Source organism: Mytilus galloprovincialis, chromosome 4 (assembly GCF_965363235.1).
Source record: "Mytilus galloprovincialis chromosome 4, xbMytGall1.hap1.1, whole genome shotgun sequence".
Classification (NCBI taxonomy): Eukaryota; Metazoa; Mollusca; class Bivalvia; order Mytilida; family Mytilidae; genus Mytilus; species Mytilus galloprovincialis.
Window position 1 is genome coordinate 100946050 of NC_134841.1, and position 144179 is coordinate 101090228.

At 33.1% G+C, this 144179-nt stretch overlaps 3 protein-coding genes across 3 annotated transcripts; 2 read left to right on the top strand and 1 right to left on the bottom strand.

Moving 5' to 3' along the window:
* The first annotated feature begins 601 nt into the window (after positions 1 to 601).
* Positions 602 to 81571, top strand: LOC143070882 (uncharacterized). The gene is made up of 18 exons (XM_076244992.1): positions 602 to 679; positions 2722 to 2888; positions 10942 to 11071; positions 23671 to 23769; positions 24791 to 24867; positions 25257 to 25428; positions 26190 to 26398; positions 31038 to 31152; positions 31533 to 31604; positions 32097 to 32203; positions 32791 to 32992; positions 33729 to 33916; positions 37175 to 37250; positions 37630 to 37697; positions 38980 to 39194; positions 77863 to 78000; positions 79791 to 79949; positions 81194 to 81571. The coding sequence occupies exons 1-18, from the start codon at positions 616 to 618 to the stop codon at positions 81297 to 81299; spliced, it is 2364 nt and encodes a 787-aa protein (XP_076101107.1). The 5' UTR covers positions 602 to 615; the 3' UTR covers positions 81300 to 81571.
* Positions 81572 to 104595: 23024 nt separating this feature from the next.
* On the bottom strand, positions 104596 to 107355 carry LOC143073624 (heavy metal-binding protein HIP). The gene is made up of 2 exons (XM_076249302.1): positions 107076 to 107355; positions 104596 to 105288 (listed from the first exon to the last, which is right to left on the bottom strand). Exons 1-2 carry the CDS (start codon positions 107290 to 107292, stop codon positions 104798 to 104800), a joined length of 708 nt encoding a protein of 235 aa, XP_076105417.1. The 5' UTR covers positions 107293 to 107355; the 3' UTR covers positions 104596 to 104797.
* A 1414-nt stretch (positions 107356 to 108769) lies between these two features.
* LOC143073625 (heavy metal-binding protein HIP-like) lies at positions 108770 to 112649 on the top strand. Its single transcript, XM_076249303.1, has 2 exons — positions 108770 to 109055; positions 111952 to 112649. The coding sequence occupies exons 1-2, from the start codon at positions 108839 to 108841 to the stop codon at positions 112428 to 112430; spliced, it is 696 nt and encodes a 231-aa protein (XP_076105418.1). The 5' UTR covers positions 108770 to 108838; the 3' UTR covers positions 112431 to 112649.
* The last annotated feature ends 31530 nt before the right edge of the window (positions 112650 to 144179 follow it).

Here is a 144179-nt window from a genome sequence, read left to right on the forward strand (position 1 = left end):
CTACTTTCGCATTAAGTGATTGTTGAGATCTTATTTTTCAAATTATATTGTTCGTATGTATGTTTTTATAGTATATGTGATTATAAAGTTACAGCTCTTCCGGTCTTCATACTTTAAATACATTTAGTTATTTTAGACGGTACCTTTATACTTGTTCAAAATAATAGACGAATCAACCTGTTAACCGTCATTTCCCATCTGATTGAACATGACGCCTTGTGGTGTTCAATTGGTTTCTTGCGGCAAAGAATTGGCATAACCATCACTTGTTTGTATTTTATTGTAACTTTGTCTTTTCACTATTTCGTTTGCATTAATTGCCAGTAGAAAAATCGCCCTTATTTTCAATATCACTAAGGTCACTAAACTGACAATTTTCCGTATAGTGCAACTTAAATTAAATAATGGTATCTGACAGATAGTTAACAGCTTTGGTTATATTTCGGAATGTGTATATGCCCCGCAAGAGCTGAACGGGTTTATCTCAACTGAGTTAATTTACCTTGAATAACCGGATACATTGATGTGGATGCGAACAGAATCATTAGTAGTCCAAAGGGCTTGATAACAATTTATCTTTATCATCTTTTTAAGTTGCCACATGGAATCATCTGTATGAGAAGCTGTGAATTTGCCATATCAACCGCAAATACCTCTGTGATATCTGCTTTTGATGGCGGTAAATATATTTTTTAATGAATAAAACATTGTGTTTATACAAACTATTAATATTTTATTGCCAAAATAAAATTGTCTGTATTATTATCATTAATAAGGCTAATTACAATCGTTGCAATGAATAACATTGATTTACCATTCATACACTAATGTGGTTTCGGTCACTCGTTAAATATTTTTCTTTAATTGAATTCTTCGATTAGTTATTCTATAATTATGCTATAAATAAGTTGTACTGGCATTCATAATACAATTTGGATGGTTTATTATGATGGAAATCCAAAGAACTAGGGTAACTCATTGGTATATACGAAACATATGTTAACTCGAGCGGTCTCTTTTTAATAATTGATATATTTATAGCTCTTCATCTTTTATATAAGCTTTGGATTTCAAATATTTTGGTTACGAGCATCACTGAAGAGACATGTATTGTCGAAATGCGCATCTGGTGCAAAAAATTGGTACCGTTAATTTTATTACATATGTTCATTGTTGTAATTTTTATAAATATCAATTCATTGTCTGAAAATACATTGATCTGTTAAAGAAAATCTAGTATTTTCAAGTTGTGATTGTAATAAAAATAAAGGCGATAGATGACCAAGGAACATTTGAACTCATAAGACTCATAACGCCATGGCTAAAAAAGAAGAAAAAAAGACATACAGGGAAACAACAATACAAAAAAAAATAAAAATACAGAAAAAAACTGGACTGAAAATTCAAAACGGAAAATTCCTTAACAATTGGCAAAATCAATAGCTCAAACATCAAACGAATGTATAACAACTGTCATATTTCTGATTTGGAACAGACATGTTCTTATGTAGAAAATAGTGGATTGAATCTGGTTTTATAGCGCTAAAGCTCTCACTTGAACGACAGTCACATCAACTTCCTATATATTGACAACTATGCGTGAACAAAAACAAACAGACATTTCACAGGGGTACATTATTCAACATTGAGTTGTAATTTTAATCACAATAAAAACAAACAAAAAATTTAACAATGAAGCACAAAAAGACATATATCAAATATAACAACCGAATTCATTGCTTGCGTATTTTTGTATTTATGTTAAAACACAACATAGAAAAAAGTCACAAAAATACTGAACTAAGAGGAAAACAATTCGGAAAGTCCATGATCACATGGCAAAATCAAATAACAAAACGCATAAAAAACGAATGGACAAGAACTGTCATATTCCTGACTTGGTACAGGCATTTTCAAATGTAGAAAATGGTGGATTAAACCTAATTTTATAGGGTAGAAAGCAGCAGTTGAGCAACACGAACCCAACACCAAACTGGGGAATCGCAGGAGTTTCGGAAGGGTGTGCAAATTCTGGGCAATGTGCCACTGTCATTTTACTGATGATAGTCTAAACCCGGTAAAAAGCATAATTTCGGTAGGTCACCATCGGGGAAAAAGGGATGGGTTCGTAGTTTCAACAGTTGGAACATATTCACTATCATCCGTGAAACAGATATTTCATAACAATAATTCAACACGTGATGGCGTCTTTAAAATTTACGAAGTGATGAATCCAACATTACACATGGGAAATCAAGGTTTAAATGCTACCTTGTGAACATCAACCCTCAGTCAAGGAAACATGATAGTATATATAAATTAACAATTATAATTAAAAAATTCATCATTGCCCATGCCAACCATGTACTCACAACTGTCGCTGACTTGGTTTGTTTAAATGTCATCTCAGTGATGGCCATGTATAGTATGGGGTACAATAATCATATAGCTACTAATTCACTGTTATAACATAGTATATGCTATTCAAAAGTCAATAGTTTAATTAATATGAAGTCACATCTGTAGTAATGTAATAAACATTTAACAGTTATTCAAAATTCTTACGCTTGATTTTGTTAGATCATCACTACACTCATTAATCCACAAAATATCCTTTATGGTACTGTAAATTCTAATTAACAACGAATAGTTCAGATAATATATTGGTAGTAGCATATTAAAGTTTGTCATTTTTGTATTCTCTGTCTTTTAACAAAACAGGTGTACATATTGATTCGATTAGATCAACATGCCAACATCGCACAGTCAAAGGCACAGTGACTTTGTATTTATATTGGAACGTTCAGCTCAAATATCATACTGATTTTGTTTTTGTTGTTTCAATGATTCGTGGGAAATTTTCGAAGACATGGAAAACTCTTGGACAGGTAATATATATCTTTGTCAATTGATAGCTATTTTTTTGTATCCATTATCAATATACATGCAGTGAAGTATAAAAGAGCGAGATCGAATGTACAAACGTATGACTCTTAACTTTTTAATTTTCCCATCCCAACTCTTAGACTCGTCAGTGACTGGCCAACCTTGATATTGGTTGTTTTTTTATTTGAGAATTTGGTGTTGATGTAAGTTAATTGATATTTTCTGTTTCAATGTTTAACAATTTAAATTTTAATAGATTCCTAATGATAAAGCTTAACAATTGTATGGAAATTTGCAATTGATGCATTGTAGATGTTATTTTTATGTTTTACGTGTTAAAAAAGAAAGGGGAAAGCAACTCAAGGAATATTGAACCCATAAGAAATATAAATTTAAAAAAAAGCAAAACATTATCATACAAACACAAGACATACATTGTAAAAGGTTAATTTTACTACATTTCCAGTATGCTTCAATAGAATCTGAAAATAAAAAAGATTTATTTTACTAGATGTGGATTGACGTCTTTTTAAGAAATTTGGATAACGTTTGCATCATTTGACACCATGAACATGTCAACTTGTATATGTATACAGCTGCAAACCACTGGATATCAACAGCAACTTATATTGTCAAGATTATCATAATTTCGTTCTGAAAGTTCGATGCTTCGATAATTGCCATGTCTGCTTAATTGTTATTGGAAATTGACAACACTGATGAAACATAAGTTTAGGAGAGTCAAGTCTTATCTTCAGATTATTTTTTTTTGTTTTTTGAACTCATTAAACGGTAGGGTTGACCTAGATATATCAATTAGCTGGTATTATTTATTCTACTTTAGTTTCAGATAGTTTTCAACTGTAGATGAATTTCTTAAGATTTATTTAGCTCTAAATTGTCAATAGTAAAAACAAAAAAAAGCTATTTCAATGATATTGACAAAAACAAATGATTGAGGATAAGAATGTCCGCAAATATCTGATTTTAACTTGTTGGTACTACTAAACAATCTTTTTGTTTTAATATGGATGAAAGTATTACAAACAGATCATTGAAGAATTATTTCTGGATGTTCAAAAAATTAGTATTAAAGTAGAAAAAACACGTGAATTAGTTAACCAAATACTTCAGAATACCGCATTAATGCCTGCATTGAGTTGGCGCCATCAATAGTCAAGTCAGCTGATCTCTTTTGTTTGAGGCGACTGTAATATAAAAATAAAAGAATCGTATTAACAATGCAAAACAGGATTTTATATAATTCCAATAGATAATTTTAGTACATAAGATAAGTACAGAAAAGAAATATAAATGAAATATTTAAGTCTTGTTTGACTCTGTCAGTCAATATTAACCCTGAAAAATGCAAGACACAATGATTTAACAATTACAGCATACTTTTAGAACTATCTTTATCAATTTTTCTATTAATAGAAAAAACGAAAAATTGTAAGCTTTATAAATAATGCATTCATAAACAAAACTACTCAAAATTTTATTTAATAAAATCCCTGTGTCTGAATTATAGGGAACAAAATATTAACTTGCAATAAAAAGTTTAAGTGTTAAAGAAAAACTGATTACACAATGTTTGAATATTAATATTAACCAGCTTATTTTAATAATACAACGATTTTTTTATTTATTAGAATATGACATATCAATTAAAAACGAGCATCTCGGACGCATGAACAGATAAATATTAAGAATCTTGTTAAAACTTAATAGTCCTTCATTTCTTTTGTCCTTGATCGTATGGCTGTCATTCTTTTGATCCTTATTTTCCTCAGTAATATTCTGACATCGGCTTTTATACAGATGAGAGCAACATCGTGTCGTTTGCAACATCTCTAAAGTAATTGGAAATGACGTTAAGAAACGCAGATGTAAACAAAAATCAAATCTGAATTAAATCTGCTATTTGAAACGTTCTTAAAAGGTAAAAAGACACTTTAATTAACTACTGCCGAAGTTATAATTTGATTTTGAATGAAAATGAATCTTCTGACGTAGATTGAATTGGTTAAGATGTCATGTTAATATATCTTTTATGACACGGAAAAAATATTTAACGATTCACGTGATACATGATATCAATTTTGACGACTTGTATATTTTAAAAACAAATGGCGGGTATTCTGCAAGTCTAAACCGTTTTTCAATTGGTTCGATTTCCCCTTTTATGTTATTGTCTTATACGCATTGGTTTACACGGGATTGAACCCAACGTTGGATCTATGGCAATTTATTCTGGAAGTTGATATGAAACTCAACATGTCCAAAGTCTGTAAAAAGTTATTCAACATAAGGGCATAACTAATCTAATTGGAGAACTCTCAATCAGAGAACAACACCTACAAGTTTTTAATTTTTTTTTAACCAAAAATACCTTCTGTTTGCTTAAATAAATCGTATGATTGCAAGAATTCCTATGATAAATGCATAATCAGTTTTTATTACAAATATAGAGATCTTACCTCCTATAAATTTCTAGGAATATGATTGTTTAAAAGCAACTACGTGGAGACCGTGTATATTCAATATTAGGTAAGTAGGCGAGGCTTATTTCAAAACACGTTTAGTATGGTGTTACGTCCCTCTATTAAAAAAAACTTAGAAAATCTTAAAGGTTGCAACAGACGAAGAAATTGATCATGAAAGATTGAAATAAGTTCATAAAACACATTAAAAGCTAACAAGTTGTTATTGTTGGTATTTGTTGTTGTATGACCAATGGAAATAGTTTGTTAATGTTAACGGTATTTGTTGTTGTATGACCAATGGAAATAGTTTCTTAATGTTAACGGTATTGAAGACTTTCTCACTTAGGTAGGTTTCAAATCTTAATGCTACATACTAATTTAGTCGGTAAGATAAATTTGCTCTCACCACAGGTAGAATTTTACTGACCCCATATATACCGTATTAAGTCACTAGCATTGTATAAAACTAATAGAATTAACCACACCATAGTCCGTAGTTTTTGTAGTTTCACTAATACTTAAAATACATTAAAATACATTATCAAATGCGAATTCTTGTCATATTAATTTGTGAATTTATGAAAATATTCTGAGGTTTATATATCCTATCTTCTACGAATATATTGATGGCACAATTATAAGATGGTATATAAATGTCGATCATTTAACACCCACATCATTACTATGAATTGAATACATCTAAGTCGTACTATGCGTTGTTTAATTATTAACAACATTTCTGAAAGACATAAACTATTTATGCGTCTATATATTCAAAGAAAATGAGTTCATTAATGTTAGTCATGTCTGAAGATGACAGAAACATTTTAATTAGGTAAGGTATCGTCCCTGTTTCATACATCACAATACCGCTCACACAATGGTCTTGGAGTTCTAGGTACTCATGCTGTTTATCATCTTAATTACGTGTTATTGTGTTCCTGTTCTTATATTGATTGGTGTCTATCATTATCTTTTACCGTTTAGTCCAGTTTCAACTCCTTTTGACGTTAAAAATAAAATCACAAAAATACTGAACTTAGAGGAAAATCAATTCGTCAAGTCCATAATCACATGGCAAAATCAAATAACAAAACGTAAATGATAATAGTCAAATGATAAAGAAATAATGTGTTAATGTTAAAGAAATAATGTATTAATGATAAATAATATATAACATACGAACAAATTATAATTATAATCCTGAAGATACCATTGTCTTTAGTACCTAACATACAGAGATCTTCATTGATATAGCTGTACCTGTGAAGAAATGTGCAAACACCATATGCAAAATTGTTGTTAAAAGGGTTTTTTTTATCCTTTGACGGATCTCGGACATTAGAGGAAAAGTCTTTCTACCTGTAGTTTAATTGACCACACAGTGTAATGACTTATTTGTATTGACGTTTTCGATTTCAATGAACATAATCTATGTACTTTCAAAATGAATTATAAGTCCGATTCCGTTACCACACGTTATTCATAAAGTCCTCCCATAGATGCAAAGAATAGTTTTTAGAGTAAGGCTGTCCCTGTTGAATGCTCATAACAAACGGGATATCATATCTTATTTCCAGTGATATTTTTCTATAAAACTCGTACATTCATAAACGTTCCAAGATAGAGCAGGATCTGATTACCCTTCTGGAGCACATAAGATCACCCATAATTTTGTTTAGGAAGGAATTTGCGATACTCTTGCTTCAGTTTAAGTGTTGTTTTTTGTTGTTTTCAATTTTTCAATGCTTGTTATTGTATATACCGGTAACAGTCTTGTCTTTTCGTCCTCATGAAACACGTGTTTCTTTTTCAAATGATTACAGTTGATCAAGTTACAGGGATATAAAATTTACATTATCGATGTTTTATTAATTTTTTTATGTCTTACGGTTAGATAAGAGTCAATCGCCTTATCACTTGATAATACTTTATAGCGAATTAAATAGGAAAAACACGACGATAGTCGCATGTAGAGCAGAATAAGCTTACCCCTCCCCCTTAGCATCTGAGATCAACTTCGTTTTTGTTTTTTGTGTTGCTCAGTCTTAAGATTTAAATGTTGTGTTTTGTGAAAAGTTGTTTGTCGTTTTTGTCGTTTATCGTGATTTGACATGGCATTGTCAGTAATTTTTACCAGTTCTCGCGCTGATTTATTTTGATAAGTTTATGCATAACATAATAATAATTCATGTTTACAATCAATGATCAACATAATGATTATTCTGCATACTCATATTTTGGTGTTAAACAATGCATAATGTTTCCGGTTGATTGTGACCTAACATACCCTAAATCCGTTGGATGTGTACTAACTTTTGTCTAGGAGAAAGCGATTTATTTTGATAAGTTTTAATTGTCTGTTAACTAGCTTTAGGTATATCTCTATAAGTCTTTCTTCTACGTTTTAGTTTTATATGTGTGTTCTTTATGCTAATCTTATGAGTCAGGCCACATGCATTTGTCCTTTATAATCATTTTTTTATTCAAGCGTCACTTATGAGGCTTTTGTAGAAAAAACGCGCATCTGGCGCAAATAAAAAAAATCATACATTATATCTATGATGACTTAATTAACAGCTTATTTAATCAATTTTTTCGTGTGGTCCGCTGTTCCAGGTTACGGGTTAAAAGCTCATAACCATGTTTAACTCCGCTACATTTTTAAGTCTTTCCTTACTCAGGATGATATAAATAAGTAGTTGTCGTTGATAATTGGCTGTCGGACTTATTTATCAGGCATTGTTAAGTCCTAAAATCTAATCAGGTCGCTTATTTTATCGTTTTTATTGTTTCACGTTTCATCACGAGGGGCTTTAAAATTGACTATACGATATGTTATGTTGTTTTTTTTTTATGTTGAAGGTCTAATGGTGAACGATATTTGCTTTAATCTATGTTATTGTACTTTGATGTACCCTTTTCTCGATTAGAATCATACAACATCTCCTTTTTTGTATTTTAATATGTTATAAAGGCCGATTAAGAATAGTAAACTAGTACACTTGCACTTTATACATATCCATTTGTACTAAAGCACTCGCACCCGCAAAGTGGAAAGGGATTAATATAAGTTGCAAAACTTGTTTCCCAATCCACTTTAAATAAATATGTTTAAACTAAACTAAAGATAATACGTAAATCTTCCTAATTCTTCTTTTGCTAAGGCATAGTTGCATCAACCCTTATACAATCTAAGAAATCTTACTATTTCACTGTGATTATTCGGAATTCAAAGGTAAATGACTTTGATAATTGTGCAATAGGAAATATCTGTTATATAATTAACATTCACACATAAAAAAATCACATAATTTGCCGATTTCTCTGATGAAATTGTAAAATTGATTTCTTTTACCATTATAATATAAGATTGCATAAACACAAATAGGACGATATTGTTCGATTTAACAAAGATCACCTGTGACCACCAGTTTCAAGGAAATTTATGATGCTCTGTCTTTTGTTTTCTATAATGTGTATTATGTAATGTTGTTTGTCTCATAACCGTTTTATTTTTGTGCCATAAGTATTTTCAGTTATTTTGCGACCTATATGTTTTTGTTTTCCCTTAATATCTTTCGTCTTTTTTCACCGTTCAAAATTGTCCCCAATTTGTAAATTTAATTTTATGTAAACGACAAATGAAATCCTCCCTAGGTGGATTTCTTTGATAAAAATGCGAATATCGACATATTTTGCATGGTTAAGTTATTAGTTGGAATTGACTTTGAACTATCTTTCATCAACTTGAAGATATTTAAGATGTTTGTTTTGTTACGATTTTTAAACGCCCGTCAAAATTTTGACAGGACGTATTATGGTATACAAATGTCTATCTGTCCGTCTATCCGTCTGTCTGTCCGTCTGTCTGGCTGGCGTAAACATGTCGCAGCGTAACTTGAGAACGACTTATCCAAATTTCATGAAACTTAATATAGTTGTTTCTTATGATGGTCAAATGATCTGTATAATTTTTTTGTGAAAATTAGATTTAAACTTTTTGAGTTACGGCGCTTTGTAACTAAAACAGGGGTGTGTTTTTTTCACATGTCGCATCGTATCTCAAAAACAATTTTTGATTATGGCTTAAAACTTTAAAGACTTCTTAGTTATATTAATCTTAATATCTGTATATTTTTTGGTGATGATTCAAAATTTCATTTTTGAGTTATTGAGTATTTTGTAAAAAAGAAGGGAGGGTTTTTTTACATGTCGCGCCATATCTCTAAAACGATTTATGATTATTGCTTAAAACTTTACACACTTCTTTGTTATATTAATCTAAAGATCTGTACACTTTTAGGTGATGATTAAAAATTTTTATTTTTGAGTTATTGAGTATAATGTTAAACAGGGGAGGTTTTTTTTACATGTTACACCGTATCTCAAAAATAATTTATGATTTTTGCTTTAAACTTTACACACTTCTTTGTTATTATTAATCTAAAGATCTGCATACTTTTTGGTTTTGATTCAAAATTTTATTTTAGTGATATTTAGTTTTTTGTAAAAAAAACAGGGTTGGGGGTTTCACATGTCCCGCCATGTCTAAAATACTTACTTAAAACTTTCTCAGAAACTATTTATGATTATTGCATTAAACTTCCACACAAGACGTCGGGCGTATCATGCGCTCATGACGCAGCTGTTTATTTTTTTTGTAAGCTATAATCTTAACAACAAAGTCTTAAGGAAAGTTGGAAGATCAGTGCTACCAAACATGTTTTGAGCCAGCCACATTTTTGATGCGCCCGTCTAATGTCAGGTGCCTGTAAATAAGTGGTTGCCGTTTGATTATTTCTGCCTTATTTGTTTTAAAGGATTGTTTCTAGCGTAAATAAATATTTTGGTAGCGCTATTTTGCTTGTTGTTAACATCAACGTATGGGAAAAGTTACATTTCTTATCACATGTTTCAAACAATAAACGATTTGCATATTTATACAGGGCTTTCCTAGCTGTATAAAGTCTAGGTATTATTTCTTGAATTCTTACTTTTTCACGATCTTTTTTCGACGCACACATGTTCTTTAAGTTTCGCGGATTTCTTTTCGTACGGTAAACATCAAGTGATATCTTTCGATGAGTCAGTCCGACTTGTGAATTATCAAATACAATCCCCTTTTAGCGACCATAATTCCAATGTTAGTTGATTAACAGTTTTATAATATTGTACTCTTAGTTTTTCTAGATTGGTATTCTGACGAATTTTACTTGATTGACTTGAATGACACGACGAATATCACAAGTAAAACAAAAACATTTTTTAACCCGATAGTTTTCTATTTTAGTTCACATTTTAATGTGAACTGTACTTGACTCCATTCCATTACATAGTCTTCCTAGTTTGTGATATGATTTTTTACACACAAGCCCATCTTTCTTGGCGTTTCTCCATTTCTATAACAACTACTTTTGTAATGAATTTGTATTTGTTTTAGTCTTGCTTTTCCGTTGATATTAATGGCGGATGAGTGTGATATTGTATTCGAGTTCATTATTACATGTATACACAATTAACGTTGCACCCTTATGTATTTGTTTGTTTAATGTTTTATATTTTACAGATCACACGTTCCGTAGTGCCCATCCATGGCCTCTCATTTGAGACTGATTACAAGTTTAAAGTAACAGCTGTTAGTAAAAATGGTGTTATTGCAAACGCTTCAGTTGCTAACTGGATCACGACTATAAAAGGTAAAGGGTATTATTTAATGATATTAATTAACACGCATTATTCCTTTCGTTTAAGTCATTTATTGTCTACTACTATCAAGTTTAATAAAGGCTAGATACGACATGGATTTTCAATTGTATTTAGAAAACGATATTTTTATGAAAAATCAGTTCAGAAAAAATCCTTATTCTAGTATTTCAAAAATTGAACGTTAAACATTATATGCAGATTTTACAGTTTCAACTTTGTGTGCATTAATGTCTTTCAATTTCAATATTGTCAAAATGAGAAATTGCATATTTGGCAATAGAACAGCATCCATAACAAAATACTTATGGAGGTAAACATGAACTAGATCAACGATCTACACAATAGATATGAACTTATACAAGATCTCCTCGGGTATAGCAACGTGAACAAATATCTGTTTTCAATAATTAATTATCCAAAGGATAAACATTTAGACGTTCTTAGGAGCACTATTAAAAATCTCTTTACTATGTATGTGTATTGAGTTTCCCCCCTGATATTTCAATAGAGCATTGTTAACCTCTACAAATAGCGAAAGTCATTATTTATTTCTATTGTTAAAGTACATTTGCCACTGTTCGAAAAAGTAAAATCACAAAAATACTGAACTTACAGGAAAATCAATTCGGAAAGTACATAATCACATGGCAAAATCAAATAACAAAACGCATCAAAAACGAATTTTCCATCGTTTTATTCTATTAGTGTTAGCAATTATTCATTAAAAAGAGATTTTCTGAATAAACCTTCCCATATATTCTTCAACTTACAAAACACTGTACTTTAAGAAACTTCAGATGTGATTGGCCGAATGATTCTTAAAGAACAATGAGAAATAATTCTTTAACATTCATAACAAGAAAAAACAAATCAATTTTTTAATTGACATTAACTTATGAAATAGCGTTCACTTAACACGAGGACTCCTAAATTGGTACTTTTTGTCTTTTCTCAGTTGATAGTTGTCTTGTGCTTATTATCATTCTTATAAGTCAAGTGCCCAACTTATGTTTCACGTCTGCACATCTAGACTTTGTCAACATGCGTCTTTTATCGTTTTATTAAATGTACAATAATGGTTTTGCTGATTGTAGTTCATACTAAAACCTGTAGTGGTGTATGTCCCAGACACAAGATCAGTCATGTATTCATTTTTCATTGTATACTTGTTATAAGTCTAATAATTAGACTATTTACCGGATTTGTTATCACATAAGCAAAACGACGGGTGCCACATGTAGAGCAAGATCTGCTTACCCTTCTGGAGCACCGGAGATCACCCCTAGTTTTTGGTGGGGTTCCTGATGCTAATTCTTTAGTTTTCTATGTTGTGTTATATGTACTATTGTTGTCTGATTGTCTTTTTCATTTTTAGCCATAGCATTGTCAGTTTGTTTTCGATATATGAGTTTGACTGTCCCTCTGGTATCTTTCGTCCTTTAGATTTGCTAGTTGGGTCAATCGGAATGGAAGGCTAAAGATGAGAACGCCATTGAGATTAAAAGTTGAATGGGGCATAAAATATGGCTTATAACAGTCCAATTCTGGACTTTACAAACAGCATAATACTCCTCATATACAAATTAAGATTCACAGGAATTTACTGACGTGAAACCTCAACCGGCACTCTTTGTTAAAATTGGTATGTTTGAATGTCAGTCAATCACTTGGTTATCGATAGTAAGTGTCATTTTTGGATGGTAACAGCAATAAAACATATCAAACATCCGAAATACAATAAAACACGCGTCTGGCGTACTAAATTATAATCCTGGTACCTTTGATAACTATAAAAAATGTTTAGCTATAGACGAAGTTTTTTTACTTTACATGTTATAAGCATACAAAAATAGTAAATGTTTCCGTGCTTCTCTAATTATCTCATTCAGAAAATAACCAGCTAATAGGTACAAAGAGGAACACACTTTACAACAATTCAGTTCTTAAAATAAATTTACTCTAGTAAACTTTATGATAAACGGCAGCTTCAAGTATAACACGACATTATATTGCATCAAAATGATTAAAGAATGGTAACACATACAGTATGGAAAGGTTCACTATCTTAGATCAAAAGTAAGATAACAAAAATACCGAACACTGAAGAAATTTTTTTTTATAAAGTTTTGCAAATAACAAATTTAGACGAAATAATGTTATTTATGTTTGGGATTTTTATTTGAGTGAATACATTATCGTCATTTTATTTCATGCCTTGAATTTTCATAAAACCTTTAAAATCTAAGACTTGGATTTTTAAGAAGATTTTTATTCTGACGATGAAATTGTGAAATAGATTTTGCAACAAATGATTTTTAAAGAAAACTAATATCATACAATGATTTTGTTTCCCTTTCTTATAGTGCATGATATGAGATATCTGCTTGTAAATTGCAACATTTTATTTATTCAAGTTGCACATTTTAAATGATTAATGTCTTATCATAAGCTGAACTTTTAAAACGGTATTCTACAATGTAAATAGGATTATTTTAGTTATTGAATATTATATCATGTTTAAAATTGGCTTTCAAGTATTAACGTGAACATGATTAAATGAGACAAGGTCTTGGAGATGAGAGAAACATCCCAATAAGAGATGATTTGATTGGTATCTCAAACACACGCGAAGACAATGAAACCAACATTGGAACCTTTGTTATAATATGATTTATCAGTCTGTTTCTTAACTTTTAATAACTCTGGGAATCATGAAAATTATCTTGCGTCAAAGAAATCTTTAGAATCGGCATTGTTATGTAATATTTATGTACAATTTTTAAACAACTAACTTATCATCAAAGATGGCATTACTTTTTATATGTCACACCTTGTAAGGTTTGATTACCTCACTATCTATAATATAACAGTGATACATATAGATTATTACATTGATACAAGTGGATTATCGGATTTATCCAATCGAGATAGTTAAGTTATCAATTTTAAAGTCCGAGCCTCGGAGAGGACTTTAAAATTTTTAATTTAATTATCGAGATTGGATAAATCCGATAATCGACTCGTTACTATGTAATAATCTGTTTCTCTAATGATTAAAATATAAATTTCCTTCTTTTCTAAACCAAAATCCCCTTCAACTTTCCATTTCATTAACACCTGTTAGAACATTTTGAACATTTCAGGGAGCTGAGAAAGGTTATAACCCTTTGACTCAGCCCATCATCTTCTGAGATCACCGGCAACTACACGTTGATTAATTTTTTTTTATACAATGGGATCGGAAAGTGATATATTTCCATAGAATTAGAGAAACCGCATTCTATAACCACCTCATGTCTTAATGCAAAAAGGTCGTGTGCTTCGTTAGTCAGAAATGGAAAGTTCAAATATTGGATAAGAAAAAGAGGTATAAACACATGGGATCACAACAATATGATGGTTTGATACACATTTCAATTTGCCTACAGCAGTTTTAATCGGAGTTATAGTAAGGTTTCACAATCAATAGTATTGACCCTTTTGAACGAAATCAAAAAGTAAAGTGGAAAACCTGTGTGTATTTTTATTTATCTTAATTTTATTCAACTGTTCAACTGATCGAAATAAAACAGGAGTAAGAATGAAATGTCTCGAAGCTAGTTCAAGAATGTCAAAAACATGACATTTGCATGTGCTTTTCTTGACTTCATATCTGATTCAAGTACCTCTATAGTGATGTAATCCATTATGTTTAAGTCCGAATTTTAAGAGCATTCAGGACCCAACATTCCGAGAGGTTTGGCTAAAAACAGCTTTTAATGTTCTTTTCCAGTGGCGGATCCAGAGGGGGGTTCCGGGGGTCCGCACCCCACCTTTATTTTGGCCGATCAATGCATTTGAATCGGGACATATGTTTGCACCCCCCCTGCACCCCCCCTTTGCCCTGGGCTAGCACCCCCCCTTTCGAAAATTCCTGCATCCGCCACTGTTTTCCTTACCCACATCTTGGCATAATATTTATGCACATTTTCTTCCTAATTGATGTTGCCCGTAAATATGTTGACCACTATTTGACTGTGTGTGTCTCTTTTGCCACTTTTCGCCATATTGTCATTTGTTCATGTTTAATGTGACTTCTATTTCCTCTTTAGAGTTTATCTATTATTACCGTGTCAGAATACATCAAAACGACATCCGAAACTAATCATATCAAATAATGTTTTGAAATGTTTCTAGATTGCGTTTCAAAAACATATGAATGCGTTATCATTTAGACAAGTATTTCAAATAAAAAAATATTCAGCTTAAAATTGTTCATTCAAATTAGTTCAATAAGTATTTTTGTTTGTTTCTAAAAAGCTAGTAGGGATAGGAAAACCTATACATTGCTGTGTAAGAAGAATTGTTTAATAACATTACATGCATTAATATAAGGATAAGGAGAATTTTTATGATTGTCATTGAAACAACGACCAACCAGAGTTCAAAAGGCGTTGACATACTTATTTATTGTTTACAGTTATTATAGGTCAATCTTAAACAAAGACAATAACTTTTATCGTATACTCACCCATAAAAGGCCCGACATTGAAAAACTGGTATCCAAGGAATAATAATGAGTCCACAGTATCTGTAAAACTCAGAGATGAAGAGATATTAGTGTGTTTTCGTATATGCATATCATTATTAAATGTGCAATTGAGAAATATTGTTAATAGTTATGTGCAAATGAACTTATACCATATTTATGGGGTCTGTAAAATGTAAAATAACAAAAATACTGAACTCCGAGGATAATACAAAACAGAAATTCCCTAATCAAATGGCAAAGTCAAATGATAAAACACATCAAACGAATGGACAACAACGGTCTAGAACGATGTATGATGACTGCACAATTAAAAAGACACTAGTATTAGTGGCCATTCGTTCTATTTTGGGTGTATATTAGCGCAATGTTCTGTTAAATTTATATATAATATCTTTATGATAAAGAGGTCCTTATAAAAGTAAGACATGAATTTTTTGAATCATGAACAGTACACAGCCACATGTATCATTAACGAAAGTAAATGCAAATTAAAACTATTTCGACAACATTCCATATTTTCAACAAATTTACCATATAAGTGATTCAGCCTATACATTGATCATGGAATATGCCCGAAGTTGCATTTTGTTATTCCTTGGAATTATATAGCCTACTATACCGATTACGTGTTGCCTTTTGTTGAATTTTATAATAATTCACATCTTTTATTTGGTCAATGATGATCTCATTAGTATTTATACCGTATATTCTAATTTTTTTTATCAACAACTCTTCTTTCTATCAAATTGCTTCATAGTTTTGCACTTTAAACTTTCCGTGATCTTAGTCGAAGTATTCTATGAGGAATAGTGAGTGCCGTAGGTTAGAATGGTAGAAAACTTAGTACCATTCATATATTTTATCTTGTTTCATTATACTTTTTTTGTCTATTTATATAAAAAAAATAGATGTCATTTATAGATATATTATTTAAATTAAACACGTTTTAAGTTCATAAAAAGTGGCATATTTGGATACAAGTTGGCAATACTAAAATTCTCTTGAAAGCACTTTTCCAAAAAGCCTGAAGTTTTCATTCATTGAAAGTACATTGGTTATTTATGAGACCAACAATTACGAATATCTAAGAAAAGTCTGTTTCATATCGTGACTTGCATTTAGAAATTTAGAAGGAGTCAGTTGAGAAATAAACTTAACGGCTATAGATATGGCTTCAATTATCCAATTGTTAACTTCCCATCAATTCTGTGAGAAACAATCAAGCATTGTCTACTAGGGAATATATATTTTTCACATTCAATCTAGGCATTTTACGACTTTTTTGCTTCCAATATACGTAAAATACGTATAAATTAAGTTTGGTTTACTTTGGTGACTTCCTGATGTTACAATATTAGATTTGTGCTTCTGTCAGACTGTGAGAAAATCAAAAGTAAAATCACAAAAATACTGAACTCAGAGGAAAATCAATTCGGAAAGTCCATAATCACATGGCAAAATCAAATAATAAAACGCATCAAAAACGAATGGACAAGAACTGTCATATTCCTGACTTGGTACAGGCATTTTCAAATGTAGAAAATGGTGGATTGAACCCCTGGTTTTATAGCTAGCTAAACCTCTCACTTGTATGACAGTCGCATCAAATTCCATTATATTGTCATCGATGCGTGAACAAAACAAACAAATACAATAGGTAAAAATGTCAAAAATAGGGGTACAGCAGTCAACATTGTGTTATCATCTTAATCATTATACAAACAACAAATGCAACGAAGAAGCACAAAAAGGCATACATCAAATTAACATCAAATTAACATCCTCATTTTGATTATATCATACGATTTTTTTTGTCTATGTAAAATACACCCATCAAGGAAGGAGGGTTTTGAGTACTGGTATAAAATTGCGCGCACAGGTAGACATGAAATATCTTTTAAATTATTTTTGTCCTGCAATTGGGTGTCTTATCATATATATACATTCCGAGAGATATCGCTAACTCCTCCCACTGCCGGACTACGTTTATGTATTGCTATTGACTAGTGTTGTTTGAACCTGTGTGACCTCATAATGTGTATTGCAATCGCATTCCAATGACGTATTGCCTGACCTTATGCGAACTATAGATAAATCTACATTCTGTTTGTTTTCAAGCATATATTTAGACCAATATGAATAACACCCACTTTGTATCATACAAATATGAACAGCAGGATTAACTCCATTTTCTGCTGCGCAAATCAACGAAACCTTTGATGTGTACCTGTGTAACACAAAATCAACCATGTCCATGTCAGCATGCTAAATGAATATCAAAGTCAGTTCCAAATTCCGAAGAGTAAGGCGACTCGTACACTTTTGTTTTAAATCGGACAATGTTTTGTTACTGATTTGTACTGTTGAAACTAGTTTTAATGTAAAAAGATAACTATTTACTTTGAGCAATGTATTATTGTTGACCATTTTAGATTCTTTTCTGCCAACCCGTCGTCAACTGAATGTGTGTATTTTATATTACTACGCGAGCCTGAAGTGATTTTAAATAAAAAATAAATGCAATAAATAAGAGGTTTTCTGTTTTTCAAAGCACATACAATATACAGAATTAAGAAGGTCTTTCCACCCATAAGGATAAATTTTGTTATAGAACTATGAAAATTTAGTTTGAAATAACGTATCCAGCGTCAAATGATAGCTTAGTGTACACTGATTCCTAAAATATATGGTTTCTATACATTTTTTTCTAAATAAGGGAGATAAATTGTTACTTCCGGTTTGAAATATGTCACTTACGGTTTTATTTGATAGTTTACTAGATACTGATTTAAAAAAATCAATTGTTCAATATGTTTTTGTCGTTTTTGATGTGTCTTTTCATTCGATTTTGCCATGTGATTATGGACTTTCCGATTGGATTTTCCTCTAAGTTCAGTATTTTTGTGATTTTACTTTTTACATTAAAAAAGTACAAAAAATAGCTACTTCCTGTCTTCACAAAGTCAGTTCCGGTTGACTTTTCCATGGTCAAGTGTCTTGCAACATTTTGCCAAAAGTCCCATGACTTAATCATGTATACATATGAGGTTAAATCAAAGGTCAAAATCTAGAACGTCAATTTAACCTATGACCTTGAGTTAAATTTTAAGGTCATAAACCAAGGGCTTCAAATCAAAACACCATAAGGTCTTAATTATATATGGTCAATGAGTTATACAACTAAATGCCTAATGTTTTCATATAAGAGGGGAGAAAACTCCAATTTAATGTATGCGTACCCTTTCAATCGAAATGCATGTGTTACGACATGTTGCAACTTACAGTTTAGTAAAAATATGTTGTCGATATCTTATACAGCTTTTAAAAAAATTGAAAATAAGCCAAAATCAAAATATAAAATATGACCTTGACCTCTGACCTTGACCTAATTTTCTTATCATTGGATGAAGAACCTCAAATCAAAGATCCTAGGTCTCTATAACTTATGGTTAACAAGATAGAAATGTATATAGCATGCGAAGGATATAACGAGCAATTCTACAACACAAGTTTGTCACATTCTTTTACAGTTACGGCGGAGATGTAGTCACAATGAACACATCTTTTTAAAGAAATGAATATTTATATATGAAGTAGAATTTCAACAATACTTTGAAAATAAACTCATCATAGATACCAGGATTGAAATTTATATTTTGTAGTACAACATACGTCTTCGCATTTCCGCGTTATGAAATGACCAAATATCCTTAGAACAAATTAGTACACGCTTTGGGTTTTTTTGTGTGCTAAAACTAGAAGTTCTACACATTGTTATTTTCATTTTGCTGGGTATCACCAGCCCATTAGTCAGCATTTCGGTGTTGACATGAATATCAATTACGGGGTCATTTTATAAATTTCCTGTTTACAAAACTTTGAATTTTTCAAAACACTGAGGATTTTTTTGTTTTTTTAAAAGTAAATCATGTTTTATTGATAGCTTTTCACATTTGTTAGTGGATACATCAAATACCGGTACCTTATCCCTATATCCTAAGGATTTTCTTATCCCAGGCAAAGATTACCTAAGTCGTATTTGGCACAACTTTTTGGAATTTTGGAATTTCAATGCTCTTCAACTTTGTACTTGTTTGGCTTTATAATATTTTGATATGATGAGCGTCATTGATGAGTCTTATGTAGACGAAACGCGCGTCTGGCGTACTAAATTATAATCCTGGTACCTTTGATCACGTTTTACAACACTGGGTCGATACCACTGTTGGTAGACGTTTCGTCCCCAAGGGTATTACCAGCCCAGTAGTTAGCACTTCGGTGTTGACATGAATATCAATTATGTGATCATTTTTTATAAATTTCCTGATACAAAACTTTGAATTTTTCGAAAAACTAAGGATTTTCTTATCCAAAGCATAGATTACCGTATCCATACGAAATTTTGGATCCTCAATGTTCTTAAACTTTGTACTTGTTTGGCTTTTTAACTATTTAGATATGAGCGTCACTGATGAGTCATATGTAGACGAAACGTGCGTCTGGCGTACTAAATTATAATTCTGGTACCTTTGATAACTTTTTATTGGTAACACTTAGTAGTGTTCTCTCCCATCTGGTGACATGTTTGTGTTCAGTGTTGGAGAAAGGTGTTGATGTTGTACCCATGACTGTCATGTTGTATATATATATATGGTATATATTTTAGTACACAACGGGGTCAGTCCATTAGTTTGACGAACGCCTGTTTCTGTCAATAAATAGAATGTACTCTTTCAACCACATTCGTCATATTTTCCTTTTTAGGAGATCTGGTTATTTCTAAATCAGTTCCTTGGTCAGATATGGAAATTTTCATTTCTCCTAATTTCTACGTTTATATATCTCTTTAAAAATTATAGACGAGTTTTGAATCTGTTTTGCTTGTACACTCTTTGTTGAAGGGATTGTATATTGATGTTCTTTAGAATAGTTGTTACCGGTGATAAATATATTAAACTGCGTACATTCATCCGAGTTTGTCAGTAAAAGATTGTCGTCAGCATAAGACGGGCAGCCAGAGAAGTGTATGGTCCGATATGCAGAACTACATTTGAGTCTTTCAGTCGCAATTTATTTAGATGTACAAGTATTCAATCAACATAAAAATTAAAAGGTGTAGTGGTTTCTCTCGATTTTTTCCGGTGAGTCCATTTGTGTATTCGGATTGTACTTGTAGTGCGTTCGTGATTGTGGCATATGGTGGTGACTTATTCGTAGTTTTACAAATGTTCGTTTTAGGGAATAAAGGTGTAACAACGTTTGGGTGTGTTTTTATTAACTGTATGTAAACACTGAGAATTGTGTTCAACAAAATATTGATTTTCGTAATTTTTTCCGGTTTCAATATTCCCTTTTGAAAATTGTGTGGTTTTGAAACAAACAAAGTGGAAATGCAAAGAAAATATCTGGTAAAATGAATAGAATAGTGTTTAAGTTGTATGAAAATGGAAATTAAGATATTCTCTAGTTCGATTATATTTAATCCTTATTTGATGAAACGTGTTTTAGTGGCATATTATAATGAAGAATATGTAAATCCTGATTGTTTTACATCGTTGTTAACAGCAATTACACAAAAATAGTTATCAGAGGTTACTAGTTATTCACGAGAAGAAAAATACTCCAAAATTTAAGATATAGTATGAATCAGACGATTGTTTAATATGCTTAATAGAATTCAGAATAGAAATGAGGAATTTGTCAAAGAGACAACAACCCGACAAAAGAACAGAACATGTACCAATACCAACAATGAGTCTTCAACACAGAAAGAATATCCTGCACTCGGAGGCTATTTTTACTAATAGCAGCCTGTGTTTCTTTATTGAGATATATTTATAGAATTTCTTAAAGAGAGGAAATGTTGGAGTGATATACGAAGTCTGAAAATTATGCAATATTTGTAAACCCGCTGTGAGAAATAAGTTGTTTTTTTTTTGTTCTATTGTGTTTTTTCCAATAGGTTGTTAAACTCTTCTAGATTATAACTGCTAAATGCACTTACTTCATAATCTATAATAGTTCCAATACTAGTACATTTTTGTACCACTTGGTCATGTAAATGATTAAACTGAGTGCACTAAATGCATAATATGGGGATGTATCAGTTCGTATATTTTAGACCTTTCGGATCATTGCTCATCACCTTTTATATAAGTTTTGATTTCAAATATTTTGGACACGAGCATCACTGAAGAGACATGTATTATCGAAATGCGCATCTGGTGCAGGAAAATTGGTTAATGTTATTACATTTGTGAAAATTATAAATCACAACAAAAAAATAACTGTATAACGACAACATATAGTAAATATTTCAAAAGTATAAATAACTTAAAATTTTAGATGTTTATATAGTACATCATTATTTATATGTTACAATGGATAGAAACAATTCAGAGACCTAACTTAAATTAAGACATATTTGATAAACCCATAATGACTAATTTGTTAGGACAAGTCCTAGTCCTAACACACCTTAAAAAATTCAAAGAGATTAATAGTGTTAACATTTATTTGGATCTTATTGATTGTTTCATTGGCATAAGTAATAAGAAATTAACTAACTGATGGTGTAGAGATTTATAATATGGTTATAAGAAACCCCATGACTTAAAATAAACTTCAACATCACAAAGCATAAACCGTTTGATGGTATTATCTAAATAGATAAAATTAGCAAAGATTAACGTTGACCGCGGAACTGTCGCCCTTTCTGTACAATCGTTTATATTTTTCACTCATTTGAATTAATGAGAATATCAACTCCTATATCAAATATCAAAGATATTAATTTTGGAAAATGAAATACGAATAAAAAAAAAACTTTTTATGATTTTTTTCGGTTTTACATATCACGTAGATCCTTTTTATTTGTATTCGCAATTAATTATTTTCAACGTGTTTTGCTTTTATTTATGAAACCATGCAATTTGACCTAGTTTCCATAAAAGTATTGGTAAAAGTTTGATTTGAACAAAGATAAATTGGTTAAATAAAGCTTTTTTTTATCTAAGAACCAGCTGGATTTTTATTGGTTTAATTTCTTCAAAACGGTGTTTATTACCACTATATTCTGATATAAATTTACTTTATAATTCGGATTGTAATTGGAGTTCATTTAATTGGAAAGCAGTTTTTTTTGTCTATGATGTCATTTTTCAATGCAGTCGCATAAAACATCTTTCTGTTTGAAAAACATTTTCATGATTTTCTTTCTTATCGTTATACTAATGCTAAAAGATTATTTTGACGTTGTTGAATTATTAATAAAAGAAAATCAGCATTACAAAAATGTTAACGAGCATGCCTTATTATGTCCTCTATGGCAGTTGTTTCGTAAATAATTAAATGTATCTATGTGGTTGTCCTAAAATGTATGAGGGTTTTCTCAAAAGTAAAAAAAAAAAATACTGAACTAAGAGGAAATTTCATAACTGAAAGTCCCCAATCTAATGGCAAAACAAGAAACTCAAACATATCAAACGAATGGATAACAACTTTGTTATCAAAATTCCAAGTCATATTCCTGACTTGGTACAGGCATCAAACGTTTATGATATGTGATCGTTATATTTATGAAATATGTTCTCTTATTTTCATTTCATTCTAACTCTACAATTTCTTAGCATTTTATTTGGTTAATCTTCATATCAGAATTTAACACCATCAATACCCCACTCCATTGAAGTTCCTTATCAAATGGCAAAATAAACGCCATTTCATAGCATCAGTCTCATGTTCAACTCTGCTTATTCAAAACACAAGACATTTTTCATGCACACTGGTAAACTTTTCACATAAGAAGTAATAATGATCTGTGAATTTAAACGTTTACTTTTATAAGAATTGGTTTAAGGATATAGATTTTAATAACTATGACTCACAAGTCAATGTTTTAAGGAAGGAAAATAGTTTGTATTAGTTGTGTATTTATTCATACGATGCCAATTGACAAAAATCAAGAGAAATCATCGTTATCATAAAACAGCAAATGATCTAACATGTATTTTCTTTGTTAATAGAAATTTTAAGTTGTCTTGATATTTTTGTGAACAGCAACTAACACTGTTAAGAGTCCATCAGGCGTTAAGATAGAAAAACAAAAAGTCCACAATGGAATGATGAGTGCTTTGTTACACTGGAGGTCTGAGAAAGGTAAATCATTTTTGATAAAACTAAATAAATTTTAAAGCAATATACCAATATTCACTAAATCATTCACAAGTAAAGGTATGCAGGAAAATAAATAACTCTTATGTCATGATTTAAGGGAAGAGAAATAACCAACAAGCCGAGTTGTCAAGTAGGAAACATAACTAGCAAGTCAGATTCAATGCATACAGGTGGGTGAAAAAGCTCGCGTGTCAAGGCATTAAAAAGCGGAAACAAAACAAGTCAAGGTATAAAGAAGCAAACATCACACACAAGCCAAGGTATTAAGAAGGGAAAATAACTCACATGTCAAGGCATACATCAACTCATCATAGATACAAAGATTAAAATTGTATACATAAGATTCGTGAAATAACGCATAGGTCAATGTATCAATGAAGGAAAATAACTCACAAGTCAATGTTTTAAGGAAGGAAAATAGTTTACAGGTTAAGTTTAATATGAGGGTACTCATGAGGGTAACTTGTAACTCACTATACAGCTTAACCGTGATAAAACCAAAGAGCATCAGGAAAATAGACTATCCAGAATAAAATGATGGACAAATTAGAAAGCTTTTAATTCCAAGATTAATCTGAGTAATTTATTGAACTATTATTATTAGTTTGTACTATATATTCCAAAATAACAACCCTTTATTGCCCGTTTTCTCTTCTGCATTTTACATGAGGATACATTGTGTTAAAGGGAAACCATGTCATTATCCAAAAAATAAAATTTACAAACGTGTTATTTGAATTACATGTGAAGATATTTCACTGTTTCCAATATTAGAATCTCTAATTCCGGATTTGTATTGAGTTTGTCTTGGAGATCATCATTTTTTGATATGTTTAATAGACTCAAAACAAAACGAAAGATGTATTCTGAAATGCTTGAATTTCTTAATTTTAGTTTTGCATTATTTGTCTCTCTTTTCTCTTAATCGTGAGTGTTTACATGGCAAAAATTAATTGAGAAACTACAATGTTTTTCATTTATATGATGTATTTGTATATTTCAGATCCGTCATGCTTTTATGAACTCCACTTGATGACAAGTAATCCAAAGAACTCTGAACACAAAAGTGATAAACTGAAGGTGAAATTATATTACATTTATGTATCTGATCTATCGATATGAACATAAAAAGATGTGGTATATATATATATGAATATGCCAATGAGACAACTCTCCACAAAAGACAGAATGAAAAAGAAATTACCATACGGCCTTCAAAAATGACATAAAAACAAAATCGCATAGTTTGCTATCTAATGCTTCGAAATGACAATTGTAACACAAAACAAATGAGAAAACTAACGACCTGATTATTGCACCACATCTTATTGGCTTATAGTTATCACGTGCAAATTCTATTTTAGTTTTTAATTAAAGGGATAAATAATGAAATCTTAGTACGTTCAGTAACTTTTTCTAAGATAATATGCCATCTTTGATAATCCAAAACAGGTTTTATTTTACTTCAGGCACCTCCAATTTCAAAATACTGGATTAATAATTTGCACTTTGGAAGTAATTATACCTTACATATGAGCAGTTATCCGAATTCAGAATTTACCGCCGGAAGTGCGGAGATCGTCACGTGGTTCGTCACTGCTGATTGTCTGCAAGCTACCAATTATAACTATCATCTCTGCGGTATGTATTTAATAAAATAAATGGACAGAAAAATAGGTTTAGCAACTGCTAGCTGTTATCTATTAGGAGCGGCAGTTAAGGTTAATTCGGAGGTGTTTCTTCGTGATATGTTTTAATTTATATGTAGCCAAGTAGTATCTTTTATGAAATTTGTTGTCGCTAGTTTAAACAAATTTATACACAAGATTTAAAGGAATTTCATACTATGTTCATTGACTGATTTTGACTAATTTTTGCTTTGACTTAGCTTCAAACTAGAAAATGTTGCAAGTGATGCAGATACAGAAAATGCACTGAAGACTGAGTTTGATTTTCGTTGTTGTTAAAATCCTTTTTCCTATTTTGTTACATCATGGTTTTGATTTTATTCTCCGTCTTTTACCATTGTGATACAATAGAAAATAAGGTTTCGTGTGGAACTTTAGACGGTCTTTTTATTCTCAATACTTGCTAATTAACTGGCGAACCCACGCATTAAAAGTGAACGATCTCTCAGAACAATGAACTAGGGCTTAGTTAAACTTTTCATGTCATTTCTTCAATTTGTTTGTTTTATATCTTGATTTGTATCTTCTAAGCTTATGAGATTTGAACTTCGGTAAACCACTGTCGCGTCAATTGATAAATGTTCAGAAAATAACTTAGTAAGCTAATGTCGCATTTCTGTTGAATTCTTATGATTGCACTGTGAGGTCTTTGTTTTACTCCATTGTTAAAATATTTGCACTCTACAATATTGTTTTACGTATTCCTTATTCAAGGTCCAGACGAACCCAGAAACGTGACAGGTGAACTCATATTGAATCCAGACAATACATCATCGTGTTCAGTGAATGTATCCTGGATACAACCTCAGTATGGAGACGACTATACTGAGATGTTCTCATACCTGATTAAATGGTACAAAATAATCCCAATACACCTCAGCAAATACCACAAACCACGACATTCATCTACACAGGTCAAAGGGGTAAGCATGTCATAATTCAGACAAATTTGTACTATAAATGATAAATCAACGACTGTTTTATTCTTCTTATCTGTATAGTGTATATAGTTATAAAAAGATGTTGTATGGGTGCCAATGATACTTATATCTAAGTCACAATATGTAAAATTAAACCATTATAGGTCAAAGTACGGTCTTCAATACGGAGCGTTGATTTATATCAGTAGCTTTTAAATGATAGTTTTATGTGTGATATTTTAAAGTATACTGATTCCATTCTAAAGAGTAACCAACACCTGTTATCTATTACTACTAATGGACTTCTATCCAGACGTGCTTGAATTATAATTTGTAAGGAAGCTTTATTCCATCAGGAAATATATCGAAGGAAGAATCCGTTGTCTTCTCCTTATGCTACACTTATCATATATTTTTATATATTTTTTATGGCCACAGTGTCCACATTTTTGGGTTAAAATGTTCCACTTCACCTGGATGGATATGTAAGGCATAAGTGAATGATGCAGATTTCCAACATCAAAATAACATCCAAAAAAGCATCTCGCATACTGTAAACCAACTTATTTTCGCGAGCTATTTAATTTCGCGACTTTCGCGAGTAGAAAAACAACGCGAATATAAATCGTCACGAATGTGTAAAAAATATGGATCTTTCCTTATTAAACTTCATCAAGTAAATCATTCGTAGAAAACGTATATCTTTTGTGTTCATATCAAAATTAATACTGATCTCCGAGGAAAATTTCAAAATAGAAAAATCCCTTATCAAATGGCAAAATCAAAATCTCAAACACATCAAACAAATGGATAACAAATGTCATATTGATTTCCTGACTTGGTACAGCCATTTTCCCATGTAGAAAATGGAGGATTGAACCTGGTTTTATTGTAAGCTAAACTTCTCACCTATATGACAGTCGCATAAAATTCCATTATATTGACAACGATTTGTGAACAAAACAAACAGACCTAATAGGCATAAATGTCAAAATAGGGTACAGCATTCAACATTGTGTTATAATCTTAATCACCATAAAAACAAACAATAATTATATATATATAAACAAACATTTACCATGGCACAATAACAAAATGATGGAATTGATAATAACAGAGCCACGTCATATGTAACAAAGAAACACAAAAAGTCATGTAGACAATGCATATTAGAAAAAATGAAAGATAAGAATACAAAAATTAACATAGAACAAGGAAGAAGTGTATAAGTACAGAACCACGTCATTGTAACAAAGAAACACTAAAACACTTAACACAAAACAACACTATATTCTATTGAGACTGTGATGATTCGGTGCTGTTATATGATTTATGGCCATTTTGTACAGGAAACATTCACTTTTTTCCAAATAAAGGCAACAGTAGTATACCGCTGTTCGAAACTCATAAACCGATTGAGACAAGGTAACTAACTAAAACTGTGTGGAAAGGATCAAATATAAGAGAACAACGACAGAACAGAAGACATTAAAATGTAACACACACAGAAACGAACTATAATATAACAATGGCCATTTTCCTGACTTGGTACAGAACATTTTAAGAAAAAATGGTGGATTGAACCTGGTTTTATGGCATGCCAAACCTCCCACTTTTATGGCAATGTTAAATATAACATTAAAATGACAACATTACATGACAGGACTACAACACAAATACATGAGAGAACATATAGGACAGAGAAACACACGAATAATAACTAACAAAAGATACCAGGTTTAAAATTTAATACGCCAGGCGTGCGTTTAATCCACGCAAGGTCAACCAGTGACGCTCAGATGAAAAAACTTAGAAGGCCAAGACAAATACAAAGTTGAAGAGCACTCAGGACAAAATGTTCCAAAAAGTTGTGCCCAATACGGCTAGGGTTTTCTGTCTGAGATAATAAACTACAGATTAAAAACGGATACATTACATAAAACAACATAAACCAGCAGATAAAAATACACAGCCGAGTTAGCCAAAGCCAAAACCGACCGGTCCTGCTTTTCCGAGAGGGGACTGATGTTCTATATTCCAAATCACGTAAAAGAATCTATATCCCTATTTTTGACATTTTTACTTATCATGTCTGTTTGTTTTGTTTACACATCATTGTCAATATAATGGAATTTGAAGCAACTGCCATACAAGTGAGAGGTTAAGCTAGCTATAAAACCAGGTTTAATCCACCATTTGTGTACATAAGAAAGTGCCTGTACCAAGTCAGGAATATGGCAGTAGTTATCCGTTGTGTAATCTTTTGATTTTCTCATTTGATTAGGGACTTTTTTAAAAAATTTCCTCGGAGTTCAGTATTTTTGTGATTTTACTTTTAACGTCAATAGCCCTATTTGTTTTTAAATGCAACTTATTTATGCAGAAGAAAGAAAGTCGATAAAAATGATCGAACTCCTTCTATGCGAAATGTACATAATATGCATGAATATTTGAATATCGTATTGAAAACTCCGAAAGTAGTTTTATATACAAAACCATTCTAATAAATCACCATCAAAACTGAAAAACAAATTCAATTCTTGAGGAAAGATATTTGTATTTGTAGAGATTACAAACAAAATTGTCGTTGTTAAACGTAATTACAATGTGTTACAGAAAACTGAAAACTATGTCTAAGTTTTGTCACAATCTGGTTAATATTTTTCCGATAATTTAACAAATATATAGAGAGTTTTGTAGGAAAAATAATTTTAAGCTGAAGTTGTTCATAAAAATGTTTTTGGTAAATAAGAATAATTACGGTACTATTATCTACAAAGCTAAACCATTTAGGAATTGTCCATTTAATCTTCCTTTTGTTATCACAGGCTTATTATTAGGATTGTTGCCGTCGTTCAATTATTGTTTCTGCTTTATTTTAGTGTTAACATTCGCTTTCATTTAATTCGTTAATTTATAGATCGAAGACTTAAGTATTTTGCTTTATTTATTCATTTCTTTTTTATTACAAATTCCTCTGAGAAAGGTTGTGTCTTCTTTTATGTATCGATGTGTTCCGTTTCGTTTAAACTGCACAAATTTAAAAAAAGAATAAGCACACAATCAATTAAGGCGAGATAGGAATTATGAGTAGACGAAATAGGGATGTTATTTTAAAGTTTAAACATCAGCTATGTTTAATTGTGTTTTTGTTTTCTTACAATTATTAATCTATTGTTTTACATTGCTATTTCTTAATTAAATGTAATAAAACATAAGAGTTTCAGATCTTTATCGCAGGTTTAACGATGATTTCACTAATACAGACTTTGAATCGCTTCATTTCTTAATTGATTCTGGGAAAAATTAAAGACACAGTCACGAAGAGTTTTTTGTTGTTGTTTTTTTTTTTTTTTAAATTTTTCTTCTATATTTGAATAAGTTGGGTGTAACGTTATGTTGAATTAATATATATATTTAAATTTGTTATGCTGATATTGCATGAAACTAAATAATTAAAACATTATTACATAAAGAGGGTGAGATTACTTATATCCCTTAGGGTCATAAAATCTCCTGTACAAATAGATATGATACATGTCTATATACATACATATTCGTTTGATATATTCGAACTTTTGATTATGCCATTTGAGTATAGACTTTCTGTTTAGGATTTTCCTGGGAGTTCAGTATTTTTGTGGATTAACTTTATACAATGAAAAATATAGATAAAAGTTCTATACAAAAATCGAAAATTTCTTTAAGTTAGCTGTGCTGTCTAAATATTCGACGACCGATATTTTCTTAAATTTCTATAAAAGTCTTCTGGGTCAATGTACTTTTAAACTTTATTAACAATAGAATTGGTTTCCACAATCAAATTCAATAATTTTCAAATATCCTTAAGTATATGCTAGCATCAGCAAATTATTTAACCTTTAAAACGCTGGCACTAAACACTGACCAGACACCTGGCTTATAATAGGGACATTAACGTATTTTTTTTAAGAAGGTTTGTCTATTTGTTCTCCTTTTTTTTATCATAAAGAGATAATGAAATGTGCAATAACTTAGAAAACAGTAATAGAATAAATTCTGGTAAAGCTTTTAAAAGTAAAATCATCACTGAACTCCGGGGAAAATTCAAAAAGGAAAGTACCTAATTAAATGGCAATATCAAAATATCAAAATCTCAAACACATCATACTAAAGGATAACAACTGTCATTTTCCCGACTTAGTACAGGTATTGTCTTATGTAGAAACTCGAGGGTTTAACCCTTTTCTTTAATACCATTACAAAATAAACGACAAAAATACACTTGCAAGCCAAAGAAATTAGCAATAATTAGAAAAGCATCGACCAGTATCTAAATGTTTGCTCAAAGTGCGTAGTCTGCTGGTATTATAAAACACATTTTCTAACACACAAGTTTGGGATGTGTTACTTCCAAATGTAGTGTATACAGTAATGTCACTTACAGTGTACTTGAGAACTGATAAACGTTAGTCTATACAAAGCGAGATTTTCAGTTAAGCAGTATTCTGTAATGAAGAAGACAATGTATGAATACTATAGCTATTAATTAAAGTTTCCTCGAGTTGTATGATAATTAAATACTATGCTTGACTAAATTTGTATTGTACAGCCTACAGAAATCCCACTTCACTAAAATTGATTCAAAATACTATATTTACAGAATAGGACATGGGTTGAAGTACAGGATATCCATTGGTACTATAACTATAGTATCAGTGTACAGGCAACATCTACTAAAGGCCGTAGTAAACCAGTTATACTTATTGTAGCTCATGGTAAGTTCCCATAGTTTACTCTGGATAATAAGACTTTATTTGTTAGTAATCAATGAAGTATAGCAGTTCTTTGCAGAGCCCTATAAAGTAAACAAATGAAATGAAGAATGGAAACGGGGAATGTGTCTAAGAGACAAATACCTGACCATATTTACCTTATGATATATTTTTTGTGTTATTGAGCTGTTTCATTGGCGCATTTTTCACATCTCAAAAGTATATTGCTGATGTTTTTGGATCCATTATAGAAAGCATGCCGGTCACCTTACAAACCAATATGCTTTGATCATACCGATAAAAAACAGAAATGTATACTTGAACATGTATCATACAAGAAATATAGTTCTATACGTGTTATAATGTAATCATCATGTTTACAGAAGGTTGTCAGTGGTCAGCTCCATTAGAATTGACAGGAGGTTATCACTCAAATTTGAATTTAATACTCGGAGGTAAGTTATACTTTTAAATATAAGGAAAATTTTGATGATGCACTTAAAGTCTATTTAATTCAAAATCTCTTTACCTTTCAACTCAGGTTGAGGGACATGACGCCTGTTTGTATGTGCGGTATAAATAAAAACGCATTTATGTCCGGTTGTATATGGAGCGTAGGTTCTAATGATAATAGTGTGGTTTATCATACTTTATTTTTACAAGAACTCTTGTCATACCATTTTGATGCTCCATATGTGACTTTTTGCAAGACAAAGTCTCTGCCTCAATCAAACATACCCTCTGTTTCATGGGAAAAAAATGACACTTTAAGCAGTAATCATCAATCCCTAAATTAAAAATCATGAAAGAAACAACTTTACTCCTTATGTTGTGAAAGATTGGATTTTTTCTCAGCCTGTTTATTTTATTCGTATAACAGATATTTCAGATGTTATAAGCCATTTAAAAGTAGTTAAATATTTAATTGTGCTTTAAATTGTTTATAGGATCAGCTGGTATATCTGTAATCATCATAGTTCTGTCATTGGGTATTTGTCTTCGAATAAAATTACAACGACAACAGAAATGCAATTCTAACGAAGGCAGAGAGGAGGTGTGTACATTAGACTGAAAAACACAGTGTAAATAAATACCTAGTTCTCGTGTTATCTCTCCGGGTTTCCTCAGAGAGGTTGAAGAACTGATATTAAAGTTTTCAAACCCCAATTTTGACCACGTGATACGTTTTTGTCAATGCTGCTCTTTGTTAAAATTACTTGAAAGCAAAGTTGAATTTCTTAGTCAATTATAAAGAGTAATTCATAGTGAAATATGATAAATAAGTTGCTAATATCGATGTTTTGTGTTGTAGTCACTTACATAGTAAATCATTTCTACTACAATCAGAAATACCCTTATGAATAACAATAATACATTTCAAAGAGGACAGTTAGTTTGTTTTATACTTTTTATACTTTTTTTTTTGGAGAAATAAACAAAACAACAAAAATAACTTTTAAAAAACTATTCAAATATACGAGTCAAAGGGTAGAACATTCTTAGTAAAAGACATTTAGAAGTCAAAAGTCTTCGTTTTCTACACAAGTCTAAGTATGAAACCTATAATTACATGTTATTGTTTAGTCTCAACTCTACTAAAACAGTTTTGTCCATACGTGCGTTTTCTTTTGGTTTATACAGGAAATGAATCCTTTGTACTATAGGGGTACTGACTACATTACAAAAGTTGAATCCGATGACTGTTACGAAATAGACTTTTCATCTCTGATTTTACTGGAGGTATTAGGAGAAGGCGCCTTTGGAAAAGTTTACAAAGCTAAATTGAATGACAACAAACTCTCTAAAGAGAAAGATTTTATTGTAGCAGTCAAAATGTTAAAAGGTAATTTTGTATGTTTAAAGTTTCCTTTAATTGTAAACATTTCGATAGTTCCTCTGGTTTTTCAAAATAAAAAGAGTTTTAGGTAATTTTTTGAATTTTTAAAATGACTTATTTGTTTATCACATATACAGAGCGGATTAAATATATCGTTTAAAAGATTAAAAATGTAGATGCACAGAATTCATAAGTTAAAAAACCCACTAAATGTTTAAAGAAAAAGAAGAAAAGCAGAAAATGTATAAAAAAAAAAAACAAAAATAAAAAAAAACAAATGTGCACATAAAACCTGAAGAAACATTACTTTGCTGGTGATGCTTTGAAACGGAATAGCTCATAGTACATTGCTGCTCTCAATGAGCATATACTGGCTCAAAGTAATTCATTAGTTGCTATGGAATTTTAATTATTATGCACAAAAAATAATAGAATAAACAATTTTGGTTTAAACATTGATATATTAAGGTTAATGGATAGAAAACAAGTAAATTAATACTTATGAAGTCTTCTCCATAATATGAATATGAATATATACAGTAATGATATAAAGCAAAGTTGTTAATGGATTATCAAATGAGCTATAGATATATAAATAAAAAAGAGAGAAAAGGGAGAGACATAGATTGAGAAGTCATACAATTAATAAACAAGTAAAACATGGCTTAAAATAAATTCACATCAGTATATGAATTTTCACCTTTGCATAACAAATATTAACTATTTTTTGTGAATTTTCTAGATTATCACGATTTTCTTGAAAAGAAGAGTTTATTACTGGAGATAGAGTTTATGAAACGTTTAGGAAGTCATCCACATATAGTTAGTTTTATAGGATGTTGTAAAAGAGACACCATTTGTTTATTGATGGACTATTGTCAACTAGGAGATCTACGTTCATTTCTCTTACGTTATCGCAGAGGTTTACAGGTAAGAACATATCATAAAGGGCTTTTTTTACATTGCGAAAATACGGGCAGATAACTCGTGTAACTCAAATATTCAGAAAAAAGGAGTAACTATGGTTGTCGTCTGGTGTCTGTAATAATATACATACAACACGTGTACCAACATAGCGGCTGGCACATCACATTTGTTTAAATTGTCTAAAACTTATCCTTTTTTATTAACGCCTGTCATTTTTTACATCATTATTTAAACATTATATGGTATCTTAATAAAAAGAAATGATTGAATATATGAGTATTTTAGCACTTTTCAGTTTATTTGATAGTTCAACATAGCTGTGTTATTCTTAATCTTCCATGCTCTTTTGCGCAATTTGTCGTTCAGAATATCAAGCCGTTTCAAAATTTGAAACAATTGGCTGTGTGGTTTTTTTTTTGGTCATTATATCTACAAACATGTTGACCTCTTTTATGTTGTAAGAGCAGTCATTGACTTTTTTCTTTACATTGAAATCCTATCAACGGCGTTGTATGTTGAAATTATAAGATACCGTGCGTGTAAATGTATGTCGAAAGCACGGCAGATTTATTCATTAAAGCCATATTTGTTTTCTTGATGTTATATCGACATTTATATACTTATCACAAATAGATCATGAAATGTATTTTAATAGAAATCGTGGAGGTTTTTCTTTTGTATTCAATAAAAAATCAGCGTGTACTGTCAGTACTGTTGTAAACGGTTCTCTAATTAACTAATTTTGATTCACATTTGAAAGGCTGCAACCGCAGCGATAAATATATTGCTGATCTCTAGACTATTTTTTGGCCTAAGGACAACCACGACTTCTTTTGACCTTCTGGAAATTGTTACGGTTTCTTAATAATCCACTTAATATTAGATACGATGATGTATGGATTATGTTAGAAAATAGAAATAATTACAAAAATGAAGCTGTCTCCAGTAAACACAAAAGGATACATAATAGCTATCTTCGCTGAGTGTAATGTATATGACTGTTTAGTTATATAAGTATAGTGGGAGAAAGAATGACTTACTTTGATTCATGCAAAGTAAGTTATATGTTCACTAATGAGAGGTTTCGAATAGATTTGAATCATAGGTTCTTTAAATGGACTACAGAGTAAAAAGCAATAAATAACAAACAAGCCACTCCCATTTGCTCTTTCGTCGGTACTGACATGATGTAAAGGATATATAAACTAAAGATTTTTAATCAACCAAACCTATGCTTGGAACACCGCTCTATGATCTTTGAATGTCTCTCTGGTAACTATCGCCCCTCTTTCATGCAACGTTGACCTTAGTAAATCTCGACTTCACTACCTTATCAAATTTCAGTTTTAACTTCCTTGGGCAAAGTTGACCGTAGACGAATTTCGATCTTTTTTCCCTAGGCAAAGTTGACCTAAGATGGGTTTCTGCTGCAACGTCATTAGAAAAAACTGACCTTGGGTAGTTTTCGGCTACAACGCCTATATGTAAAGTTAAACGGGTTTCGGCTGTTATTCCATAGAAAATGCTGACCCTAGATGGTTTTCGGCTGTTACTCTATTAGAAAAAGCTGACCATAATGGTTTTCGACTGTTTATTTATTAGAAAAAAATGATCTTAGACGATTTTCAGCTTTTACGTCATTAGAAAAAGCTGACCCTAAATATTTTTCGGCTGTAACTCTGTTAGAATAAGCAAACCCTAAATGGTATTCGGCTTTTACTCCTATAGGCAAAGTTTACCTTAAACGGTTTTCGGCTGAAACTACCTAACATAGTTATAACTTTATAAAACTATCAACAACCAATGAAATGGATGAAAGTAATTATTGGCAACCGTTTACTGTTTTCCGCCAGTATATGTAAGATTGATCTTAGACATAACTCCTTCAAACAAATATGACCTAAGACGGCTTTTGTTCAGTCTGTTTCAAACAAATATGACCTAAGACGGCTTTTGTTCAGTCTGTTTCAAACAAATATGACCTAAGACGGCTTTTGTTCAGTCTGTTTCAAACAAATATTACCTAAGACGGCTTTTGTTCAGTCTGTTTCAAACAAATATGACCTAAGACGGCTTTTGTTCAGTCTGTTTCAAACAAATATGACCTAAGACGGCTTTTGTTCAGTCTGTTTCAAACAAATATGACCTAAGACGGCTTTTGTTCAGTCTGTTTCAAACAAATATGACCTAAGACGGCTTTTGTTCAGTCTGTTTCAAACAAATATGACCTAAGACGGCTTTTGTTCAGTCTGTTTCAAACAAATATTACCTAAGACGGCTTTTGTTCAGTCTGTTTCAAACAAATATGACCTAAGACGGCTTTTGTTCAGTCTGTTTCAAACAAATATGACCTAAGACGGCTTTTGTTCAGTCTGTTTCAAACAAATATGACCTAAGACGGCTTTTGTTCAGTCTGTTTCAAACAAATATGACCTAAGACGGCTTTTGTTCAGTCTGTTTCAAACAAATATTACCTAAGACGGCTTTTGTTCAGTCTGTTTCAAACAAATATGACCTAAGACGGCTTTTGTTCAGTCTGTTTCAAACAAATATGACCTAAGACGGCTTTTGTTCAGTCTGTTTCAAACAAATATGACCTAAGACGGCTTTTGTTCAGTCTGTTTCAAACAAATATGACCTAAGACGGCTTTTGTTCAGTCTCTTTCAAACAAATATGACCTAAGACGGCTTTTGTTCAGTCTCTTTCAAACAAATATGACCTAAGACGGCTTTTGTTCAGTCTCTTTCAAACAAATATGACCTAAGACGGCTTTTGTTCAGTCTGTTTCAAACAAATATGACCTAAGACGGCTTTTGTTCAGTCTGTTTCAAACAAATATGACCTAAGACGGCTTTTGTTCAGTCTCTTTCAAACAAATATTACCTAAGACGGCTTTTGTTCAGTCTGTTTCAAACAAATATGACCTAAGACGGCTTTTGTTCAGTCTGTTTCAAACAAATATGACCTAAGACGGCTTTTGTTCAGTCTGTTTCAAACAAATATGACCTAAGACGGCTTTTGTTCAGTCTGTTTCAAACAAATATGACCTAAGACGGCTTTTGTTCAGTCTGTTTAGATCTTTTTAGTTTTAGTCAGTTTATATTTGTCTATGTAAACTTTAAATCTCTCGAAAAATAAAGGTTTTTGTTTTAGATACACATGTCTTGTACATAAAAAGTATAATATGTACCATTTTTCTGGAAAACATCGTTTGACTCTGTCTGATGTATTGAAAGACAAACAGATTATTTTCTTTGTAGACTGATTATAGAACATTCAGACTTTCCTCTGACGACGATAGTGGTTTGAATTTTTCAGGGGAAAGTGCAACATCATGTAAGTGTTCAGTTCATACTTCATTACGTAATAAAGATGGGGTTTGCTCCTGTTTTTTATCCTTCAACGAGTACTCTATTGTTAAAGAACCACCGATATATTTATTCGTTGTTAATCACGACAATTACTAGATGTACTCTAGTATGTATAGTTTATTTTCGTTCAGCTTTATTCGTTCGTCCAAAGAAATAGTATGGTTTTTTTTATTTTCTAGTTTTTATTTATTTTATTTTATGTCGTTTAGTTTTAATTGATCAGTGTTTATTCATATAAATGACTCTCAACCGAGAAAGAGAACAACATATATAAGATTCTTGCAAATATAATAACATATATTTTCAGTATAAAAGTACGATATCTTTTTCTGTACTTCCTATAGCACAGTCACGAACAGAATTACACCAGACTCGTTTACTGTCCTACGCCAGACAGATTGTGTTAGCGATGGTGAGTTACTTTATAATCAATGTCAGTCAAATAAAACGGAACAATAACTTTCATCTTTTCACATTTTTTTCTATGTAAGAGTTTTTAGATCCAATTAAACATTTAGATAGTTTAAGAATTTCGATGCATTATACTATTAGCATATAGAACTATGAGTGTCTTCTGGGAATTTACAAAAAATAAATAACTGAGCTTGGTGTCAAACGCACTGTTGATTAAAAGTTTAAACATATTTTATTCTCTTTCTTAAATATATATTGAGGTCATTTTTCTTTGTAATGACTGTAATTGGATTATCTTTACTGTTCTAGTGACACATTTCGTTATTGCAGCTCTAGTATAAATTGCCCTTAGTTCTGTAAAATATTGTGTAAAGAAGACGTAAGAGACATGCACTTCTTTAAATGATAAAAGAGTATAAGTTTCCAAACACACATTTATTTGAGAAGCTTCAACTCACTAATTTATAAATTGAAGCCAGACTAAAAGAATGTTTTGTCATAGAGTTAGAGATAATAACATTTTTCTACACCAGTCTATAATTGGTGAATATCGACCGTGTATTGATGGTTTGTGGGTTTTTCTATGTTGTTTGGTTGCTGTCTCACTTAATATGTCGACGTTTGCAGTACACGACATATTATATGTTAGCTAAAACATTCAATTATTTTTCTTCCATTAGTGTATGTCATTTTTACAGTAGATGTTGATTTGTTATATAATTAGTTTTAATATGGCGTATTTTCCACATCTTGTGACATTTCTCAGTAAATTTGCTTCTTTTCACTACAAGTTTTTGATGATCTCATTTTGTTTAAATATAGCGTCTTTTTCAAAACACTTATCATTCTTTTTTATAGTGTGTCCGTATTTTCAGAAGGTGTTGAGTCCTTTTCAGAATGCGTCTTATAAAATATAGTAGTTGGTGATTTCAAGTTGTGAGAGTTGTTTTCTCAAATTATCTGTTGACATTATGCTGACCTCTGTGTATTTTTACTATTGTTGTCGGTGACCTCAGTTAGTGTGCGTTTTTCAGTAGTAATTTGCGTTTTCGGTAGTTATTGGCGTTTTCTTTTAATTTTAGAGTTTTTTATGTGTACTTTGTTACGTGATGTTGGTTTATTATTTTCTGGATTCTGTTTCCCACGGCTGCTTTGGTGTTGTCTTCCTGGTTTATTTTCAAATTAACCACTGGCAGTAGTTTCGTAATCAATTGATAATTGCCTGTCTAGGTAAGATAATGAAAAAATCCTTGGACTGTTTTTTTTTATTTTCATTTAAGGAATACATGGCATCAAGGAAGTTTATTCACAGAGACTTAGCCGCAAGAAATATACTTATGTATGACGAAGAGCGAATAAAAGTGTCTGATTTTGGTCTGACACGAGATATTTACGAACGAAATCTTTACCAACCTACCTCAGCCAGGAAGTTACCATATAAATGGATGGCGCTGGAAGCCATCTTTGACCAGGTGTTTACAATAAAGTCAGACGTGTAGGTATACCACGTATGTTAAGCATTAAATGAATATATAACACCAACCTATGGCTTGTACATTTCATAACTTGGACGGTTGCTAGATCACGTTCTAATGAAGATGACTTTTAACGTAACTATGCATTTACATATACATTTATTTTTTCAGGGTTTCAAATATCCCCGACTTGTGAATTACTTAAAAAAACAAAGTGGTTATCAACTTAATCTGTGAATATAATGTCTTTATAAAATAATATTTCATACCCTACCTTTCATTGTTAGGTTATTTGAGAACTACAACATTTAAAACATATATAATAGATTTAACAAAAAGGACGTGTATGACAAACTTACTAATTCAATTAACCGGTCTTTAATCGAATGATCTGATGATTCAAAATACTTACTGTCCTTAATGACTTCTTAAAAGTACTGAAGATTTTTATTATAACATTTTAGAGAAGATGGACAGGGGAAAGGGAACATAGGAATGAGGGACAGAAAGGAGGGTTCAGGGGGTCGGGAAGTGCGATTTTGGGGCGGAGTATAAAAAGGTATATGCTTTGAAACTTTTTTCCTGATATTTGTCTGGGAATAAGGGGTAGGGAAGTGAGAGTAAGGGGGAGATAATTGAAATTGAAATACAGCAAGAAAGGAAGTGGGAGTTGGGGGATAGGGAAGTGGAAATCCAGTACTATGACCCTTTCATTTTAAGATAAAACTCAAGACACATGTTATATATGTTGTTTCTGTGGTTTTTCAGGGGTATCAAACCAATAGCTCTAGTTAATGTGCATGCTGTTGGTTACTGCATTGCGCATTTTTTCTTATTTGTGTAAGATTTTAAGACATACGGTTCAGATAGTTAAGAAAAAGGATGTGTGCGCACGTAAAACTAAATTAACACAACCACATTTAAGTTTTAAAAAAATTAAGGCTATATAGACCCTGTGTGTTTATATGCCTTTAGTTATTTTGTCGGAGGAAAAGGGTATTGGCGATTGATTTGATCAGTTGTGCGGGCAGTTATCTCTGGTGATTCTTGTTATATGAATTTTTGTACATGTATGTACTATTGAAAAGTAAAATAGAATGAAATTCAAAACAGTGTGGTGTGGCCATTGATTGACACATTAAATTCATCCATTGACTGGGACAATTTACGTGAACGTTTGTCTGTAACGACCACTGTTCACAACGTACCTACGATAGACATTTAAACTGTGGGGTCACCAAAGGTTTCTTAACACCTTTAATTATAAAATAATTCGACAAATTAATCAGGAATAACCTTTATGTGTTGATTTATATAATTGATATAAATCAAAACATCGTGTTATTTCTGAATATTTTTCGAATTACTTTATTAAGGTGCTGAGAACCTTTGGTGACCCCATAGTTTAAGTGTCTTTAAAAAGTACATAGTGAGCGGTGGTCGTTACATACAAACGTTCACCTAAATTGTCCCAGTCAATGGATGAATTTAATGTGTCAATCAATGGCCACAGCCACACTGTTTTGAATTTCATTCTAAAATACGTTGAACACAACGCCGGAACTTGACATAGATTTCAAAAGTATTTTTCATGTATATAAGACTGGATACACTGCGGATGAACAGTTAGACATTTGAGGGGGGGACGACAGCAAGGAAATCGATTGTCAATTATTCTATTTTCACAGCAACAATCAAACACCTTTTCCAGCTAAATAAAGGCAATAGAAGTAAACCGCTATGCTAAATTCTGTATTCACATCAATTCTATGATTGAATTATTGTCATAAAATCCTTTCTATTTGTAAAGCCTCGGTCACACCTTACCGGATAGCTCGAACGGACGCCTAACGGATAACTTTTTTTCAATCCGTTCATGTCCGTTAGACGTCCGTTCTTATCCGTTAGACGTCCGTCCATATCCGTTGCATGTCCGTTAAGCGTACGTTTTATCCGTCGACGTCCGTTCTGTCCGGTTGAAAATTTTGAGCATGTTCAAAACTTTGAACGGACGTCCAACGGATAAAATGTCCGTTGAACGTCCGTTAGGCGTCCGTTTTGCACGGGACGCGTCCGTTTCGCTTCCGTTTTGTATCCGTTACGTGTCCGTTATACATCCGTTGGAGGTCTGGAAGATAATTTCACCAACGGACTTCTATCGGACGTTTAACGGTTAAAACGGATGTTGAACGAATGAGAAACGGACTTCTACCGGACATATAACGAATAAAACGGATGATGAACGGATCTGAAACGGATAAATGCCAATTGAAAATTTCGCGTCAGAAATGCCAATTATTGGTATGTCAAATATCTTAAGGTTCATGAATTCTTATTATTCATAATCGATCTTAAAGGAAAGACACGTCTTTACAATCAAGCAGCTCTTATTCAGGCCAGACACTGCCCTTTGGCGGCATTTTGAAGAACAAACCAAAACCATGGCAGTTACACAGAAACATTTTGAATATTTATGCAATTTACATGTATTATTATTGTCGCCTTTAATTTTCCCGTATATCTTGTTCATCCGTTTTATCCGGTACGCTCCTGTTAGGTGTCTGTTTTATGCGGTACTCGTCCGTTGGATGTACGTTCGACATCCGTTCTGTCCGTTACGTTTCCGTTTCTCGTACGTTGCATATCCGTTATGCATTCGTTACACGTCCGTTTTATCCGGTCAGTACATCAACGGACTCCCAACGGATAACAATTTGGTCAACGGACAACTTTTATTTTCATCCGTTAGGCGTCCGTTCGTGCTATCCGGTAAGGTGTGACCGAGGCTTAAAAGTATGAAATGGTTCTGAATAGAAAAAAGTAAAATCACAAAAATACTGAACTCAGCGGAAAATCAAATAGGAAAGTCCCTCATCATGGCAAAATCAAATGACAAAACACATCAAAAACAATTAGAAGGGACGAAAATACAAATACTTGAAATCCAGTATTTTTACTGAAATAATTGTGAATGAGACTCAGTTTTTTAAAATATATTTTTCTAATAACATTTTTCTCTTTATTTGATTGATAAATCGTTTCCATTGAAGGTTTACTACAAGTTATTCAGCCGTGGTGCCTACACTAATTTATATTAAGTTACAAGCAAACCCTGTAGCATCTTGAAATTACAATGCAATGTTGTTATCAATAACCGAACAAAAAAAGTTATAGTTTTGTTCTGAAATAGTCGGAAATCAATTAAAGGTGGTATGGGAATCTTTCGTCATCTTGGATTATAAAAAATCAGAGAATCTAATGTCAAGATTTTCAATCAAGTTAGCAAAATTTGATACAGGAACAGATAACTAGTGTGAATTTACATTTAAAAGAACAAATTTATAAGATTATAACTGATGAATATAAATATTTTTACAATTGCATATTATTTTTTGCTTGATTTTTAATGTTTTTGAAATTGGCATTTAAGGGAAGATAACTCTGACATAATGCATTTTTTTTAGAAACTACATGGAATTTTGCTATTTTGTATTCAAGCAGGAAAACACACACGGTGACTTTTGATATTCTCAAAGCATTTTCGAAAAGCTATCTTCTCGTATTTTATTTTAAAATTCTATCATTTAGTTTAGCGTCACATAATGATGTTTTTTTCCTGAATAATCCATACAAAATGTGTCATTTTGTAACAACCTGTAGCTTAAGAAATTCGTAGCGACCTATCATTTTTATAATATTTTTGAACATATATCAATATATACTACGTGTTGGCAAATTATGAGCAAATTCTATCGTTTTCAATGTAGACCCCATACCACCTTTATAGCAATTTTAATTTAATTTTATTTATTTCAATACTTTTCAAGTTTGTTTCTGGGGTTTATTTTGCCTCAACCTATTGTTGTATGTGTAGTTACATTTTTTTTTACCTTTCTCATCTGCTTTATGTTGAGTGTGGGTGTGTATGTATGTACGTGTACACAACAATTTTATAACATTTCGCCTTGTTATAATTACAACCATGCTGTGATTTTGTAATGATTGTATAAACATTCGCATTACAATCCGTATTGTATCGGCAACTAAATTATTTCCGATTATTTGGTTTCTAGTAAATACAAGTAAAAAAGCTACCAAATACTCAAACAAAAAGTTTAAATAGTTAATAACTGTCTTTGGGAGAAGTCGCCGATCATCATCGAATATCTGCGTTGCAACTGTTAACTATAAATTGATTGCAAATTTTACAAACTGTTTTCAGAGCCTCCAATTTCAGTTTCAAACAAAGATGCATACTTAGGTTTAAACGATTTGATAGTCTTGTCTTTACTGTTTGCAAAAGTATGATTTATTCTAAATAATAAGGATGTTCTTATCCCAGGTATAAAACCTTGGCAGTATTAGGCACAGCTTTTTGGAACTTTTGGTCCTCAATGCTCTTCAACTTTGTACTTGATTTGGCTTTCGGACTTTTTTTTATCTGGGCGTCACTGGTTAGTCCTGTGTGGACGAAACGTCCGTATGGCGTATTAAATTATAAATCTGGTATCTTTTGATAGCTATTATTCGTGTGTATCTCTGTCCTTTATGTTCTCAAATTTATTTGTATTATAGTCATGTCATGTAATGTTGTTATTTTAATGTTATATTTAACATTTCCATAAAAGCGGGAGGTCATGTAATGTTGTTGTTTTAATGTTATATTTAACATTTCCATAAAAGCGGGAGGTTTGGCTAGCAAAAACAAAACAAGGTTCAATCTACCATTTTTTCTTAAAATGTCCTGAACAAAGTCAGGAAATTGGCCATTGTTATATTATAGTTCGTTTCTGTGTTTGTTACATTTTAGTGTTGTTTTTCTATTGTGTTGTAGTTCTCCTTTTGTTTTGACGTGTTTCCCTCAGTTTAAGTTTGTAGCCCGGATTTGTTTTTTTCTCAATCGATTTATGAATTTCGTACATTGGTATACTACTGTTGCCTTTCTTTATCAAGCGAACTGAAGTCATCATTAAATGCTACTTTATTTGGTTTGTGTATCTTAATTTGGTTAAGAAACATTTAAAGACAAAACTAAAGGCATAGTGGACAAGGCTCACAAAATGATACACCGCCTTTTGAAATCAATTAAACAAAGAGAAATATTTGCTTTGGAAAACCCCACATACGGTTCGTATCAAAATCGAATAAAAGATACATTATAACAAAATCCGGTAAAGATATTGATTTTTTAAAATAAATTTCAATAAGTGGTTTAGGAGGACATGCGTATGCAAAATTGGTATCCCTGAAAAAGGCGAAGACAAACAAATTTGTGATGTCCTACGAGAAAGTAACATATTATTTCAAATAAAACAGAATAGCATTTGCACAAATGTCATTATAATAAAGTGAATATTTCAGTTAATTCTTTTGGGTATTTGAGGGACAACAATTTGTTTTGTCAGTATATAGATCAAAATCTATGAATGTAAACTTAACGTGAACTGAACCTTACTGTAACTTCTGTTTGAATGAAATATTTAACAGATTTTTCCGGTTCAGATACAATGTCTAAGTTATACAGCTTCCCATAAAGAGTCTTTAAGCATCTTCAAGATGAACGCTTGAGAAAAACCATATTTCAGGCAATTACACTTTTAAGGTCACATACTGTGATGAAATGCTCTTGTAGACTTTCCTGTATTAGTAAGGGTCATGAGGTTTAAAAATCTGTAGATTTAAGTTTTGAAACATTGATTCGTATACGTAATTTATTATATTTGTGGTAAGACAAATGACACTACACGTAAAATTTAAGTAAGGACCAGACTTTAATAGATTTGGTTTTAAAGTTTTTACCATCATTTCTGAAATAGGGGCGAACGATACCAGAATGACAGTCAAACTCATAGATCTAAAACAAACTGAATACGCCATGGCTATAAATGAAAAAGACAAACACACATAATAGTACACATGGCACAACTAATGTGCGATTGGTATATCATAACTTAATAGCAATGTTTTTATCAGTGCATTTGTGTCCTAGATAAACGTCCAGATTGATGAAACACGTCTCATTAAACAAAAAAAGTTTGAGTTATACCCTTGGAAACAAAAACCGTATAAAACAATTCCACTGTTTGGCGTATTTTGATAAAGAAATTATACAAATAAAGCATTCGAAACCAGTGCCGATCAAAAAATTAAGAGTTATGCCTCTTAGGAAGCATAAATTACAGGAAAAAAATGCTTTGTTGTCGCTCTTGCTTTTGGAGTTCTTAATCTATTTTTTTTTTTTTTATGTAATGTGTATGCAGGTTTTAAATCAACAAGGAAAAGGCAGCTAGTTTTAAGTAAAAGTAGTTATGTCCTTAAAATATAAAGTATATAAAAATGACCTTGGAAGTGGTTTTTCCCATACAGCGCTTAGCAGAGTTTGAATTTAAATTCATGTGAACTTTTTAAAACAATTCATCAATTGTATAAACATATTAAAACAATTATTGCCTGTAGAAAGTTTTCAAGGAGTTATGTTTCTTGTTGTGCGCCTTAGAAATATAATATGTTGGTTAAAACATTGAAGGTAAAACTCGACTCATCCCTGCATTTTTACGGATCTTATGAATTGTTCACAAATATAATTTATGATTGATTTGAAGAAGAAAAAAAATTAAAAAACAATATTAAGAAAAAGCTCTAGGAACTGGGAATTGTTTTGAATATTATAAAAATTATCATGTAAGCTCTTGATATATTATTGTGACATATTTTTAAACTTCAGTTGAGCTAGGAAAAGTTAACCTGCTAATCGAAATCTTTGTGAAATTCTTGAAGGTTTTTGATAAGATTTATATAAAATATTATTTTAACATTCAGTTGAGTAATGAAAAACTGCTAATATCGAAACCGCTGGGCCTACAACATATGATACATATATGCTTATATATTTCTAGACGCAGGAAGTCATGGTGAATAAAAGAATTACACCACGGACTGTCTACTTCCGTGTGGTATTCTACACCACGGACTGTCTACCTCCGTGTGGTATTCTACACCACGTGACTGTCTACTTCCGTGTGGTATTCATTCTACGACACGGACTGTCTACTTCCGTGTGGTATTCTATATCTCTTTTTAGACGAAACGCGCGTCTGGCGAATATACTAAATTTAGTCCTGGTATCTATGATGAGTTTATTTACAACCACTGGGTCGATGCCACTGCTGGTGGAGATTTATTTCCCCGTGGGTATCAAAAGCCCAGTAGTTGTGCTGACATGAATTGTCATTGATATGGTTATATTTATAAATTTAGTGTTTACAAATTTTTGAATTTTTTGAAATACTAAGGCTTTTCTACCTCAGGCATAGATCACCTTAGCTGTATTTGGCAATACTTTTAGGAATTTTGGTTCTCAATGCTCTTCAACTTCGTAATTTATTTGGATTCGAGCGTCACTGATGAGTCTTTTGTAGACGAAACGCGCGTCTGGCGTATATACTAAATTTAGTTCTGGTATCTATGATGAGTTTATTCATATACCATATTCTTTGTTTAATTAAAGACCAGAAAATTTCTCAAGGCTTCATTGTACTTTAGATTAATCAGAAACGTTATTTTGTTTGAGAATTTTCACTTTGAGGGCGCTGCTGGCTAGACTGAACATATTTTTTACATAACAAGCTAATGATGCAGCAAGATGATCTTGCGTAATTAAATTTGTCCTGAATGCACTAAGATGATATTTTTTAATAAGTATATAAATTGACAATCAATTATCAGCAAATCTCGATGCACTGCAAAGGATTACCATACTGGCTTCTCGGTTTCCTTTAGATCAGAACCATAAGTCAACACGTTTGAGTAATTTTCTTTACATTTAAGATAGGCGATGTACTATACCAAATGAATATTAAAACTCATTAGTCGAAAACAAACTAACATTATCATAGCAAAATGAGAAAACCTACGAATGAACAAACAATATAAACAAAACTCATCATCGACAACCTAAAACTGAGCAACACCACACCAAAACAGGGGGTGATTTCTGGTGCTTCGGAAGGGTAAGCAGATCTTGTTGTTTAAATAACGAAAGTGGGATGTATTTGATACAGTGCAACTGAGAGGAAAACATTGATTAAATCCTATACAAACTACAATGTTGGTGGTTTCTTTCACCTGTACGAGTTATAACATTGTCGATTGCTCTCACTTGTACGAGCTATAACGTCTCATATGTTGAGAAAGAATAGATTAGATGAAACTACAGACTTTTTTTAGATATTAGAGATCCAGCATTTTTACTGAGATAAATGTGAAAAAGGCTCATATTTTTTTTTTAATTCAAAATCGATAAATCGTTTAGTTTGAAGGCTTACTACAAGTTATCAAACCTTCATGCATACCGTAATTCAGATTTTATGTCACAAGTTATAATTTAGCATCATATTTCAATGATGTTAAACAATAACCTGACAACAATAGCTCTGAAATAGTAAGAAATCAATTTGATATCAATCTACTTTTGTGTATTTATATACCTTTTTGGTTTGTTTTGTTTTTTTTGCCTCTTCCTATTGTTTTAGTTACATTTTTTTTTCTTTCTCATCGGCCTTATGTTTAGCTTGGATGTGAAAATTTCGTAACATTTCTCCTTGTTATAATTACAACCCTGCGTGGATCGTATAATGATTGTATAATTCGTATTCAAACAATCCGTATTTTTTTGGCAATTAATTTTTTTCGATTGTTTGGTTTGAAGTAAATGCAAGTAAATAGTTATCAAAGGTACCAGGATTATAATTTAATACGCCAGATGCACGTTTTGTCTACATATTACTCATCAGTGACACTCAGATCAAAATAGTTAAAATGCCAAACATGTACAAAGTTGAAGAGCATTGAGGACCCAAAATTCCAAAAACAATTGTACCAAATACGGCTACGGTAATCTATTCCTTGGATAAAAAAAAATCCGTAGATTTTAGAAAAAATTAAGTTTTATCAGCAGGAAATGTATTAAAATGTCCTTGTAACTGATGTTCATGTCAACACTGAAGTGCTGACTTCTGGGCTTGTGATACCCTCGGGGACGAAACTTCCACCAGCAGTGGCATCGACGCAGTGGTGTTAATTTAATACGCCAGACGCACGTTTTCCAACAAAAGGTGGAGACCGGGCTAGGATTTTAAAACAAACTGTTATTAATGCTCTTGTAGACTTTCCTGTATTAATAAGGGTTATGACATTTTATCAGTGCATTGTTGTCAAATGATGAACGACTCGATTGATGAAACACATTTCCATCTAAAATAAAAATTGCTGGAGCTATAATGCTCTTGGAAATAAAAGCCGAACAAACAATTCCAATAAACTTAAATGTTCTCTTCCTCGCAAAAAAGTGTTGCGTATTTTGATCGTATTTGAAACCAGTACCGATAAAAAATGAGAGTTATGCCTCTTATGAAGCATGAATTACATTACAAATTGTGGTCTTACCCTTACAGCGACTAGCAGATTTTGTTTTAATTATATGTGAAACATTTTGAATGTTGTGTTTCTGTTGTGTCGTAGTTCTCATCTTATATTTGATGCGTTTCCCTCAATTTAAGTGTGTAACCCCGATTTATTTTTTTTCTCAATCGATTTGTGAATTTCAAACAGCGGTATACTACTGTTGCCTTTATTATTTAACAATTCATAAATATAATCAGTGCCTGTAAAAAGTTGTCAGGGAGTTATGTCCCTTGCTATGCGCATTCGAAATATAATTTGACTCATCCCTGCAATTTAACGGATCTTATTAAACTGTTTGACAGGTTTACAAGTATAATTTATGATTGATTTAAAAAAAAAAAACAATTAACCAAAAATAGTATTGAAAAAAAATGATCTTGGAACTGGGAACTGTTTGGATATTTTTAGAAATTATTATGTAAGCGCTGTCATCCATTAAATTCTAGAAAGCTCTTATTATAATTTTTGTGACAGATTTTTCAACTTCAGTTGAGCTAGGAAAACACTGCTAATCGAAACCTCTGCAATTCTGGAAGGTTTTTGATAACATTTATGTAAAATGTTATTTTCAAATTCAGCTGAGTAATGAAAAACTGCTGATCGAAACCGTTAAAGTAGTAAGGCTTGTAAAATATCCTGCGTATATGCTTATATTTTTCTAGAGACAGGAATCTGATCAAGTCATGGTGAATAATAGAATTACACCACGTGACTGTCTACTTCCGTGTGGTATTCTACACCACGGACTGTCTACTTCCGAGTGGTAATCCCTATCTCATATACCATATTCTTTGTACAAATAAAGACCAGAAAATTTCTCAAGGCTTCATTGTACTTTAGATTAATCAGAAAGACGTCAAACTACAAACGTTATTTTGTTTGAGAATTTTCACTTTGAGAGCGCTGCTGGCTAGTCTGGACATATTTTGTACATAACACGCTAATGATGGAGCAATATGATCTTGCGTAATTATATCTGTCCTGAATGCACTAAGATGAGATTTTTTCATAAGTGTTATAAATTGACAATCAATTATCAGATAATCTTGATGCACTACAAAGGATTATCATACTGGCTTCTCGGTTTCCTTTAGATCAGTACCATTATGTCAACACGTTTGAGTGATTTTCTTTACAAAAAAGATAGGCGACCAAATGAATATTAAAACTCATTAGTCGATAACAAACTGACATAATCATAGCAAAATAAGAAAACCTACGAAAGAACAAACAATATAAACAAAACACATCATCGACAACATAAAACAGGTGTTTCGGAAGGGTAAGCAGATCTTGTTATTTAAATAACGAAAGTGGAATGTATTTGATAAAGTGCAACTGAAGGGAAAACATTGATTAAATCCTCTTCGAACAACAATGTTGGTGGTTTCTTTCACCTGTACGAGTTACAACTTTAGCGGTTTCTCTCATTTGTACGAGCTACAATGTCAGTGGTTACTCTCACTTGTACGAACTACAACGTAAGTGGTTTCTCTCATTTGTACGAACTACAACGTTGATGAGTTTGTTTACCTGTACGAACTAAAACGTTAGCGGTTACACAGATATCAACAATAGATGTATATAAGCACAAATATAACAACAACAAACAAACAAACAAACCTTTAGTATTCATTGTGGCTAAACTTATAAACTTCACACTTTTATAACTATAATGACTTCTATTGATAAGGGTTATGAGATTTGAGACTGTTACCGAATACTCAAACAAAAATATTAAATAGTTATTAGTTATAGTTGTCTGTTCTATGGTCGGGTTGTTGTCTCTTTGACACATTACCCATTTCCATTCTCAATTGTTTTAATTATCTGTGGGAGAATTCGCCGATCAGCATTGAATATCTGCGTTGCCATGTTCTACATTTGAAAATGTATGTACAAAGTCAGAAATATGATAGTTCTTGTCCATTCGATTTTGATGTTTTTTGTCATTTGATTTTGCCATGTGATTATGGTCTTTCCGATTTGATTTTCCTTTGAGTTCAGTATTTTTGTGATTTTACTTTTTGCAACTGTCAACAAACACTACAAACCAGTAAAAGTCTGAAATGGCTATATCTGTACTAGACTGAACTGATTTTTACTCGACCAGTCTGAATTGGTCTGAAATTTACTTGATAATACTCGACTGTAGTCTGAACCATACTTAACAGTCTGAATTTGTACTTGACCAGTTCTTAACCATTTTATACGAATCTGAACCATGCTCGACCTAGTCTGAAACATACTCGACCTAGTCTGAACCATACTCGACCTAGTCTGAACCATACTCGACCAAGTCTTAACCAACCTAGACCTATTCTTTATATCTATCAACTGAATTTTATCAATTTAGGAAATATTTTTAATAAAAATGAAATTTGAACAACAACTTGATATTAAAAATGTATTCAATATAGTATTGAAATTAAAATTTCACAATAATCAATCATAAAATAACTTCAACACAATATTAATCAACACTACATAATAATATATATCAACCTTAAAATACAAATAAAACAAGGTGATCAAATAATCCAGAGACTATATACACATAATTTAGTCATGTGACCGTGACGTCATCAACGTTTTTTCATGGTTTTCTACGGTTTAAAATGGAATTTAGAATTAAATTATAAGAAATGACTGTAATATTTTTTCTGTCTATTCGAAATAACATAAAAAATGTGGTGCACACTGTTAAATAAACCGCTACGCGCGTTATTCAGTGTGCACCAAATTTTTTATTTTCTTCATAGACAGAAAAAATATTACAGTCATTCCTTAAATAAAATAGTATATAAAACAACTTAATAAATTAAAAAGAATGAGACCTCAATTGTTTTGTTTTATTAAACCAAGAATTTAATATAATCATGATAATAGAATTTCCATATCGATCCTTGATAACCTTTTTAAAAAAGGAAATATGTTCCAAAAGAACAGTAAAAATTTGTTTCAATTAATTTAAGTATTTTTTGTCAAATTAAAGACATGGCATTTATTAAGCACTTTAATATGGTCTTATTGCCTCAGTACATGTGTGTTTTACCTGTAGGTAAAAAGAAAGCCTTATTTTCTTAAATTCGTGTATTACTTATCTTGTATATTCGAAAGGCCTTGTTTTTTTTTAAGTTAAACAGGATGCTGCAATTTTGAATAAATGTTATTTAGAATTTAATATCTCTGAAATTTTATTTATTTAATTTTATCCCTTTTTGATATAAATTATATATAATATATTATTTTTTTAGTAGATATATTTCTAATATAAGGTTAAACAATTTATAAGTTTTGTTGGCTGTTGTTATAAATGTCAGTTAAAAAGAAATTTATTTTAACAGTTAAAAAAAGTAGAGGTTATTTTGACTAGTATGGTTCAGATTGGTCGAGTATTGTTCAGACTGGTCGAGTATTGTTCAGACCTTTAGTTAAGTATGGTTTAGACTGGAAAAACAGGTCGAGTACAGATCAAGTATGGGTAAAGACTGTTCCAGACTGGTCGAGTAATAGTTCAGACTATTTTCAACGGCAAAGATAAGGGTCAAGTAGGATTCAGTACAGTCGAGTATGGTTCAGACTGTGGTCGAGTAATGTCAAGTAAAAGTCAGACCAATTCAGACTGGTCGAGTAAAAATCAGTACAGTCGAGTACAGATATAGGCCATTTCAGACTTTAATGGTTTGTAGTGAAATTGATTTCAAATTTAACAAACTGGTTGCAGAGCCTCCAATTTCAGTTTCAAACACAGATGCTTGTCTTAGCTTTAATCGATTTTATAGTTTTGTCTTATCAAGACGCGATTTGAAGTCATCATTAAATGCTACTTCATGTGTTTTGTGTATCTTAATTTGTTTAAGGAACATTTAAAGACCAAACTAAAGGCATGCGGGCAAATCTCACAAATTATATTCCGTCCTCAAAATCAATTAAATACAGAGAATTGATTTGGTTCTTGGAATTGTGAATTATTTTGAATATTTTGAAAATTATCATCTAAGCGCTCTCATCCATGAATTCTTGAAAGCTCATGATATAATTGTTGTGACCGATTTTTCAGCTTCATTTGAGTTAGGAAAAACACTGCTAATCGAAACCTCTGAAATTCTTGAAGGTTTTTGATAACATTTATATAAAATATTATTTTCAAATTCAGTTGAGTAATGAAAAACTGCTGATCGAACCCGGTATAGTAGTAAGGCCTTGGTCCTGTGAGACAAAAATCTGATCAAGTCATGATGAATAAAAGAATTACACCACGTGACTGTCTACTTCCGTGTGGTATTCTACACCACGGACTGTCTACTTCCGTGTGGTATTCTATATGTCATATACCATATTCATTGTTCAATTAAAGACAAGAAAATTTCTCAAGGCTTCATTGTATAAAAGACGACAAATTAACATACTTTATTATTTTGGAGAATTTTCACTTTGAGGGCGCTGCTGGCTAGTCTGGACTTTTTACATAACACGCTAATGATGGAGCGAGATGGTAGTTATTTTTTGTCCTGAATGCACTAAATAGAGATATTTATAGATTTGACAATCAATTATCATCATATCTCGATGCACTAGAAAGGATTACCATACTGGCTTCTCAGTTTCTTCAGAACAGTACAATTAAGTCATCACGTTTGAGTGACTTTTTCTTAAAAGACAGGCGACAGATACCAAAGTGATATTCAACCTCAATACTAGAAAACAAACTGACATTGAACTACACCAAAAACAAGGGGGGATCTTAACTGATCCAGACGAGTAAGCAGAACTTTTTATTTAAATTATAAAAATGGTATGTATTTGTGAAAGTGCAAATGAGGGGAAAAGGTTATTGATGCCTCGTTATCATATACGTTTTATTCGAATTGAATGTGAATTAGCTAATTCGCATTATCCAATATATGCCTCGTTCACTCGTATGTTTAATTCGAATCGAATTCGCTAAACGCGTTCGCACACTCTTCATTTTTTATTCGAATCGAATTCGAATTGACTTATTCGCATAATCAAATTCACATAAGAAATGCGTTTTCGTTAAAACAAATTAGTTAATTCGCATCAATTCGAATTAAACTGTGGTGTGGATACTTTCTAACTTTGTAATTCGAATTAGAAAATAATAATTTAATTGATAATGCTAATTAAATGTTAATGTCGTTCGGACAGTAAAGCTGATTTGGCTCGCATTGCAATTCGGATCGGAATTTACGTTCGGATGTAAAATGTTTCGAATGCAAATTAAACTAGTTCGAATTAGAATTACATGTGGACGCAGCATAAGATTCTTTAAGGACTACAACATCACTTGTACGAGCTACATCGTTGTCGGTTACACTCACCAATACGAACTAAAATGTTGGTTGTTTCGCTCTCCTATACGAGTTATAACTTTGGCGGTTGCATTCACCCATACGAACTACAACGATGGCGGTTTCGGTCACCCATAAGAATAACAACGTTGGGGGCTTCTTTCATCCATATGAACTACAAAGTTGGTGGTTTCGCTCACCTATACGAGCTACAACGTTGACGGATTTGCTCACCCATACAAACTGTAACCTTTGTGGATTATCTTACCTATTAGAACTACTATGTTGGCGGTTCTTTTAACCTGTACGAGCTACTACGTTGCATTAACAGTTTCTCTCACTTGTACCCGTTACAACGTTGTCGGTTTCTCTCCCTTATACAGACTTCAACTTTGGGGGTTTCTCTCAACTGTACGAACTACAACTTTGCCGGTTGCTCTCGGAGCGATTAGATATAGATATCAAATTCTCTGTTTTTTGTGCTTTTTATACATTTATAAGTGTTTTGAGAAAAATATTTTCCTCACTATCTGTTCTTGTCAAATGATTAGTAGAAATTTGACTATGACGTCAAAATTTCTTGGTTTCGTCTGAATTTTCCTATTATGACGTCATGAAGAAGGCGACATTGCCTGATGACATCGCATATATAAAGAACACAACTTTCTGAAAATCTTTGAAAAAGAAAGATAAATATCATTTATTTTAATAAACAGATTCCGACACTATAACTCTTGTATTGCAATATTTCTCCACTCTCAAAAGTTAAATTTAAAGTATCTACAAAGCTCGACAAGCTTCGCGCTTTAAATTTTAAAATTTAACTGTCTCGAGTGAAGATTTATCGTAACACACTTGCTGCAGGGAATATATATTTCTCTCATTAGTTTGAAATAAGAAAGCAAATATACATATATTGTACGACGCTAGATTAAAACTGACGTGGAAAGGTAACACCCGGCCACCGAAAGCTTCATTTTTTTGAAGCCCAGGTGGTCGTGTGGTCTAGCTCGCCGATTACAGTGCAGGCGATTTGGTGTCACGATATCTCAGTAGCATGGGTTCGCATCCCGGCGAGGGAAGAACACACAATTTGCGAAAGCAAATTTACAGATCTAACATTGTTGGGTTGATGTTAAGACAAGTTGTATATATATATTTATATAATAGCAATCATTTGCATAAGCTTCCAAACGACTGCTATTATCATAGTCAACAGAAAAATACAAATAGTGGAACAACAGTCAACATAAAACTACAGATTACGTAGCACGAACTCTATCGCAAACGTGGTGAACTCGGATTCTCCCGAGGAGAAAGTACTTCCTTTGCACTTGTTACATCTGTCGCGTACCGTAGGTTGAAATCAGATGTTGATATCGATTATAAAGCATGGGCGTCAAGTTGGTTACCTATTCCCTATTCCCTATTCGTTACCTATTCCCTATTCCCTATTCGTTGCCTATTCGTTACCTATTCCCTATTCCCTATTCGTTACCTATTCGTTACCTATTCCCTATTCCCTATTCGTTACCTATTCGTTACCTATTCCCTATTCCCTATTCGTTGCCTATTCGTTACCTATTCCCTATTCCCTATTCGTTACCTATTCCCTATTCCCTATTCGTTACCTATTCGTTACTTATTTGATTTTTAATATCCTTCCCCCTTTTTAATTGTGGCATGGAATAGTTTAATATGGCTGCCGTTACCATGGAAACGGCACAATTGTGAAAAAAATGAGCTTTTGGTTTTTGGTGAACTGTTTGGATATGCTTCAACTCAGAATCATCATATTTTAAAACAATGTAGGTGCCCACTATATACAGGTGTTGGATGATTTTGGCGATCATTGGAACTACTATGTTGCCATGGAAACTACACCAAAATTTTCAAAATTCTAAAAATGCTCAAAACTTCATGAAACTTCACAGTAATGATGAGCAACATTGGAGTTGGAATTTCCAAAATAGGTCTTGTTACCATGGAAACAATGCAAAAAGGTCAAAAATTTCAAAAATAAGAATTTTCCGCAAACTGGATGAAACTTTACAGGAATGGTAACTGGCATAGGCAGAGTTGGATTTTGAAGTTAGAATTTTCAAAATGGCCGCCGTAACCATGGAAACAGCAAAAATATCAAAAATTCAAAATGTTCAAACTTAATGAAACTTTGCAAAAATGTTACTAGACATCTGTAGATGCTCTCTTTGACTTTGGAATTGTCAAAATGGCTGTCGCTCACCTGGTAATAGGGGGAAGGGGTGCCTTCCGTTATTGCTAGCAATTACAAATCTAGTTGTTAATAGTCTTACATATGGTAATAGTTCTGAATTGGTTGAGGTAAAATGATCTTTTTATGACCTATTTATATGTGTTTGTGCTCAACCGATCCTTTTACTTCATGTTCGATACGCATTTGTTCCTTACTTGTTTTTTATACGTTCTACCTTTTAACTGCTTTATGTCCGTATGTTTGAAGATGGATCTTGGTTCGACGGGATGAAATCACCGTGTTAGCGCTTGCGTAAAAACGAAGATGTGGTATGATTACCAATGAGACAACACTCCACATTAGACCAAAATGACACAGAAATTATCAAATATAGTTCACTGTACGGCCTTCAACAATGAGCATAGCCCAAACCGTGTAGTCACCTATAAAAGGCCTAGACATGACAACCTCATACAATTCAAACAACAAAACTGACGGCCGTATTTCATATACAAAAAAATAAACGGAAATATGTAACACAAAAACAAACGATAACTACTTAATTTCAGGCTCTTGTCTAGGGACAGGCACATACTTACATAATGTGGTAGAGTTAAACATGTAAGCAGGGTGTACATCGTTTCGGAGCATGCTATTACCTTGTTTAATTCGTTCCATCACTCGCTTATAATTCGCTTATAATACGTGTATCTTACGTTGCACCTTTTAAAACATGATTTTCAATTGTTTTGTTGTCTCTGGTGGAAGATTTGGGCTCTTAGAGGTGATATAACTCTATAAGTGCATTTGTATCCGTTCCAGCGGTCGGATAATACCCTGTTAAATATTCGTTACTAATTCGCTTTTAAAAAGTTTGTTGTACGTTGCACCTTTTAGAAAAGGATTTCCAATTGTGTTTATTTCTCTGGTGGTAATAATGTGTTCTTATAGATGAAATACCCCTATAAGCGCATATGTACTCGTTCCAGCGATCGGTTCATACCCTGTTACCTATTCGTTACCTATTCGTTACCTATTCACTTATAGTACGTTTGTTGTACGTTGCACCTTTTAGAAAAGGATTTTCAATTAAATTCATATCTCTGATGGTAACAATGTGTTCTTAGAGATGAAATGACCCCATTAGAGCGCATGTACCCGTTCCAGCGCTCGGTAAATAACCTGTTACCTATTCGTTACTTATTCGCTTTTAATGCGCGGGGTATACGGTGCACCTTGAAATAAATCGTTTTTTAATTGTGTTCAGGTCTCTGGTGGTAAGAATGTGTTCTTAGAGATGAAATTACCCTATTAGCGCGCATGTACCCGTTCCAGCGCTCGGTTAATACCCTGTTACCTATTCGTTACCTATTCCTTACCTATTCGCTTATAATACATTTTTTTATACGTTTCACCTGTTAGAAAAGGATTTTCAATTATGTCCATGTCTCAGGTGGTAACAATGTGTTCTTAGAGATGAAATTACCCTATTAGCGCTCATGTACCCGTTCCAGTGCTCGGTAAATAATCTTGTTACCTATTCGTTACCTATTCGCTTTTAATGCGCGGGGTATACGCTGCAACTTGAAATAAATCGTGTTTTAATTGTGTTCATGTCTCAGGTGGTAACAATGTGTTCTTAGAGATGAAATGACCCCATTAGAGCGCATGTACCCGTTCCAGCGCTCGGTAAATAACCTATTACCTATTCGTTACCTATTCGCTTTTAATGCGCGGGGTATACGGTGCACCTTGAAATAAATCGTTTTTTAATTGTGTTCAGGTCTCTGGTGGTAAGAATGTGTTCTTAGAGATGAAATGACCCTATTAGCGCGCATGTACCCGTTCCAGCGCTCGGTTAATACCCTGTTACCTATTCGTTACCTATTCGTTACCTATTCGCTTTTAATGCGCGGGGTATACGCTGCAACTTGAAATAAATCGTGTTTTAATTGTGTTCATGTCTCAGGTGGTAACAATGTGTTCTTAGAGATGAAATGACCCCATTAGAGCGCATGTACCCGTTCCAGCGCTCGGTAAATAACCTGTTACCTATTCGTTACCTATTCGCTTTTAATGCGCGGGGTATACGCTGCACCTTGAAATAAATCGTGTTTTAATTGTGTTCATGTCTGGTGGTAACAATGTGTTCTTAAAGATGAAATGACCCCATTAGAGCGCATGTACCCGTTCCAGCGCTCGGTAAATAACCTGTTACCTATTCGTTACTTATTCGCTTTTAATGCGCGGGGTATACGGTGCACCTTGAAATAAATCGTTTTTTAATTGTGTTCAGGTCTCTGGTGGTAAGAATGTGTTCTTATAGATGAAATTACCCTATTAGCGCGCATGTACCCGTTCCAGCGCTCGGTTAATACCCTGTTACCTATTCGTTACCTATTCGCTTATAATACATTTTTTTATACGTTGCACCTGTTAAAAAAGGATTTTCAATTATGTCCAGGTCTCAGACGGTAACAATGTGTTCTTAGAGATGAAATGACCCCATTAGAGCGCATGTACCCGTTCCAGCGCTCGGTAAATAACCTGTTACCTATTCGTTACCTATTCGCTTTTAATGCGCGGGGTATACGGTGCACCTTGTAATTAATCGTTTTTTAATTGTGTTCATGTCTGGTGGTAACAATGTGTTCTTAGAGATGAAATTACCCTATTAGCGCGCATGTACCAGTTCCAGCGCTCGGTTAATACCCTGTTACCTATTCGTTACCTATTCGTTACCTATTCGCTTATAATGCATTTTTTTATACGTTTCACCTGTTAGAAAAGGATTTTCAATTATGTCCAGGTCTCAGACGGTAACAATGTGTTCTTAGAGATGAAATGACCCCATTAGAGCGCATGTACCCGTTCCTGCGCTCGGTAAATAAGCTGTTACCTATTCGTTACCTATTCGCTTTTAATGCGCGGGGTATACGCTGCAACTTGAAATAAATCGTGTTTTAATTGTGTTCATGTCTGGTGGTAACAATGTGTTCTTAGAGATGAAATGACCCCATTAGAGCGCATGTACCCGTTCCAGCGCTCGGTAAATAACCTGTTACCTATTCGTTACCTATTCGCTTTTAATGAGCGGGGTATACGGTGCACCTTGAAATAAATCGTTTTTTAATTGTGTTCAGGTCTCTGGTGGTAAGAATGTGTTCTTAGAGATGAAATGACCCTATTAGCGCGCATGTACCCGTTCCAGCGCTCGGATAATACCCTGTTACTCATTCGTTACCTATTCGTTACCTATTCGCTTTTAATGCGCGGGGTATACGCTGCAACTTGAAATAAATCGTGTTTTAATTGTGTTCATGTCTCAGGTGGTAACAATGTGTTCTTAGAGATGAAATTACCCTATTAGCGCTCATGTACCCGTTCCAGTGCTCGGTAAATAATCTTGTTACCTATTCGCTTTTAATGCGCAGGGTATACGCTGCAACTTGAAATAAATCGTGTTTTAATTGTGTTCATGTCTGGTGGTAACAATGTGTTCTTAGAGATGAAATGACCCCATTAGAGCGCATGTACCCGTTCCAGCGCTCGGTAAATAACCTGTTACCTATTCGTTACCTATTCGCTTTTAATGAGCGGGGTATACGGTGCACCTTGAAATAAATCGTTTTTTAATTGTGTTCAGGTCTCTGGTGGTAAGAATGTGTTCTTAGAGATGAAATGACCCTATTAGCGCGCATGTACCCGTTCCAGCGCTCGGATAATACCCTGTTACTCATTCGTTACCTATTCGTTACCTATTCGCTTTTAATGCGCGGGGTATACGCTGCAACTTGAAATAAATCGTGTTTTAATTGTGTTCATGTCTCAGGTGGTAACAATGTGTTCTTAGAGATGAAATTACCCTATTAGCGCTCATGTACCCGTTCCAGTGATCGGTAAATAATCTTGTTACCTATTCGCTTTTAATGCGCAGGGTATACGCTGCAACTTGAAATAAATCGTGTTTTAATTGTGTTCATGTCTCAGGTGGTAACAATGTGTTCTTAGAGATGAAATGACCCCATTAGAGCGCATGTACCCGTTCCAGCGCTCGGTAAATAACCTGTTACCTATTCGCTTTTAATGCGCGGGGTATACGGTGCACCTTGAAATAAATTGTTTTTTAACTGTGTTCAGGTCTCTGGTGGTAAAAATGTGTTCTTAGAGATGAAATGACCCTATTAGCGCGCATGTACCCGTTCCAGCGCTCGGTAAATAACCTGTTACCTATTCGCTTTTAATGCGCGGGGTATACGCTGCAACTTGAAATAAATCGTGTTTTAATTGTGTTCATGTCTCAGGTGGTAACAATGTGTTCTTAGAGATGAAATTACCCTATTAGCGCTCATGTACCCGTTCCAGTGATCGGTAAATAATCTTGTTACCTATTCGCTTTTAATGCGCAGGGTATACGCTGCAACTTGAAATAAATCGTGTTTTAATTGTGTTCATGTCTCAGGTGGTAACAATGTGTTCTTAGAGATGAAATGACCCCATTAGAGCGCATGTACCCGTTCCAGCGCTCGGTAAATAACCTGTTACCTATTCGCTTTTAATGCGCGGGGTATACGGTGCACCTTGAAATAAATTGTTTTTTAACTGTGTTCAGGTCTCTGGTGGTAAAAATGTGTTCTTAGAGATGAAATGACCCTATTAGCGCGCATGTACCCGTTCCAGCGCTCGGTTAATACCCTGTTACCTATTCGTTACCTATTCGTTACCTATTCGCTTATAATACATTTTTTTATACGTTTCACCTGTTAGAAAAGGATTTTCAATTATGTCCATGTCTCAGGTGGTAACAATGTGTTCTTAGAGATGAAATGACCCCATTAGAGCGCATGTACCCGTTCCAGCGCTCGGTAAATAACCTGTTACCTATTCGTTACCTATTCGCTTTCAATGCGCGGGGTATACGCTGCACCTTGAAATAAATCGTGTTTTAATTGTGTTCATGTCTGGTGGTAACAATGTGTTCTTAGAGATGAAATGACCCCATTAGAGCGCATGTACCCGTTCCAGCGCTGGGTAAATAACCTGTTACCTATTCGTTACTTATTCGCTTTTAATGCGCGGGGTATACGGTGCACCTTGAAATAAATCGTTTTTTAATTGTGTTCAGGTCTCTGGTGGTAAGAATGTGTTCTTAGAGATGAAATGACCCTATTAGCGCGCATGTACCCGTTCCAGCGCTCGGTTAATACCCTGTTACCTATTCGTTACCTATTCGTTACCTATTCGCTTATAATACATTTTTTTATACGTTTCACCTGTTAGAAAAGGATTTTCAATTATGTCCATGTCTCAGGTGGTAACAATGTGTTCTTAGAGATGAAATCACCCTATTAGCGCTCATGTACCTGTTCCAGCGCTCGGTTAATACCCTGTTACCTATTCGTTACCTATTTGCTTATAATACATTTTTTTAAACGTTGCACCTGTTAGAAAAGGATTTTTAATTCAGTTCATATCTCTGGTGGTAATAATGTGTTCTTTTAGATGAAATACCCCTATTAGCCCGTATGCACTCGTTCCAGCGCTCGGATAATACCCTGTTACTGATTCGTTCCCTATTCGCTTTTAATGCGCGGGTTATACGCTGCACCTTGAAATAAATCGTTTTTCAATTGTGCCCATGTCTCTGGTGGTAACAATGTGTTCTTAAAGATGAAATGACTCTATTAGCACGCATGTACCCGTTCCATTGCTCGCTTTATACCCTGTTACCTATTCATTACCTATTCACTTATAATACGTTTGTTGTACGTTGCACCTTTCAGAAAAAGGATTTTCAATGGTGTCCGTGTCTCTGGTGGTAACAATGTGTTCTGAGAGATGAAATGATCCTATTAGCCCGTATGCACTCGTTCCAGCGCTCGGATAATACCCTGTTACTGATTCGTTCCCTATTCGCTTTTAATGCGCGGGTTATACGCTGCACCTTGAAATAAATCGTTTTTCAATTGTGCCCATGTCTCTGGTGGTAACAATGTGTTCTAAGAGATGAAATGACTCTATTAGCACGCATGTACCCGTTCCATTGCTCGCTTTATACCCTGTTACCTATTCGTTACCTATTCACTTATAATACGTTTGTTGTACGTTGCACCTTTCAGAAAAAGGATTTTCAATGGTGTCCGTGTCTCTGGTGGTAACAATGTGTTCTGAGAGATGAAATGATCCTATTAGCGCGTATGTACCCGTTCCAGCGCTCGATAAATACCCTGTTACCTATTCGTTACCTATTCACTTATAATACGTTTGTTGTACGTTGCACCTTTTTGAAAAGGATTTTTAATTCAGTTCATATCTCTGGTGGTAATAATGTGTTCTTTTAGATGAAATACCACTATTAGCGCGTATGTACTCGTTCCAGCGCTCAGTTAATACCCTACTACTTATTCGTTCCTTATTTGCTTTTAATGCACGAGGTATACGTTGCGCCTTGAAATAAATCGTTTTTTTAATTGTGTTCATGTCTCTGGTGGTAACAATGTGTTTTTAGAGATGAAATGACCCTATTAGAGCGCATGAACCCGTTCCAGCGCTCGCTTAATACCCTGTTACCTATTCGTTACCTATTCACTTATAATACGTTTGTTGTATGTTGTACCTTTTAGAAAAGGATTTTTAATTGTCTCCATGTCTTTTGTGGTAACAATGTGTTCTTAGAGATGAAATTACCCTATTAGCGCGCATGTACCCGTTGCAGCGCTCGGTTAATACCCTGTTACCTATTCGTTACCTATTCACTTATAATACGTTTGTTGTACGTTGCAGCTTTCAAAAAAGGATTTTCAATGGTGTCCGTGTCTCTGGTGGTAACAATGTGTTCTTAGAGATGAAATGACCCTATAAGCGCATGTACCCGTTCCAGCGCTCGATAAATACCCTGTTACCTATTCGTTACATATTCACTTATAATACGTTTGTTGTACGTTGCACCTTTTAGAAAAGGATTTTTAATTCAGTTCATATCTCTGGTGGTAATAATGTGTTCATTTAGATGAAATACCCCTATTAGCGCGTATGTACTCGTTCCAGCGCTCAGTAAATACCCTGCTACTTATTCGTTCCTTATTTGCTTTTAATGCACGAGGTATATGTTGCACCTTGAAATAAATCGTTTTTTTAATTGTGTTCAGGTCTCTGGTGGTAACAATGTGTTCTTAGAGATGAAATGACCCTATTAGAGCGCATGAACCCGTTCCAGCGCTCGTTTAATACCCTGTTACCTATTCGTTACCTATTCACTTATAATACGTTTGTTGTATGTTGCACCTTTTAGAAAAGGATTTTTAATTGTCTCCATGTCTTTTGTGGTAACAATGTGTTCTTCGAGATGAAATTACCCTATTAGCGCGCATGTAACCGTTCCAGCGCTCGGTAAATACCCTGTTACCTATTCGTTACCTATTCACTTAAAATACGTTTGTTGTACGTTGCACCTTTCAGAAAAGGATTTTCAATGGTGTCCGTGTCTCTGGTGGTAACAATGTGTTCTTAGAGATGAAATTACCCTATTAGCGCGCATGTACCCTTTCCAGCGCTCGGTGAATACCCTGTTACCTATTCGTTACCTATTCACTTATAATACTTTTGTTGTATGTTGCACCTTTTAGAAAAGGATTTTTAATTGTCTCCATGTATCTGGTGGTAACAATGTGTTCTTAGAGATGAAATGACCCTATTAGCGTGCATGTACCCGTTCCAGCGCTCGATAAATACCCTGTTACCATTTTCGTTACCTATTCACTTATATTACGTTTGTTGTACGTTGCATCTTTTAGAAAAGGATTTTTAATTCAGTTCATATCTCCGGTGGTAATAATGTGTTCTTTTAGATGAAATACCCCTATTAGCGCATATGTACTCGTTCCAGCGCTCAGTTAATACCCTGCTTCTTATTCGTTCCTTATTTGCTTTGAATGCACGAGGTATACGTTGCACCTTGAAATAAATCGTTTTTTAATTGTGTTCATGTCTCTGGTGGAACGGGTACATGAGCGCTAATAGGGTAATTTCATCTCTAAGAACACATTGTTACCACCTGAGACATGGACATAATTGAAAATCCTTTTCTAACAGTTGAAACGTATAAAAAAATGTATTATATGCGAATAGGTAACGAATAGGTAACGAATAGGTAACAGGGTATTAACCGAGCGCTGGAACGGGTACATGCGCGCTAATAGGGTAATTTCATCTCTAAGAACACATTCTTACCACCAGAGACCTGAACACAATTAAAAAACGATTTATTTCAAGGTGCAGCGTATACCCCGCGCATTAAAAGCGAATAAGTAACGAATAGGTAACAGGTTATTTACCGAGCGCTGGAACGGGTACATGCGCTCTAATGGGGTCATTTCATCTCTAAGAACACATTGTTACCATCAGAGATATGAATTTAATTGAAAATCCTTTTCTAAAAGGTGCAACGTACAACAAACGTACTATAAGTGAATAGGTAACGAATAGGTAACGAATAGGTAACAGGGTATTAACCGAGCGCTGGAATGGGTACATGCGCGCTGATAGGGTAATTTCATCTCTAAGAACACATTCTTACCACCAGAGACCTGAACACAATTAAAAAACGATTTATTTCAAGGTGCACCGTATACCCCGCGCATTAAAAGCGAATAGGTAACGAATAGGTAACAGGTTATTTACCGAGCGCTGGAACGGGTACATGCGCTCTAATGGGGTCATTTCATCTCTAAGAACACATTGTTACCGTCTGAGACCTGGACATAATTGAAAATCCTTTTCTAACAGGTGAAACGTATAAAAAAATGTATTATAAGCGAATAGGTAACGAATAGGTAACAGGGTATTAACCGAGCGCTGGAACGGGTACATGCGCGCTGATAGGGTAATTTCATCTCTAAGAACACATTCTTACCACCAGAGACCTGAACACAATTAAAAAACGATTTATTTCAAGGTGCACTGTATACCCCGCGCATTAAAAGCGAATAAGTAACGAATAGGTAACAGGTTATTTACCGAGCGCTGGAACGGGTACATGCGCTCTAATGGGGTCATTTCATCTCTAAGAACACATTGTTACCACCAGACATGAACACAATTAAAACACGATTTATTTCAAGTTGCAGCGTATACCCCGCGCATTAAAAGCGAATAGGTAACGAATAGGTAACAGGTTATTTACCGAGCGCTGGAACGGGTACATGAGCTCTAATGGGGTCATTTCATCTCTAAGAACACATTGTTACCGTCTGAGACCTGGACATAATTGAAAATCCTTTTCTAACAGGTGAAACGTATAAAAAAATGTACTATAAGCGAATAGGTAACGAATAGGTAACGAATAGGTAACAGGGTATTAACCGAGCGCTGGAACGGGTACATGCGCGCTAATATGGTCATTTCATCTCTAAGAACACATTCTTACCACCAGAGACCTGAACACAATTAAAAAACGATTTATTTCAAGGTGCACTGTATACCCCGCGCATTAAAAGCGAATAAGTAACGAATAGGTAACAGGTTATTTACCGAGCGCTGGAACGGGTACATGCGCTCTAATGGGGTCATTTCATCTCTAAGAACACATTGTCACCACCAGACATGAACACAATTAAAACACGATTTATTTCAAGGTGCAGCGTATACCCCGCGCATTAAAAGCGAATAGGTAACGAATAGGTAACAAATAGGTAACAGGTTATTTACCGAGCGCTGGAACGGGTACATGCGCTCTAATTGGGTCATTTCATCTCTAAGAACACATTGTTACCGTCTTAGACCTGGACATAATTGAAAATCCTTTTCTAACAGGTGAAACGTATAAAAAAATGTATTATAAGCGAATAGGTAACGAATAAGTAACGAATAGGTAACAGGGTATAAACCGAGCGCTGGAACGGGTACATGCGCGCTAATAGGGTAATTTCATCTCTAAGAACACATTGTTACCACCAGACATGAACACAATTAAAAAACAATTTATTTCAAGGTGCACCGTATACCCCGCGCATTAAAAGCGAATAGGTAGCGAATAGGTAACAGGTTATTTACCGAGCGCTGGAACGGGTACATGCGCTCTAATGGGGTCATTTCATCTCTAAGAACACATTGTTACCACCTGAGACATGAACACAATTAAAACACGATTTATTTCAAGTTGCAGCGTATACCCTGCGCATTAAAAGCGAATAGGTAACAAGATTATTTACCGAGCACTGGAACGGGTACATGAGCGCTAATAGGGTAATTTCATCTCTAAGAACACATTGTTACCACCTGAGACATGAACACAATTAATACACGATTTATTTCAAGTTGCAGCGTATACCCCGCGCATTAAAAGCGAATAGGTAACGAATAGGTAACGAATGAGTAACAGGGTATTATCCGAGCGCTGGAACGGGTACATGCGCGCTAATAGGGTCATTTCATCTCTAAGAACACATTCTTACCACCAGAGACCTGAACACAATTAAAAAACGATTTATTTCAAGGTGCACCGTATACCCCGCTCATTAAAAGCGAATAGGTAACGAATAGGTAACAGGTTATTTACCGAGCGCTGGAACGGGTACTTTCGCTCTAATGGGGTCATTTCATCTCTAAGAACACATTGTTACCACCAGACATGAACACAATTAAAACACGATTTATTTCAAGTTGCAGCGTATACCCCGCGCATTAAAGCGAATAGGTAACGAATAGGTAACAGGTTATTTACCGAGTGCAGGAACGGGTACATGCGCTCTAATGGGGTCATTTAATCTCTAAGAACACATTGTTACCGTCTGAGACCTGGACATAATTGAAAATCCTTTTCTAACAGGTGAAACGTATAAAAAAATGCATTATAAGCGAATAGGTAACGAATAGGTAACGAATAGGTAACAGGGTATTAACCGAGCGCTGGAACTGGTACATGCGCGCTAATAGGGTAATTTCATCTCTAAGAACACATTGTTACCACCAGACATGAACACAATTAAAAAACGATTAATTACAAGGTGCACCGTATACCCCGCGCATTAAAAGCAAATAGGTAACGAATAGGTGACAGGTTATTTACCGAGCGCTGGAACGGGTACATGCGCTCTAATGGGGTCATTTCATCTCTAAGAACACATTGTTACCGTCTGAGACCTGGACATAATTGAAAATCCTTTTTTAACAGGTGCAACGTATAAAAAAATGTATTATAAGCGAATAGGTAACGAATAGGTAACGAATAGGTAACAGGGTATTAACCGAGCGCTGGAACGGGTACATGCGCGCTAATAGGGTCATTTCATCTCTAAGAACACATTCTTACCACCAGAGACCTGAACACAATTAAAAAACGATTTATTTCAAGGTGCACCGTATACCCCGCGCATTAAAAGCGAATAAGTAACGAATAGGTAACAGGTTATTTACCGAGCGCTGGAACGGGTACATGCGCTCTAATGGGGTCATTTCATCTCTAAGAACACATTGTTACCACCAGACATGAACACAATTAAAACACGATTTATTTCAAGGTGCAGCGTATACCCTGCGCATTAAAAGCGAATAGGTAACGAATAGGTAACAGGTTATTTACCGAGCGCTGGAACGGGTACATGCGCTCTAATGGGGTCATTTCATCTCTAAGAACACATTGTTACCACCTGAGACATGGACATAATTGAAAATCCTTTTCTAACAGGTGAAACGTATAAAAAAATGTATTATAAGCGAATAGGTAACGAATAGGTAACGAATGGATAACAGGGTATTAACCGAGCGCTGGAACGGGTACATGCGCGCTAATAGGGTAATTTCATCTCTAAGAACACATTCTTACCACCAGAGACCTGAACACAATTAAAAAACGATTTATTTCAAGGTGCACCGTATACCCCGCGCATTAAAAGCGAATAGGTAACGAATAGGTAACAGGTTATTTACCGAGCGCTGGAACGGGTACATGCGCTCTAATGGGGTCATTTCATCTCTAAGAACACATTGTTACCACCTGAGACATGAACACAATTAAAACACGATTTATTTCAAGTTGCAGCGTATACCCCGCGCATTAAAAGCGAATAGGTAACGAATAGGTAACAAGATTATTTACCGAGCACTGGAATGGGTACATGAGCGCTAATAGGGTAATTTCATCTCTAAGAACACATTGTTACCACCTGAGACATGGACATAATTGAAAATCCTTTTCTAACAGGTGAAACGTATAAAAAAATGTATTATAAGCGAATAGGTAACGAATAGGTAACGAATGGATAACAGGGTATTAACCGAGCGCTGGAACGGGTACATGCGCGCTAATAGGGTAATTTCATCTCTAAGAACACATTCTTACCACCAGAGACCTGAACACAATTAAAAAACGATTTATTTCAAGGTGCACCGTATACCCCGCGCATTAAAAGCGAATAGGTAACGAATAGGTAACAGGTTATTTACCGAGCGCTGGAACGGGTACATGCGCTCTAATGGGGTCATTTCATCTCTAAGAACACATTGTTACCGTCTGAGACCTGGACATAATTGAAAATCCTTTTCTAACAGGTGAAACGTATAAAAAAATGTATTATAAGCGAATAGGTAAGGAATAGGTAACGAATAGGTAACAGGGTATTAACCGAGCGCTGGAACGGGTACATGCGCGCTAATAGGGTAATTTCATCTCTAAGAACACATTCTTACCACCAGAGACCTGAACACAATTAAAAAACGATTTATTTCAAGGTGCACCGTATACCCCGCGCATTAAAAGCGAATAAGTAACGAATAGGTAACAGGTTATTTACCGAGCGCTGGAACGGGTACATGCGCTCTAATGGGGTAATTTCATCTCTAAGAACACATTGTTACCACCTGAGACATGGACATAATTGAAAATCCTTTTCTAACAGTTGAAACGTATAAAAAAATGTATTATATGCGAATAGGTAACGAATAGGTAACGAATAGGTAACAGGGTATTAACCGAGCGCTGGAACGGGTACATGCGCGCTAATAGGGTAATTTCATCTCTAAGAACACATTCTTACCACCAGAGACCTGAACACAATTAAAAAACGATTTATTTCAAGGTGCAGCGTATACCCCGCGCATTAAAAGCGAATAAGTAACGAATAGGTAACAGGTTATTTACCGAGCGCTGGAACGGGTACATGCGCTCTAATAGGGTCATTTCATCTCTAAGAACACATTGTTACCATCAGAGATATGAATTTAATTGAAAATCCTTTTCTAAAAGGTGCAACGTACAACAAACGTACTATAAGTGAATAGGTAACGAATAGGTAACGAATAGGTAACAGGGTATTAACCGAGCGCTGGAATGGGTACATGCGCGCTGATAGGGTAATTTCATCTCTAAGAACACATTCTTACCACCAGAGACCTGAACACAATTAAAAAACGATTTATTTCAAGGTGCACCGTATACCCCGCGCATTAAAAGCGAATAGGTAACGAATAGGTAACAGGTTATTTACCGAGCGCTGGAACGGGTACATGCGCTCTAATGGGGTCATTTCATCTCTAAGAACACATTGTTACCGTCTGAGACCTGGACATAATTGAAAATCCTTTTCTAACAGGTGAAACGTATAAAAAAATGTATTATAAGCGAATAGGTAACGAATAGGTAACAGGGTATTAACCGAGCGCTGGAATGGGTACATGCGCGCTGATAGGGTAATTTCATCTCTAAGAACACATTCTTACCACCAGAGACCTGAACACAATTAAAAAACGATTTATTTCAAGGTGCACTGTATACCCCGCGCATTAAAAGCGAATAAGTAACGAATAGGTAACAGGTTATTTACCGAGCGCTGGAACGGGTACATGCGCTCTAATGGGGTCATTTCATCTCTAAGAAAACATTGTTACCACCAGACATGAACACAATTAAAACACGATTTATTTCAAGTTGCAGCGTATACCCCGCGCATTAAAAGCGAATAGGTAACGAATAGGTAACAGGTTATTTACCGAGCGCTGGAACGGGTACATGAGCTCTAATGGGGTCATTTCATCTCTAAGAACACATTGTTACCGTCTGAGACCTGGACATAATTGAAAATCCTTTTCTAACAGGTGAAACGTATAAAAAAATGTACTATAAGCGAATAGGTAACGAATAGGTAACGAATAGGTAACAGGGTATTAACCGAGCGCTGGAACGGGTACATGCGCGCTAATATGGTCATTTCATCTCTAAGAACACATTCTTACCACCAGAGACCTGAACACAATTAAAAAACGATTTATTTCAAGGTGCACTGTATACCCCGCGCATTAAAAGCGAATAAGTAACGAATAGGTAACAGGTTATTTACCGAGCGCTGGAACGGGTACATGCGCTCTAATGGGGTCATTTCATCTCTAAGAACACATTGTCACCACCAGACATGAACACAATTAAAACACGATTTATTTCAAGGTGCAGCGTATACCCCGCGCATTAAAAGCGAATAGGTAACGAATAGGTAACAAATAGGTAACAGGTTATTTACCGAGCGCTGGAACGGGTACATGCGCTCTAATTGGGTCATTTCATCTCTAAGAACACATTGTTACCGTCTTAGACCTGGACATAATTGAAAATCCTTTTCTAACAGGTGAAACGTATAAAAAAATGTATTATAAGCGAATAGGTAACGAATAAGTAACGAATAGGTAACAGGGTATAAACCGAGCGCTGGAACGGGTACATGCGCGCTAATAGGGTAATTTCATCTCTAAGAACACATTGTTACCACCAGACATGAACACAATTAAAAAACAATTTATTTCAAGGTGCACCGTATACCCCGCGCATTAAAAGCGAATAGGTAGCGAATAGGTAACAGGTTATTTACCGAGCGCTGGAACGGGTACATGCGCTCTAATGGGGTCATTTCATCTCTAAGAACACATTGTTACCACCTGAGACATGAACACAATTAAAACACGATTTATTTCAAGTTGCAGCGTATACCCTGCGCATTAAAAGCGAATAGGTAACAAGATTATTTACCGAGCACTGGAACGGGTACATGAGCGCTAATAGGGTAATTTCATCTCTAAGAACACATTGTTACCACCTGAGACATGAACACAATTAATACACGATTTATTTCAAGTTGCAGCGTATACCCCGCGCATTAAAAGCGAATAGGTAACGAATAGGTAACGAATGAGTAACAGGGTATTATCCGAGCGCTGGAACGGGTACATGCGCGCTAATAGGGTCATTTCATCTCTAAGAACACATTCTTACCACCAGAGACCTGAACACAATTAAAAAACGATTTATTTCAAGGTGCACCGTATACCCCGCTCATTAAAAGCGAATAGGTAACGAATAGGTAACAGGTTATTTACCGAGCGCTGGAACGGGTACATGCGCTCTAATGGGGTCATTTCATCTCTAAGAACACATTGTTACCACCAGACATGAACACAATTAAAACACGATTTATTTCAAGTTGCAGCGTATACCCCGCGCATTAAAGCGAATAGGTAACGAATAGGTAACAGGTTATTTACCGAGTGCAGGAACGGGTACATGCGCTCTAATGGGGTCATTTAATCTCTAAGAACACATTGTTACCGTCTGAGACCTGGACATAATTGAAAATCCTTTTCTAACAGGTGAAACGTATAAAAAAAATGCATTATAAGCGAATAGGTAACGAATAGGTAACGAATAGGTAACAGGGTATTAACCGAGCGCTGGAACTGGTACATGCGCGCTAATAGGGTAATTTCATCTCTAAGAACACATTGTTACCACCAGACATGAACACAATTAAAAAACGATTAATTACAAGGTGCACCGTATACCCCGCGCATTAAAAGCAAATAGGTAACGAATAGGTGACAGGTTATTTACCGAGCGCTGGAACGGGTACATGCGCTCTAATGGGGTCATTTCATCTCTAAGAACACATTGTTACCGTCTGAGACCTGGACATAATTGAAAATCCTTTTTTAACAGGTGCAACGTATAAAAAAATGTATTATAAGCGAATAGGTAACGAATAGGTAACGAATAGGTAACAGGGTATTAACCGAGCGCTGGAACGGGTACATGCGCGCTAATAGGGTCATTTCATCTCTAAGAACACATTCTTACCACCAGAGACCTGAACACAATTAAAAAACGATTTATTTCAAGGTGCACCGTATACCCCGCGCATTAAAAGCGAATAAGTAACGAATAGGTAACAGGTTATTTACCGAGCGCTGGAACGGGTACATGCGCTCTAATGGGGTCATTTCATCTCTAAGAACACATTGTTACCACCAGACATGAACACAATTAAAACACGATTTATTTCAAGGTGCAGCGTATACCCTGCGCATTAAAAGCGAATAGGTAACGAATAGGTAACAGGTTATTTACCGAGCGCTGGAACGGGTACATGCGCTCTAATGGGGTCATTTCATCTCTAAGAACACATTGTTACCACCTGAGACATGGACATAATTGAAAATCCTTTTCTAACAGGTGAAACGTATAAAAAAATGTATTATAAGCGAATAGGTAACGAATAGGTAACGAATGGATAACAGGGTATTAACCGAGCGCTGGAACGGGTACATGCGCGCTAATAGGGTAATTTCATCTCTAAGAACACATTCTTACCACCAGAGACCTGAACACAATTAAAAAACGATTTATTTCAAGGTGCACCGTATACCCCGCGCATTAAAAGCGAATAGGTAACGAATAGGTAACAGGTTATTTACCGAGCGCTGGAACGGGTACATGCGCTCTAATGGGGTCATTTCATCTCTAAGAACACATTGTTACCACCTGAGACATGAACACAATTAAAACACGATTTATTTCAAGTTGCAGCGTATACCCCGCGCATTAAAAGCGAATAGGTAACGAATAGGTAACAAGATTATTTACCGAGCACTGGAATGGGTACATGAGCGCTAATAGGGTAATTTCATCTCTAAGAACACATTGTTACCACCTGAGACATGGACATAATTGAAAATCCTTTTCTAACAGGTGAAACGTATAAAAAAATGTATTACATTGTGTGTATAAGCGAATAGGTAACGAATAGGTAACGAATGGATAACAGGGTATTAACCGAGCGCTGGAACGGGTACATGCGCGCTAATAGGGTAATTTCATCTCTAAGAACACATTCTTACCACCAGAGACCTGAACACAATTAAAAAACGATTTATTTCAAGGTGCACCGTATACCCCGCGCATTAAAAGCGAATAGGTAACGAATAGGTAACAGGTTATTTACCGAGCGCTGGAACGGGTACATGCGCTCTAATGGGGTCATTTCATCTCTAAGAACACATTGTTACCGTCTGAGACCTGGACATAATTGAAAATCCTTTTCTAACAGGTGAAACGTATAAAAAAATGTATTATAAGCGAATAGGTAAGGAATAGGTAACGAATAGGTAACAGGGTATTAACCGAGCGCTGGAACGGGTACATGCGCGCTAATAGGGTAATTTCATCTCTAAGAACACATTCTTACCACCAGAGACCTGAACACAATTAAAAAACGATTTATTTCAAGGTGCACCGTATACCCCGCGCATTAAAAGCGAATAAGTAACGAATAGGTAACAGGTTATTTACCGAGCGCTGGAACGGGTACATGCGCTCTAATGGGATCATTTCATCTCTAAGAACACATTGTTACCATCAGAGATATGAATTTAATTGAAAATCCTTTTCTAAAAGGTGCAACGTACAACAAACGTACTATAAGTGAATAGGTAACGAATAGGTAACAGGGTATGAACCGATCGCTGGAACGAGTTCATATGCGCTTATAGGGGTATTTCATCTATAAGAACACATTATTACCACCAGAGAAATAAACACAATTGGAAATCCTTTTCTAAAAGGTGCAACGTACAACAAACTTTTTAAAAGCGAATTAGTAACGAATATTTAACAGGGTATTATCCGACCGCTGGAACGGATACAAATGCACTTATAGAGTTATATCACCTCTAAGAGCCCAAATCTTCCACCAGAGACAACAAAACAATTGAAAATCATGTTTTAAAAGGTGCAACGTAAGATACACGTATTATAAGCGAATTATAAGCGAGTGATGGAACGAATTAAACAAGGTAATAGCATGCTCCGAAACGATGTACACTCTGCTTACATGTTTAACTCTACCACATTATGTAAGTATGTGCCTGTCCCTAGACAAGAGCCTGAAATTAAGTAGTTATCGTTTGTTTTTGTGTTACATATTTCCGTTTATTTTTTTGTATATGAAATACGGCCGTCAGTTTTGTTGTTTGAATTGTATGAGGTTGTCATGTCTGGGCCTTTTATAGGTGACTACACGGTTTGGGCTATGCTCATTGTTGAAGGCCGTACAGTGAACTATAGTTGATAATTTCTGTGTCATTTTGGTCTAATGTGGAGTGTTGTCTCATTGTTAATCATACCACATCTTCGTTTTTACGCAAGCGCTAACACGGTGATTTCATCCCGTCGAACCAAGATCCATCTTCAAACATACGGACATAAAGCAGTTAAAAGGTAGAACGTATAAAAAACAAGTAAGGAACAAATGCGTATCGAACATGAAGTAAAAGGATCGGTTGAGCACAAACACATATAAATAGGTCATAAAAAGATCATTTTACCTCAACCAATTCAGAACTATTACCATATGTAAGACTATTAACAACTAGATTTGTAATTGCTAGCAATAACGGAAGGCACCCCTTCCCCCTATTACCAGGTGAGCGACAGCCATTTTGACAATTCCAAAGTCAAAGAGAGCATCTACAGATGTCTAGTAACATTTTTGCAAAGTTTCATTAAGTTTGAACATTTTGAATTTTTGATATTTTTGCTGTTTCCATGGTTACGGCGGCCATTTTGAAAATTCTAACTTCAAAATCCAACTCTGCCTATGCCAGTTACCATTCCTGTAAAGTTTCATCCAGTTTGCGGAAAATTCTTATTTTTGAAATTTTTGACCTTTTTGCATTGTTTCCATGGTAACAAGACCTATTTTGGAAATTCCAACTCCAATGTTGCTCATCATTACTGTGAAGTTTCATGAAGTTTTGAGCATTTTTAGAATTTTGAAAATTTTGGTGTAGTTTCCATGGCAACATAGTAGTTCCAATGATCGCCAAAATCATCCAACACCTGTATATAGTGGGCACCTACATTGTTTTAAAATATGATGATTCTGAGTTGAAGCATATCCAAACAGTTCACCAAAAACCAAAAGCTCATTTTTTTCACAATTGTGCCGTTTCCATGGTAACGGCAGCCATATTAAACTATTCCATGCCATAATTAAAAAGGGGGAAGGATATTAAAAATCAAATAAGTAACGAATAGGTAACGAATAGGCAATAGGGAATAGGTAACGAATAGGTAACGAATAGGGAATAGGGAATAGGTAACGAATAGGCAACGAATAGGGAATAGGGAATAGGTAACGAATAGGTAACGAATAGGGAATAGGGAATAGGTAACGAATAGGTAACGAATAGGGAATAGGGAATAGGTAACGAATAGGCAACGAATAGGGAATAGGGAATAGGTAACGAATAGGGAATAGGGAATAGGTAACCAACTTGACGCCCATTTATAAAGCACTATAAATATGCCGACTGATACTTCGTGTGTCTTGTCCTACCTTACAAGTCCTCTTCATCTACAAATCATTGATGCATGTAAATAATCTAACCCTAACACGTGACTAACAATACCAAATAAAAAAACAGCAATAAACAAGCTGACGAATTAGGGTGAACTCTGATATAGATATTTTTTTAAACGAATACTTTTCTTACCACATTTAGTTCTATTTTGCTGATGCTTTTGCCTGGTCGATTTTCATGTTTTCGGTATCTTTTTTTTGTATATCTGTGTCTTATGATGGTTTTTTGTCGGTAGGGATTATGTCTAAAACCTGTAAAAGGTGATGTCTTGAAGGATTGATTGCAGATTCGGGGGAAAATGGTGTACCGAATTTGTGTAAAATGAAATTCACAAAAATACTGTACTACGAGGAAAATTCAAAACGGAAAGTCCCTTATCAAATGGCAAAATCAAATTATCCACTCCTACTACAGTTGTCAACCCATACCATGAAATTTCACAGCTTGATTGCACATATGTGTCAGATGTGCACCGGTTAACTTTGACATCTTTTCTTGTTTTTTTTACACTTGTGAACCTTGTCGTTTTTTTAAATATTCAAATGTTTAGTCTTTGATCTTTTGTTTTTACGATTGCTAGTTAATCATTACTCTTCTTTAACAAATCAAATGGATCTTTTGTATAGTTTTTTTCCCCGCACAGCTTTATTTTTTGTATCGGTTTCAGCGTAATACCTTTTTTAACAATTCCATTAGTCAACAGCCTGAAGTATATATTCGTAATTTAAACGGCTCGTAAAACGTATTATGTTCAATTTCATTAATTTTGAAGACTGTACACAAACCCTACGGAAGTAGTATAACTATTATTAGAAAATAATACCAATTTCTGTCAGGAACTGCATCATATATCAGATTTATTTTAGAGTAAAATCTGATCAACTAAAATAATTTAAAAATTTCACATTAATTATCTCTAAAACTATTTTTATGTCCGACACAGCGAAAACTTGTTTCTTTTGTATGTCTAATTATAGAAGGTTTTTTTTTAAATCTGTTGGTTCTGTAATCAAATTAATCAAATTAATCAAATTTACTACTACAATTATTCATGTTGTATTCTATTATTGAATGTAATATGTAAAATTTACTACCTACTTATTTCCAAATTGTATTAAATTCTTCCTTACTGTAGTCACGTAACTTCATATATTTATATTTAGTATATGGTATTGTACAGACACGAATAAACCGCCAATTACATAATAGGTTTGCTTCTTGATGGATTGTCTCAAACTGGCGATCATTGTTTTTGGCATATAAAGCTTGAGTTGAAAAACAGCTCAATATTTATAGAATATATTATGGTATTTCAATATTCATTATCTATCATTGTCATTACTGTGTTCTTATTCACAAAGAGATATATTATTCGTGATCAGTACACATTCATCAATGACCAGTAGTTGAATCAGACAGTTTTATAGTTTGGCTCGTTGTTTGAAAAAGGTCATTGAGATGGATAAACTAATAGATAATTATTTTTAAGGGGGTAGACCTTGGTTCAGGGAGATAACTCTTTAAATCAGTTATGCGTTTGTAAAAGTCAAGTTTCATCAATGTATTTTAAGCATTTACCTGAAACAGATTGAAAATAGTCTATGTAACCTAGAAGCTTAGAATATATTTTTGAAAATGGTTGACACAAACGTATGGATGATTTGAAGAGTTATTTCCCTTAACCTAGGTCTACCTCCTTAATCTACAATTTTCAACACTATCCAATAATGTGCATAATAAAAAAAACAAAGCCTCTTACAGTAATAACAATATCTCGTTCTATTGTGATTCTGCACGTTTCTTTATAAATATAATTTGATTTTGTGACAATACCATTGAGACTTTGTAATGCAAATATGGATAATTTTATGTCTGACAATACTACGGCTAACTGGAATCGAAGTCGTGTTTATAGGGATTTGTTAGGTTGTCTTTTATCAAGTTTGTATTTCATAAGTATTGTTGAGTTGTTAAGTTGTTGAATTCTTGTACCTTTGTATCATATTATACATTTATTTCTAGTTGGTCGTTTGGTATAGTATTATGGGAGATTGTTACTTTGGGAGGAAGTCCATATCCAGGAATTCCAAACAAAGATTTGTTTAAATTGCTCAAGGAAGGATATCGTATGGAAAAACCTGAAAACTGCAGTTTGGAAGTGTAAGTATAATGGAAAAGTAATTCAGTTTTTTCAGTCTGCATAATTTTAATGATAGACTTCAAGTTGTTTAATTCATACATAATAAATGCATCAGAAATCCACCTAAACCTATACAAACAAATATCGAGTTTAGAGATTCTTGACCAAAAATCCAAAACTTCACGATATTTATCGCAAGGAAAAACAATCTAACCTGGATATTATAGATGTGGTATGCTAAATGAAATGCAATGAGAAACGACCTCGGATCTTTTTATTATTAGAAGTGATTTTGACACCTATTGTGAGATATCATCGAATAAACTGCACGTTTATGGAAGGTAATCCCTATATACATTGAATGTTTCTATAGACACACAAACAATAAATATGGTTCACTACAACTACTGGACGAATCAATTGATAGACTCACACACAAGTCAACCAAAACATATTTATTATATTGCTAAAAGGAGATTTCAACGTCCATGAAACCATTCTAAATATCACAGATTAACATACACTTGAACAAAAAATTAATACAACAACTAATGAAACAGTTTACCTGACTTAGTCTTCACAACCAACACAAATTACTTTTTGTATGCCAACACAAATGACTTTTTGTATGCCAAGCATAAAGACAGGCCTGACGAAGGACTTGCCGGAATATGTAAACAAGAACAAAAATGAACGTATATAAGCTTGTTTGGAAACAGTTGTAAGAACCTTCTTTTAGACGAACAAAAAAAATGAAAATATGCACAAGCAGATGGAACATCCCCTAGATCACACTAGAGAGATCACACAAGCGCTATAAACAAAGGCTATACTACAGAGCTAAAATTTCAAAGTAGATAAAGGCTGGATGAAATTAAAAGATTATAAAAAAACTATGATTTTTGAAAAAAAAAATGGAATATGAACATAAAAACTACTAGTCTAACGTATTAGAAATTAAAAATGAAACAAAAACTTAGCCGCCTAAGCAAAGAGTCATTCAAAAATGTTGAAGATAAATAAAGTTAAGACAACAAAAGATAAGTATGAATTTAAATCAACACTCCATATAAATGGTAAAATGAAGGAGACAATACATTCAAAGAAGAATCTCTAAACCACCAATGCCATACTGTTTCACAGAAGGAGACATGGCTTCGTTTCCAAATATAGGACCAAGTAGCATAAATAATACGAAGACATCAAAATTAAGCAATTAGTCATTTAAAAACTACTAAAACTAAAATCATTTCCCACATGAAAATGTGCGAGCGGTATACTGTTTCCTATGTACATACATATCTTGATATTTCCTATTTAAAGAAACAATAAGACTTAAAACATTGTTCTAAGCATTTCTACAAGTGGTAGACAAATTCCCAAACAACGTATTAAACAAAACGAGACGAAGTTCAATGGCCTCATCACCCATATTGCAAACCATCACTCACTGAATTAAGAAAGTATTAGAAGTGATCTGATTGCAGACAAAACCATATATAAACTTTACTGTGGAAATATATAAGGATTACTATAAATCGCCTTCGTTAAAGAAAAAAACAATGACTATTTTTGCTAATCCACAAGAGATTTTAAGAATTACGATGTTTTCTGTTGACCTTATAGAGAAACTTTAACGTATTTGCAAATATCAGCTAAAAAATAAGTCAAACCCAATTATTTAAAAGGAAATAACAGAAGGAAATGAAATCTTTGACGAAAACTTATAAAAACTGAGTGAGTCTGATAATTAGAAAAGGCGTTTAATTTCTAAACCTATTACTTAGTGTATTATATTTCCTCCTTCCAGATACCAATTAATGTTGTCTGTGTGGCATCCTAATCCGTACTGCAGACCCTCATTTACAGAATTAAGGAAGAAGTTAGAAGCAATGTTAGAACAGACAAAACCATACATAAATTTGTCTGTGGCTGTTTCTAAAGATTACTATGAATTGTCTTCGATTAGGTAAATAATGAATGTTTATTTGATCCGTGCATGGGTATAATCGGTTAACTATAAATTTTAAACAATAAGAAGCTTTTGTGATATATCCTATTCATCTTTACAAACATATCACTGCACTGATTGCCATAATATAGCTTGTTTTGTGCTGAGGCGGCGTTTTAGCTCACACCAATTAATCTATCACTACTCTCAAAGTAAACATTTAATATGTAATAAGTAAATATCTGTTAAAAGCAATTTCTTTCTGCTTAAAGTACAAAATCTCTTTACGGTGACAATTACTTATGTAATGATTTAACCGACATACAATTTTGCAGAGTAATTCCATAACGACATAACAATACTATTTTAAAAATGTTTTAATCTTGAATTAAAAAAAAATGATGGTTATTTTACTTCCTTAATTCTTTATTAAAAAGAAAAATCACAAAAATACTGAACTCCGAGGAAAATTCAAAACGGAAAGTCCCTTATCAAATGGCAAAATCAAAAGCTCAATCACATCAAACGAATGAAAACTGTCATATTTCTGACTTGGTACAGACATTTTCTTATGTAGAAACTGGTGGGTTGAACCTGGTTTTATAGCTAGCTAAACCTCTAACTTGTATGACAGTCGTATCAAATTCCATTATATTGACAACATAAGTTTAACAGTAATGAAAATTGTTTTTTGCATGATGCATGCTAACATTATTGGTTTGATTGACGTTAAATACCAGCATAACTATTTTGTTCCCCTCGATGAGAATTGAAAAAATGTTCCCATTTATTAAGTTTTTGTCACGGTTCGGACGCATATTATTTATAATGTGTTGTTTCCATGTGATTTATATATCATTTTGTAAATGATGCTTTTAAATGTCTTTATAGTGTACGTTTTCTAGTATTTTGATTTGTACGTCTTTGAGTTTCAGTCTGGCTCAAGTTTATTTAAGCTTCTCTTTTTATTTTTATTCCAAATATAATTAGTTATATATTTAAAAACAATCAAGATGAGAGTTTTCATGACATTTTTGTTGTAAGTGTTGTGCTCTTCTCTTCTTTCAAAATGAGACTGCCCGTGCAAAAAAAAGAAATCTTGTAAACTGTATGTTTCGTCTTATTTGGAGACACAAGTGGTTAAAGTCTATCATATGTTCCCTTTTTTGCTTTGGGCCATATATTTAAAGCTGCATGATAAGGGACAAGTATTGTTGAAATATCAAAATGTAAAATGACAATTTTGTTTTTCTATTTTATAGTGACCATTCTGACCGAGGATCATTAGATACCACCGAACATACAACATATGTTGAAATGTCAGCAACAGACAGTATACTAACATACGAGACACCTCTCAATGGTTAAACTAATAAAACACTCGCCTGCTTCAAATGGCAGCGGTCAATTAATCAATATAAAAAACGTATTGGTGTAAAATTGAAAATGTTGTATGGCCTGGTAAACGATAAAACATATTTTTAAACTGACATTTTCGAGGACTAGTTTAAATGCAATAAAACATTGAAAGTACCCAATGTATAAACAATAAAACAGAATAAGTGAACCTAGAATTGTAATATCGTTAATCTGGTAAAAGGTACACTCGCATTTGAATGTTGTGTAATAAAGAGACAAGAACCATGACAATCTGTAGTTTGTTATGTTTTGTTTGTAACCATAACAAAGTCAAAAGTGTAATGTTAATATTGTAACAACATAATGATTCTATAAATGACAGAGTTTTACCATCAATCATTACAGCAGCATGAGATCAAGACACTATACTGTCTTTGAGCTGCACTTTTGTTTTGTTTTACACTATAACTGGTTTTGCAGAATTCAATATTTGATTAATGATTTCATTAGAATCAAGTAACGGATAATGTATACGTTCTCTGTAGACACAACGTACTTCAAACCATTCGGTGATTGTGTCGATTGTCTGTTTGATTGTATTAATTGTTTCTGGGAAACAAATTGTATGTTGATTATGTCACAATGAAACAACTACTTCAATCATAAATTATTTAAAGTCTGATATTTTATGCAACGATTCGTACAATGTGCTTCACTGCTGAAAAAACCTAGCGACAACGAGTAATGTTTTTTTTTTCTTGTTTTACCTTACAATTCTTGAATTGTTATAGACTATAACTGTCCCATATTTTAACGTTGATATATTGAAGAGTTGAGTGGAAATTATTGAAGGAAAATACATTTTTCATCATCTTCTCTGTGTGCAGTTGCAATTGGTGAAGAGATTCCAAAATTTCGAAGCAAGACCAGGCATGACTTAACAGTACAAATGTATACTACATCTATATAAAATTGAGAAAGGAATCGATATATATGCTTATGCTAAATTAACCCGTAAAAATAAGCCTCGGTAAACAACCTTTTGGTCTATGAACTCATTTTCTGGCACATTTATGATGAAATGACAGCTATGACAGCTAATTGAAGTTCAAACGTTTATTGGAGCATTCATAAAAGTGCATGTTTGTTTAGAATATCAAACCATTTATATATCAATCTAACTTCGGTCTAAAACATCTGCATAGTTCATTATAAAACTCGTTAACATAGTTGACATAAAACATAGTAGCTACAATCGCTAGAAATCTTAGATTTTATATAATTTCAATAAAATAATAGTAATTACAACAAGTCATTTACACAGTTAGCAACCAAACATTTTCAATGAATTATTTATCTAAGTGCAAAATATTTAAATAATTTAATCTGTTATCGTAGCTGATAAATATTGGAATTTCACAATACTAAAATAAGCCTTTCTGGTTATAAATTCATCGTGCATATTCGGATATTCTTGTAGGCTTTTTTATTTAGATATTTCGCTATGAATGCATCTTTGTCGCTGCCGTCATTCATAGAATTTATAAGGAATGAAAACAGAGATTATATTAAAGATACAACAACCCTACCAAAGAACAGAAAACAACCAAAGACCACCAACAGCTCTTCAAAGCCACATCTCCCGCATCCGGAGGTAGACTTAAACCAACAGCAGTCTTCAAAGCCACATCTCCCGCATCCGGAGGCAGACTTAAACCAACAGCTCTTCAAAGCCGGATCCCCAAACAACAAAGTATCCTAGTTCGGCGAAAAGGACGCCACATTAACCTCTTACACCTACAAATGATCCAATTCAAAATTAAACAAAAAATACAAGACTAATAATGGCTTGTAGTTCTAGATCGACTTGAGAGAAGTGAAAAATGCGGCGAAGTTAAACGTGTTTAGTGAGGTCCCCCTCTCCTATACCTCTAGCAATTTTGGAATAAACTAACTCCGCAATACCTATAGTAAAAATCAGATTAAATGAATTCCGAGTTAGATGGATATTAGAATAGGTAACAATAGAAACTATACCTATAAATAGAAATAGTAACACCAAGTGTCAAAAAATTCAAAAGCCTTACAAATACATACGCCACCATCACATGTGTGCGATCTGACGGCAAGGAAGGCACGTTTTCCCAGAGAAATCGTTGGGGAATCCAGGTAGGTCAATCTATTTATTTATAGATAGCAGAAAAATGGCGTCGAGTTAGTTGCCTTTTTGTTTCTTAGTATGGATAGTAAAATTGGGTATTTTCTCTGGGTCGTTTAAATCACTCGAAACTAGGTGAGACATGCACAGAAGTGATAGATATGTATTATAAAAATAGAAAATTGAATATTTTAATAAAAAAAAAAAAAAAAAAAAAAAAAAAAACTGTATCCTACACCCAAGCGCCTGTGGCCACCATGAATAAAATTAAAAACGAAAAAATAAAATTACAGAGAAAACTAAATATTGTGCAACATAGTTTGGAAAGGTGGATACTAGTGTAAGTAGAAGGAGTCAATAAAATAAACGATACAAACTGTAATGCAAACATTATCCATTACGCAAATGATGTTTCGTCTGTTTAAATAATTTGTTGCCTTACTAATGATAATCCTCTCCCAGTTTTCGGAGGGCTCGTGTTGCTCAGTCTGTTGTTTATGGTTTCTGTGAAGTGTTCTGTGAATTTGTTTGTCTATGCATTGTCCTTAATTTAATGTCATGGAGTTTGCAGTTTCTGAAATTTTATACGAGTTGAATGTGGTGTATTTCGCCTTCTTAAAAAATATAATTGAGTATCACTGAGTTTAAACAATTATACTCAATGTACCCCAAGCTTCGAGTTCTATTTTAGCTGTGGATTAATTTAAGCAGTAGTATCATTTCCATTTGTTTGCATATCAAATAACATAAAAAAGGTCATTTATCCCTGAAACAAATCGGTTGATAAATACTCATTTGCACTTCATCAGTATAGTTCATCTAACCCCTGGTCTCTGGAGTGCATTTCACTTCCTTGTTTCTGAAATATATCTTACTTCCGTGACTATGAAGTATACGTATTAACCTGTCCACCAATGTAGTTTATTTTGTTTTTCTGCATCTGTCAGTCTCTTAAACTTCCTTTTTCTTTTAAAATTTGAGTTTATGGTCTCGGAAGTACATGTAATGTCATTATTTCCGAAGTATATCTGATTGCTCAGTCTCTGCAGTGTATTGTGTAAGGGCTGTGTAGCATAGATTAATGTCCTATATAGTCTGTGAAGCATATTTTATTTCCGTTCATTTTTAGTATTTCCAATAGGGCTTAATAGTTTTTTTTTTTCAAATGAAAAGACATCATCAATATAACTGAAAAGGAAAAAGAAAAACAGATCTGTTTAAATTATGTATCTTATAAACAGAAGAACAGTTCTGCTAGCAGTGGCGTGACGACTTTTGCTGGCAGTCCCAACAGTTCTGGAATTTCAGTTATTACTTTTGTCAAATATGTTTTGAAACTATAAATCCTTTCATCATTTTTCTTTTCCCCAGTTTCCCTAAGTTTTAAGAAATAGAAACAGTCTAAATACGCGCTCCAAATTTAACCTTGCGCCTGGTAGACAGTCTACAATATTAAAATTGTTATCTTGGTGGAATCAGGAATGTATACAATTTAACACCGGTGTAAAACTCCATACACCGCTGATTACACAAAGATAACAAATTTATTTCTAATGAAGCGGTCCTTTACTCATTTTAAGCGGGGATGATTGAACTTTCAGATCTGTACATAAAGTTTTTTGTTGGGATATACAACTACCCGGCCACGTCCACTCTGTGTAGTATTTCTATTTGTATCTATCTAATGAGTTAAGCCTTTGTCAACTGATTTTTATGGTTTGTTCTTATGTTGTATTGTTACACCACTTTCCCAGGTTAGGGGAGGGTTGGGATCCAGCTAACATGTTTAACCCCGCTACATTCTGCATGTTTGTGTCTATCCGATTTCAGGAGCCTGTTATTTAGTGGTTGTCTTTTGTTGATGTGTTACATATTGGTTTTTCGTTCATTCTTGTACATTTATAAAGGGTGTTAGTTTTCTTTGAAATGTTTTACATTTGTCATTTCGGGGCCTTTTATCGCTGGCTATGCGGTATGGGCTTTCTCTTGTTGAAGGTGACATATGGTTGTTAATGTCTGTGTCATTTGGTCTCTTGTGGAGAGTTGTCTCATTGTGCGAGGGCTGTATACCCAATCAAGGTCGTTAAAAACTTCCATTTGTTGTCATTGGCAATAACTATACCACATCTCCTTTTTTATATTAATAAATAATTTCCAATGCAATTTTATTTTCACCAATGTTGCTGCGCATTGACAATTTTTTTTCTTCTATTTTCGGGATTTATTTTTGTTTTTTAATACATTTCAAATGGAGTTGCTTAGATGCGTTGACAACCAAAAAGTCAGAGGTCGTGATAACTCTGCTTATTGATATTATTCTGCTGAACATCTTATATGTTCAATAATTGGTTAAACATTAATGTTCGTAATGTTCAAAAAGTACACAAGACTGATAAAAATGACGCAACCTATTATCAAAGAAACATTAAAACATTTAATGGAATAATATGTTTCAGTCACCAAAGACCAATATATAATAAATGGGTTGTTTCCTTAAGGTATAATCATTTTATAAACGTTACAAAATTGAATTTTGATTATAATTTTACAAATGCATATCAACTATCTCTAAGAATATCTAGTTTTTACCCTGCAGCCTTTCATCGTAGTAATTACAGTAAGGTTCTCATCAGACATATGTGACTTGTACAGTGATTTAAGATTTGAAATTTTGTATGAAGCTTCAAAACATATTGCTAACTTTAAAAATATTAGTATGGACGAAAAATTTATTGAAATTATGAATTGTGATACGATCCAACAACTATTATGTAAACAACTGCATAAATTTTTCACTCGAAGGAAACTGTATCTAGATATCTGATCTAAAACTTTTGTAAACAACCTTTTATCAAAGAATTAATATTTTTAAGTAAACAGCATATTTTATTAACTAATTTATCTTGTTTAGTATTTTAAATGACAAGTCTATAAATTTAATTATGGAAATGCTCTGTCAATCACATGATTTTTAATATTTCTTTTCTTTTTTTAAATTTTTATTTTAAACCTGCAAATTTGATTTTTTTAGCCAGTATTTTAAAAAGAATATTGATGAAACATTTCAATGCAATTTTTAAATGGTTATTAGTATACATGTTTATAACTTTGTAATATATTTTTACAGTGTCTCATAAGTCAATTTGTTTGGCTGGGTGTTGATTATTTTAAATATTGTATATGATTTACTGTATATTGTTCAGCTGTTAATCAATACGTGACACTTTAATAAAATAATTTATTATTATTATCATATGCCCTGTATAGTGGTTGACAGCATGGTTTTAGTACATATGTTTCGAAAAACATAGCAGACTTTGGAAAATAAGGTTAGGTAATAATATAGAAACATTAATGATGAAATGTTAATTATTTACTAATGAATAATTACACAGTTAGTCTATTAGACAATACTAAAATTTTCCGAATGCAACAAAGAAAATAAACAGTCTACCGACTCTATGGTTGGGAAATAGCAGGAGACGATTACCATGTAGACGTCCACGGTCTTGCTCGATTTGTGTTTGTTACCCTGATATTGACTTCTTAATCAATTTAGGAGATTTTTGCATCAGTTAACTAGTGAAACAAGTTTTTACTTAAGTTAACAAGCGTGGACACAGATGAGTGTGGATAGTATGTTTGGATGTTTGACAGTGTCTTATGACAAAAGAAGTTCTATGTTTTTTCCTATATGGTGTTATAACTGTCTTGCACAGTGACAACAGAACTGAGCATTAGGAGTGTTATTTATTTAATATTTTTTTTATGTTCAAGACGGGCATGAAGGAGACAGTAATTACATTAGTTACCAAATGATTATGATAGAATATGTTCTACATCTTTGATTTTGGATACATTTTGTAGCTAGGAGAGCAACACATAATAGGTTCATTTTTTACGTGTTTTTTTCTAAATGGGAGATGATATCTAGATTTGAGAACATGATATAAGGAGCCTGTAACTCAGTGGTTGTCGTTTGTTTATGTGCTACATATTAGTTTTTTGTTTATTTTTTAACATAAATAAGGCCATTAGTTTTCTCGTTTGAATTGTTTTACATTGTCATTTCGGGGCCTTTTATAGCTGATTATGGGGCATTGGCTTTGCTCATTGTTTATGGCCGTACGGTAACCTGTAGTTGTTAATTTATGTGTCGATTTGGTCTCTTGTAGAGAATTGTCTCATTGGCAATCATACCACATCTTTTTTATATGTATTTGCTTACTATTGGTATGGTTCTATTTATATTACTTTGTGGTGGATCGTTAGTATCATTAGTAAATTTGTTTGTTAAAATGTCGAATTGTTCTTCAGATTAGAATACATTTATTGGTTTTTATTACTTAAGTTATTGAGAAATATACCAAATCCCATTCTACCAATGAAATAACCCGATTATTCAAGAATTTTTTCATTAAGTATCACATTTGGCGGATCCCTAGGGCTGTCTCGGTAGCTGAAGATTCATTAAGTATCACATTTGGCGGATCCCTAGGGCTGTCTCAGTAGAGGGATTGGTTTGTTTTGTCGTGCCGGCTTTATAAATACACTGCCACATCAAACCGCAATTGGAACGTTTTAAATATATACACCGGATCTATCCGCACTCCAATTACCCCTTGTAAAAATTGTTTGAGGATTTATTTGATGGCCAGTTGCAAGGCAATAATTCTTGCCTTCTATAAAATGTATAGAAGTAGTCTCGCCTATAATTTCGTCGACCTAATCTGTTGCATTAATTGTTAATTTGTTCTCGAACATATTTTCCAATTTGTCCAATCTCTGAGTATGAGGAATTTAATCTCAGTTTATTTAAGCTTCCCAGTATCTTTTAAAAGACAAAATATCCTTGTTTCTTTGAAAAATACAAACGTCTTCACAAAATAGAATATGAGGTTAATTTTCAATTAGAACATTCAACTTTTTTCACTTGTGGTTCAGAGACGTTAGGATAATTTATATTAAGTTAAACACTTCAGGCGCAAGATCTTTATAGTATAACGAGTATTAAAAATAGATTTCATCTGCTAAGATATATATCATTTCATGGCTAATTATGTTTTTCATAAAAGTGGAAACGTCTTGGTGCTACGTATGCTACTAATAAATACGTAACAATTGGAATACCTTTCGCGTCACAATAGAAAGTTTTTTTTTCTTATCAATATTCAATACATTTTTAATACGGGATAAACAATTCATACACATTCCTTCTATATTTACCAAATTCTTTCCGCTAATATATGTGATTAATTGTAAGTTTTAAATCGTTTTTTTTTACAACGAAGATGTCACTCTGTAACTTGTGAGCAAATTAATGTAAAGTTTATTGTTTTAAATGTATTCTACGGACCCCTCAAGGAATTGTTGTAAATTTTCTTTACAGAAATTACTTTTTCAAGAGGTGTCGAATCTAACGTCCCCATTCCAACAAGACGTGGCTGTGTATATATACATCCCGTAGAGGGACCGTAGAATACAAGGACGCCTCCGGGTGCGAGAATTTCTCGTTGCATTGAAGACCTGTTGGTGACCTTCTGTTGTTGTCTGCTCTATGGTCGGGTTGTTGTCTCTTTGGCACATTCACCATTTCCATTCTCAATTTTATTTCGTATATATTTTTTTTTTTCAATTTGTTTAGTTTCGTACGTGCATGAAATATTTGTCACTGGTTGTTCAATTTAGATATCGATCTATCGCAACTTTCGCTCATATGCGTATAACTAAAGCTATTGATTGGATAAATTGTGGCATGAAGATAAGCATGAGAAATGGTATGGAACGATCAAAGGTAACGTTGGCACTGGATGTAAAGAGACTAAGGTCGGGTGATTTGGTGTCTTTGCTTTATTTCATTAAAAAACCCTCTAATTTGTTTAAAGAGAATTCGTCATTAAAATATCATCAAGAGTTGTTGAAAACATATGTCAAGCTGTGTCTTGTATAGTCTACAGTTTATCCATGAACTGATATACATTACATTACTAGTTAAAAGATAAATTCTTATGTAATCAAGGTTATGGTGTGAAGAAAGATTTGTTCACATGTACCAAAATACAGATTATGCGCATGAAAAACAGGTTAGTAAACTAGCACAAAAAGATGAGAGATTGATGATCAACCTAGAGAACGAAATTCTGTACTCACAACTCTGATTAATTAACATATTTTTTTTAGTTTTCGAAATATTCATTGAATGAAAAAAGATGCAAAATTACGAAGTAATCACTCGCTTTAAGAATTACAGATTTAAAAAAGATCTTCTTCTTTCTGTAATGGCTTTACACGCAATTCAGCACCTGCTTCTCCGTAGAAATTACACAATACCTTTCATAGCTACCAATTCCAAAACATCTACCCGTTTCTATAGGTAACCAGTGGTTGCCAGTTCTAATCTACATAGTTATTTGATCTTCATAAAATATATAAAAATATTCGTCAAATTCATCTTTTTTTATAAATTATCACAGAACGCTTTTGTAGAGTTTTCTATTTTTTTCATGGTATGTTTTCCCTCATTAACTTTCTATGGTACTCAAAGGGCACGGAATTTAAATTAGAATACGGTTAACATATCATGATCCTACTCAGTTTATATAGTTAATCTTCACTGATGTTATACCCAAAAGCTGTTCCCTCTTCTTGAAATTATTAATGTACGTAATTATTCTGTATATCAAATCTCTTCCTTATTACTCATGTCTTTTTTATTACTCATTCATCAATCTAAAATGAACAAATGGTGTCACAAACATTAAAAAAAAACTGAAAAAAATGCGTTCAATTTAAAGGTTGCGCTGACAAAAAAAGGCATGAATTAGTTTTCAACAAACGTTTGTAAGAACCCATGACTTTGAAATGCAATTGTTTACTGCATTTTAATGAAGCCATTAAAGTAAAGAAATAAATCATGTACTGTACGACATGGTAGGTTATTATCGTGTCCTAATCAGTTTGAAAAAATAACATCCTCCGTAAATTGTAAGAAAACATTGACATTAAATTGGAAGAATTAAAATAACGCAGATCTGACTCAATTTGACGCCGAGGTACATTATATCTATGCATTGAAACTGGTCGTTTTTATGGCATAAGTAGAAATAGTAGAATGTGTATTATGTGTAATAAAAATGTAGTAGAGAATGAATTTCATTTTATTTTACAATGTACAAATTATAATGATATACGTAAGAAGTTTATCAAGAAATATTATTGGACTAGACCGTCAACTTATAAATAAGTACAATTGCTTTCTGTTGAAAACACTAACGAACTCTGTAATTTAGGAAAGTACTTACTGTATGCATTTACGTGCAGGAATAATATTTAAGACCTATGTTTATTATATGTAGTCTGAAACTCCCAAACTGTATAATATGTGACTGATATTTCTGACGTTTGTTATTTAAATGTATATTAACGCTATACAACTTATAAACTGTATATTTATGCATATTATACTGATAAACTGTATTGTTTAAAGTAAATAAAGAAAAAAGATTATCGCTATTTTGTGCATTTTTCCTTTGATCTTTTTTGTGATAATTTTTCATATCATGCTACTCGCTTGAGATGGAAAATTATCGCTAGAAACTAAGAAGGCACGTGGCGTTGCTAACAAAATTGACATGAAGTTGACAACGTCGTCATATGTTAAATAGCGATAAACAGATTATCATTGGTCATCTCAACTCGATTGCCTTTCTCGCTTTCGCCGTCCTGGCTCAAGCGAGAAATCAATCTCGTTGAGATGATCAACGATAATCTATAAATATCGTACCTAATTTGAAGAGAGAAAACAGTAATTTTACTGTCAAAAGTCATTTTTTCAAACAAGATGAATTTCTGCTTTTCAATGTCATAAAACGTCATTATCTTTCAGTGGTGTGATGGCCTGACCGGGGTACCACTTGATATTTAGATGTTTTTGTAGGGTTTCAGGAAATAGTACTGTATGTGATAAAGAGTTATCGATTGAATATAATGGCGATTAATTCATGATCGACGGTTGTCGTTAACATGTTTCCGTCAACTCTCGTTTTACTGGTTGTTTTAAGCGATACAGGAGCATGAGAACTTGAAGTAAAAATAAAAATTCAATCCATGGTAAACGATCGTACACGGTCAATGCTTTGTAAAACATAATGAGTCAATTATACGCAACGAATGAGTCAAGAGAAGATAAACAATGGAGGCTTGCTATACCTACTGCTTACATCCTGAAGCAGTACATAATTGTCGAAAAATACGACATTCTCACGATTGTAGAACTTTGAGAATAGTATAATGAAAAGACACTAATAAGACAGTATTTCGTAGAAGAAGAAAATTATTGCTTATTGCCGGTCCAGCAGCAAACCATAAAGACATATTTTGGGATTATTATGATCTATTATGGAAAAAAAAAAACAATACAATTTATGAAAACATATACGCAACGGTGCTGGGATTCCCTTGATTCCCTTGATAATAACTGCATTAGCTTCAATTAGAAAATGAAGCTTACAAGTTACAAAATATAAAGATATTAAAACAGGATATGCCGTTAACAGCATGTTCATCGATTTTTGCAATATCAGTTTAAGGGCTAATCATGCAGTTTGCGAAATGACAAAGCAAACTCTTTTATCACAAATAATTGTCATAATTTTTGTAAACATATTTTGATAACTAGCTTTTAAAAGCGAACAAACAAGGACTAATAAAAAATGTTTTCGTCTGCAATCCAGCCACCTTTAATATAAACGATTTGCAAACCCGAGCTGAAAAAATGTGTCCATTCCACAGTTGAATTTAAACCAATTTCTCTGTGATATCATGATATCTCAAATTGCAAAATGCCTAGCACTATACACCATTTAGCACACTGAAGGCTTTATAAAAAAAGCTTTCGTCAAATGTTAGGAAACACGTGCTTTATGATGTTGTGTGGATGAAACATCTCACAGATCAGCAATTTTCGGTTATGTCAGCCGTTAAGGGTCTCATCAGTTTGTGGGTAATTTTGATATTGTATAACTCCTAACCTTTAAACTCTCTACGACGGACAATAGACAGTTAAACAGGACTAACACAAAAAAATTACATTCACTTCGTCTGAAATAGAGCCTTACAATTCTTAATTGCATCTTATTTTTTTCTTTCATTACTATACGTCCCTGAAATACGTGACGTATTCATTGACTGCACGGAAATCATATCAATATGTTTTTTAGAAGTGCTATTCGTCTCTTTTTTGTCCTTCAACAACTATCTTTATTATTGGCACATTCATTCTTAAGTATCAATACCTTAGTGACATGAAGTAATACAATGTTCTTCATCTTTTACAAAATTAAACATGATCCATTCTAAATGCAAGTTTATCTGGAAACAAAATGAATGTGTATTGTCAAATGTCTATTTCAGGAACAACTGTTCTAAACAGGACAATAATACTTTCATGTGTTATTTATAGTTTTGATTTAGACGTAAGGCTTGCTAAATTCTCATTTACAAACAGTACATTTGTATAACCTATTTATTTAACCTTGCTTGCTATGGATTTGATTGGTTTAATTTGGTTGTCTTTGCTTAATCATAAAGGTTTGGATTTAACACCTGCCCTTCAAAACAAAATTTTCTAACATAATTCAATTATTGTGATGTTGAATTTAAAATTAAGGCTGCCTTATTTAGCAAAATTAACTCGATTTATGAAGAAAAACATGCCTTTGTTTTAGTCGATAATGAACTGATAATAAATTCAGCAGTGTTCAACAGTCACATGACCTGGCAGTGCTTCTGTGTAATTTTATCCTGAATAGAACAAAGGAATACACATGCACTGCTTACTTCGAAAACAAAGCTCAGTTATATATTTGTTTTGTAATCCGATGAAACCTTTCAATCATTAAGATTATTATGTATATACCTAATGATCTCCATGCAACATCACGTTAAACAGCTTATGTCCCACATAAGACAAATTCTGATAAGCTCTGAGATTAGATCTACGCTTACAAGGGGGCAACCATTTGATACCGTAGAGGGGTCTGAGGATTTTAGCGGATTGAATATTCCTTTACAACTGTTGGTACGCATGTTTAGTTATATTCTCTTTTGTACACATATACACAATCATGATATCTTTCACATGTTGTGTTCTAGAATATTCATTTTCTTCGTCCCCTTTAAGGCTTTTGTCCCCTTTTACATCGTAGTTCTGGTTTTCGTCTGCTTCGTTTATGACTTAAGGTGGTAGACCTAGGTTGAGGGAAATAACTCTTAAAATCATCAGTACGTTTGTGTCAACCATTTTCAAAAACATATTCTAAGCTTCTAGGTTACATAGATTATTTTCAATTTGTTTCAGGTAAATGCTTAAAATACATTGGTGAACTTGACTTTTACAAACGCTTGACTGATTTAAAGAGTTATCTCCCTTAACCTAGGTCTACCTCCTTAATGTGTTCAAAAAAAAACGCTAATAGTGGAGAACACTTTGCTGTTCAAATGCGACGTTTTCTGTTTAATTTATATATAAAAAAATATAGTCTCAGGCCGATTCAAGGTGAGACATATCGAATAGACACCTGGTTTACGACTCTGTATGCTGACCTCTATATATGTTCATTGATTATCTGTGTCATGGCATGCATCCTTTATTTATTTAATATCTGTATATCATATTTCACATGACATCATGGCCGGAGATACTGCTTACAATACTGGCGTTTTCCAATTGTTTTCACTTGGTATTTTCCAAATTATTTCAAAACGTAAAAAAGAACAATGTAAGAACCCAGTGCAGTTGTTCCTGATACACAGAGTGCCTCAGTGTCTGTATAATAAATGTCTTTTCTTATCGTGGAAAGAAAACGGTACAATTTGCATGCCGCTTATGAACTGCACACTTTAACGCAGTTTAGAAAGGTGAGGAAAAAAGCCATGCACAGCAACCGCAACAGTAGCATATTTAATACAAGCATCTTGTTTTTATTTTTTTGTATCGAAAAGACTATGACTCATTGGTATATAGAAATACATGTTACATGTTTTGTTGGGGTATTTATCATACATTTTACATGTTTTGTTGGGGTATTTATCATACATTTTACATGTTTTGTTGGGGTATTTATCATACGTTTTACATCGGTATTAGATGGGCAATAAATAACCATACCATGGTGCTATAGAGTCCTTTATTCTCGGAGTTCTGTATTTTTGTAATTTTACATTTTACATTTTGTAATTATTCAAGAAAATGCCAATATTTTGGTGGGTATTTTTCAATTTAATTAAACAAGAAGTGTAATTGATACTTATTCAAACCAAATCGGTCAGTTTAAACAAAATATCCTTAGATTGAAATTAAAGACATTTCATAGCAAAATATTGACTTCTTAAAACGGATCTTCAGTTTTAGTTAAATATCTGAATTTCATACTTTAATTCGTTTTCCCTTTTTCAAGTTCTGACGTCTTTCTAAAATCTACGTGTTAAAATCTCTTTGGATTGGTGTCTCTGTCGACCTTCACCGTTTTGTTTCAGTTCTTTGGTGCAACTATATTTTTGGTTTGAAGCATTATTTGTGATATAAGCTGTTATGAAACTGAAAATTTTATCTTAAATATCCGATCGCCGCAATGTTTGATTGATAGGCCTTTACGTCATTTTGTTGCACCTCACGATACTGACCTTTTCATTTACTGAAACTTATACCGTTACAGAACATTTGCGCCCTTGTTGGAATCCAATTAAATATAGATGCAGTTTAAGGACAAGGTCATTTTTTATTATCAGCAATAGAACAACGTTGGTGATAACAAAAATAATAAAAAGCCAATACATTTGAAAATATATGCATGGCACATACGTTTATTTGCCTTTGAAAATAAATGTTTTAAGATGTTTCTAAACAATTCAAGATAAAAAACAATAATTGTTAGTTAACAGCATTATCTTGTATTTTATCTTTAAAATGAAAATCAGGTCTATGACACAAAAGTGGATGCGATAATATTATGACACAACATACAAAGTTGTAATTAGATATTTTGCACTTGATGAAAATTTCAAGAAAAAACAAAACTGACAGCTTAACCTGCTTTTGCACTGACATATAATCTTTTCAATCCTTGTAACACAGTTCTCCTGTACTGGCATAAATTTACGGATATTGTTTTGTTTTTCTTATTAGCTGTTGTACAACCCACCTAGGATATCATTTGAAACTCAGGATTTTGAATCCTTCATGTATATTTTCATTTCCTTATATTAGATTATACTTTTTGGTCCTTTCTGTTATATTTGCCCTCATACGGGTTTTTTCGTAATTTTTTTGTATAACACTGAGTATATGGTTTTTGGTTTAAATGCTAAGTTTTATTATAGTTCAGTTTAATTCCTCTTCAAGATGTCTGTGTGTTTATTTTGTAAACGTGTTTGAGCATCACTGAATATGCATTAATTGTTGAAAAGCGCATCTTGTTAATGATTTAGAAAAATTTAATACCGTATAATTGAGCCTCAATGCGTGTATATTTTTTTTTTTTTTTTTTTTTTTTTTGTAAACGTTTAAGGCTTCACTGAATATACGTTAGTTGTTGAATTTCCCATCTGGTGAATAACTATTTAAAATTTGATACCGTATAATTGCACTTCAAGCTATGCATTATTTTGTTTCAATTTTGTACACGTGTTTGGTATTTCTGAAAATGCATCAATTGTTGAAACGGGCATCGAATGAAATGTATAAAAGTTAGTACCATTTGAGTTTATTGATAAAGATAAGTATGTTTATTAGACATTATAATGAAAATAAACGTTCACTTTTCATGATTGTAGCTTCTTGCATGCATTATCAAAATCCAGTTCTGACATTATTCATATTTTAGAATAAATGTCATTAATGTATTTGAATACCTCAAAACATAGTTAGTTTTGCTGTCTTTCGGTATAACTTCTTGTAAACATCTCCATGTACCTCCTCCTCCCCCTAAGTGCTTGATGCACCACTTTTGTTTTTTAAAGCATCATCTATAATATAAGCTGTCCAGAAACTGGAACCTGCATCTTAATGTCAAATCGCTAAGGTTTGACTGATAACCTTACGTCACCTCACACCATGACTTTTTCATTTACTGAAATTAATACCGTTGCAGAACATTTATGTCTCTGTTTGACAGTTGCAGATCAAGGACGAGGTCAATCGTCAATAGTACAGCGTTTATGCTAAAAAAAATATAAGTACTTCGGTACTGGCTTGGAGAAACCGGTTGTTATAAATCATTTGAAATTATCTCTTTCGTTCATAGCATTGATTTCCTGTCCTAGCGATTTATACTTTCGGTCCTTTTCGGTTATAATTGTACTTCGAAATATATATAAGATTTATTTTCTGTTTTAAGCGATTTGATGCAGATCCATAGGATGCAGTCAGCTCCTTTTATTAGCTATAGAACAGTGATTATGGTCAAATGAATTAAAAGTCAATAATTTGAATATAAGTTGTATTAGACATAATTTTCGCATATTTTAATATTTCTAAGCATCTGCGATTCTTTTCAAAAAATATCTTGCAATTAAAAAGTGTATGACTTACTGACAATTTTTTTTAATTATTAAGATTCGTTTGTGGAAAGCAGCTTGAACTTAAAAAAAAAGATTTGAAACAATCATAGTTAGTAGGCAGCGTTATCTTGTGTCTAACATTTTTTTATGATACAACCGTGTTCATTTTCTCTTCTTTAATTTGAAACAGTAACTCACATTCTTTGTTTTTGATTTTTTGTATTATGTATTTCCACCAAAATTCAATCATAGAACAAATAAAGTTATATGCTGAGATCACACTGAAATGTGTCCGTTGAATTGAGTATCAATATACAAGTAGTTCACATCTTTTGTGCAGCGAAGAATATTTGGATATTGTTTATTGAAATTTGTTCTTATAGACGCAGGAAATGATTTTACATTAACGAATTTATCTCCTTCATGCATAGTTTTGTTCTCTTGATCTTAGATGCTTTGGTTCTGCTTCTTGTTCTTTTCGGTTATGCCTGCTTTTCAACGTGTGCATGATGTATTTTTTAATGGTTCCATTTCCATTGGTTTTTGGTTTCACTAGATATCAATTAATTGTTGAAATACTCATCTGATTAATTAATTCATATAATGTGGTACTGTTTAATTCCACTTCAAGATGTGCATTAGGTTAGTTTTTTTTTAACATTCTGTAAACGTTTTGGACATGATTGAATATACATTAATTGTTGAAAATGCGCATCTGTTAAATTGTTTTTTAAAATGTGGTACCTTTTTAACAGGTTTAAATTTTGTTTTTTTAACATTTTTCGCATCACTGAAAATGCATTAATTGTTAAAATTCCAATCTGCTTAATAAATTTGTGAAAATTGGTACTGTACAATTGAACTTCAAGATGAGCATTATTTTTTTTAAAGTTTTTTCCATGACGTGTGATAATTTAAATGTTGAAATATGTTTCTGATGAATTAATTTTAAAATGTAGTACCGTATAGTTGCACTTCAAGACATGCTTAAGTTTTTTTTATCGTTTTGGGCATCACTGAATATACATTAATTGTTGAAATGCTATCTTCAAGAATTAATACATGGAATAAGGAACCGTTGTATTGCACAGTGTTCATTTGGTTTTTATTGTTATTTTGTAAATTATTTGATGGACCAATTAAGAAAATAACAGGATGGAAAAGTTAACGGACTTTCATTTCTCAAAGCAATCTGACACGCACCGAACTGTACTATCAATACTTTTAATTTCAAGATTATCTATGTTTTAACACCACCTCGATATTAGAAGATTAGGACTAATGGATTTGGGTATTTTGTATCTGTAAATTAATTAAATAAAAAAGTATAATTACCTGAACAGCGGTATACTAATGTTGCCTTTATTTACCTGTCAAATAAATGTGCGCAAACATAATGATTTTTACGCGCAAATATAATTCAATGTGATGAATCAATTTATAGCTTTTGGTTAATTAATTAAAATAATAATCTTATTTGCCGCTTTTTTTAAGTCTTTGGTGCAACTATATTTTTTAGCATCATTTGCACTATCTAACCTGTCCAGAAACTGGAACACGCATCGTAACATGAGATCGCCATTTGATTCATAGCCCCTTACGTCATTTTGTAAACCTCACGTTAATGACCTTTTCATTTACTGATACGTATACGGTTGTTAAAAATATAGATGCAGATCAAGGACGAGGTCATTTTTTTTTTATCTGCAGCAAAACGTTTTGTTAGTTGTTTTTGTACTTAGTTTCGATATGATGAGTTTCATAGTTTTTTTTCTTATGTTGTGCTGTTAAAATACTGTTCAAGGAAGACTTTGGTGCCCTCAATCATGTTTAATCCCGCAACAATCTGCATATGCCTTTCCCATGCAAGTCAGGAGCCTGTAATTCAACTGTTGTCCATTTTTTGTATATTAAAGTTTTTCGTTAATTGTTTCGTACATAAAATGCATAATACTTCTTCATGATTTTGTCTTTTGTAGAGAGTTGTCTCACTGGCAGTTATACCTCATCATCTCATTTTCATATTTTAAAAAATATTCTTCAGTTTTACAATATTAAGTGAATTTGAACAATCTAATTTAAAGCATATCAGTTTTATTCATTTTCTATTTAGTTTAAATACCTAACTAGTTCATCAATATAAAAAAAACAAAAACTAAATGTTTTCTTAGATATAAATAACAACAGGACTGGATGACGATGAAACAGGTCCAATTAAGATCTTAATTATCTTCATTGGTGCAAAATTATATGAGAGTTACATGCAGCAAATAAAAATTCCAACTATCTATGAAGTTTCAGTGATTACCAAAATGAAATTTAAAAAAAACATAATGTTAACCTTGAAGCACAAGTACACGGTGTCAAATTTTATAAATGTTTTCACCAGATACGCATTTTAACGACTGATGTACCAAACACACACCTTGAAATGCAATGACACGGTACCAAATCTTATAAATTGATTCAGCAAATGCGACTTTTGGACTTTTTGACAATAAATGTATAATAAGTGATGTTAAAATCAATAACAAAATAAAAAAAGAAGTTAATGCACACCATGAAGTGTAATTAAACGGTATCAAATCTTTTAAATTCAACAGATGTGCAGTTTGTACGTAACTCAACAGACTTCCATTTTCTACATAAAAAAGTGCCTATACCAAATCAGCAATAAGACAATTCTTTCCTATTCGTTCAAAGTGTTTGAGCTTTTGATTTGCCATTTGATATGGGACTTTCCGTTTTGAATTTTCCTTGGAGTTCGGTAGTTTGTTATTTTAAAACATAACGCCTACCAAATTAAAAATAATAATGCCCATCTTTGAAGTTGTTTTAAACAGTACCACTTGTTATAAATTAATTAATCAAATGCGAATTGCAACAATTAATGCATCTTCCATGATGTTTAAAAAAAAGTTAAAAATCAACCGACAACCTAATGAAGATCTTGATTGTAAACGAAAAGACAATTAAGGACAAGGAATCAATGCTATACAAAAGAGAGATACAGTTTTTTAAATTTTTTTAACCGCTAATTTACAAGAAAACAATATCTGTATATCCATGATATCCACGTCGGTATCGAAGTACTGAATGTCAGCTGTTTTTGGTATTGACATTTTTTAGCATAAAAAAAGTAAAAACTCAAAAATACTGAACTCCGAGGAAAATTCAAAAAGGAAAGTCCCAAATCAAATCAAATAAAAAAAAAAAAAAACATTGCCGAGTAAAAAAAGACGACCTCGTCCTTGATCTGCATCTATATTTAATTGGTATCCACCACAGGCACTTATGTTCTTCAACGGTGTAAATTTCAGTAAATGAAAAGGTTATTAACGTGAGGTGTAACAAAATGACGTAAGGGGCTATCAATCAAACATTACGACGATCTGCTGGTTAAGATTCAAGTTCCAGTTTCTGGACAGATTATCTTACATATGATGCTTCAAACACAAAAGTATTAATGCATTGAATACTTGAAAGTTAACGATGAACGGTATAAAAAGATTTTAATAAGTAGTTATACGAAAGATAGCAAAACTTAATGTTGAATTAATTATTTCATATAAATAAATTATGTATATTTTAAAATATGAATAATATCTTTAAATGCGATTGAATTTAACAACATTATACAAACTAATTCACAAGAATCAATTAATATAAATTCAGTGATGTCAAAAATGTTTTAGAAAAAAACACAACCTAATGTTCAATGTTTTACATTGTCTTATCGGGGTCTTTTATAGCTGAATATGCGGTATTGGCTTTGCTCATTATTGAAGGCCGTACGGTGACCTATAGTTGTTAATGTCTGTGTCATTGAGGTCTCTTATGGACAGTTGTCTCATTGGCAATCATACCACATCTTTTTTATATAATCCACATCGTAATGTGGAATGAAACGCAGACCACATTTCATAAATGATTCACCAGATGAGTATTTCAACAATTAATGTATCTTCAGTGAAGCCAAACACTTTCAAAAATTAATCAGTTAATAAAAAAGAACCTAATGTATACGTTGAAGAGTGGATGTAACCGGAAGGATTGAAATTATAACCACACATAGACTAGAAAATAAAGATATGACACTCTTGAATTTCAAATGATTTCGAAGTTTTTTAAACCACAAATTTACAGGCAAACAATATACGAATATCCCCTCCAGCAGCACCAAACTCTGTGTGAAACGGTATTTTAACAATACAACATACGAAAAACTATAAAACTCATCATATCCATGCAAAACACAACAAACAAAAACATCAAAGATACTAAATACAAATCTGAGAGTACTTGTAGTTACTGAACGCTAGTTCAAAAACAACTTATACAGATCGTATCTCTAAGACCTAAATATCAATCAGTACATAATCAATTATTGTTAAGGTGTCATAACTTGTCAAATAATTTATCTTAACTTCAGTATATATATATATATATATATATATATATATATATATATATATATTCATTTATTTCCTTTCAAAACGATAGGTTTTTCTTTTGAAGAAAAATACCTAGACGATACCTAGTTTGAATGAATTGCGCTTCAAGGCATGGAGTAATGAACTCATTATTTCCCCTGCTTTACTGGTTTCGGCTTTTAATTTTGCCATTTGATGATCATTTGATTAGGGACTTTCTGTTTTAAAGACTGGTACATTGTAACTCAGCGCGGTAAAATCCGAATCATTCTTTCTAAAGTAGTGCAGGTAGCAGTACACAGTTGGAAAAAAATAGAATAGGTTGCTTGTGCAAATATCTTCCATGATTTGATTTCTAATAGTTACCAATCTATTTTTGGTGTAAAATGGCAACAATCTGCATCTATTTGATACAAAATATCGCAAAAGGGTTGAACAGATCACCAAAAAAAAAAAAAAAATGGTCGAAAGTAGAATTTCAATCTTTTTGAGTAATTCCTTTTTTGAAACCATTGAATTGTATGAATCAGAAATTAAAATGAAAATTACAAGAATGTTACCTCATTTTTTCACAAAATCTAATTGAAAAGTTCGAGGGTAATTATAAATATTTGAAGAAATTCTTACAATAATTTCTGGTCCTATGACCATACCGTGTGAATGTAAAAATTCGGACTGTCAAACAAAAAAGGTCTATAATGCTTGTTTTTTCCGTCAGTCTTAAGGCTTCTAAAAAAATTTATTGCACAATTTTCATATTTGAAAAATTTCCCAGAGACTAAATACATAACAGAACTCTTTACAGTGTATTTCTACTTTATTTCTATCATATTAAATGTTATCGTCTGGAATATTCATGTATTATTTTCTGCCGTACGTGTAACCAATATCGATCAAATACTGATATTGAGGTGTGTTCCTTCGTTGATGTTTTCCATTTCACAAAAGAGAAGTCCACATAACATGCGTATACAATATTCACAGGTTAGAATACTACTAGACTTTAATGACGTTCTGAACTCATTGCAAATAACAAAATCGTGTTCTAATGTATTGCTAATGATATGGAAGTAAGACAACAGCATCATATATCAGAGTGAAGTAAGGCATTGTATTAAATATATGGACTTGCCGTTAGTAACTGCGAACACACTTTTACCCCTGTGATTCTTTTTCTTTTTAAATCTGATTAAAATTTAGATCGATCTTAACTAGCTTTCTCGTCTTATAACAAAATCAGGTGTTTTTTTTTTCTCTTTCATTTTGATACACTAAGTATGTGTTGATCTCTTTTAGCTTCTTCGCAGTTTATTGTGTTGTTGGGTTGCCTCTATTGCCTTTATTTATGTGGTATGTTAGGAAATAATTGAAGATATCTAAAAACAAATCAAACTGCTGATCATTTTGACATTAAAACTACTAGTATCCTGCAACAAAATGAATAAGTTATTGTCTATTTTGTAACCCTATATGTTGAACTCTAGATCATCATTTCTAGACATATTTCATTTTTGTATGTTGTTGGGTTGGCGCATATCAGTGAAAAACGGCATGGTTTCATAATAGATGGTTAAAAACTTTGAACTTACTTTTGGTAACTGAGAGCATTTTTAAATCATGGTTCTGTTTATTATTGTGTATTTAAAATAATATACCTTTATAATACACCTGAGAGATTGAGGTGATTTTCATAGCATCTTTTATGTCCCCTTCATAACAAATGGAAGATAAAAGGTGGTTGGGATTTGTGAAATCCATACAGTTAAACCCGACAAAAAATGTTTATGTGTTTGTGCTAAGTCAGGAACTTTGTCTCGATATCTCTTTCTAATGACACATATTCCAAGCCTCCTTTTATTGACATATACCTGAAATCTTTTCTAATGTATATGTCGTCTCCATTATGTACCTATACCCACATGGTCGTTTATCAAAAACACCCGACATCTAATGTCAATGATTTGTATCCCACGTCTCCTTTTGATGAGGTTTAAAACACATCTACAATGTATTTTTTGAAGTAAACACCTCACATGTCCGTTGATTGACATATACCCGACTTTATCCGTCAATGAAGTATACCAACATCCTCTCTTATTGACGAATATCCGATACCTTCTTTAATTGACGTATACCTATATCTCTTAATGATGTATACCCTACAACATCCCATTATATCTCTTATGTATGTATAAATCGACATCCGCTCTTATTGACATAAATGTATACCTAGAATCTTTTCTTAAGTATACCTCGAATATGTTTTACTTCACATATACCCAAAATGAACTATGTCTTAGATGCATGATTTTTTTAATAGCTGTCTCATTGGCAATCATACCCTATCTTCTTTTTTATATATGCCTTCATGTCATTTACGCTTTATCTTTTCCTACTGATGTTCACTCTACATGATCATTTTTTACTGATGTTCACCCGACATGACACCTTTCTATTGTCGAAGACTGTATGTTGCCCTCTATTTGTCATTTGGTCGTTTTCTTGCTGTGTCATTGAAGCATACCTAGGTTTTCTTTTAATTGTTTTCCTTTCTATTAACTTATACCCCATGCTTCCTCTTAATGAAGTTTACCCACATCTACTATTTTGTTGTAGAAAGACAAAACCTTTATTGACACTTGCCCGAACAAATCCTTTTGACGTACACCCTAGTCTCAATTTATTCACAAATGCTCAGAACAAAATCTAGCCAGTGCGTTGGCACTGACTGTTTGCCTGGTTAAAAAATATAAAACCTAATGTGTGTAGATTGTTTTTTCAATTCTATGGATTTCTTGAACATAAAACCATGAAAGATATTGAATACTAGGTTTTCATGTATTCCCAAAGGCTATTACTGGTATTCTCTAACTATATGCCTGAACTAAATCGTAGCATTAAAGGCAACAGTAGTATAACAGTGTTCAAAAGTAACAATTCGGTGATAGAAAACAAATACGGGTTACAAACTAAATCAGAGGGAAATTCATCAACTGTTAAAGGAAAACAAAGGAAAAACAGGAACTCTGAAGTGCAAAAAAAAACCCTCTAACAAACATAGAAATGAGCTATTTGAGAAAACAGCCACATTCCTGACTATGTACAGGACATTTAAAGAAAAAATAAACTTGTTTTACAAAGTGAAACATACAACATATTGTTAAACTATTCTTTTTTATTAATATAGAAACTGTTGACATTTAGATGTAAAATTTGATGATATTGAAGTTGTCTTTATGATATATGAATGGTCCTAATTCGTTCAAAACACTGTATTATTGTCTTATGAAATGAAAGTAAATAAAGGAATCAGTTCACAATTGAAAAAGAATAGGCTGTCTAATTGTCTTTGTGCGAATTTAATGGAGCATAAAACCGGTGAATGTGCTCATTGTATGGATATAGAATGGAGGAACACCATCGGCGCCATGTTTCACTACCTCGACATGATCTCCCTTCTGTAGATGGACAATTTCACTATTTGATGCGCAACCCAATTCTAGATGCTCTGCGTCTGCGTGAATAATCATTTCATCGTGGTCGTTGACGTGAAGAGCCATTTCCAAAATGGAGTCCCTCTTGGTGCATATTGTGACACTGAAATAAAAGAAGCCTTCTTCTGGTGCTACAAATTTTCCAGTATCAGCATGGTATGCGTGTCCAGAGTTTACTCTGACTTTATCAAAATGAGCAATCTCCTCAGCGGCTATGTTTTCAATAGGATGGGTCAGTTCAGCAGAAAATGCCACGTGGTGAGATTTAAAATATTCGACCTCCTCGTGCAGATGTTTAATTTCTTGATGAAGTTCGTCAATCTCATGCTTGTTATGTTCTGTATGGTTTTCAACATCTAAAAAATAAATAGTCTATGGTTTATAATGCCGCAATGATGATCAATAGTCTATGGTTTATAATGCAGCAATGATGATCAATAGCCTATGGTTTATAATGCAGCAATGATGATCAATAGCCTATGATTTATAATGCAGCAATGATGATCAATAGCCTATGGTTTATAATGCAGCAATGATGATCAATAGCCTATGGTTTATAATGCAGCAATGATGATCAATAGCCTATGGTTTATAATGCAGCAATGATGATCAATTGTCTAAGTAAAGTGAATACATTTATTGTAATACAAATATGCAAAGAGAACATTATTACTGTTGATTGTCTTCTTGTTGATTTTGTTTTGCCATTGCATCGTCAGTTTGTGTTCGACTTGTGAGTTTAAATATCACCTTGTATCTTGCACATCTCTATACTGAGATAAGTCTAACATTTATAGAAGATATGTTTTTGTGCGCAAAAAAAACTTTAAAGTAAATGTCATAGATATGATTTTGCTTTTTGATAGCATAATTCTTACAAAGATATGCATCGGATATATACACCAATGAGACAGAAACCTAACAATTATATCATATAAAATTGAGAATGGAAATTGGGAATGTGTCAAAGAGACAACAACCCGACCAAAGAGCAGATAAACCTTATTGCTGCCTATCGTTTCAATGAGAATTTCGTTTGCTGTGTATGTACAATCAAGAAAATAGCATATAATTATATCCAAAAAAAAACAAAGCGTGTATTTGTGGATGTGGACAAATAATGTACTTATCATATTGTACTGAAAGCTGATCAAAGGTCAGGGTAAATTTGTGCGTTTTAATTTATGTATTAAATGATGACCATAATGTTTTGATCGATATTGACGTAAAAACATAGCTTTGCGTTGCTGTATTTTTGAGGTAACAGAAAAGATTTTGAATAAAAGAAAAATTATCTAATTCTTTAACTCGTTTTTTTTTTTTAATTTATGAAAATCATATAGAAACAGCCAGAGATTCCCAAGGTTCAAATAAAGAATAATCGAAAATGACAAGGCGAATACAGCTCTATACCGAAAACTAAAATATTCTACGACACAAAGTATATTACAGCTCAGAGTGAACGAATATGTTTTGAAATTCAAAAGGACCATTATAGTCTTATCCCCTTACGTTGCCGAAGACATAATAGTACTGAAAAAATAAACAAGGACAAGTAGAGCTTAAAAACTGATAGTTATAGAACACATACTCTGAAATTATCAAGGACAAAAGATAGTCAAATAACGTAACGTTAATGTGTGTGTACACATCATGAAATTAGCAAGAACAAAGATTTCCAATAACGAAACGTTATTAACGTACACACACAATTAAATTAACAAGGGCAAAGATGGTCAAATAACCGAAAGTTACCGTGCACATAAAATGAAATTAACAATGTCTATAAGATGGTAAAATAACGGACCGTTATCGTACACATACCATAAAATAAACAACGTCACAAATATAGTATCAGAATACTTGATACAGAGACATAAGTATCGCAATAATCAAGACGGGGATTACATTATCATCTGTTTATCAAACGTATTAGAGTAAAACTCCAAAATTCTTAAATCAAAAATAAAAATTATGATTGCAACAAAATGATATTTCCCAAAAGCTAGTAATAGTACTGATATAAAAAATATATCAAAATTGAAAATTAATCGTTTTTTCTTTAAAAAGAAAATCCAAAATTAAGCGTTATATGAGTAAAAACATATCGTGTTATATTGTTTTAATTGAAATAAGCTCTTACCGTGAATTTCCTTTTCGATTTCGTGGTGGATGAACTTTTCAAGGTCAGCATTGAGTGATGTTAAATCGAATTCGGCCTTAAGGAAAGCGTCGTGGTGGCCAACTATCGGGGCATCGTGGTGGTCATCGTGATGGTCATCAACAGGATTAGTTGACCCCTGGTCAAATAAACTGACAACGCAAAACAGCACCAGGAAGGAAATTTGGTAACGACCCATTCTGACACAAGTTTAGACTGATGTATATGTTGTAGTAGGTAAACGTCGACTGTCGTTTGTGATTGCTCTCATTTGAATTTCATTTTTATAGTAATGTGTCAAGGCGCATGGGCATGCCCGAATTAGCAGTCCAAAATTTGGAACATTGAAACAAAGAAAAAAATACTGCATCGGCAGAATTTAAATTATGTCAGTTTTACGAAGTTTATACAAGATTTATCTGTAAATTTTTTAAGGAAACCCTGACAAATATATCAATTCCAAGTGCAATTAGGTTTTAAAACGTGGATGTATGCCAAGGTTATATGCATTTCAAGTTAGAGTGCAGAATGACACGGGGAGAGGGTAATCAAATTCTACATTAATGTGATAAAAAATTATACATACATATGCACTTTGGTTTGTTACGCAACCACATTCGACAGATTAATATTATGTCAGCATTTTGTGGCTACTTTCTTAAAAGTCAGCCGATACATTTCAGATTAACCGACATTTCCATGGCCAAATATCGAAAGTCGGTTTCAGTGGCGTGGTTAGTTTTATCTCCAAGTTTTAATGCACCAGGGAAGGAAGAAATATTTTGTTTTACTTCTCTCTATCTCTCTCTGTCTCTCTCTCTCTCTCTCTCTCTCTGTCTCTCTCTCTCTCTCTGTCTCTCTCTCTCTCTCTATCTCTCTCTCTCTCTCTCTCTCTCTCTCTCTCTCTCTCTCTCTCTCTCTCTCTCTTTATATAAATATGCTTATGTGAATACTAATAAATAAAGAAAGAAAGAACTTATTTGTAGTATAAACGTTTTAGCCAAATGGGAATGAAGCATATATAATAATTGTATTGAAAGGTACATATTTATAACTGTTTTGAATCGAGCGCTACTAATGAGTCTTTGTTTGACAAAACATGCGTCTGCCAATACAAATTCCTTGCTCGGTATCTTTGCTCAGTTTTTAAAATCTCTGGGTGAATGTCACTGCTGTTGGACATTTCATTACTGAGATAATCACCAGAACAGTAGTCGGCACTTCTATATTGACATCTATATTGACATGATAACATCATTTATTTTTTTTTAAGACCATCTTTTCACGAAACCCTAAGTTATCTATTTCTACCCACAGTCATTCTTAAGAGTTTTCAGGGACAATTTTTCTGTATTTTCATTTTTCAATAAACTTTTAATAATATGAAAATAAGACGATGTTTTATATGATCGCCAATGATTTTTTTTTAAAATTCGTATTTGATTTTGGCCTTTACACTGAATCGAGAGCCAGTGATGAGAGTTACATAGACAACCACGTGTCAAACGTAACACATTATAACCCTTGTATCATTACATACTTCTACAGCACATTGAAATCAGCTGAAAATAATTTGAATACAGGGGATGTTTCTCGTACTAGAACATACCAGATAATGACTCTCTACAAATTGCCCATGCGCCTTGGCACATTTGTATAAAAATGAAATTCAAATGAAATTGGATACAAACGACTGTCGACGTTTACCTTTTTCAACATCTACATCAGTCTGAACTTGTGCTAGAATGGCTCGTTACCATATTTCACTCCTGGTGCTGTTTTGCGTTATCAGTTTGTTTGACCAGGGGTCAACTACTCCCGTTGCTGAACCACACCACGATGCCCCGCTCATGCCGATAATTGGTCATCGCACTGCATCACTTAAGGCCGAATTCGATTTGACATCACTCAATGCTCAGCTAAAAAAGAACGTCCACCATATCATTGAAAAGGAGTTTCACGGTAAGAAACTATTTATTTAAGAAGAATCAATATTACACGATATAAATGTTATATGTATAGAGCTTGATGTCTAAATAGTCTTGGAACCCCATTCACATCAGAATTTTCACATAATTAAAAAGCAAAGTGGTTAATTTAAGAAAAAGAGTAAAAAATCGAGAGAAAACGGGAGTTTCACACCCGGAACTCTCCACCCCCTTTTTTTTATCCGGCAATTAATTTATTTTTGATGATAAAATTTACTTTTGTTTTGATTTTTTGCTTCCAACTTATTTGACAACTAACACGAATGGGTGATTATTTATTCCTCTTTTCATTTTTCTGTCTCAATTATTGTGATATTATATTTGCCGTCTAAATTATTGGAATAATATATTCCTCACTTCAAATAATCGTATAGTAAAAGGGAGGTTTTCTTGGAAAATGCCAATGTTTAATTTCTATTAATAAAGTCTTGTTTAGGATGATGGTGGTCACCTAAAAAAATATATTTTCTAAATAATGGGTAATACTAACAGTAGTTTTTGTCTCGCCTGGCACACAAGTCGCAATCGCGGTTTTCGTCGCAGTATGCAAAACATAAGAATAACAATCCGGCAGCATCGGCTGCGTTAGGGTGGACTATTCCTATAAAGCTTTGTTTCAAACTTTATATGCTGATACCAAATGTTTCCGGCCATCTTTCCTCATTTTCATGGTTCAGCGACTGCTAAGAAACATATTTCATTTGTCATATGAATTTCTCCCTTATTATTAGTAATATGACTGTTTTGAATGAATTTTGGCTGTACATGTATCATCTGATTTTGACCTTATTCCCAAGGTTGAATGGTCAATGCTAAGTGTTTTGGTCTGTTTGTTACCAACCCCACGCAATAGGTCAATTATATTTGTTGAATGGAATAATTGTAAGGTGTACATGTCTGTCGAACAGGATTTACTTGACCTTGACCTCATTGTTATGCATCGTCAAAAAAATTAAGTTTATGTGATACATGTAGAAAAATCTGTATCGATAAGACTTTCAACAACAAAAACAATTGTTAGTAAAGCAGTCGAGACATTTCAACGCGTGCATTCTTTTTTTTTTTTTTTATTTATGCATGCTGCAGAAAATATGTTGTGATTCAATCGTAACTCTACCAGCTCTTGTTTATTTATCCAAGACACAGCTTACGATATTTTCTTGTTAGAACCTATATAACTGGTTATTTTCTTTCATTGGAGGGGGGAGGATACTTTAGAATTTCTCTGATTTTTTTTCATCTTTTTACCTATAGACAATAAAATCATACACCTCCCCCCCCCCCCCCCCCCCCCCCCCCCCCCCCCCCCCCCGATAATTAACATTGTTTCAGTAGAGGATCTTAAAGTGATCTCGCATTTGTTGCCTAAGCTGTATTTTGACATTCTTTCAAGACTTTTAGGTTCGCAATGTTCATAACTTCGTAAAAATGTATGTGCTTTATATACAACATCATCATAAAATCAGGATTGGATATATCATTTCTAATAAGAATTCTGCAGGTGCATCGAAACTTTCGGACCAAATCTTTATTTAGATTTAGATATGAAAGAAATTGATTGCTGTTTGTTTTTTTGCACACTAAACTGCCATAGGTGGATCCAGAGGGCCATCCCTTTTTGTGGGAAAAATTTGGTTGATTACATAGAGAATCACTGAAGCATGACCGGAGCGGGCCCCTTCTTATGGCAGTCATTTCCACCCCACCCCTAAGCTACTGACTGTCTTCCGTTTATACAACTCTGTATACTCTAAGTGTATTCCGGTTATCCCTATCACCTTGTTAATCTTGTCTCAAGTTTTCATTTATAAAATCTCAAATAAAACAGCCTTTTCTGCAAACTTACATAATTTTCCCTGTTTAAACCTCGCTTGCCTTAAAATAATGCTAGGCAATCGATCAAAATAATATAATTAATAACATAACATGAAAAAAATATAGTTAAAAGCAGAAAAATACCCTGGCCTACGATCTGGTTTCAATACAATATCATTGTTCATACGGTGTTAATATCAACATGTACTAGCGTTCTTCATTGATATAAAGGTCAAATTTCTATTCTGTTTTTTTTTTTTTTCTTTAATGAAAATATTTTTTTCATTGAAATGATGATGTTTTGTATATAATCGTTAGGTTTCTGTTTCATTGTTGTACGTACCCTGGTGCATATCTTTGTAAGAAACATTCAAAAGCAAAATCAGTATATATCACAATTACTCAAAACATTGTTTTAGTTTTAAAATAAATTTCTCTCAGTGTTAGACTTTTGTCAGTAAGAAAGACACACTATGAAATCGCTAAGTATAAAAAAGAAGATGTGTTATGATTGCAAATGAGACAACTCTCTACAAGAGACCAAAATGACACACAAATTAACAACTACAGATCACCGTACGGCATTCAACAATGAGCAAAGCCCATGCCGCATAGTCAGCTATAAAAGACCCCGAAATAACAATGTAAAACAATTCATACGAGAAAACTTACGGCCTTATTTATGAACAAAAAAGAACGAAAAACAAAAAGGTAACACATAAACAAACGACAACCACTTAATTACAGACTCCTGACTTGGGACAGGCACATACATACATAATGTGGCGAGGTTAAATATGTAAGCGGGATCACAACCCTCCCCTAACCTGGGACAGTGGTATAACAGTACAACCTAAGAAAGATATTATTATCATTCAAATTCATAAGTCGAAGAACTGTTAAAAATGTTATGGCATAACAAAAACAACGAAACGACAAACATTATAAAAAAAACATTTTCTCTAGACATACTTAAAATGCGGTTTACTTTATAAAAAAAAACATTTCTCAATGCTGTGACGTCATATGAACAACAGGCTATTTTTATTTTTTAGCTGCTCAAAACAACACGCACGAAATTGAAGACCTTCATCATGAAATTAAACAGCTGCACAAGGAAGTTGAATACCTAAAATCTCACCACGTAGCATTTTCTGCTGAACTGACCCATCCTATAGAAAACATGGTCGCCGACGAAGTAGTTCATTTTGATAAAGTCAGAGTAAACTCTGGAGGCTGTTACTGTGCTGATACTGGAAAATTTGTGGCAGAAGAAGAAGGCTACTTTTATTTCAGTGTCACAATATGCACAAAGAGGGACTCCGTTTTGGAATTCGCACTTCACGTTGAGGACCACGAGGAAATGATTATTCACGCAGACGCAGAGCATCTAGAATTGGGTTGCGCATCAAATAGTGAAATTGTGCATCTTCAGAAGGGAGATCATGTTGAAGTAATTAGACATGGTTCTGATGGGCATCCTCCATTCCATGTCCATAATATGAGCACATTCACTGGTTTCATGCTTCATTAAATTCGCGCAACGGAATTGATACGGCCATGTTTTCCATTGTGACTTAATTCCACTTATATTTACTTTCATTTCATTTTGACAAAAAGGATTTGCAACAATACAGTGCTTTGAGCAAATAAGGACCATTCATATCATAAAAACAACTTTTTTTTAAATTATCACAAAATGTTACATCTGTAAACAGTTTCTATATTAATATAAAAAAGAAATAGTCAATAACTATGTTTTCTTTTTGTAAAATACGTTGATATATGAAAGAAGATGTGGTATGATTGCCAATGAGAAACCTCTCAACAAGAGACCAAATAACACAGAAATTAACAGATATTGGTCACCGTACGGCCTTCAACAATGAGCAAAGCCCATACCGCATAGTAAGCTATAAGAGGCCCGAAATTACAAATGTAAAACAAATCAAACGAGAAAACGTACGGCCTAAATAATGTCCAAAACAATGAACGAAAAAGAAATATGTGACATAGCGACAAACGACAACCACCTGACTTGGGACAGACAGATACAAACAGAATGTGGCGGAGTTGAACATGTTAACGGGATCTAAACCCTCTCCTTAACCTGAGACTGTGTTAACAGTAAAACATGAAAACAGACTATAAAAGGCTTAACTCATCAGATGGATACAAATAGAAATACATCTTACAAATATATGGGGACTCGACTGGGAAATTGTACATCCCAAAACTGTCTTGCTATGATTTAGTTTAAGTATATAGTTATAGAATACAATGTCAGTGAATACCTGTAAACATAGAATTCAATATATTTCATGGTTTTCAGTAAATATATTCATGTTTATAGCTATTAACTAGTTATATTTAATATCAGTCAGAGTCGTAGCACTGGCCAGATTTACTCCAAATTTTTATAAAGTACGAAATGTATAGGTATGCGTCAATATGAGATGCGTATGTATGCGTCAATATGAGATGCGTATGTATGCGTCAATATGGTATGCGTATGTATGCGTCAATACGAGATATGTTGGTATAAGTCAATGTAGGATGTATAAGTATACGTCAATGTGAGATGTGAGCATACGTCAATATGAGATGTGTAGGTATGCGTCAATATGAGTTATGAAGGTATGCGCTAATAAATTATGCGTAGCTATGCGCCAATGTGAGATATGGGAATACGTCAATATGAGATTTAGAGGCATGCATCAAAATAAGATATTTAATGATGCGTCAATTTTAGATTTTGGCATACGCAGATAAGAGATGTTAAGGTATGCATCAATATAAGATGCGCAAGTAAGCGTCAATATGAGATGTGTAGGTATTCGTCAATATGAGATGTGTGTGTATGCGTCAGTACGAAAAGTATGTATGCGTCCATATGAAATGCATAGTTTTGTAAAAATAAGGAAAGTGTATGAATGCGTCAATATAAGATGCTTAGTTATGCGTCAATACGAAAAGTGTATGTTTGCATCAATATGGAATGCGCATGTATGCGTCAATATAGGATGTATATGTATGCGTCAATATGACATGGGTAGGCATACGTCAATATGAGATGTGAGATGTGTATGTATACTTCAATATGAGATTCGCAGGTATGTGTCAATATGAGATATGAAGTTATGCGTCAATTTTGGATGTGTAGGTATGTTTAAATGTAAGTATGCGTCAATATAAGATATGCAGGTATGCGTCAATATGAGATGTGTAGGTATGTGTCAATATAAGATGCATAGGTATAAATCAATATGAGATGTGTATGTATAAATCAATACGAGATGTATAGGTATAAACCGATATGAGATGCGTTGGTACGCGTCAATATGAGATTTATAGGTATAAACGAATATGAGATGTGAAGGTATGCGTCAATATGATATGTATAGGTATGCGTCAATATGAAATGTTTAGGTATAATTCAATACGAGATGTATAGGTATGCGTCAATATAAAATGTATAGGGATGTGTAGGTATGATTCAATACGAGATGTATAGCTATGCGTCAATATGAAATGTTTTGGTATAAATCAATATGAGATATATAGGTATGCGCCACTATGAGATGTATAGGTATGTGCCAATATAAGATGCGTACGTATGCGTAAAAATGATATGTAGGTTTGTGTCTATATGAGATGTGTAGGTATAAATAAATATGAGATGTGTATAAATCAGTACGAGATGTATAGGAATAAACCAATATGAGATACGTTGGTACGCGTCAATATGAGATATATAGGTATAAACGAATATGAGATGCATAGGTATGCGTCAATATGAGATGTATAGGTATGCATAAATATGAGATGTATAGGTATAAATCAAAATGAGATGCGTAGGTATGAGTCAATATGAGTAGGTATAATTCAATACAAGAAGTATATGTATAAACCAATATGAGATGTATAGGTATGCGTCAATATGAAATGTTTAGGTATAATCCTATATGGGATATATAGGTTTGTGTCAATATGAGATTTATAGGTATGCGCCAATATAAGATGCGTACGTAAGCGTTAATATGAGTATGTAGCAATGTGTTAATATGAGATGTAAAGGTATAAATGAAAATGAGATGTGAAGTTATGCGTCAATATGAGATGTATAGGTATGCGTCAATATGAGATGTATAGGTATGTGTCAATTTGAGATGTGTAGGTATAATTCAATACGAGATGTATAGGTATAAACCAATATGAGATGTATAGGTATGCGTCAATATGAAATGTTAAGTATAATTCAATATGAGATATATAGGTATGCGTCAATATGTGATGTATAGATATGCGTCAATATAAGATGTGTAGGTATGCGTCAATATAAGAATATGAGATGTATATGTATGCGTCAATATGAGATGTTGGTATGCATCAATACGAGATTTGTACAGTATGCGTCAATGCGAGATTTAGGAATGCGTCATTATGATATGTGTAGGTATGCGCTCAATGATTAATGTTAAATGGTTAAAAGGAGATGACGACATAACTCAATGACACAACAACAACAACAACGGATGTACATTAGTAAAAAGAGTTGTAGAGTATACTTAAAAAGAGATGCTGTTTACGTCATGGAAGTACATACATGGTATATCAAGATATATTAAGATGTATCCTTTAGAGAAGGTTTTGAATATATGCCAATACAAGGAGAAGCGACATTGTCGGGTTATACTAATAAAAAAATGATTGGTCTATAAGAAATGTTGGTATACATCAATGAGATGTGGGTATATGTCAATAAAAGGATGTTAGGTTGACGTTGGTAAAAAGACATGTAAAATGTACTCTAAATATAAAAAGAAGATGTGGTATGGTTGCCAATGAGGCAATTCTCCACAAGAGGCCAAATTACACAGAAATTAACAACTACAATGTATAGGTCACCGTACGGTCTTTAATAATGAGCATAGTCAGCTATAAAAGTCCCCAAATGGCAATGCAGAACAATTCAAACAAGAAAACTAACAGCCTTATTTATGTGCAAAAACTTAACGAAAACAATATGTAACACATGATCATACGACAATAATAGAGATATGAATCATACTCCAATAAGAGATGTAAGTATACATCAATAAAAAAAAGATTTTGAAACACTTCAATAAAAAAGACGTCTGTATACTTGAATAAACGGATGTGTCAGAAGACGTCATTGAAATAAGATTTATAAAAGGAAATGAGGTAAATACGTTAATAAAAGGAAGCTTGAAGTATGCGTCAATGAAACAACGTTTGTAACGTTCATTTTGATTGGATAACGTCACTTTCTTACATGGCATCAATTAGGAGATAACTGTATAGTATTTTAAGCTCCGACGGCATCAATTGGGGATTTGATGGTCGCAAATTAAGTTTACTGGTGACGCGTTAGCGGAGACAGTAAACGGGTATTTGCGACCATCAAATCCCCAATTGATGCCGTCGGAGCTTAAAATACAATATTGTTATCTCCATTCTAATGAAACTGACAGAAAACAACGTTAAAACATGTATTTAAAATCTGTTATATGCCGTCTGCGCTTGCGCGTACGTCCCATAGCATCAATTGTCAATTGATGCCATGTAAATAAGTGACGTTATCCAATCAAAATGAACGTTACAAACGTTGTTGCATTAGAATTGACAATTGATGCTATGGGATGTACGCGCAAGCGCAGACGGCATATGACAGATTTTAAATACATGTTTTAACGTTGTTTTCTGTCAGTTTCATTAGAATGGAGATAACAATATTGCTAACGCGTCGCCAGTAAACTTAATTTGCTACCATCAAATCCCCAATTGATGCCGTCGGAGCTTAAAATACAATACAGTTATCTCCTAAATAACATTTTATGTGTATGTCTGTTAAATATGTGCGATAAATCTGGGAGCAGTCAATATATATGTTCCTGGATAAACGTAAATAAAAAAAAGAAACTATGGATATATAAGTAGTTAGATAGGGTTGTGGTAAATTTAAATGAAGAGGAATGCAGTTTCGTACGTGAATAGCAATAAAATTTAAGGTACACGTCCATTAGAGATGTGATGAGGGGATATGTGAATAAAAGGAGGTGTGACGTTTACCTTAATAAATAGAGACATATATATGTGAATAAAAGGAAAAATAGATAAGAGGAGATGAGACTACAACCAAAATACAAAACAACTGAAACCCAGTTAGCCAAAGCAACATACTATATTCTACAATAGATCATGACAATCGTCATTTCGAGTTTTTCATCAGTGACAGGGTATACGTAAATATAAGGAAACGTCAGGGGCATGCGTCAAAAATAGTTTTCGGTGTACATCAATAAAAGGAGATGTTAGATATTTTCCAAAAATATAAATATTGGGGGTTGGGGGGAGAGGTGGGAAGGGTGTGTGTTAATAACGTCATGATTAATCGGGGTTATCTGAAATAAGAGTTTATATAGGTAAGACGTCAATGGGACAGCAACTAAACCACACAAATAACTGAAGGTCGTCGGGAGAACAACGCACAGTACTTAACATGTGACATATGTCAAGCTCTAAAATGCTCTGATAAAAATGTTGAGACTAGAATGAACAGAAACTATCAGTATATAGTATGTGTTAATGTGACGTCTAAAATACACTGAATCCATTGGATGTGGGATGATTTGTGTTTAATTCTTGGATGCATTATCTTTTATGATAAATTTTTATTTTATTTGGACTATCTTTTAGTTACTATGAGTACTCTAGGATAAAACCTTTGTGTCTTTTGGGTCTTTTTGATGGTTGTTTTAGGTGTCCTTTGTAGCAATATCATTGATAAAACCTTTGTGTCTTTTGGGTCTTTTTGATGGTTGTTTTAGTGTCCTTTGTAGCCTTTGTGTCTTTTGGGTCTTTTTGATGGTTGTTTTAGTGTCCTTTGTAGCAATCTCATTCTGGTAGTACTCTAGGATAAAACCTTTGTGTCTTTTGGGTCTTTTTGATGGTTGTTTTAGTGTCCTTTGTAGCCTTTGTGTCTTTTGGGTCTTTTTGATGGTTGTTTTAGTGTCCTTTGTAGCAATCTCATTCTGGTAGTACTCTAGGATAAAACCTTTGTGTCTTTTGGGTCTTTTTGATGGTTGTTTTAGTGTCCTTTGTAGCAATATCATTGATAAAACCTTTGTGTCTTTTGGGTCTTTTTGATGGTTGTTTTAGTGTCCTTTGTAGCAATCTCATTCTGGTAGTACTCTAGGATAAAACCTTTGTGTCTTTTGGGTCTTTTTGATGGTTGTTTTAGTGTCCTTTGTAGCAATCTCATTCTGGTAGTACTCTAGGATAAAACCTTTGTGTCTTTTGTGTCTTTTTGATGGTTGTTTTAGTGTCCTTTGTAGCAATATCATTGATAAAACCTTTGTGTCTTTTGGGTCTTTTTGGTGGTTGTTTTAGTGTCCTTTGTAGCAATCTCATTCTGGTAGTACTCTAGGATAAAACCTTTGTGTCTTTTGGGTCTTTTTGATGGTTGTTTTAGTGTCCTTTGTAGCAATATCATTGATAAAACCTTTGTGTCTTTTGGGTCTTTTTGATGGTTGTTTTAGTGTCCTTTGTAGCAATATCATTGATAAAACCTTTGTGTCTTTTGGGTCTTTTTGATGGTTGTTTTAGTGTCCTTTGTAGCAATCTCATTCTGGTAGTACTCTAGGATAAAACCTTTGTGTCTTTTGGGTCTTTTTGATGGTTGTTTTAGTGTCCTTTGTAGCAATCTCATTCTGGTAGTACTCTAGGATAAAACCTTTGTGTCTTTTGGGTCTTTTTGATGGTTGTTTTAGTGTCCTTTGTAGCAATATCATTGATAAAACCTTTGTGTCTTTTGGGTCTTTTTGGTGGTTGTTTTAGTGTCCTTTGTAGCAATCTCATTCTGGTAGTACTCTAGGATAAAACCTTTGTGTCTTTTGGGTCTTTTTGATGGTTGTTTTAGTGTCCTTTGTAGCAATATCATTGATAAAACCTTTGTGTCTTTTGGGTCTTTTTGATGGTTGTTTTAGTGTCCTTTGTAGCAATATCATTGATAAAACCTTTGTGTCTTTTGGGTCTTTTTGATGGTTGTTTTAGTGTCCTTTGTAGCAATCTCATTCTGGTAGTACTCTAGGATAAAACCTTTGTGTCTTTTGGGTCTTTTTGATGGTTGTTTTAGTGTCCTTTGTAGCAATATCATTGATAAAACCTTTGTGTCTTTTGGGTCTTTTTGGTGGTTGTTTTAGTGTCCTTTGTAGCAATCTCATTCTGGTAGTACTCTAGGATAAAACCTTTGTGTCTTTTGGGTCTTTTTGATGGTTGTTTTAGGTGTGCTTTGTAGCAATCTCATTGATAAAACCTTTGTGTCTTTTGGGTCTTTTTGATGGTTGTTTTAGTGTCCTTTGTAGCAATCTCATTCTGGTCTTTTTGATGGTTGTTTTAGGTGTGCTTTGTAACCTTTGTGTCTTTTGGGTCTTTTTGATGGTTGTTTTAGGTGTCCTTTGTAGCAATCTCATTGATAAAACCTTTGTGTCTTTTGGGTCTTTTTGATGGTTGTTTTAGTGTCCTTTGTAGCAATCTCATTCTGGTAGTACTCTAGGATAAAACCTTTGTGTCTTTTGGGTCTTTTTGGTGGTTGTTTTAGTGCCCTTTGTAGCAATCTCATTCTGGTAGTACTCTAGGATAAAACCTTTGTGTCTTTTGGGTCTTTTTGATGGTTGTTTTAGGTGTGCTTTGTAGCAATCTCATTGATAAAACCTTTGTGTCTTTTGGGTCTTTTTGATGGTTGTTTTAGTGTCCTTTGTAGCAATCTCATTGATAAAACCTTTGTGTCTTTTGGGTCTTTTTGATGGTTGTTTTAGTGTCCTTTGTAGCAATCTCATTCTGGTAGTACTCTAGGATAAAACCTTTGTGTCTTTTGGGTCTTTTTGATGGTTGTTTTAGGTGTCCTTTGTAACCTTTGTGTCTTTTGGGTCTTTTTGATGGTTGTTTTAGGTGTGCTTTGTAGCAATATCATTGATAAAACCTTTGTGTCTTTTGGGTCTTTTTGATGGTTGTTTTAGGTGTCCTTTGTAGCCTTTGTGTCTTTTGGGTCTTTTTGATGGTTGTTTTAGTGTCCTTTGTAGCAATCTCATTCTGGTAGTACTCTAGGATAAAACCTTTGTGTCTTTTGTGTCTTTTTGATGGTTGTTTTAGTGTCCTTTGTAGCAATATCATTGATAAAACCTTTGTGTCTTTTGGGTCTTTTTGGTGGTTGTTTTAGTGCCCTTTGTAGCAATCTCATTCTGGTAGTACTCTAGGATAAAACCTTTGTGTCTTTTGGGTCTTTTTGATGGTTGTTTTAGGTGTGCTTTGTAGCAATCTCATTGATAAAACCTTTGTGTCTTTTGGGTCTTTTTGATGGTTGTTTTAGTGTCCTTTGTAGCAATATCATTGATAAAACCTTTGTGTCTTTTGGGTCTTTTTGGTGGTTGTTTTAGTGCCCTTTGTAGCAATCTCATTCTGGTAGTACTCTAGGATAAAACCTTTGTGTCTTTTGGGTCTTTTTGATGGTTGTTTTAGGTGTGCTTTGTAGCAATCTCATTGATAAAACCTTTGTGTCTTTTGGGTCTTTTTGATGGTTGTTTTAATGTCCTTTGTAGCAATCTCATTGATAAAACCTTTGTGTCTTTTGGGTCTTTTTGGTGGTTGTTTTAGTGTCCTTTGTAGCAATCTCATTCTGGTAGTACTCTAGGATAAAACCTTTGTGTCTTTTGGGTCTTTTTGATGGTTGTTTTAGTGTCCTTTGTAGCAATCTCATTCTGGTAGTACTCTAGGATAAAACCTTTGTGTCTTTTGGGTCTTTTTGATGGTTGTTTTAGGTGTGCTTTGTAGCAATATCATTGATAAAACCTTTGTGTCTTTTGGGTCTTTTTGATGGTTGTTTTAGGTGTGCTTTGTAGCCTTTGTGTCTTTTGGGTCTCTTTGATGGTTGTTTTAGGTGTGCTTTGTAGCAATCTCATTGATAAAACCTTTGTGTCTTTTGGGTCTTTTTGATGGTTGTTTTAGTGTCCTTTGTAGCCTTTGTGTCTTTTGGGTCTTTTTGATGGTTGTTTTAGGTGTGCTTTGTAGCAATCTCATTGATAAAACCTTTGTGTCTTTTGGGTCTTTTTGATGGTTGTTTTAGTGTCCTTTGTAGCCTTTGTGTCTTTTGGGTCTTTTTGATGGTTGTTTTAGGTGTGCTTTGTAGCAATCTCATTGATAAAACCTTTGTGTCTTTTGGGTCTTTTTGATGGTTGTTTTAGTGTCCTTTGTAGCCTTTGTGTCTTTTGGGTCTTTTTGATGGTTGTTTTAGTGTCCTTTGTAGCAATCTCATTGATAAAACCTTTGTGTCTTTTGGGTCTTTTTGATGGTTGTTTTAGTGTCCTTTGTAGCAATCTCATTCTGGTCTTTTTGATGGTTGTTTTAGGTGTGCTTTGTAACCTTTGTGTCTTTTGGGTCTTTTTGATGGTTGTTTTAGTGTCCTTTGTAGCCTTTGTGTCTTTTGGGTCTTTTTGATGGTTGTTTTAGGTGTGCTTTGTAACCTTTGTGTCTTTTGGGTCTTTTTGATGGTTGTTTTAGGTGTGCTTTGTAACCTTTGTGTCTTTTGGGTCTTTTTGATGGTTGTTTTAGTGTCCTTTGTAGCAATCTCATTCTGGTCTTTTTGATGGTTGTTTTAGGTGTGCTTTGTAGCCTTTGTGTCTTTTGGGTCTCTTTGATGGTTGTTTTAGGTGTGCTTTGTAGCAATCTCATTGATAAAACCTTTGTGTCTTTTGGGTCTTTTTGATGGTTGTTTTAGTGTCCTTTGTAGCCTTTGTGTCTTTTGGGTCTTTTTGATGGTTGTTTTAGGTGTGCTTTGTAGCAATCTCATTGATAAAACCTTTGTGTCTTTTGGGTCTTTTTGATGGTTGTTTTAGTGTCCTTTGTAGCCTTTGTGTCTTTTGGGTCTTTTTGATGGTTGTTTTAGGTGTGCTTTGTAGCAATCTCATTGATAAAACCTTTGTGTCTTTTGGGTCTTTTTGATGGTTGTTTTAGTGTCCTTTGTAGCCTTTGTGTCTTTTGGGTCTTTTTGATGGTTGTTTTAGTGTCCTTTGTAGCAATCTCATTGATAAAACCTTTGTGTCTTTTGGGTCTTTTTGATGGTTGTTTTAGTGTCCTTTGTAGCAATCTCATTCTGGTCTTTTTGATGGTTGTTTTAGGTGTGCTTTGTAACCTTTGTGTCTTTTGGGTCTTTTTGATGGTTGTTTTAGTGTCCTTTGTAGCCTTTGTGTCTTTTGGGTCTTTTTGATGGTTGTTTTAGGTGTGCTTTGTAACCTTTGTGTCTTTTGGGTCTTTTTGATGGTTGTTTTAGGTGTGCTTTGTAACCTTTGTGTCTTTTGGGTCTTTTTGATGGTTGTTTTAGTGTCCTTTGTAGCAATCTCATTCTGGTCTTTTTGATGGTTGTTTTAGGTGTGCTTTGTAGCCTTTGTGTCTTTTGGGTCTTTTTGATGGTTGTTTTAGTGTCCTTTGTAGCAATCTCATTCTGGTCTTTTTGATGGTTGTTTTAGGTGTCCTTTGTAACCTTTGTGTCTTTTGGGTCTTTTTGATGGTTGTTTTAGGTGTGCTTTGTAGCAATCTCATTCTGGTTTGCATTATGTTAAAGAAAAAAATCGAGAATCAAAGTACCGAGTTGTATATAAACATTATAGTAATAAGATATTCTAATGCTACAACTAATCTATTTTATATAATGATTAGGCTAGTTACATTTGAAATTGAATAAGGAAACACACAATCTGGAATCGAGTTAATGATTTGGGCTAACAAAACGAGACATCACTAGATTGAATTCTTACAGTTTATTCTGAATTCTGCTTTTGGACTTTAATTAAATTTATTTTTGTGTACTTTAGAAGTCATAAAAATCTTTTCACTTCCTTGTTTTAAAAGTCTTCTAAACATTAATTTACATGTGATGAATGCACGAATATCAACTACCAAACAATCAAACATGTATATGCAAGTTCTAAAAAATTAAGTGCTTATGGTCTCGTTATTGTTGAATGATTCAATACTAGATTGCTTTGAACACAGTTAAAACAGCACTGAGCTCCGGTCTAAAGGATGTCAAAGCAGCAAATAATAATAATATTTGTTGACGGAAAAAACTATAAATTAAACAGCTGCAAGTTGAAAAAAATCGTAGGTTTATTTCAAGTAACCATCACTAACCATCACTAACCATCACTAACCATCACTAAAACCTATCGAATGCGTCGAAGAGACAACGACCCGACCAAAGAGCAGAAAACAGTCCAAGGCCACAATTTGTATTCGACAAAATAAGAAAAATCCCGTAACCGGAGGCGTGCTTCAGCTGGCACCTAAACAAAAATTGTGTTCAGTGAAAATGGACGTCACATCAAACTACAAAACATATAAATAAACTAAAATTAGAAGAAGAAAAAAACAGGACTAACAAAGGCCAGAGGCTTTCGAGAAGGCAACAATATGGCGGGGTTAAACATGTTTAGTGAGATTTCACCCCTCCCCTTATATGGTTACTGAAATGTAAAGAAACGAATGACTAAGAACGTTAAAATATTTCTAAGACCGGGAACGATACAAAACGCTCTTTGCTAGTCTTAATTTAATAATAAAAAAAAGTACAAATGAAATAGAGATGTTAGTCTGAAGTTAACAGCAATTCGTATGTTCTGCATACAACACCAGATCTCTGTAACTTATATATGTTTGTAACTATACTATTTTACCAATTATAACTTAAATTTCAGATAATTTGATAATTATGATGTACTTATGTGAAACAAATATATGAAACTTAATATGTGTATACAAGGTATAGATATCAGCACAATTTATCGTTATTAGTTCCTTCTCCTTCAGTGACGCATATGGCATTCGGGTACATACACACGAAATATACTATAGATCTATAATTGGGTAACTTTTTTCGCAATTTTATTTCAGTCCCCTTTTAAAGAATAATAATCATAGAAGAAACTGTTTACAGAGTGGTGAATTTTAAGTATCTATACGCTTAACTCAATTACAGTTTCTACAACGGCTTGAAACCGTCACATTAATTTCAATTAAGTTAAAGACATTTCAAGCACGGCTGTTGGAATTAGAATGTTATGCTTTTAATGAATTTGACATTATGTCTTTTCTGTTCAGATAAAAAAAAAAAACTTCAGAAAACTAACGATTTATCATGAACCCTAACACACAAATTAAATACTATGTACACTATTTTAAAAATAAATGGAAATATGGTACATTCGCAAATATTACAGCATCGGAACGACACAAAACAATAATAAAAAGCATATACACATCATCGTACAGTCATAGTACAGTCATCGTCAATAGGGAGGCTCCATTACATCACGCTTTAAATAGTTTGGAGTCTTAAAAATATTGAATACATTTAACAAAGAGTATTAAGATCTAGTAAAAGATGCGCAAAACAATCCAAATTCAAAATTAACAAAATAAATATTGAACTATGTATTATTACAAAATACAACAAAAGCTTGACATTATGTCGAGCGGCTGATATTTCACAATATCTACTTGCAGAAAACCCGATAATTAGTTTATCGTATCAAACCTGGTCTTTATTTCCGCTACTTAGTAGAAATATCTATAATGTGGCATAGTTACATATGAGACATCTATCCACCATAGTTCAAATGACATTGCTGTAAGGAATTACTGGGCACCATACGTCCTTCGACAATGAAAACAATCTAGGATCGACACAAGTGGTTTTCTTTTATTGTTTTGTCCTATAACGCATAAAGTTGGAATGCTCATATCAAATATATCGACATTCAGAAAATATTGTTAATAAAAGAAAAGTGTTCTTATACCTAATAATAAAGTTCTGTCATGAAGCACCCTATAATGAATTTGTCCAGAATGTAGGCCGTTAAATTCAAAGTAAACAAAGTAATTTCCTTTCTCAGATGTTTATTTATTGAAATAGCTTATGTGTCAAAGCTGATTGTCAGAACTCGGATTTCTTTGGATCTACGTCTGACGTATCGAATTCTTCAATGAGTTTTATTTTCTACTGAAAAATAAAGAATGTTGCACTTTGTCTATCCTCATACATTCGATGTGACCTATGAAATCTTGAAACTTATATAGAATCTTATAATAAAATTCCATTCTAAAGTTTTAAATTTAATTAAATTGTTAGATTAGTGATTTATAAATCTATTTTTAAGTTTTATGGTTTTTCATTATTCAATTAGTATACCCTAAATAGAAAGAAAAGTACAATTTAACTTTATATATCAAACAATACATCTTACATAAAACACAACTATACTACTAAAATAGCGAGGTCCACTTTTTTAGTCGGCATGACAGAGCAACACGAACTCTACAAAACGCTAGTGGTGGTCCCAGAATAGCAAACAAAATCTGCTTCACATGTAGCTCCTGTCGTGTTGCTAATATTATTATAAAATTTGTGATAAGTATCCCGCACGAGGAAAGACGATTGGATCGCGGTTACGAGAATTGGAACATTTCCACAAAACAGATGTCTCATAACAGTTTTATTTACATTATTTTGAGAAGGTTGATGTAACGATGTATTATCATTCCTAATGAATCTTATCAATTAACGAATGTCGACCTAATTTATTTTTCAACGTTATTTACAGATTCTATTTGGATAAAACAGGATAATATTAGATTCATTTAACGAGAAACTCTGTGATTGTTTTCTCGTATAAAGTTTTGAAAATCCTTGAGATTTTATTGGAATAATACGGATAAAGTTGTTGGTAATACCAATTTACTTCTTAATCCGTGAGTGTGTAAGATAAAATAATAAAAAAAAAAGGTTCCGGGGCTTCCAATATTAATGTTTTTTAAGGTCAAAATACCATACAATAATGAAAATTAATTGCATTTACCTTTAAAGTTATTTTTGAAGAACTCCCGAGGCTTCTTATATGAACATCGGGGATTATTGAAAATTCACATTTGGGACATCAAGATTCAGATCGGCAATTATAAAAAAAAAACCAACAAAAGTTCACAAAATTAGTTATCAAAATTATTGCATATTATACTTAATTTGATATACAATCTCCCAATGCAATCTTTCGTATTTTCGAGTGCTTTTTATGTGTTTTTTCTTCAAGATAATTTATGACACAACTAGGCTAGTTTAATGGTTTTTTTTGTATTTTATTTTAGAAACACACACAGAAAAAAAGTAATTCCACTAATTAATATAATCCTGTAGATATACGAAGCACAAGCAGACAATTAATTGTTACATAGCTTGTTGACATTTCCGTTAAATTATATTATCTTGAAGTACGTTTGTAGTGTACTATATGGTCCTTTATACAATCAAATTATCTTGAAGTACGTTTGTAGTGTACTATATGGTCTTTTATATATCTTAAAGTACGTTTGTAGTGTACTATATTGTTTTTTATATAATGCAGCTTTTATTCAATTTCTATAATTCTGAAAGCAAGGCCTATTAAATCTAGTCTGTAAGGACGGGCTTTTGAAAAGAGAACAGACATCCAAATAACAAATTGACAACCATTCAAGGACAAATTGACAACCATTCAAGGACAAATTGACAACCATTCAAGGACAAATTGACAACCATTCAAGGACAAATTGACAACTATTCAAGGACAAATTGACAAATATTCAAGGACAAATTGACAACCATTCAAGGACAAATTGACAACCATTCAAGGACAAATTGACAACCATTCAAGGACAAATTGACAACTATTCAATGACAAATTGACAACCATTCAAGGATAAATTGACAAATATTCAAGGATAAATTGACAACCATTCAAGGCCAAATTTACAGACTTTCAAGGACAAATTGACAACCATTCAAGGACAAATTGACAACCATTCAATGACAAATTGACAACCATTCAAGGACAAATAGACAAATATTCAAGGATAAATTGACAACCATTCAAGGCCAAATTTACAGACTTTCAAGGACAAATTGACAACCATTCAAGGACAAATTGACAACCATTCAATGACAAATTGACAACCATTCAAGGACAAATTTACAGACTTTCAAGGACAAATTGACAACCATTCAAGGACAAATTGACAACCATTCAAGGACAAATTGACAACCATTCAAGGACAAATTGACAACCATTCAAGGACAAATTGACAAACATTCAAGGACAAATTGACAACCATTCAAGGACAAATTGACAACTATTCAAGGACAAATTGACAACCATTCAAGGACAAATTGACAACCATTCAAGGACAAATTTACAGACTTTCAAGGACAAATTGACAACCATTCAAGGAATAATTGACAACTATTCAAGGACAAATTGACAACCATTCAAGGACAAGTTGACAACCATTCAAGGACAAATTGACAACCATTCAAGGACAAATTGACAACCATTCAAGGACAAATTGACAACCATTCAATGACAAATTGACAGACAACTTGACAACCATTCAATGACAAATTGACAACCATTCAAGGACAAATTGACAACCATTCAAAGACAAATTGACAACCATTCAAGGACAAATTGACAACCATTCAAGGACAAATTGACAACCATTCAATGACAAATTGACAGACAAATTGACAACCATTCAAAGACAAATTGACAACCATTCAAGGACAAATTGACAACCATTCAATGACAAGTTGACAATCATTCAAGGACAAATTGACAACCATTCAAGGACAAATTGACAACCATTCAATGAAAAGTTGACAACCATTCAAGGACAAATTGACAACCATTCAATGACAAATTGACAACCATTCAATGACAAGTTGACAACCATTCAAGGACAAATTGACAACCATTCAATGACAAGTTGACAACCATTCAAGGACAAATTGACAACCATTCAAGGACAAATTGACAACCATTCAAGGACAAATTGACAACCATTCAAGGACAAATTGACAACCATTCAAGGACAAATTGACAACCATTCAAGGACAAATTGACAACCATTCAAGGACAAATTGACAACCATTCAAGGACAAATTGACAACCATTCAAGGACAAATTGACAACCATTTAAGGACAAATTGACAACCATTCAATGACAAATTGACAACCATTCAAGGACAAATTGACAACCATTCAAGGACAAATTGACAACCATTCAAGGACAAATTGACAACCATTCAAGGACAATTGACAACCATTCAAGGACAAATTGACAACCATTCAAGGACAAATTGACAACCATTCAATGACAAATTGACAACCATTCAAGGACAAATAGACAAATATTCAAGGATAAATTGACAACCATTCAAGGCCAAATTTACAGACTTTCAAGGACAAATTGACAACTATTCAAGGACAAATTGACAACCATTCAATGACAAATTGACAACCATTCAAGGACAAATTGACAACCATTCAAGGACAAGTTGACAACCATTCAAGGACAAATTGACAACCATTCAAGGACAAATTGACAACCATTCAAGGACAAATTGACAACCATTCAAGGACAAATTGACAACCATTCAAGGACAAATTGACAACCATTCAAGGACAAGTTGACAACCATTCAATGACAAATTGACAGACAAATTGACAACCATTCAAGGACAAATTGACAACCATTCAAGGACAAATTGACAACCATTCAAGGACAAATTGACAACCATTCAATGACAAGTTGACAACCATTCAAGGACAAATTGACAACCATTCAAGGACAAATTGACAACCATTCAATGACAAGTTGACAACCATTCAAGGACAAATTGACAACCATTCAATGACAAATTGACAACCATTCAATGACAAGTTGACAACTATTCAAGGACAAATTGACAACCATTCAATGACAAGTTGACAACTATTCAAGAACAAATTGACAACCATTCAAGGACAAATTGACAACCATTCAAGGACAAATTGACAACCATTCAAGGACAAATTGACAACCATTCAAGGACAAATTGACAACCATTCAAGGACAAATTGACAACCATTCAATGACAAATTGACAACCATTCAATGACAAATTGACAACTATTCAAGGACAAATTGACAACCATTCAAGGACAAATTGACAACCATTCAAGGACAAATTGACAACCATTCAATGACAAATTGACAACCATTCAAGGACAAATAGACAAATATTCAAGGATAAATTGACAACCATTCAAGGCCAAATTTACAGACTTTCAAGGACAAATTGACAACTATTCAAGGACAAATTGACAACCATTCGATGACAAATTGACAACCATTCAAGGACAAATTGACAACCATTCAAGGACAAATTGACAACCATTCAAGGACAAATTGACAACTATTCAATGACAAATTGACAACCATTCAAGGACAAATAGACAAATATTCAAGGATAAATTGACAACCATTCAAGGCCAAATTAACAGACTTTCAAGGACAAATTGACAACCATTCAAGGACAAATTGACAACCATTCAATGACAAATTGACAACCATTCAAGGACAAATTTACAGACTTTCAAGGACAAATTGACAACCATTCAAGGACAAATTGACAACCATTCAATGACAAATTGACAACCATTCAAGGACAAATTTACAGACTTTCAAGGACAAATTGACAACCATTCAAGGACAAATTTACAGACTTTCAAGGACAAATTGACAACTATTCAAGGACAAATTGACAACCATTCAATGACAAATTGACAACCATTCAATGACAAATTGACAACCATTCAAGGACAAATTGACAACCATTCAAGGACAAATTGACAACCATTCAAGGACAAATTGACAACCATTCAAGGACAAATTTACAACCATTCAAGGACAAGTTGACAACCATTCAATGACAAATTGACAGACAAATTGACAACCATTCAAGGACAAATTGACAACCATTCAAGGACAAATTGACAACCATTCAAGGACAAATTGACAACCATTCAATGACAAGTTGACAACCATTCAAGGACAAATTGACAACCATTCAAGGACAAATTGACAACCATTCAATGACAAGTTGACAACCATTCAAGGACAAATTGACAACCATTCAATGACAAATTGACAACCATTCAATGACAAGTTGACAACTATTCAAGGACAAATTGACAACCATTCAATGACAAGTTGACAACTATTCAAGAACAAATTGACAACCATTCAAGGACAAATTGACAACCATTCAAGGACAAATTGACAACCATTCAAGGACAAATTGACAACCATTCAAGGACAAATTGACAACCATTCAAGGACAAATTGACAACCATTCAAGGACAAATTGACAACCATTCAATGACAAATTGACAACCATTCAATGACAAATTGACAACTATTCAAGGACAAATTGACAACCATTCAAGGACAAATTGACAACCATTCAAGGACAAATTGACAACCATTCAATGACAAATTGACAACCATTCAAGGACAAATAGACAAATATTCAAGGATAAATTGACAACCATTCAAGGCCAAATTTACAGACTTTCAAGGACAAATTGACAACTATTCAAGGACAAATTGACAACCATTCGATGACAAATTGACAACCATTCAAGGACAAATTGACAACCATTCAAGGACAAATTGACAACCATTCAAGGACAAATTGACAACTATTCAATGACAAATTGACAACCATTCAAGGACAAATAGACAAATATTCAAGGATAAATTGACAACCATTCAAGGCCAAATTAACAGACTTTCAAGGACAAATTGACAACCATTCAAGGACAAATTGACAACCATTCAATGACAAATTGACAACCATTCAAGGACAAATTTACAGACTTTCAAGGACAAATTGACAACCATTCAAGGACAAATTGACAACCATTCAATGACAAATTGACAACCATTCAAGGACAAATTTACAGACTTTCAAGGACAAATTGACAACCATTCAAGGACAAATTTACAGACTTTCAAGGACAAATTGACAACTATTCAAGGACAAATTGACAACCATTCAATGACAAATTGACAACCATTCAATGACAAATTGACAACCATTCAAGGACAAATTGACAACCATTCAAGGACAAATTGACAACCATTCAAGGACAAATTGACAACCATTCAAGGACAAATTGACAACCATTCAAGGACAAATTTACAGACTTTCAAGGACTTATTTAGAGTCACACATATTCGTCATCTTTAATGATTATTCAATTTTTTTTTTATTTGATTTGTTTTATATATTTTATAGGATATATACTGTCCTTTAAGTGTCAGCCATAATTGTATACAAGAACCAAAAAGGTATAGTTAACGGGAAAAGGACACAGAGATTCGTAGAGCCTGTAGCACACACCTTTCTTGGGGGGGGGGCGGGGTTTTTGAGCGCTTTAAAATTGACACAACATACCTCTTCTTTTCACAATAACTGTAAGTAGGCAAATGATTTTACTTGAATCGTTTGAATGAGAGACACTGGAAATTTTTGTAGAAACATATTTGCCTACAGTTATAAAACTATCGATAATAAATTATAAGATTTGGTATGAGTGCCAATGAGACAACTCTTCATCCAAGTAACATTATAAGCCAAAGTACAGCATTCAACACTGAGCATTGGCTCACACCGAACAACAAGCTATAAAGGACCCCAAAAATTACTAGTAAAAAACCATTCAAACAGGGAAAAACAACGGTTTAATATATTATGAAATAAAAACGAGAAACGAGAAACACGTCTAAACCACATCAACAAACGATAATCACTGAACATTATGTTCCTTACTTAGAAGTTAATAGTTCCTGAACATTATAGGATCCTGATTCTGTAAAATTATGAAGGCATAACTTAAAATGTTTTGTGGTTAGCCAAAGTGACATGATTGGATATACGGATTTTGTTTTTCATGCACGATCATTCGTGGGTAATTTTTCGTGTAATTCTTCATTCAATATTTGATCCTTTAATTTACAAGTTACAATTTTTCCAAAGATGTGACAGAAGGGGAATAACTGCAATGCCATTATTATCACAAAAGCAATTCCAAATGAATTAATGCACGGTACAGCAAACAGAGAGTGTGTTCGTGAGGTGGTTTTTGCGTGTGCTTTAACAAGATAAAGTTATGTCAATTTAATCCAAAAAATGTGACTACTAAAATAAAAAGAAATGATTTATTCAGCTTTATACTAGTTTCAATTTAGAACATTTTCATTTTGGTTGCATCCAATTTTTTTTAAAAACTATGCATTTTGTAATTTTGTTAAAAATGCCTCTAACAACAAAGTGTATCTTTATTCATTGAAAAATCATTTTAAACATTTTTCAGGTAAATGCTGTATCCAGGTTATAAAATAAGAATACTACAGGCAAAAAAAGACAGACAATACCAAAGTGATGATAAAAAAACAAAAGTCGAAGAAAAAAAATAATATGGACAAATAGGAAACGTCGAAAAGACAAACAACAGTATACAATACAGAAAACGAAAGACTGACCAAACGAATCCCACCAAAACATTGAGAGATAACAGGTGCCTAGAAAGTTGAGCATATCAGTTGTCTTAATTTTTCTAATGGTAAAAAATGATACGAAACTAAAAGTAAACACATTATTTGTACACATCGAGCACATATGTAAGATGAATAGTATACCTCTTTTTGCGTAAACTTAGTTTTCCCAATGATATCATTGTATTAAATTTTAAGTTTTAACCTGAATTTACTTACTATTAATTATTGTGTAGAAGATGCTATAAAATCAAGTAGTGTAATAAAATGTACAAATGATATTTCAGAAACATGATCTACATAACCATGCTGACGTGTTGGCACTTTGAGCTGTTTTTTCTCAGATGAAAGGAAATTATTGAAGAAATTCAAGTCGTGGAATTAATATTCTAGTTTTAATTTGAAGGTATACATAGAAATGGAAAGTTCACAGTTTGGAAGATGGAATCATCTCTTTTGTCGTAAAGTTTTGTTCTCAATCGACGATCATTGTCAATTTCTAGATGTTAATCAAGATATGAGGCAGACTTAGCTTTATCTGTTGCATCCTTTATCTGTTGTTCGATGGAACAGATGCTTTTAATAAAGTCACATACCAATAGTGTTTGCCTCCTCGGATCATATATTCTTAGTTACCCTTGTCATGTAGATTCACAATCAAACAATTGTACAGGAGTTTTCCTTTATGTTTCTAGATATTGATAAGATGTTATTAGTTTAACCATTTGTTTAGTATTTTGCTTTGATTCGTAAATAAAAAATAATTGAAAGTTTAAACGACAATTACCCACAATGTCAAAATGGATATCGCAAATAAACGTATCATCGAATGATATTTCCAGATTTTGAATACAACATTTTAAAACACAGAAAAACTATGAGCATAAAATTGAGAATGGAAATGGGAAATGTGTCAAAGAGACAACAACACGACCATAGAACAGACAATAGTAGATATATAGAAAAAAAATGAACGTTTCATTGATATTTCATGCCAGTGCAGAAGTATTAGTTACAAAGGGGACACAATATCAACTGGATCTTTCATCTAAACTTGAGGTCGGTTGGATGTTTTTTAAAAGGCAATCGCTATTGTAATAAAGGATTAAATTTAAGACGCACTTTTTAAAGAGAATAGCCATTCCAATGTGAGATGTATAGGTATGCGCCAATATAAGATGCGTACGTAAGCGTCAATATGAGATGTGTGGGTATGCGTCAATATGAGATGTGGGTATGTGACATTATGAAATTTGTAGGTATGCATCAATATGAGATGTGGTTATGCGTCATTCTGAGATGTGTAGGTATTCTTCAATATGTGATGTATAGATATGCGTCAATATAAGATGTGTAGGTATGCGTCAATATGAGATGTCTATGTATGCGTCAATATGAGATGTTGGTATGCATCAATACGAGATGTGTGCAGTATGCGTCAATGTGAGATTTAGGAATGCTTCATTATGATATGTGTAGGTATGCGCTCAATGGTTAATGTTATATGGTTAAAAGGAGATGACAACATAACTCAATGACACAACAACAACAACAACAACGGATGTACATCAGTAAAAAGAGTTGTAGAGTATACTTAAAAAGAGATGCTGTTTACGTCATGGAAGTACATACATGGTATATCAAGATATAATTAAGATGTATGCTTTAGAAAAGGTTTTGAATATATCCCAATACAAGGAGAAGCGACATTGTCGGGTTAAACTATTAAAAAAATGTTTGGTCTATAAGAAATGTGGATATACATCAATGAGATGTGGGTATATGTCAATAAAAGGATGTTAGGTTGACGTTGGTAAAAAGACATGTAAAATATACTCTAAATATAAAAAGAAGATGTGGTATGATTGCCAATGAGGCAACTCTCCACAAAAGGCCAAATTACACAGAAATTAACAACTACAATGTAGAGGTCACCGTACGGTCTTTAATAATGAGCATAGTCAGCTATAAAAGTCCCCAAAATGGCAATGTAAAACAATTCAAACAAGAAAACCAACGCCTTATACAATACAATACAGTTATCTCCTAAATAACATTTTAGGTGCATGTCTGTTAAATATGTGCGATAAATCTGGGAGCAGTCAATATATATGTTCCTGGATAAACGTAAATAAAAAAAGAAACTATGGATATATAAGTAGTTAGATAGGGTTGTGGTAAATTTAAATGAAGAGGGATGCAGTTTCGTACGTGAATAGCAATAAGATTTAAGGTACACGTCCATTAGAGATGTGATGTGGGGATACGTGAATAAAAGGAGGTGTGACGTTTAACTTTAATAATAAATAGAGACATATATATGTGAATAAAAGGAAAAATAGATAAGAGGAGATGAGACTACAACCAAAATACAAAACAACCGAAACCCAGTTAGCCAGAGCAACATACTATCTTCTACAATAGATCATGACAATCGTCATTTCGAGTTTTTCATCAGTAACAGGGTATACGTAAATATAAGGAAACGTCAGGGGCATGCGTCAAAAATAGTTTTCGGTGTACACCAATAAAGGAAGATGTTAGATATTTTCCAAAAATATAAATATTGGGGGTTGGGGGGAGAGGTGGGAAGGGTATGTGTTAATAACGTCATGATTAATCGGGGTTATCTGAAATAAAAGTTTATAATGGTTAGACGTCAATGGGACAGCAACTAAACCACACAAATAACTGAAGGTCGTCGGGAGAACAACGCACAGTACTTAACATGTGACATATGTCAAGCTCTAAAATGCTCTGATAAAAATGGTGAGACTAGAATGAATAGAAACTATCAGTATATAGTATGTGTTAATGTGACGTCTCAAATACACTGAATCCATTGGATGTGGGATGATTTGTGTTTAATTCTTGGATGCATTATATTTTATGATAATTTTTTATTTTATTTGGACTATCTTTTAGTTACTATGAGTACTCTAGGACCTTTGTGTCTTTTGGGTCTTTTTGATTGTTGTTTTAGTGTCCTTTGTAGCAATCTCATTCTGGTTTACATTATGTTAAAGAAAAAGATCGAGAATCAAAGTACCGAGTTGTATAAAAACATTAGTAATAAGATATTCTGATGCTACAACTAATCTATTTTATATTATGATTAGACTAGTTACATTTGAAATTGAATAAGGAAACACACAATCTGGAATCAAGTTAAATTAAATGATTTAGGCTAGAAAAACGAGACATCACTAGATTGAATTCTTACAGTTTATTCTGAATTCTGCTCTTGGACTTTAATTAAATTTATTTTTTTGTACTTTAGAAGTCATAAAAAATCTTTTCACGTCCTTGTTTTAAAAGTCTTCTAAACATTAATTTACATGTGATGAATGCACGAATATCAACTACCAAACAATCAAACATGTATATGCAAGTTCTAAAAATCAAGTGCTTATGGTCTCGTTATTGTTGAATGATTCAATACTAGATTGCTTTGAACACACTTAAAACAGCAATGAGCTCCGGTCTAAAGGATGTCAAAGCAGCAAATAATAATAATATTTGTTGACGGAAAAAAATATAAATTAAACAGCTGCAAGTTGAAAAAAATCGTAGGTTTATTTCAAGTAACCATCACTAACCATCACTAAAACCTATCGAATGCGTCGAAGAGACAACGACCCGACCAAAGAGCAGAAAACAGTCCAAGGCCACAATTTGTATAAGAAAAATCCCGTAACCGGAAGTGTGCTTCAGCTGGCACCTAAACAAAAATTGTGTTCAGTGACGTCACATCAAACTACAAAACATATAAATAAACTAAAATTAGAAGGAGAAAAAAACAGGACTAACAAAGGCCAGAGGCTTTCGAGAAGGCAACAATATGGCGGGGTTAAACATGTTTAGTGAGATTTCACCCCTCCCCTTATATGGTTACTGAAATGTAAAGAAACGAATGACTAAGAACGTTAAAATATTTCTAAGACCGGGAACGATACAAAACGCTCTTTGCTAGTCTTAATTTAATAATAAAAAAGTACAAATGAAATAGAGAAGTTAGTCTGAAGTTAACAGCAATTCGTATGTTCTGCATACAACACCAGATCACTGTAATTTATATATGTTTGTAACTATACTATTTTACCAATTATAACTTAAATTTCAGATAATTTGATAATTATGATGTACTTATGTGAAACAAATATACTTAATATGTGCATACAAGGTATAGATATCAGCACAATTTATCGTTATCAGTTCCTTCTCCTTCAGTGACGCATATGGCATTAGGGTACATACACACGAAATATATTATAGATCTATAGTTGGGTAACTTTTTTCGCAATTATATTTCAGTCCCCTTTAAAAGAATAATAATTATAGAAGAAACTGTTTACAGAGTGGTGAATTTTAAGTATCTATACGCTTAACTCAATTACAGTTTCTACAACGGCTTGAAACCGTCCCATTAATTTCATTTCAATTATGTAAAAGACATTTCAAGCACGGCTGTTGGAATTAGAATGTTATGCTTTTAATGAATTTGACATTATGTCTTTTCTGTTCAGATAAAAAAAAAAAAAACTTCAGAAAACTAACGATTTATCATGAACCCTAACACACAAATTAAATACTATGTACACTATTTAAAAAAAAAATTGGAAATATGGTACATTCGCAAATATTACAGCATCGGAACGACACAAAACAATAATAAAAAGCATATACACATCATCGTACAGTCATCGTACAGTCATCGTCAATAGGGAGGCTCCATTACATCACGCTTTAAATAGTTTGGAGTCTTAAAAATATTGAATACATTTAACAAAGAGTATTAAGATCACTATAGTAAAAGATGCGCAAAACAATCCGAATTCAAAATTAACAAAATAAATATTGAACTATGTATTATTACAAAATACAACAAAAGCTTGACATTATGTCGAGCGGCTGATATTTCACAATATCTACTTGCAGAAAACCCGATAATTAGTTTATCGTATCAAACCGGCCTGTTTATCGAAACTGTCATAAGTTACGTCCTAAGAATTTCTTAGGACAGAATTTAGGATAAAGTTAGGACCGACTTACGACACGTCTCAGCATGCACATCGAAGCTATCTTAGGAATATCTTAGCTAGGACCTCCTAACCAATGTCCTAAGTATTGGCGGAAAAGAAAATACAAATTAGATATGAAAAAATACAATATGATATCATATTTTATCAATAATTTAGTTTTTTTCAAATATAGTTAATTAGAAACTAATTTTTAGTGTTACATTACAGATAATAAATGATTATTGTATAATATTTGTACATTTAAACTGTATAAACAAAACATAAGACAAGAATAATACCTACGTATTATATAAAAATTTAACAAACTAATTGTAAACTAGATATGTAATCGGTAAAAATCATTACATGTTTTTGAGTGAGTTGAATTCGGAGTGTCAAGGTTTCAATATTTAACAGTCCAAAGACAAATCTCGTGCATTTTTCATATAAATCCGGAGTATTTCAACTATTTTACTACTGGTAAAAACAACTATACGTGTGAAAATGATCAAAAGGCGAAATTGAAGATATTCTTAAGTTAGGACCATCCTAAGACCATCTTAAGACACCTAAATTGGTATCTTAAAGTTAGGACAATTCCTAGGATTTTCCTAAGTTGAGACATGTTTGATAAACCCACTTAGGACTAAGACGTGTCCTAAGTTGGTCTTAGGACACGTCCTAATCCTAAGAGAGCTTCGATAAACAGGTCCCTGGTCTTTATTTCCGCTACTTAGTAGAAATATCTATAATGTGGCAGAGTTACATATGAGACATCTATCCACCAGAGTTCAACAAATCGTTCGACAATGAAAACAATCTAGGATCGACACAATTGGGTTTCTTTTATTGTTTTGTCCTATAACGCATAAAGTTGGAATGCTCATATCAAAAATATCGACATTCAGAAAATATTGTTAATAAAAGAAAAGTGTTCTTATACCTAATAACAAAGTTCTGTCATGAAGCACCCTTTAATGAATTTGTTCAGAATGTAGGCCGTCAAATTCAAAGTAAATAAAGTAATTTCCTTTCTCAGATGTTTATTTATTGAAATAGCTTATGTGTCAAAGCTGATTGTCAGAACTTGGATTTCTTTGGATCTACGTCTGACGTATCGAATTATTCAATGAGTTTTATTTTCTACTGAAAAATAAAGAATGTTGCACTTTGTCTATCCTCATACATTCGATGTGACCTATGAAATCTTGAAACTTATATAGAATCTTATAATAAAATTCCATTTTAAAGTTTTAAATTTAATTAAATTGTTAGGTTAGTGATTAATAAATCTATTTTTAAGTTTTATGGTTTTTCATTATTCAATTAGTATACCCTAAATAGAAAGAAAAGTACAATTTAACTTTATATATCAAACAATACATCTTACATAAAACACAACTATACTACTAAAATAGCGAGGTCCAATTTTTAGTCGGCATGACAGAGCAACACGAACTCTGCAAAACGCTAGTGGTGGTCCCATAATAGCAAACAAAATCTGCTTCACATGTACAAAAATGTAGCTCCTGTCGTGTTGCTAATATTATTATAAAATTTGTGATAAGTATCCCGCACGAGGAAAGACGATTGGATCGCGGTTACGAGAATTGGAACATTTCCACAAAACAGAAGTCTCATATCAGTTTTATATATATTATTTTGAGAAGGTTGGTGTAACGATGTATTATCATTCCTAATGAATCTTATCAATTAACGAATGTCGACCTAATTTAAATTTCAACGTTATTTGGATAAAACAGGATAATATTAGATTGATTAAACGAGAAACTCTGTGATTGTTTTCTCGTATAAAGTTTTGAAAATCCTTGAGATTTTATTGGAATAATACGGATAAAGTTGTTGGTAATACCAATTTACTTCTTAATCCGTGAGTGTGTAAGATAAAATAATAAAAAAAGGTTCCGGGGCTTGCAATATTAATGTTTTTAAGGTCAAAATACCATATATGATAATGAAAATTAATTGCATTTACCTATAAAGTTATTTTTGAAGAACTCCAGAGGCTTCTTATATGAACATCGGGGATTATTGAAAATTCACATTTGGGACATCAAGATTCAGATCGGCAATTATAAAAAAAAAAAAAAAGTTCACAAAATTAGTTATCAAAATTATTGCATATTATACTTAATTTGATATACAATCTCCCAATGCAATCTTTCGTATTTTCGAGTGCTTTTTATGTGTTTTTTTTTCAAGATAATTTATGACACAACTAGGGCTAGTTTAATGGTTTTTTTTGTATTTTATTTTAGAAACACACACAGAAAAAAAGTAATTCCACTAATTACTATAATCCTGTAGACATACGAAGCACAAGCAGACAATTAATTATTACATAGCTTGTTGACATTTCCGTTAAATCATATTATCTTGAAGTACGTTTGCAGTGTACTATATGGTCCTTTATATAATCAAATTATCTTGAAGTACGTTTGCAGTGTACTATATGGTCCTTTATACAATCAAATTATCTTGAAGTACGTTTGCAGTGTACTATATGGTCTTTTATACAATCAAATTATCTTGAAGTACGTTTGCAGTGTACTATATGGTCCTTTATACAATCAAATTATCTTGAAGTACGTTTGCAGTGTACTATATGGTCCTTTATACAATCAAATTATCTTGAAGTACGTTTGTAGTGTACTATATGGTCTTTTATACAATCAAATTATCTTGAAGTACGTTTGTAGTGTACTATATGGTCCTTTATATAATCAAATTATCTTGAAGTACGTTTGCAGTGTACTACTAGTATATGGTCTTTTATACAATCAAATTATCTTGAAGTACGTTTGCAGTGTACTATATGGTCATTTATACAATCAAATTATCTTGAAGTACGTTTGCAGTGTACTACTAGTATATGGTCTTTTATACAATCAAATTATCTTGAAGTACGTTTGCAGTGTACTATATGGTCCTTTATACAATCAAATTATCTTGAAGTACGTTTGCAGTGTACTACTTGTATATGGTCTTTTATACAATCAAATTATCTTGAAGTACGTTTGCAGTGTACTATATGGTCCTTTATACAATCAAATTATCTTGAAGTACGTTTGCAGTGTACTACTAGTATATGGTCTTTTATACAATCAAATTATCTTGAAGTACGTTTGCAGTGTACTATATGGTCCTTTATACAATCAAATTATCTTGAAGTACGTTTGTAGTGTACTATATGGTCTTTTATACAATCAAATTATCTTGAAGTACGTTTGTAGTGTACTATATGGTCCTTTAAACAATCAAATTATCTTGAAGTACGTTTGCAGTGTACTATATGGTCCTTTATATAATCAAATTATCTTGAAGTACGTTTGCAGTGTACTATATGGTCTTTTATACAATCAAATTATCTTGAAGTACGTTTGCAGTGTACTATATGGTCCTTTATATAATCAAATTATCTTGAAGTACGTTTGTAGTGTACTATATGGTCCTTTAAACAATCAAATTATCTTGAAGTACGTTTGCAGTGTACTATATGGTCCTTTATATAATCAAATTATCTTGAAGTACGTTTGCAGTGTACTATATGGTCTTTTATACAATCAAATTATCTTGAAGTACGTTTGCAGTGTACTATATGGTCCTTTATACAATCAAATTATCTTGAAGTACGTTTGTAGTGTACTATATGGTCCTTTATACAATCAAATTATCTTGAAGTACGTTTGTAGTGTACTATATGGTCCTTTATACAATCAAATTATCTTGAAGTACGTTTGTAGTGTACTATATGGTCCTTTATATATCTTGAAGTACGTTTGTAGTGTACTATATGGTCCTTTATATATCTTGAAGTACGTTTGTAGTGTACTATATGGTCCTTTATATATCTTGAAGTACGTTTGTAGTGTACTATATGGTCCTTTATATATCTTGAAGTACGTTTGTAGTGTACTATATGGTCCTTTATATATCTTGAAGTACGTTTGTAGTGTACTATATGGTCCTTTATATATCTTGAAGTACGTTTGTAGTGTACTATATGGTTCTTTATATATCTTGAAGTACGTTTGTAGTGTACTATATGGTCCTTTATATATCTTGAAGTACGTTTGTAGTGTACTATATGGTCCTTTATATATCTTGAAGTACGTTTGTAGTGTACTATATGGTCCTTTATATATCTTGAAGTACGTTTGTAGTGTACTATATGGTTCTTTATATATCTTGAAGTACGTTTGTACTGTACTATATGGTCCTTTATATATCGTGAAGTACGTTTGTAGTGTACTATATGGTTCTTTATATATCTTGAAGTACGTTTGTAGTGTACTATATTGTTTTTTATTGTTTTTTATATATCTTGAAGTACGGTTACAGTGTACTATATTCTTTTTTTTTATATAATGCAGCTTTAATTCCATTTCTATAATTCTGAAAGCAAGGCATACTAAATCTAGTCTGTAAGGACGCGCTTTTTAAAAGAGAAAAGACGTCCAATGACAAATTGACAACCATTCAAGGACAAATTGACAACCATTCAATGACAAATTGACAACCATCCAAGGACAAATTGACAACCATTCAAGGACAAATTGACAACCATTCAAGGACAAATTGACAACCATTCAAGGACAAATTGACAACCATTCAAGGACAAATTGACAACCATTCAAGGACAAATTTACAGACTTTCAAGGACTAATTTAGAGTCACACATATTCGTCATCTTTAATGATTATTCAATTTTTTTTTATTTGATTTGTTTTATATATTTTATAGGATATATATTGTCCTTTAAGTGTCAGCCATAATTGTATACAAGAACCAAAATGGTATAGTTAACGGGAAAAGGACACAGAGATTCGTAGAGCCTGTAGCACACACCTTTCTTTGGGGGGGCGGGGTTTTTGAGCGCTTTAAAATTGACACAACATACCTCTTCTTTTCACAATAACTGTAAGTAGGCAAATGATTTTACTTGAATCGTTTGAATGAGAGACACTGGAAATTTTTGTAGAAACATATTTGCCTACAGTTCTAAAACTATCGATAATAAATTATAAGATGTGGTATGAGTGCCAATGAGACAACTCTTCATCCAAGTAACATTATAAGCCAAAGTACAGCATTCAACACGTAGCATTGGCTCACACCGAACAACAAGCAATAAAGGACCCCAAAAATTACTAGTAAAAAACCATTCAAACAGGGAAAAACAACGGTTTAATATATATGAAATAAAAACGAGAAACGAAAAACACTTATAAACCACATCAACAAACGATAATCACTGAACATTATGTTCCTTACTTAGAAGTTAATAGTTCCTGAACATTATAGGATCCTGATTCTGTAAAATTATGAAGGCATAACTTAAAATGTTTTGTGGTTAGCCAAAGTGACATGATTGGATATACGGATTTTGTTTTTCATGCACGATCATTTGTGGGTAATTTTTCGTGTAATTCTTCATTCAATATTTGATCCTTTAATTTACAAGTTACAATATTTCCAAAGATGTGACAGAAGGGGAATAACTGCAATGCCATTATTATCACAAAAGCAATTCCTAATGAATTAATGCACGGTACAGCAAACAGAGAGTGTGTTCGTGAGGTGGTTTTTGCTTGTGCTTTAACAAGATAAAGTTATGTCAATTTAATCCAACAAATGTGACTATTAAAATAAAAAAGAACTGATTTATTCAGCTTTATACTAGTTTCATTTTAGAACATTTTCATTTTGGTTGCATCCAATTTTTTTTACAAAAACTATGCATTTTGTAATTGTTAAAAATGCCTCTAACAACAAAGTGTATCTTAATTCATTGAAAAATCATTTTAAACATTTTTCAGGTAAATGCTGTATCCAGGTTATAAAATAAGAATACTACAGGCAAAAAAAGACAGACAATACCAAAGTGATGATAAAAAAACAAAAGTCGAAGAACAACAATAATATGGACAAATAGGAAACGTCGACAAACAACAGTATACAATAAATCACACAGAAAACGAAAGACTGACCAAACGAATCCCACCAAAACATTGGGAGATAACAGGTGCCTAGAAAGTTGAGCATATCAGTTGTCTTAATTTTTCTAATGGTAAAAAATGATACGAAACTAAAAGTAAACACATTATTTGTACACATCGAGCACATATGTTATCAAAGTAAGATGAATAGTATACCTCTTTTTGCGTAAACTTAGTTTTCCCAATGATATCATTGTATCAAATTTTAAGTTTTAACCTGAATTTACTTATTATTAATAATAGTGTAGAAGATGCCGTAAAATCAAGTAGTGCAATAAAATGTGCAAATGATATTTCAGAAACATGATCTACAATCATTCTCGTGTTGGCACTTTGAGCTGGGTTTTTTTTCTCAGATGAAAGGAAATTATTGAAGAAATTCAAGTCATGGAAGTAACATTCTAGTTATCAATTGGAAGGTATTCATAGAAATGGAAAGTTCACAGTTTGGAAGATGAAATCATCTCTTTTGTCGTAAAGTTTTGTTCTGAATTGACCATCATTGTCAATTTCTAGATATAAGTCAAGATATGAGGCAGACTTAACTTTATCTGTTGCATCCTTTATCTGTAGTTTGATGGAACAGATGCTTTCAATAAAGTCACATACCAATAGTGGTTGCCTCTTCGGGTCATATATTCTTAGTTACCCTTGTCATGTAGATTCACAATCAAACAATTGTACAGGAGTTTTCCGTTATGTTTCCAGATATTGATAAGATGATATTAGTTTAACAATTTGTTTATTATCTCGCTTT

Bases quoted from the DNA above. Each gene is read 5' to 3' on its own strand.
- LOC143070882 (XM_076244992.1), top strand. From the start codon at position 616: ATGAGAAGCTGTGAATTTGCCATATCAACCGCAAATACCTCTGTGATA. The intron at 680-2,721 runs GTAAATATATTT...TTAACAAAACAG, and splicing joins GATATCTGCTTTTGATGGCG to GTGTACATATTGATTCGATT. The intron at 25,429-26,189 runs GTATGTATTTAA...TCCTTATTCAAG, and splicing joins TTATAACTATCATCTCTGCG to GTCCAGACGAACCCAGAAAC.
- LOC143073624 (XM_076249302.1), bottom strand. From the start codon at position 107,292: ATGGGTCGTTACCAAATTTCCTTCCTGGTGCTGTTTTGCGTTGTCAGT. The intron at 105,289-107,075 runs GTAAGAGCTTAT...TTTATTTTTTAG, and splicing joins AATCGAAAAGGAAATTCACG to ATGTTGAAAACCATACAGAA.
- LOC143073625 (XM_076249303.1), top strand. From the start codon at position 108,839: ATGGCTCGTTACCATATTTCACTCCTGGTGCTGTTTTGCGTTATCAGT. The intron at 109,056-111,951 runs GTAAGAAACTAT...TTTATTTTTTAG, and splicing joins CATTGAAAAGGAGTTTCACG to CTGCTCAAAACAACACGCAC.